The following is a 144,179-nucleotide window of genomic DNA, read 5'->3' as shown; positions in this document are numbered from 1 at the left end:
CTTGATGCGCGCATCAGCTTTAGCTAAAACATCTACGAGCTAGCTCGCCAGTTGCGCTGAGGGTATTAGTCGGCTCTTGAGTGTGAGGTACACGGCATGGGGAATACTCGTGTGCTTCAACAAGTCTGATTACTGTTGGCTACCATCGGGGCTTCGACTATCCCCATATTTCTGGGAAATCCCAAGTATTTTTAGATTTTTTTCAAAAGGATATTTACCACCCGGTATGTTCCTGAAAATCAGATTTTGTTCTTACCCGAAATAGAATTTTGCAATTACTATCAAACTCTTGCAAGTTTGTATTTATTGCATCTATATATAATTGTGCTCATCATGGTCTCAATAAACAAATAAAAAGCGTAATGAACTAAGCACCCTTGCACATTTTTCATAAATCCTATCACTGTCTTAAAAGTTAACAATGAGTTAGAATTAGTGCGTTTTTAATTATGAGTCACACTGGTGGAAGAATATATTTTCCAGCTCTTATAGAGAAAACTCTGGATGTTGATGTGTGGTCACTTGTGTGGAGGTATGATTGGTAAGACTCTAAAAGACATTTGTCTGTTTGCATGATTTTTGTTTACATTTGTCTTTTTGGTCTTTATTATTTACTTCTTACTGGTGAATGAAACACAAAGAAATTATTATTATAGGCAGTAATAAGCTAAACATTAAAATATTAGTCTTTGAAAAGGGAGGGGGAGTTGGTCTGAAGATCTCAGCACTATGAACTTGCTTGACTAGGAACGTTGCCCTTGGGTACTTCCCTAATAAATTATGTAACAGATTTGAAGTTGTTTCCTTTTTGCATTGACAATAGTAACTTTGAAAGACATTTGTTGGATCTAAATATCAAGAAATATTTGCTACAAAATTTGAATACCTACGTGTTGATTAGGAATTACTGAAATAAAATGAATGTAAACTTCAAAGCTGAAAACAAGCGATCTTCCTTGAAACACGTGGGGAGGCATGATCATGCTCAACGCCGGATTTTTTAGTTTTATCAAAAGATCAACTAAAAAATAGTGTTTTCTTTTCTATCCGTTTTCGCTTTTCAATTTATCTTATTTTATCATCAGATACAATCTTTATTAAGTATAAAATGAAGTTTTACTCAGTTTACTCCTAATTTAGTGTTGGTCTAAAATTATAATAAATACTTACTAAATTAATCAGATTTGACTCTCATGAATTTCTTAATCGTTAATATTTGGCTCTTTGGCAGGAAAGGTTGCCTACCACTGGATTAAACCCTGCTGGATATTAACTTTAAAAGAAATTATGTAAACAACTATATAATAATTAGAGGTGTCATTAGAAGCGTGCTTTTGCATTGGCGAATTAGTTTTCGCAGGAAAAGTACGCGGTTTAGGCACATTTTGAAGTTATTCACCTCACTGCTCACGTAGGGGTTTTGCAAGTTTAATAGTATGCTGTATATGCAGGCCTTTTCCTAGTGGTTCGTCTCACAAAAATGGGGATAGTCCCTCCCCCCTCAATTGGTATACGAAAATTAATGGATTTTAGGGCTTAAGGGGGTACTTGTGCTATTTAGAGTTTATTTTTATAAACTTCACACTTCGGGTAATGAATATTTGTAAATGAAAAAAAAGCACAGATTGCCTGTTTCTTAATTTTTACGATATATTATGTAATTCGCTATCATATTCTTGTTGTTTCACGTGCTATTCTGACGCCAAAATATTATGGCAAAGAAAAGAAGCTAATTTCATTGAAATATTAGTGAAGACCCACCAAAAACTTTTCGTATTCAGTAATTGAGATTCAAAGCCCTGTAACGTAAATAGACTAGCAATGCGAGCATATCTCATAAGCTATTTGAAAACACATGAGCCATACGCTCAGCCAATAGTTACGCTACCTCTCCCTTTCTAGAGCAGAAAAATACAAAGATAAGCAAACGTAGTTATGAATACGATTCATAACTAAGATTCTTTTCAGACGATTTAAACATAGCAAAACCCATTTTAGACAAAAATATATGAAAACTTCTTATCATAATATCACAAACGGATTTTAAGCCGGTTTTCTATAAGATAAGATACGTTTTTTTTTTTTTTTTTTTTTTTTTTTTTTTTTTTTTTTTTTTTTTTTTTTTTTTTTTTTTTTTTTTTTTACAACTAATAGCAGCAAACAAAGATAAATTCAAGGTATCTTTCACATGGAATATAAATTGCTAAAATAAACATTTCAAAGTGCTTTGGGGGTTTGAAAAATTTAACCTTCCTCCTAAGGCCATATCCAGGGGAAGGGTTGGGGGGTTTGAACAGTCCTCCCCACCCCGTAATTTTCTCCAACTCATAAAAACGTAAAAATTACATATAAACAAAATTTTATGCTTTTTAAAGTTTTTTTGCACCCCCTTTGCCCGAACAAAAATCTTGAATGTGGCCTTGGTTCCTCCGTCCTAATGCCTAATGACAAGATAGACTAACGCTATTACATGTGTTTTATTCCAAATATTACATACATTATATTATATATGTATTATACTAAATATAGCTAACATTGGATGTTAAAAGATCTAAAAATCGTGTTTTCTTACTTTGATATGCCCGTTATTTGTTTCGAATATTTACCACCACCGCCCCTTGGAATATTATATATTTTCTAGTCAATGTATTTTGGCTAACCAAAATAGATCAAAAACGAGAGCAGTATATACTGATAGGAGGAGGTATATCTAAATAAAAAACTTCAAATAATTGACGATTCATATGGAATATATGAGAATAAAGAAACATTGAAGTTTTTAGCGGGACTGAATGGAATGGAATCAGCTAACCCTCATTTAGTACCCGCCTGTTTGCAGCTAACGGGGAAATGTGCGTACCTAATTTCGTCTGTAATTTATATTTAATATGAATAGATATAGTATTTCATAGTAACGTATACTAGTACGCCTCAACATTCGCATATGAAAAAAAAATCCTAGTAAATGAGGTAAGGCTTGGAGTTGTACTCTAGGAATTTTCCTTGAAGAAGTGGCTATGAGCTCAGCTCTTTTTGCTGTAAATTCTATGAATTAGACGCACCACAGCTACTAATCCCAAACGTTGTCTGTAATGACGGCGTTTTCATTTGTCCTCCAATGTGTCTTTTATGACATTTCGTTTTGCTAAATGACAAATGTCTCTCATATATATCTTTTATGACATTAGTTAGTCTTTATTGATGTTCTCTTTAATGATATAAATTAATTTTAGGGAGACGTGCACACCGCTGAGCCCGTCTTAACTCCTTTGGAAAAACTTCGACGAAAAGATCAGTTAATACGAGCGGCCCTTGTGGAAAAACAGAGACTAGTAGCGGAGGTATTGCACGTCTCACCTGATGAGCTAGACTCACTCGTTCAACTGGATTCGACTCCCTTAAAGGGAGCTAATCAGGAAGCCCAAGAAGCGAGAGACTTAGTTCTTGCTGCCATTATGCAAGGTGAGCTGTTTTTATATTTTATTGCGTTTGTAGTTTTGCCAAGTCGTTTTTAGTCAAGTCATTTCGCTAACTAGATTTATTTCTTTGTCGTGTTCTAAATACATATTGCCTCACGAAAATCAGCCTCATAAAGAAGAAAATTTCAAAATTTTTTGATTTTAGCACAACTTAACACGTGTTTCTAATGTTTAATTTGCGTTAATTTTTTTTCGTAGTTACTATTTGTAATCGTATCGTAAAATAGTAAAATTTGTAACACTACGATTTCAGTAGCTTAAACAGTGACAAGATCCCCAGACAAGTACATAATCCTTTACTTTATGGGGCTTTATTTATCAAAACAGTAAGATGTTCGAATAAGCCCCGTATCCTGTATTTGTGCCATTGCCCTCTACCAAAGATAACACAGAACTGTTGTAAAGTTTAGTTCTAAATGCACAAGGTAAATAAATATCAGACGGAACAATTCGGTTATTTATAAAATAAAAAGCAGTGTTAACGCCATCGTAAGACAAAATCGTTACGCCGGATGTCACAGGCACCTTTCCTCCTCTACCAACTATTGAACATAGTCTTTAAATTAATCATTTTACATTAAGTCGTTGTTCGGCTAACATCATTTCTTTGACAGAAGAGAATATAATTGTCGCATGGTTTGTTACCAAGTTTTAAAGTTCAAACTTTCTCCAACAATATCTTCAATGCGGAAAAACTTTCATATGATACTGAAGTTCCTGATTTTTTGGTGATGAGATTGTGAGGGAGGGGGAGGGAGGGGATTGAGTAGTTTGAAATGTTTCTGTGTATTTCATGTTCCACCTCTACTTATTAGAATAAAAAAAAATAAAAAATCTAGGTCTATAGACACTATATTCAAGTTATATTACGTAACACGAAGAAGGGGATAATTTTACACATTGGGAATTTGAGTAAGACCCTCCAAGTGGGGAGAATGTTTCTGTAGAAAAAGCGCCCTGTAGGAAAATCCTTTTATGTTGCTCTGCACCCGAAAAATTGGCTTGGGTGCTTGTTCACGCTGGCGTATTAGTGAAAAGAGGGAGGGCAAATGCGAATAATTTTGTATGATTGTCTCACTATTTTCTTATATTTTCAATACGTTCACATTTCTTTTGTTTTTTTTAGGAGTTTTGAGGAATTCACCCCCTCTCCTTCTCAACACCTATGATCAAATAGACATGTGAATAAGTTAAGTAGAAAGTTGAAATAGTGAGTAGATATGAAAGTTACAAATTGCCTGTAATATGCTTTACGTTTGTGTGTCAGTTTCATCGCAAAAAAAAAAAAAAAAAGGACTCTATATTGTTGTTCTGTCGGAGGAGGAGGATTATTTTCCATGATATTTTGCTGCAAAGAATAAATTAACTTTATACCGTATGGAAAAAAAATACTCTAATTAATATAAAGAAAAAGAAAGGGAAGTGCAGTTGAAACCCAGCACGATACATTTTCTGAAACAAGCTTATTTAGTTATAAACAAGTTTTTTTCTAGTTTTATTTTCTGCATTAAATAAATGAAGTTGAGAATGTAGTCGTTCGTTGATATATTGCTGTTTCATACCTCTTTTATGATACCATGCCTTTTTTTGTGTTTATAATGTTAAATATTAATTGACATGTATTATTATATTTTCTTTTTTTTTAGCGAGTAAACTAACCACAGTGCTCAACGACTCACTCCGAATCACAGAAGAAGAAGCGATTGCAGCATCTAGTGAGCCAACAAGCAGTCGAGAGCCTGTCTTAATTCGCCCTCTAATCGAACATGTTCATCCAACAAGGGAATGTGACCCGATTTCTCGGCATGAGTCTTTCCATCTACGTGAGTCGCACAAACCTGTCAGTCCACGAACATTGAGGAAAATTATGAAGTTGCCTAGCTTAGCGTCCCATAGGCTCGTCCCCATTGTGACGTCTTTAAATTCACAGCTGACACAATTGATGGTATGTTGGGTATTTTATCTCCTTTTTTATTTTTCGTTTGAAGTAATTTTAACCTTTGAAGTAATTTAGTAATCAATTATAAAGTGAATTGAAGAGGAAGTTTCTGCTCCACAAAAAGGTGATGAATCTGATGATGTTGGAGTTGAGTTTGTAGAGCTACTTGAGAGGTATTAATCCTTTTTTTTTCAAATTCAGTTTACTATCTTGTTACATACTTGATGACCATCCAGCGTCACTCGTGACGCTGGATATACTAGCTGGGTAAAAAATCACCAATGATAACTTGATAATTGAAGATTATGAATATGATTTTGAAGAAGGGGAGGTACCTAATGATTTTAGAGAAAAAGAGAAGAACAGTGCGGTTTTAGAAAAGGTAGAGGGTGTGTCGACCAAGTTTTCACTCTTAGGTTAATAATTGGGAAGTGCCTTCATTGTCAAACACCTTTAGTCCCCAGTTTTATAGATTATGAGCAAGCGTTCGATTCTGTTGATAGAAGAGCTTTAGCAAAGGTCTTATCCTTGTATGGTGTACCAGACAAATACATTAAAGTGATTTGTGCTATGTACGAGAATAATACTCCTGCAGTAAAGATAGCAAATGAGTTTAGCGGCTGGTTTTGTATTAAATCAGGAATTAAGCAGCGTTGTGTTCTATCCCCCTTTATATGGATCATTTTGATGGACTTTGTCTTAAGGAGGACAGGAAAAGCAATTGGAGACCACGGAATCAAATGGGGAGGAAAAACTTTCCTGGACTTAGATTATGCTGACGATTTAAGCATATTAGATGAAAGTGTGAGCAAAATGAATGAATTTTTAGAGGTTTTGTGAGTTCAGGGTGCTAGAATAGGTTTGAAAATTAATGTTGAGAAGACTAAGTCACTAAGGCTAGGAATAAGTGAAGATTAAAAGGTGACATTGGGTAACGAGAAGATTGATCAGGTGGGCAGCTTCACTTACCTTGGTAGTATTACTAGTAAAAACGTTGGAAGTAATGAAGATGTTAAAAGTAGAATAGCCAAGGTTCAGGGTGTTATTTCACGGTTAAAAAAGTTTGGAAGAAAAGGAAGATAAGTCTGAAAACCAAGATTAGAATATTGGAAGCTACAGTGATGACGGTGGTCAAACATGGCTCTGAAGCATGGGTGCTCCGAAAAGCGGATGAAAATTTACTAGATATTTTCCAGAGAAATTGTCTACGGATTGTTCTGGGTATCCGGCTGACTGATCGTGTTTCAAACTGTAGGTTATACGAAAAATGTGCTTCAATCCCGCTTTCTATGGCTATAATGAAAGAAAGGACGAGATGGCTTGGCCACCCGTCTGGGGTTAAACGGAAAGCAGGTCGTCCTCGTCTGGGGTGGGAGGATGTTATGAATAAAGATTTAAAGGAAATGGGAACTTTCTGGGATGGTGTAAAGATGGAGGCCTTGAATAAATTGGGCTGGAGGAAGAGCGTGCGTTGCTGTGTTGGCCTCAGGCGTCTTGGTGCTGCGGTGAGTTATTAGTAATAGTTGCAGTAGTAGTAGAAAGCCTTCAGAAAATATTAGTTTAAATCATATCCTTTTAGAACTAACTAAAAGTAAAAAATTTGTCCAGCGTTTCAAACCCAAGAAGCTTGCTTTAATGAACAGGAATGAATCTTTGGGCAAAATATTGCAGAGGGGCAATGTGACAAGGGCGTCAATAAGCAAAATCTTGGGGGGGTGGGGTTCAATGTGATAAAGTTGCCAATAATTGACAAATTTACTCTAAAAAAGAATAGTAAAAAAAGGGAAAGAGGGCGCCAGAAATAATTTTGTGCCCCCCCCCCCTTGATCCGTCGTTGCTAATGAAATCCTGCTAATTACTTCTGCTATCTTAGATTTTCTTCATTTCTGTATCCTTTTTCAGTCTTATTCAGGGATCTTTTTTATTGACTTTTTCCAAAATACTTTATTTCAGATTGTTTTTTCCTTTTATCTTAAACCTTTCTGTATAGTGTGTTCTGTTCTATCCAACATTGCATCCCTATTCCAGGCTGTTATTAATGAAAAAGACGTTGAATTTGAGAAAATGAAGAAAGAAATGCAACGTCTGCGAGAACAGTTGTCGATAAAGGACCTCAAAGATACTGTTGAAACATGTCTGCCATCTCTTGTCTGTGAAAGTTTGGAAGAGGAAAGTGATATTGAAGAGGAAGTTTCTGCTCCACAAAAAGGTGATGAATCTGATGATGTCGGAGTTGAGCTTGTAGAGCTGCTTGAGAGGTATTAATCCTTTTCTTTCAAGTTCAGTTTACCATCTTGTTACATAGTTGATAACCATCCAGCGTCACTTGTGACGCTGGATATGCTAGCTGGGGAAAAAATTACCAACGCCATCTAGCGTTTGCCGTCTCTTGGCATTTTTTCATGTTTCGCAAAATTTTTTTTTGAAACTAAGATAAAGGAAATTTCTCTCGGGATAATATGAGATTTTGAAAAATTTTTATTGTAAATTGTATTTACAGTAAAATAGTCATCTTGACGTGTTGCTCAATTTAAAAATCATGTGTAATTGAAATACCGCATGGGTGGTGTGAATTTTTCCATGCATTGAGAGATAAAGCGCGGCATGGTAGAGTTGTGCCATTCATGGTGAAATACGGATTGCTTCGTGATACAAACCAAGTGGTGGGGAGTCGGTAATTCTTCAAGTCTTATTTATTATTTTATTACCAAGAGAGATGCTCTTCTAGTTGTCGAGCTTTCAGTTTTTATGGCTATGAATATTTATAATAAATTTGCTGTTTATGATTCTGTTTTAGTTTTGACACTGTCTTACTTGATTTTTCCCTTTTTTTGCCCAATCAGTTGTGCAATATTTACCTTACCAGTTTCTGAATATATTATTTTTACACCTTAAATTTTACTAATTTATTTTAATAACATTTTTTTTCTACGCTTCTTTTAATTAGTTTTTGATATTTATCTGTTGTTTTGGTGTTCTTATGGCACTTGGTATTTACTGAGTGACATATAGCGATCGCAAATTCTGTCGGTCTGTCTGTCTGTCGGTCCCGGTTTTGCTAGTTTAGGCACTTCCAGATAAGCTAGGACACTGAAATTTGGCATATATATCAGGGACCAGACCATATTAAATTAGAAATAGTCGTTTCCCCGATTCGACCGTCTGGGGGGGGGGAGTGGGGGACGGTTAATTCGGAAAAATTAGAAAAAATGAGATATTTTTAACTTACGAAGGGGAGATGGGATCTTCATGAAATTTGATATTTAGAAGTATATTTTATCTCAGTGCTCTTACTTAAAATCCCGACCGGATCCGGTGACATTGGGGGGAGTTAAAGGGGGAAACCTAAAATCTTGGAAAACCTTTAGAGTGGAGGGATCAGGATGAAACTTGGTGGGGAAAATAAGCACAAATTTTATATACGTGATTGACATAGTCGGAAGGGATCTGCTCTCATTGGGGGGAGGGGTCGAAAATTTTAGAACCTTGTGCCTTTTTAATCATGTAACGATACGCATGAAAAACATTTTATTTAGCGATCCGGAACAATATAATTACTTGATTTCAAGTAAAACTAAATAAATCAAACAAGATGTGAAACGAAAACTAACTAGACTTATATGGTAGGTATCCACGGCAAACTTTGGAGCCATCCTTTTTCTGTTTTTCTGTTTTAACCCATCCTTTTTCTGTTTTGCATGTTCAGTTTTTTATATTTTGAATATTTTTATAGTGAGATACCATCTGACCCTTGTCTAGAGAGGCTCAAATCTGAATCACCTCCAAGGTCAAGGCCTCTGTCTGTTGTGTCTCTTGAATCAGTAGGAGATGGCATTTATGTGGCAATTCGAGAGTCTGCTTATATAGACAGACCTGTCAGTGAACAACCATCCACTGAAGTAACCACTGCTACTGCAACTGTAACCACGGGTATGTTTTTTTTTCTTTTTTTTTAACGCTCTCTTTATGCATATATAGTCATTGGAGAATGATGAGTTGGAATCGAGAATCAAAATAATCGGCTTTTTGTGAGAAAAAGAATCAGGAATCGATTAAAGCTCCTCGGCTCTCTTAACTATTCCACTGCATAATACCTATGTTCATAAAAAGAAAACAACCAAATCTTATTATTTTAAATTAAGCTATAAGACTGAATAAAGTCTCCAGGGACGGCGAGGTTTTGTATTCTCTCAGTAACTACTTGTGATGCTAAAAAGTGTAAAGCGGTTGAAATGCGTTAATAGGAAGTAATATTTTCATTAAGATGAGATATTTTAGTTAGTATGAAACCCTTGGTTTAATAGATTCAGAACATGGGGTATCAAAACACAGGATTCTTTGTCTCAATGTCAAGTGGAACATTTAATTGCCACATTTAGATGGCCATTTGTTAGTCTGATTACTTAGGCAGACCGCCAATTACTGCAAATGTGACGACCCTTCTTTTTCCTTTTTCATTTTTATGGCACTTGGTATTTACTAAGTGCCATAAAGCGAACGATATAGTTGAGAAGAATTTTTATTTGCGATGAAACCGATGATTGTTGTTCTTATGTGTGTTTCGTTGGTCTAGTAATATGATTCTCGCTTTGGGCGAGAGAGGTCCTGGATTCGAATCCTGGACAAATTAAATTTTTGCATAAGAAGATCTGAAACTAGATACGTGATCGATATAGCGATCGCTGAAAGTTGGCAGGCGTATCCGGAACCCGACCAGATTAAATAAGAAATAGTCGTTTCCTCGATTCGACCATGTGGGGGGGGGGGGGTGGATGGACGGTTAATTCGAAAAAATTAGAAAAAAATGAGGTATTTTTAACTTACGAACGGTTGATCGGATCTTAATGAAATTTTATATATTTAGAAGGACCTCGTGTCTCAGAGCTCTTATTTTAAATCCCGACCGGATCCGGTGACATTGGGGGAATCAGAGGGGGAAACCGGAAAATCTTGGAAATCGCTTAGAGTGGAGAAACTGGGGTGAACCTTCGTGGGAAGAATAAGCACGAGTCCTAGATACGAGGTTGAGATAACCGGTTTGTATGCACTCTCTTTGGGGGAGTTGGAGGGGGTGATTTCCAGGGCTTTGGCGAGTTTGGTGCTTCTGGATGTGCAAGGACGATGAAAACTGGTAGGCGCCTCAGGGACCTGCACAAATTGCCTTAATAGTAGTCTTTTCCCTAATTCGACCATCTGGGGGGGGCTGCAGCGAGGGGAAATCGTTAAAATTGAGGCATGTTTATCTAACGAATGGGAGATCGGATCTTACTGAAACTTGATATATAGAAAGATCTCGTGTCTCAGATGTTCCGTTTTCAATTCGGATCCGGGGACGTTGGGGGCTGGAGGGGGAAGCGGAAATCTTTGAATCCGGAAATCTTGAAAAACGCTTAGAGTGGGGAGATCGGGATGAAACTTGATGGGAAGAATAAACACTAGTTCTAGATACACGATTGACATAGCCGGACCCGATTGCTTTGGGGGAGTTGGGGGGGGAGATTTCCAGTACTTTGGCGAGTTCAGTGCTTCTGAACGAACAGCAAAGTCGATTAGTGATGCACTAGTAGAGATTTTATGTAGTTGTTATTAACATATTTCTATGCAATATCTTATAGAGAGAAACTTAAAATATTAATTTGTTTTTAGATTTGATTGACAAAAATGCAGCCAGCCAAAATCTGGAAAAGCCTTGTACTGATCTAGAACTATCGAAAGTGGTATCAGTCGTAGAAGAAGAGATTGTTGATAAACCTCTTGTTGATGGAGATGAAGCGAAGTCATCTAAAAATGTACCCGATATTGAAACTATAAAACAAGAAAGTAATAATGGCAGTGAAGTAAATGCGACTTTAAGCAGTGAAGAAAGCCTGTTGTTACCTGAAGATGATGTTCCAGATAAAGAAGTTGTTAAAGACGAGCCACCGATAGCACAAGTCGTCAAAGATGACCTATCGGCACCAGAAGTTGCCAAAGATGACTCTTCAGTGGCACAAGTTGTCAAAAGTGATATATCGGTAGCACAAGTGTCGCTAAACGAATCACCTGTCTTGTCAGTGATAAATGAATCGAGTAGCTCCAACAGCTCTGATACTCCACTATTAATCGAGGATTTTGGAACGGCTTCAGACGTAAGTTGTCCTTTTTGAAGTCTTGTTAGTTATTTCACTTTGCTCTAAAATAGATCGATGCAGTCACTTCATAAAGTAGTTTAGCCAACTGATAAATAGTGCTTTACGTGAAGACATAAATATTTATATCGTTTAAATAATGGAATGCTTTTAATATAAATTGTATTTTATTTGCGCATAGTGATATCTCTTCAAAGTTATATAATTATAGCACAATTTCATAAAATATAAGTTGCTGTATATATTATCTCAGGGCAATTTATAAAATATGCGCCTCTCAAACGAGCATTTTGCTTGTTAACTGGTGACAGAACAAATCACTGGATAAACTAGAAACCGGGATCAAAGCAAAATCTTTCTACAGGTTATGTAGTGCATATTATTTTGGTAGCATATTACATTAGTTTGGTAGTGGTATATTAATAAATGTATGTTCCTGCAACTGAGTAATTTCAGAGTAACAAACTTAAATGCATGTAAATATTTGTTAGTATATAGGAAATAAAATAACTAATAAAATAGTATATAGGAAGTAAAATAATCTTTAAAATAGTATACAGGAAATGAAATAACTAAACATATATTTGCGTTGGTATTTTGTGGCTTAGTGAAGATAATTAGTGTTTTATCAGAGGAAGATGCTTGCAATTCGACCCTGCATTTATTCATACATATCAAAGACTTGACCAATTAAAGATAACAGACTTATTAAGATTTGTGCAAAATTTTCTCGCCATTGGCAATGCCATTTTAAAAGTGATCTTAGTATAATGACATAAAAAACTTGATATATATATATATATATATATATATATATATATATATATATATATATATATATATATATATATATATATATATATATATATAGTAAGATATATATATATATATATATATACTAGCTGTTGGGGTGGCGCTTCGCGCCACCCCAACACCTAGTTGGTGGGGCGCTTCGCGCCCCCCCCCAAGCCCCCCCGCGCGCGTAAGTCGTTAGGCGCCATTGTAGTTGTGTCCCTGTGTCCCACCTGTGAATAGAGATAGATATAAATATATGTTTTTAACTACGTAAAACATGCTAATATATAACATTCTTCGCTGTCCCATTGTCTGTGCATATAAATAGATTGTCAGGTTTACTGACTCTTGAACATGCAACATATAATTGTCCATGGGAAAAACAATCCGTATTCAGATCTATACCTCATTATACTAATGATGTGTCCCTGTGTCCCTGTGTCCCGGTCGTCATTTACATTCCCTGTGTCCCGGTCGTCATTTGTGTCCCGGTGTCCCAGTTTGTAATTTCTCTTTGAGTGTCCCGGTCGTCATTTATATTCACTGTGTCCCGGTGTCCCGGTTGTCATTTGTGTCCCGGTGTCCCGGTCTGTAATTTCTATTCGAACAATCCCTGTGTCCCGGTCGTCATTTATATATCCCACCTGTGCCCCCGGCGTCCCCGTTGTAGTTGTGTCCCTGTGTCCCGGTCGTCATTTATATTCCCTGTGTCCCGGTCGTGATTTGTGTCCGGGTGTCCCAGTCTGTAATTTCTCTTTGAGGTTCCCGGTCGTCACTTATATTCCCTCTGTCTCGGTCGTCATTTGTGTCCCGGTCTGTAATTTCTCTTTGAGTGTTTTTTCTTTTTAGTTTTTTACCTTTTTTCCTTTTTCAGTTTTCTTTTTCTTCTTTATTTTTCAGCGTCACTATGAAGTACATATCGACGAACCTTTGTTTTTTTAACTTAAATCTGGTAGACATTGATGACCTTATCCAAGTCAAAATCCCCAAGCCAATCATCATCGCTATCATTTTCAGTTTTGATATGTTTTGACTCTCGCTGTCCAGGTGGATTTTCATCTAACTGCGCGGTTTTGCGTTCTTTAGCCGCAAGCCTGTTTTCTTGCTGTTCTTGTGATTCCCCGGCACGCTTTCTTTTCTTACTTTCTCTATCAGCTGCAAGCCTGTTTTCTTGCTGTTCTTGTGATTCCTCGGAACGCTTTCTTTTCTTACTTTCTCTATCAGCAGCAAGTTTTTTGGCATAAACTCTTTGAGCAGCTTCCTCGGCTGTTGCCATTGTAGGTTCTTCAGTCATATTACAATTAAACATTTTTCCGTGAACAAATGTCTTAAATATCTTGAATGACGTCACCGTCAAAGCAAAAATGACGACAACTAATTTCATGACGTCAGTCAACACAGAAACATGACGTCACCTGATCCACAGACAGACAGACAAATTATTTTTATATATATAGATATATATATATATATATATATATATATATATATATATATAGTAAGATTTTAATCTGAAGTTCGTAAAATACTTTTATACCGCTGTAATTCTCTGCTTCATTTGGATGGCGAACGTGGTCCGTCAGTCTCTTTTGTATTACAATTTATGCCACTTGCCTAGTATCTGAGACCATCTGTCTCAAATCTGAACTAGCAGTATTGGGTAATTCTGGTTTTACTCAAGAAAGAGTGGTTTTCATTTGGTTTCGAGTTACGCTTTCAGTAAAGATATGAAATACTACTTTCCCTTTCCACAAATTTTTGTCAGTGGAAAACGCCTCTGATTAGTTGAAAGTAATGTCGTTACGATCAATTCTGTCTAATCAAAAGCCATTTCATGTCTTTCTGGTTTGAATCTCTCATTTCTGGCAGTTTTCAATTTTCAATATGCATGCACATGCGCACTGGTACAAAATAGCGATATTGGGATGTTATTTTTTCAAAATGACCGTGATAGGTGTCGACCAGGTTCGCCACTCTGTCTGTTTGGTATGGTGAATACGGTAACACAGTACACGTAATCGGATAAAACTTTGACTTTGTGTGGGAAATCAAGGTTCACTATTGCAGTGACCTCCCATTGCAGAGACCCGCAATGTCTTCTGTAGTTCTTAAGAATTTATATCCTCACTTTATTGAATCACTTGCCTTCAGACAAATTCTTAACTCTTTGGTTCTTTACAGAGTCAAGACGAAGCTGTGGAAACTGTGGAGGCCGTCAACGATTCTGTCGCTAAAACCACAAAGGATCCAATAATGCTTGAAACAGGGTTGCCAACAGCAAGTGAAGCATAGTGAAGTGGATACACAAGAAAATGGTGCTAATTCTTAAGTATACATGGAGTTTGTGCATTGCCAGGACTGACCTATATTCCATTTGTAATTATTTTTTTTTTGCAAGATGTTTTGTACGAGGTTTGACAAATGTGGTCAAACGTTGGAAAAAGAATAGTGATTTAATCAATGCTATATATAAGTAGTTTTATATATAGCCAATTGCGTATAGAAATTGTGTTCATAGACTTTTTACTTAGTGATGGTTTTAGGTAGATTTCACTGCATTTAAGGTTTTACCAGGCAGCCCAATAGGAATATTTGTGCTCTATCATAATTGCGGTTTCTGTGACTTTTTTTTTTGAAATTATTGTATTATTTGCTTTTATCCTACTGCCTTATGAATTGTTTCATTTTCAAAAAGGCCAATTCCTCCTATTGTATTCTTTGAAAGTCCAATAAAAAAATCGCATGAACTGTATTTGTTATGAATTCGATAATTGTTTTTTGGCTAGGGTTCAATGTACGCACGAGTTTTCATTTTTAATTTGACATAAACTGCATTAAATACGTTTTAAGACCACGCTTGCGGTACATGACATTTTATAAAAATCGACAAAATGTGGACAATAGACCGGCTGCGTTAATTTCAAGGGACAGGATTCTTTCCCAGTCTAATTTTTAAATAGCCTTTCGTCTGTTCTGGCTTAGTTTTTATTTCAGGGTTTTCTCTGTCTCGCTTTTTTTTCTTTTTTTATTATTATTATTATTATTATTATTGAGCTCTGAGGCCGGCTTGGCAAATGTCTTTGCTGAAATATCTGCCGTGTCTTTTCATTTCGCTTCTTTTCCACCGACTGAAAATCACCCGCGTTTCTTGGTCTCTTAATTTTTTTTTTTAGTTTTTTATCAAACGTCATAAATTGTGTTATTCTGTTGAGTTATCCTGACTAAAAAGGCAATCAACAATCATGATCTTTAATGAATAATCTAATTGAAGAGTAATGTGCTACAGGTTTAATATGCTTTTTAATGGCCTATCTTTTTTTCCCCTAGATTAACTAAATTAAGGATTTCTAATTAATTTTTCCTCTAAACCGTCGCTATCTGTAGTATGTCATGCACCTGTAGTATGCAGTTTCCGAGGGGGGGGGGGGGGTCCAAAGAAGGACTAACGAAATGCCTATTCACCGACGAATACTGCTAAATTAAGATAGGGGAATTGTTTTAATTAATTTTATAAATTGCTAATGACAAACAACTTACATTAGAAATCATCTTTGAAAAAGAAGATCTCCAACCAATTATGTTCAGTAAATTGCTTGAAACCCAAATTGTGATGTAATAATTTGACTTAAAGTCAAACTGTGTGAATGAAAAAACTACCCAGATTTTAGAGTATATCAGAAATGTTTTTCCAGTAGATACTGAGTTCTAATATAAGTGCGCATTTATGTCCAAGTTTCAGGAAATAGCCAGGGGTTTCACTACCTACTGATTATGGAGACAAAAATTACCGCCCTCTCCTCCCCTGCATGAGGAAGAGATTTGTGCCTCCGAAGAAAAGAGGGCAGTTTTTTCCGACAATTCTAATGTACTAGCTCAGTTTTCGAAAGAAGAGATTGACGACGGGAAACCGCAAATACTTTATTGGAAAGATCTGAAGACCATCAGAGACACATTAGTGACCCTTTAAGCAGGGCTACATTCTCCAAATGCGGACCAGAATTTTTGCAGATTTCTGGGAAAGAAGGCCAGAGCACAGGGTTTGAAAAGGTGGCATGTAGGATGAGTGTTAACCATGCATGGTTTCAGAATCCCCCCCCCCCCTTTAAGATCTTAAATTTATAAAAAAAAAAGTTCCATATAGTTTCTCATGCTTTTGATACGGTTATGCTGGATTTTATTTGAACTAATTAATCAAAAAACCAATATCCGGAATTATGAAGTCCCTTTGATTAGTGTTAATACTTGCCCTTGAGACTAGTAAAGTAGGGAAGATTTTTCTAAAATTGGTCTGAAGGATTTCGAACCTGAATTCTTACAACGGAAAAACGATAGTTTCTTTTTATAGAATTTCTATGTAGTAAACACATGAAATAAATGAAAAACGGAGAAAACCCTATTCAACCTTAAAGCCCTAGTTCTTTGTCTTAAGGCCTTTTGTGAGGTGTGTGCCTTCACACAAATATTCTTTACGTCCTCTTTTCACTTTTACGGCCCTTTCACTGGTATTTGTTTATCAAAAATTTAACTCGACTTTCACTTCTTAAAATTCATACATTGGCTAGAGGTATTTGTCTGAAAACACACCTTTCAACCTATCTATTCATTAGATTTCCCCGATTTTGTACAACTTGACTAGTGTTGTAAGGTCTTTATGAAACACAAAGCCCTATAACTTCGCCGTTGGTTTTTCAAATAGATGGAAATTTGCCGACGCATGCAGGGCATGACTTAAAATCCTATCCCTAGGGCACTGGGGGTTTGTGTAAACCATAAAGACATTGTCATATGTTCTCTAGACTATTTTGAAGAAAATCGCTATCTCACAATTTTAATCAGATTCGTTTGTTGGTATTCGTTGCAAACTAGTCGGGGAGACATAGGTACAGACATTCACATAGACATGGACAAATACATATACATTGAAACAGACATAGATATAGACACGGCCATATACATAAACATGGACACAGATATAGACATAGACTGTTTTAGAGGCATGTTGAAAAAATAAAAATGACCTACTGGACCATTACCAGCGTTGGTAACGCCAATGGAAAATTAATTACAACATACTCTCCGAACTCAAACATAAATATAAAAAAATTTCATCTCCCTTTATTTATTTTCAACAGAAAATAAATCTTCAGGAATTAAGACAGAAAATTAGTCAAACCCTATTAAGCTTAAAATTTGTTAAACAAAATATGTAGTAACAAGCAATTTTTCACGGGAAAGTATCTGAATCGAAATTTCAGATAGCTTCAATTTTCCTATTATATATTAAAAATATCTGTAATTAATAGGTATATGAAACAGGATTATTTAGAAAAAAGTAGCACATAAACAAAAGGTCTTACTTTTTAATCCTTCCGCCACTAGCACAACTTTAGTAAGTCACTGGTGCCCTGTAAACGCGGAGACTCTGTCACTGATTTTACTTTTTAATTTTCCAAAAGCCAGAAATTATCGGCGGGCTCCGTCGATTCTAGATATTTAAAAAAAATCACTTTGTCAAAGGGAAAAACTTTGCCGAAGACTAGCCCGAGGGAGAACTTTAATAATGATTCTACTCCAAAGCGGAGCACCTTAGCTACGCTTTCGAGTTAAACTGAGATAGACGTCCGCAATCACTTGGATTGACCATGAATAATATCAGTTATGTTCGCCTTCGCTCGGATTAAGACTTAACCAACTAATGAGCAATTGTGAGGCACAGTACAAGTATATACTTTACTTCTAATATGTTATGATAAGATAAGTGATTGGCTTGTTGGACAATTTAATGGATGAGGATTAGGATCGTGAGAAGCGTAGAAGGCAATATCGCGCTCATTCTGGCAGGGCCCGGACCCTCAAGAAAAGCCCAAACTCCAGAGTTTCTTGAAATTCATAATATCTGTTAAAGAGTTTGTACAGGATCGCAAATAGCTGGTATGTACTTTTTAGCATACCATTCCCTGGGTTTTTAGGATTTTGTTGTAAATTTCACTAGTCGATTACAACATCTAGAATAAATTTAAAACGGGAAAAATTTAGTAGGTTTGTCTCAAAAAGGCAGTCAATGACCAGTGATTTAAATATCTTGAATATTGAAGCTTCAGTTTGTAAGATTGAATTTGAGGAAACACCATTGAAAGCTTTGAAAACAAAGAAAAAGTTTTAGCCTACTTTTGAAGAATTACACGCTATAAGAAAAGAAGTTGATATTTTGTTGCATAAAGATGCTATTGATAAAGTTCCTGGTTCAGAAAAAAAGGAAATGCTTTGTAGTTCTCCCGTTTTTACGGTCCCCATGAAAAGGAATTTCTCTCGATTTATTCTGGATTTTAAAGAGTTAAACAAAAACGTTAAAAATCGCCATTTTAAAATGGAAACTTTCAGTCTGCAGTTCTCTTAATGAAAAAAAAAAGTATGTGATCTCTGCTGACCTTGTCGATTTTAATATTCATATCTTGTTGATCTTGATGATAAAATGTAGTTGTGTTTGAAGAAGATTGTTCTAGGTATTAATGCCAAATTGGTTGTCATGAGCCCCAAAGGTACAAGACACATGAAACCACTTTTCTCTCTAACGAAGGTTCAACCCTTCGTGGAAGGTTATTTTCAGAATGTCAAAAGATTATTAATGAAACAGTGAAATCACTGTCAGATTTGAGGGTTTGTCATTCAACTGGGAAATTCAAGTCAACAAATTTAATTTCTGGGTTTTCTGTTGGATCAATGCGTATTTTCCTGCCGGAAAGAAAAATTTTAAATGTTTGGGATTTCATTCCAAAGCTTCTTAGTCCAGAATCGACTACGATTCAAGAATTGGCCAAAACTCTAGGTGTTCTTGTTTCAACCTTCCCAACAGTGGATAGTGATCGAAGAACAAATCATTGCTCTGGGAGCTTCGATTTTCAAACTCGTGCTTGATATGGCTCTCAGAGGCCTGAAATTAGTTCTAGGAACACAAGATCTAGCTCTCAGAGCTCACAAATAGGTTCTAGAACCACCGGGACTGGCTCTGCGTGCCCCATAAGAAATATATAACCAAAGAAATGACAGAAAACGGAAGACTTCTCCGAAAAGCACAAAGGGAAAAGACGAAATCAAAGCAAGTCAAATGACGCTCTATTTAAAAAGGTTCCTGAAGATCGTTTTGGTACTAAGCAAGGTCCCATGATCCATTAAAAAAGAAAAAATAAATAAAAAATGAAAAAGAACTTTCCAAATTTCCAAACAGATTTCCAACCAGAATTTCTGAACTTCTGGAAATAGGGAAGCTGAAGGATTTATTTGAGCGCCTCACTAGGTCTGCGAATACCGATAAAATTTTTGTTCCCAAGATTAAGAGTAAAATTTGGGCTACTCTCTCATCACGGGCTAAAAAGAGGGATGCTAAGGTACTTCAAGTGCAACGGGCTTGGCTATTGCTCACTCAACCTTTTATGTTTTAGAGGCAGCAAATGTGATTCTTTAGCTTGAAAACCATGATATCAAAGAAAAGGTTGTCGAAAGCCTATCAGATACAGTTCACATTATGATCTCAGATACACTCACGGATTATGATCTCAGTCTAAAAAGACCTCACTCGATGATGTTCAAAATGAGTCCAGATCCTATGGTAGCACCAGCTTTATGTGCCCCTGAAGTCAAAGTGACGGAGTTTCTTTTTGGCAAGGATGTTGCCAAAACACCATCCAAAGCCGAAGCTGTGGTGGATTTGGTAGAATCGCTTGAAAGACCAAAACTGTGCAAGGGGAGGAGATCTTTCGTTATCGACACTGGCAGAACGAGGCTCCCAGTCAAAACTATCGCAGAAATTAGGGCCTTTAACCGGAAAGCGGAGTCGTTGAGTGCTCAAGCACTAAAAGACGCGCAGGGCAATTTTGCGGCCAAGGTAACTTAAACATCCGATGTGAGTTAGGGACTGCAATAGAGTTTAGATATTTCTAATCATTGTTCTAAAGCAATTGAGCCCAGATTAGTTGACAAAAATTTGTGTATGATGATGCATCAAAACTAGGTTGGGCATTTGTGGATGAATATTCCCTGAAAACGGCCACAGGTAAATGGTCCTCAGAAAAAAAGGAATTTGACGTCAATGTTTTTGAAACAAAATCTGTTTATCTGGGATTAAACAGCTTTAGTTAGGATAGTAAAGGCATGCATGCCCGGCTGTGTTCAGACTATAAAACCACAGTAGCTTACACAAATAGAAAGAGAGAATCATAATCTGAGTTTTGTAATTACTTTTTAAATAAGGTTTTGCAGCTCGTTTTGCAGGGTAAAGGGTGGTTACCTGCAAAACATATGCCTGGAGTGGCTAATATCGCTTATGAAGTATCACTAAAATTTGATAATGAGAAAGACGGAAATTTAATATTTAAAATTATGAATCCTTTAGTATCTCAGTTGAAAGGTATCGATTTGTTTGCACCTAGGTAAAATTTTCAGATTGAACCATTTGTTTCTTGGAAACCAGATCCGGAATGTTTTTTGTAGATGCAATTGCAACGAGTTGGAAGCCTCATTTCTTCTATGCATTTCATATTTAGTTTGCATCTGAAGAGCCTTCAGAAAGCAGAAACGGATCAGGCAACTGGTATGTGATCATTCAAAACTGGACCACATAAGTCTAATATCCCCTAATATTAAGGTTTTAACATGAGGTCCTATACTTCTACCAGATGATAATTTTATTTTGTCTCTGCCACAGAAACCGACCAACATTGTCGAAGACGTTACGCCTATCGGCTTGAGTCGTCTCCGGCAAGGTCTTTACCGCCAAGGATATTCTCCTTCCAAAGTCGATAAACCCATTAAAGGGTTTACATTAGAAATTGGTCGATTTTTGTATAAAAAAAAACGTTATCCACCCCTTGGAGATAATTCTACTAGAGACCTTGACCTTTCTTATGGAGCTTTTCACTCAGGTGTTGGATATAGTGCATTAATACTGCTAGCAGCACTTTATCGGCAATTTTACCAAGGCTTTAGTTAGGACAATATTTAAATCACAAGAAGCTCATGAGAGGTGTCTTTAATAGACGGCCTAGTCTTCTCAATCCTTCTAGTATTTGGGATACAAAACGCGTATTCGATCTCTTTAGATTAACCGCTTCGTATATTATAAGTCTTCAAACAAAGACCCTAACGCAAAAATGGCAATTTTATTGATTTTATTAGCTTGTGAAAGATTTCAAATTTAGGCCAGTTTGTCACATAGTAATATGATATATAATGACGTTGAAAGTTTTGTTTTTCAAATCAATGTGTTATTAAAAACAATGAAACCGTGCAATCATAAATCAGTGGTTAAATTTCGTCCTGCCTTGGATAGCAGTCAACCGTAGTTGACATCTCGGCAAATATACTAGCGGGTGGTGGTTGTGATGATGAGTGAAATTCAATACGTCTCCGATTTTGTCTCACCACCACAACCATTGTCATCAAATCATTGTTTCTACTACTACTACTAGCATTAGCGGTAGGTGTGCTATTACTTTCCACGATTGATTTAAAACTTCTTCTTCTTCTTTTAATGTTAGACTACTTTAGTTTCTTTAGAATTCGCTTATTGGTAACAAGTCTTTTCGGGAAGTTTAATGTAATTAAAAAGTTGTATAAATGATTGTCAAATGATAAATGTCCCTTGCGATCTGTAACCATATCATTTAATAAATCAAGTAGATTATAACTTTTTCCCTGAATTATAATTTGTTTTCCTTTGCTATCAGCTTGATTGTGTTCACTTCCCGTAAAATATGTCAAGACTCTTTTACTTTGTTCACGATGTGAGTGTGGCAGTAGGTCCCCAATCCATGACAATATTGAATCTTCCTTGTGTTGTTGTTCCAAATTCTTGAACAGACGTTTCCTTTTTATCAATGGACATTTACATTAACCGGTCTCACGTGATAGAATTTATGTTTGTCCACTCGTCGAAGTGTATTTTGAGGTATAAATAGTTTTTCATCATTGGTAATATTCTCATCATTAACGAATTTACTGATATTGTCCTAAAAGTATTACATTGGTGAAAGTATGAGTTCTATTGGCGTCAATTTGTAAGGTTTAGACTTTCTCTAGAGAAAACTTTTTTCTAGCTCTGCAATTACTGATAGTAAAAGTGTGAAAAGCTACCACCTGCTTGGAGAAGATGTTTTCCTTTAAAATATTGTCCTTTATTTTTGGAAGCCACGGCACATACAATGGAAGGATGCTGCTGTTTCTGTTGCTTAGCTACATCTGGCAATTAAACATTGCCCTCGGTCGAATTTAAACAAAGTTCAGATATGAGATTAATGAATTCTTTTTCAATACCGTGGTTGAGTATGGTTTTCTAAGTGCCAATTTTGAACTGCTTAGAACGGAAAATGTGTTGTTTCTTCAGTGTCATAATAGTAACTAATGATCTTTTTTACTATTCACTGGAAGATATACGGTAATTTCACCGTCAAAAATATATGTGACTACACGCAAATCCTCGGTTGTATTCTGATTAAGATCCAATAGAATGTAACAATAGAAATTTTGAAGCACCTGGATCTATTTTTTTTATTGAGAGTTATTAGAGAACTTGAATCACGAACAACCCTGTAAGTGATAAAATAGAAAAAAAAACAAGTTTTTTAAATGAAAATAAGGAGCAACGTTAAAGCTCAAAACGAACAGAAATTACTCCGTGTATGAAAGGGGCTTTTCATCCTCAACGCCCCGCTCTTTACGCTAAAGTTTGACTCTTTCTCTTAACTCTACTTTTTAAAACAGTAAGAAACTTTAGCGTAAAGAGCGGGGTGTTGAGGATGAAAAGCCCCTTTCATATACGGAGTAATTTCTTTTCGTTTTAAGTTTTAATGTTGCTCCTTACTTTCATTTAAGAAAACTTGTTTTGTTTTATTTAATTTCTGGATGTTTTTTAATTAATGCATGTTTTGATCTTGGCTCTCCGCACATAAATAATTAAACCAAAATTTGCATATTAATTAATTGCAATTATCGGAAGACTTTGAGAAAAAAGGAGTGAAGAAGGAGGCCAAGTTCCCTCCAATTTTTTGATTACTTAAAAAGGCAAGTAGAACTTTTAATTTTTTACAAATGTTTTCATTGGTAAAAATTATACGTAACTTACGAATTAACTTACGTAATGAACTTCTATATTCGTATGTTTTTATTGCGTATATGAGGGGGTTCAACCCTCGTCGATACCACGCTCTTTACACTAAAGCTTAAATGTCCCATTTAAGCTTCAGTGACTTTGAGCCTTAAGCTTTAAGCTTTAGAACTTAAATCACCCTCTGAATCACAAAGGCCGTAGAATAAATAGTTGAAATTACTAAAAATACTTTAGCGTAAAGATTGAGGTATAATGAGGAGGTAAACCCCTCATGTGCGTAATATTTTTTGTTCGTTTTAAGTTTTAATGCTGCTCCTTACTTTCAGTAGAAAAGAACTTTTCATATTTATTTTTTCATTGTTTTTTCAAATAATGCTAGAAAATCCCAAGCCCCCTTCATTGAAATTCTCTTCCCCATGAAAAGTTCCTCCATGGAAATATCCTCCCACGTAACTCCCCCCCCCCCTCAACTCTCCCCCCTAAACAAAAAATCCCCCTGAAAACGTCTGTACATTTCCCAGTAATCATTACAATTTGTAAACACAGGTCAAAGTTTATAACTTGCAGACCCTCCCACGGGGACTGTGGGGGAGTAGGTCGTCCATAAAGACATAGTTATTAGGTTTTTCGACTATGTTGAATAAAATGGCTATCTCATAATTTTAATCTGGTGACTTTTGGGGAAAAATGAGCGTGGGAGGGGGCCTAGGTGCCGTCCAATTTTTTTGGTCACTTAAAAAGGGCACTAGAACTTTTCATTCCCGTTAGAATGAGCCCTCTTGCGATATTCTAGGACCACCCAGTCGATACGATCATCCCTGGGAAAAAAAACAAATAAACACGCATCCGTGATCTGTCTTCTGCCAAAAAATGCGAAATTCCACATTTTTGTAGATATGAGCTTGAAACCTCTATATAAAGGTTCTCTGATACGCTGAATCTGATGATGTGATTTTCGTTAAGATTGTATGACTTTTAGGGGGTCTTTCCCCCTGTTTTCTGAAACGAGGCAAATTTTCTCAGGCTTGAAATTTCGATGGATATAACTGATCTTGATGAAACTTATATATTTAAAATCAGCATTAAAATGCGATTCTTTTGATGTAACTATTGGTATCAAAATTCCATTTTTTAGAGTTTCGGTTACTATTGAGCCGGGTCGCTCCTTACTACAGTTCGTTACCACGAATTGTTTGATATAGTAGGTTCAATTCAAAGCAAGCGTTCTTATACATTTGCTCTGATGAAAGAGATTGCGTAGGACTAGGGTTACGGATATCTGTTCATGATGCGAGTGGATGGTAAACAATTGTAGCATTTTCTGAGACCATTACTCAATGGATTCGGCCAAATCATCAATAATCAACCAAGAGTTTGGTTCAGTCATGTTGAACACATCAAGTCCCAGTGTGAATTTCGTGTCTGGTGCAATAGTCTTTAATTTATCATATGACTCTCGCCAAACACTGTAGCACTAGTAGATTGTTTTTGGATTTTCCAAAAAACATCTTATTACGATTTTTATTTGTTAAAAGTGTTATTATGCCCGGCATTGATGAACCAAAAAGAAATGATCTGAATAGCTTTTTAAATTAATAGGTATTGTCGTCTTCAACAGCTGGACTACAACTAACTATAAACTGTAGTTGTCTAATAAATAAATAATATTCCTGTTAGTCCTGCTACGATGTTCAAGAACAACAACGATTTAGAATAATACACATTTTCTTTTATTTTTACAGTAAATGCAAAAATTTTTAATCAACATAAAAATATCATTGTTGAAAAAACTAATTTTTTATTTATAAAATAGATATACAATATTTTTAATCAACACAGGGAAAAAATATCACACTTTAAAAAACACTTATAAAACAACATATTTAAATAAAATAAGCACTTGGGAGCTAAAAAATAATAGTGCATAAAAGAATTTAGAAAGAGAACGTACCTAAATCTAGAAACATACTTTGAGCTTTGTGTTCCCAATTATTAACAAAAATATTCCATTTTTCGATTCAATCGGAACACTTTATGTGTAGTGCTTCTTCATCCTCGCTTAAGAGAAATACCCCCAAATATCAATTTCCTATAAGAAAAATAAAGATTCTTAGATGATTTTAATATGGCTATATCAAATACTTATGCTTAGAAAAGGGTATTTTCGACTTTTGCATATTATGGCTGCTGGTTACATAATAGTTTCTTTGATTTCCAAAAACCTACGTGGGCCAGGGAAAAATCTTCAAGACCTGCTAGTAAAGATGCAAACGTTACCTAATACAGAGTGTTTTAAAAACCGCTAAATCAAGATTTCCTCAAAAAAACCTTCAGGGCCCAACCAAATTTAGATTTCCTTTGTTGTTATGATTAAAACCCGCAAGGACCAGGGTTTCTTTACTCCGGGATTTCTTTGGGTTTTACCTAATAGTTTATTTAAAAACCTTCAGGGACCCCAGAAAATCAAGATTTTGTTGGAAGTTATGTCATAGGATTTGAGGTTTACGTAATAGGAAGTGTTAGAGTCCGTTAATCAAACGGGGAAGTTCTGGTTGTAAATAAATTGATCATGGTTCAATATTTACAGATGAGGGTGACGCAATCTTGCATTAGTTGCTAGATTTACTTCACTAATGGAAAAGAGTTCAGCGTGTCAACATCGGGGATATTATTTTCTAGGTTTGCCAGGCTTCTCCCAATTCTTGAAGTCTTTTTTAGATCTAAAACTCTTAAACAGAACATATCAATTATCGAAGTCGAGTCAAAGTTTTCTTTTCCATTTGACTGTTTTGGACGTTTTCTTCTTTGTTTGCACATAGCCCGGACGTAAAGATAAATTTGAGTGTCAATAACGCCACGAAATATTTAGTAAAGGCACTTTCTAGTTAGTAATTGTCTCTGCCCAGCTTTTTCATTTTGTACCACAAATTTTGGGACTTAAACTATATTTCGTTAAAATATATTCTAAGAGTTATATAGAAAGGTGTAAAATTCAATACTTCATCATTTTCCAATCGCACAACAGTTATATAATCTATTTTACTGCCCTAATAGCCTGCGACCTTCTCCAGTTATTCAAACTCCTTGGAAAACAAAAGTTCGCTTGTCATATGTTACGACTTACCAAAAGAGGAAGTAACCTTCTTAGTCCTTCATTTGAATAGGAAATGAGTTGGAAAACAGATGTTGAATCTGTATTTTAACTAAAAGCTTAAAGAAACCAACGTTTTATTATGTATTACCATGGAGCATCAATATAATAGTTTTCCAGTAACTATGGTGACATAAGGAGAAGTTACAATAACAATCTAATTTCGGTGAAGCGACCTTTTCTCTCGATCTTTTCTGCAGGAAAAGAAAAGATCTCAAATGTATTATATTCCTCCTCAGGCTGCTCATGTGGAAAAAGTGGTCGTAGAAGGTTTTGAATTTGCTCAGAAATATAAATTTTAGAGCCCTTATTAGGACCAAACCGATCGAAGGTCAACCTGCTACCTCTTCAATGCCCTTTGCGCTCCTCCAGTCCCAAATAAAATCATAATAAAATTGTGAAACAGATATTTTTATCCAAGGTACTTGACGAGTGAGGCCTGAAGGTCAATGACCTTAGATTATGCAAATAAACTAAGTAAGGTATTTAGGTCTATATATGTATTTCTCAAAAAAGCCATCGGGACATTGGTAAAAGATAAACAGAACAAAACATAACAAAAACAACAAAAAACACAAATAAATTAAAAAATAAAAACGTACTTATATATGAATCTTCATGAAAATATTTATAAAGAGATACATCTTTCACGATGTATCAGCCCTTCATCAACATGCTTAGCCAGATTCCTTGATGTCATTTTAACTCTTGTTCCTACAATCCCTTCCACCCACCTTCTACCTGTCAACACTAACGAAAAACACTTATTTCTCAGATCATCCAATTCCTTACAATTCCCCCAAAATTGGAAAATATCTTCTTCATCTTCCCCACACATCGGATAAGAGACTGGGTCAACGCTATGATCCCTAAATTTCGTTTCTCTTTCCCCAATATCAATCGCTCGCTCCAGAATTGTATAGCCCCTGAGTTTCTCTTCGTCAAAAATAGTAAATATCCTGAATGCATGTGAGTAAAGCCATAGTTCTGTTGTTTTGGTGAGCCACAGTCAAACAGTTCACAGGGCTGCCAACTGCCGACGTTAAAGAAGAGTGTAAATCAAGCAAAAAAATAGTGCAAATTGTGCAAATCTGACCACTCTTGCGCTATTTACAAATAATTATCAATAAACTATCATCATAAATTATCAATATACTATCAATGAACATATTACCTTTTAACTTTTCAAATGTATTAAAAATAAAGTTAGAAGCCCTCCCTACTTAAATCAGCTTTTAAATAAGGGGTTAGATAATGATTTTCATTTGTTTTTTAGCTTAAAATGTTCTGCTCTGCTTGAAGTTTGCTGGTGTTTACTTTAATTGCTTGGATCTTTAACTGAACTATAGTTGCTTTCATCAAATGTTTAGATAAAGTTGTGTCTTCATTTTATCCAAAATATTTTGAAAGGAATATAAGAGGCTCAAGTAACTAGTCGTGAACTATAGCTGGCTCCACTGTAGTCAAGTCAACTACCGTATCTTAGCAGCGAAAAAAAAAATGATGAAAACATGCTTAGTCACACAAAATAATTCTTCTTCTTCCTCTACTGGATTTTCTCCTTTTTTCCTTTTCTTGTAAATGTATGTCCGATTTTATAATAAGTTATTATTTATACCAGAAATTGTTCTGTTAATTAAGGTATTTAAAACATAAGTTATTCCGTATATAAAAGGGGCTGTCCCTCCTCAACGCTTCGCTCTTTACGCTAAAGTTTTCATTGTTTTAAGAAGTAGAGTTGTAACAAAGAGTCAAACTATAGTGCAAAGAGCGAGGCGCTGAGGAGGAAACAACCCTTTTCATATACGGAATAATTTCCGTTCGCTTTAAGTTTTAGTGTTTTTCCTCACATTGAGTTAAAAAACCGTGTTTAAAAAAAATCTAAAAAAAAGCCTATTGCCTAATGCTTACGTATAGCATTGGTTAAAAGGGATAAAGGATAAAGATCCTCCAGAGCCATTGCTGGCGCATAGGGCGTCGAATCGACGTTTCAGTTGCTGGGTGTTTTTACAGGAACAAGTAGCAAGCTTGTCGCCCAACCTTGCTGCGGCGGGGATCGAACCCTGGGCCCCGTGTTGCCAAGCAGAGCACCAATCCACTGTGCTACAACAGGTTATAGCATTGGTTATTGGGAAGTAAGCATACATTTTTCGGGGAGGTGAATTTTCAGTGACGAGATGCGGGGAATGGCCACTCTTAAATACTTCGTTTTTATGCTAAAGAATGACTTTGTATCCCAATCCTTTACGAATAACAAGTGAAACACAAAGTTCGTTAAATTAGAATACAAAGCTTTTTGAAAATTATAAATAACCTTAGCGTGAAGAGCGTGGTTTTTTGGAGGGAGTAGCCTCCTCGTGGTTCTAGGCGTTCCCCCCTCCAACCCCCCATTAAAAGTAGGTCCAACAGAAAATACCCCCGTGGAAAATACTACCTGGTAAACACTCCCCCACCGTGGAAAATAAGGCCTTCAAATTTGAGAATTTATTCGAGTTTTTTCCTTAGGGGGAAGGAATTATGGTACTTGTGTATTATGCGCCACTCACTTATGTTTACGCAGCGTAAAACTAGAGAAAAAACCGGTGTCTTCGTTAGTTTCTTTCAGCTTAGCGCGAGACAAGACAAATACAAGTGGCAGAATATATGGGAAATATATAATTGGACTATATGTTTGCACATGAGAGGGGAGGGGTAAAGTATTTGGACAGTTTGAAGTCAGAAAACAATTCTTGCTTCATAATATGCAGAAAAATTGTACCTAACACATTTTGCATGCAGACCCGCTATACTTTACCTCCCCCCTTTTAATGAGTAATCCAAATTTGTCAATGGCCTCAGGCAGTTTGGTGCTGCGTTGAGTTGTTAGTAGTAGCAGTAGTAGCATTGAATATGGTAAATATTTTGATAACGAATAATGAATTGCTGAAAACGTCAGTGGTGGCCCAGAAGTATTATGGTTTCTGCCAATTTTTCATGTGGAGATGTTCCGCCAGAATTTCCTCGTGTTTTGATTTCTGGGAAATAATTTTCAGGGAAGGGGGGTATTTCTAGAGTAATCAAGAAACTGATTATAGATTTAAAGACTTATTCAAATGAAAGAATGCTAAAGAGAATTCGTCAGGATGAATCGTCCGCAAGCAATTTTACAGCAGGGGGCGTATCCTCCGCGAGAATGGAACTGTCTGGTGGGGGTTTGACGAGGGAAAGGTTTACCTTACGTCCGATGAACTTTTACCGAAGGAGACTTCCGTATGGGGGTACTCCCTCCATATATGAAAGGTCCTTAATACCCTGCTCTTCATGCTAAAGTTTGACTGATTGTCTCAATTTTGTAAGAGCGTTTACTGAAAAACCCTCACCCCCGCCCTAATGTATAAATATATAGCCCAAATTAGTTTCTAAAGTATTATATTTTTATCTCACTTTGGTGTATTTCATTAACATTGAGTGTCAGAGAACAACATTAGAAGAACATTACGCAGGGGTTTTATCATACACGTACCCAATGTCATCCACCCTTGCAAGTCCGCAACTAAGTCTGACAAGAGAAAGGGGGGGGGTTGTTGATTTTATGTTTGAAATGTAATTTACTAGTAAAATCGATTTAAAAAAAAATAATAGATATAATATTTAAATCTTAATTAAATCAGGTAAAGTAAGTGTGTTCGGAATGCTAGATGATTTGTGTAAGTTTGCATATGGAGATGTTATAGACAAATTTATGTTCTTTTATAAAAGAATGGAATGGCAACATTTCCACAATCAATAATTCTAATTACAGCTTAAACGTAAAGTAAATGTGGGATTTTAAAGTTCATTGTCTCATCCTAAATAGTGATAAGTAATGAAAAAATAATACTTATTGCTATCTCATTAGTGTTACGTCTCATTATTTGCTGAGCGTCCTCTGACACTTTCTGAAACTAAAACCTTATCTTGTTTGTTATCTTTTATGATAAAATTATTCTTTATTGCTTAAAATTAAATAGTTTAAATGCAGAAAGGAGAAATGATTTCCACGAAAACTATAATTTTATTCGTGACTTTGCAGAGCGTATCCTATGGACATGGACCAGGGTTTGGATATGGATCCCATTCACACATGAAAAACCCAGGGTAAAAACTAATCACAAATTTTTCTTTATTTATATCACTCAATTTTACTTAAAGCAAACCTTCCTATTAGTTAGAATTTGGTATATTTTTTGGGTTATAGGAACGTATCCTCAATTTTTGAAGTAACCATCTGCATATTTCATTACTTGTCCGTGAATGACCCCTAGAGACTCAAAATCGGACTTGACATGCCTAGTCTATGCTATCTACCATGGTGCTTCTTCCAACAGAGCAGGAGAATTTACCGTTGCCAGTCGTTTTATTCATTTTAACTGGTAATAGTTGTTTTATAGGGTCTGTTGCTACAATGCTAGCTTATTACATAAAGTGGTAGAACTTGAGCAAACATTGCATCGATGGTTACAACAAATCATCAACGTTTTTGGCTGGAAATATTGCCTGTTTTTAAGATCATAGGCATCAGGTGACACTTGCCAAGCGTGGTACGAAGTAACATGCATGGTGTGATGTATGATATGCTTGTCACGAAGAGACGTGGTGCAGCTGCGCTACACTAAGCGTGACAGAATAAGTGACACTCCAAGATGTAAGAAAGTCAATAGATAGCCCTACATAGCACAATTTTTTTGTCCTACTTTTGACCTGGGGGTCAATGCATTCATCTCACCAGATCCTTTAAGACAGAGGGTAGGGCATTAAATGGGACCTGTATTTCCCCCAATAGGTATCTGTCCCCAAAATTCCCATAGAAAATAATTATTACATAAAGTGGTAGAACTTGAGCAAACATTGCATTGATGGTTACAAGAATCTTAAACGTTTTTTGGCTGGAAATATTGCTTGTTTTTAAGGATCAAAATTTTGAGATTGCCATTTGGTTCACCCTGGTCGAAAAACCTAATAACTGTGTCTTTGGGGACGACTTACTCCCCCACAGTCCCCGTGGGAGGGGCTGCAAGTTACAAACTTTGACCGTTGTTTACGTGTACTAATGGCTATTGGGAAGTGTACAGACGTATTAAGGGGAATTTTTTTGGTTAGGGGGGAATTTGTCGCGGGGGAAGAGAATTTCAATGAAGGGGGCGCAGGACTTTCTAGCATTATTGAAATAAACAAGGAAAAAATAAATATAAAAAGTTTTTTCAAATGAAAGTAAGGAGCAGAATTAAAACTTAAAACGAACAGAAATTATTACGCATATGAGGGGTTCACCTCCTCGTAATACCTCGCTCTTTACGCTAAAGTATTTTTAGTAATTTCAACTATTTATTCTACGGCCTTTGTGGTTCAGTGGTCATTCTTAAGGAATTGGGACAAAATTCAAGTTTTAGTGTAAAGAGCGAGGTATTGACGAGGGGGTGAACCCCCTCATATACGTAATAAAAACATACAATAATAGAAGTTGGTTACGTAAGTTAATTCGTAAATTACGTATATTTTTTATTAATGAAAACGTTCGTAAAAAATTAAAAGTTCTCGTTGCCTTTTTATGTAATTAAATAAAAAAAACGAGTTTTTTTAACTGAAAGTAAGGAGCGACATTAAAACTTAAAACGCACAGAAATTACTTCGTATATGAAAGAGGCTGCTTCCTCATCAACGCCCCGCTCTTTACGCTAAAGTTTTTTACTGTTTTAGAAAGAAGAATTGAGAGAAAGAGTCAAACTTTAGCGTAAAGAGCGGGGCGTTGATGAGGAAGCAGCCTCTTTCATATACGAAGTAATTTCTGTGCGTTTTAAGTTTTAATGTCGCTCCTTACTTTCAGTTAAAAAAACTCGTTTTTTTTATTTAATTTCTGAACGTTTTTGAATCAATGCATGTTTTGATTTTGGCTCTCCGCAGAGGAATAATCAAAACGAAATTTGCATATTTTTTGGGGGGGGGCTAAATGGCTTTCTCATAATTTTGATCGAATGATTTTGAGAAAAAAAGAGGGGGGGCGAAGCCTAGTTGCCCTCCGATTTTTTGGTTAATTAAAAAGGCAACTAGAACTTTTAATTTTTTACGAATCTTTTTATTGGTAAAAGATTTACGTAACTTATAAATTAGCTTACGTAAAGAACTTTTGTATTCTCATGTTTTTATTACATATATGAGGGGATTCGCCCCATCGTCAGTACCTCGCTCTTTACACTAAAGCTTAAATTTTATCCTAATTCATTAAGAATGACCCCCTGAATCACAAAAGCCGTAGAATAAGTAGTTGAAATTACCGAAAATACTTTAGCGTAAAGAGCGAGGTATTAGAAGGAGGTGAGCCCCTCATATGGGTAATAATTTCTGTTTGTTTTAAGTTTTATTGCTGTTCCTTACTTCCAGCTGAAAAAGCTTTTTCACTTTTATTTTTTAATTGTTTTTTTTTTTAAATAATGCTAGTAAAGCCTGCTCTCCCTTCATGGAAATTTTCTTCTCCCATTACAAATTCTCGAAGGAAAGTTCTCCCAGCATATCCCCCTCTTCTCAACCCCTCCCCCAAACCAAAAAAATCCTCCTGAAGACGCCTGTATACTTCCCAATAACCATTACTATATGTAAGCACAGGTCAAAGTTTGTAACTTGTTGCCCCTCCCACGGGGACTGTGGGGGAGTAAGTCGTCCCCAAAGACATAGTTATAAGGTTTTTCGACTACGCTGAATAAAATGGCTATCTCAGAATTTTGATCCGTTGACTTTGGGAAAATAATTAGCGTGGGAGGGGGCCTAGGTGCCCTCCAATTTTTTTGGTCACTTAAAAAGGGCACTAGAACTTTTCATTTCCGTTAGAATGAGCCCTCTTGCAACATTCTAGGACAACTGGGTCGATACGATCACCCCTGGGGAAAAAAAAACAAACAAAAAAACAAAAAACACGCATCCGTGATCTGCCTTCTGGCAAAAAATGCAAAATTCCACATTTTTGTAGATAGGAGCTCGAAACTTCTACAATAGGGTTCTCTGATACGCTGAATCTGATGGCGTGATTTTCGTTAAGATTCTATGACTTTTAGGGGGCGTTTCCCCCTATTTTCTAAAATAACGCAAATTTTCTCAGGCTCGTAACTTTTGATGGGTAAGACTAAACTTGATGAAACTTATATATTTAAAACCAGCATTGAAATGCGATTCTTTTGATATAGCTATTGGTATCAAAATTCCATTTTTTAGAGTTTTGGTTACTATTGAGCCGGGTCGCTCCTTACTACAGTTCGTTACCACGAACTGTTTGATAAAAACATTGGAGGGCAGCTTGGCCTCCTCCCCCGCTTCTTTTTTCTCAAAATATTCCGATTAAAACTATGAGAAAGCCATTTAGCCAAAAAAAATTAGTATGCGAATTTCGTTTTCATTATTCATGCGCGCAGAGCAAAGATCAAAACTTGCATTAATTCAAAAAGGTTTAGAAATTAAATAAAAAAACAAGAAAAACTTAAAACGAACAGAAATTACTCCGTATATGAAAGGGGTTTTTCCTCCTTAACCCCTCGCTCTTTACGCTAAAGTTTTTTACTGCTTTAAAAAGTAGAGTTAAGAGAAAGAGTCAAATTTTAGCGTAAAGAGCGGGGGGTTAAGGAGGAAAAGCCCTTTCATATACGGAATAATTTCTGTTCGTTTTAAGTTTTAATGTCGCTCCTTACTTTCAGTTAGAAAAACTTGTTTTTTATTTAATTGGGACAAAGATCAAACTTGAAAGTAAACAACAAGATACTTAAAAACCTTTTTTGATTATTTTCTAATCGTTTTTGAAATAAAGCCAGGAAATTTGGCTCCCCTCCATGGAAAATTACTTTGTTTCATGGAAAATTCCTCCAAGCAAAGTTCCTCCCAAATAAAACACCCCACCCTTATGCCATCCTCGCTGAAAACTCTTCCTGGAAAATTTTTGCGGACGATTCCATATTAAAATTCTCCTTGATACATTATCATTAAAAAAAAACTTTAATTTCTGGTCGTTTTTAAAATCATTCTGGAAATCCCCTCCTCCGTAGCCTTAGAAATTCCCCTACTCCCTGTGAAAAGTTTGTCCAACGAAAATTCCCGCAAAATTCTCCCAAGAAAATTTACTCCGCAGAAAATTTCACCCCTCCCCCCTGAAAAACCCTCCAGACAATCCCAATCCGGCTGAAAATTTTCGCAGAACATATCCACATGTAAAATCGAGTCGGTTAAAACAAGATAAGACAAAGAAAAATAATTTCACATAGGAATCCTGGCAAACTTCCCAAGTGTGAAATTTCCCCTGAAAAGTTTACCCCTGAAAACTTCTAACTAAGTTTTTATTTATGCAGGGCAGAAAGGGCTATCTCAAAATTTTGATCGGACAACTTTGGGGAAGAAAGGAGTGGGAAGGAAGCTAGCTGCAGCCCAATCATTTTGGCCACTTAAAATGGGCACTCTTTTTAAGTCCACCCTTTATTTGATAAATAAACGAAAACCCATGAGATATCTACTGGCATAAAATGCAAAATTCCACATTTTGTATGTAGGAGCTGAAAAACCTCTACAGTAGGGTTCTCTGATCGGATGAGTCTAATGGTGTGATTTTCATTAAGAATACAAAACCTCACTCTTTCCACCGAAGTTTGACTGTTTTCTCAACTCTTTAATAGCTAAAACAAGAAGGCCAGTGAAATGGAAAAAAAAAATACTTTTTTACATTAATTCCGAAGAGTGACAAACTTTCGTGTAGCAAATGAGGGGTAGAAGGTGGGGTAGCCCTTATTATATACGGAATAATTTCTGTTCATTTTAAGTTTTAATGTTAATCTTAACTTTGGTTTGGAGAAAATTGTTGTTAAAATTTAATTTGTGAATGATTTCCTTTGCGCAAATGAGGGCTTAAAATTCCCTCCTCTGTGGAAAATTCCCCCTAGCAATAAAATTCCTCCCAAGAAAAAATCCTTGTGGAGAAATCTCCCCCTCCACAGTTAATTCCCTCTCCAATGAATCCCTCGTAAAATTTTTCCCAGACAATTCCCCCGTGGGCAAATATCCCACATACATAATTGGCCTGCCAAAAGAAAAAATCAGATAAATGAAAAGAATTCGTGTTTGAATTTAATGATCCATTTACAGCTAGACAAATGAGGGATTTTCAAAAATCTATCAAAACATTATTTTTTTGAAGGATACCATTAAACTACCACGATAGATGATGAATAATTTGATTTGAGTGACTGCCGCCTATAGCAAAAACCCAACTCCTTGTAGTTTTGGTGGTGTTACACAAAGTATCCCTCAAAGACATTTTACGGCAGTTTTAGTGATGACATAGCTTCCTTTTCTTATTTTAAAATATGAGAAGCGTAATACTGAAGATTTGGCCTCAGAAACCTCCTAAATAGGTCTGAAGATCAATGTGAGCAAAACCAAATTGATGTCGAATGAAGTTATCACTTTGCTTGCGGCGGGTCTGAAATTTGCGCAAGGAGAAGTGGAGGAAGTTATTGAATTCAAGTACCTGGGTAGCACTGTGTCTCAAGTCAGCAGTTATGATAGAGATAGGGACTGATATTGAATATACAGTCTTCTATCAATTAAATAACATTTTAAGATGTAGCAAGTACTCCCTAAAACTGAAGCTGCGCCTATTCAACAACAAGTTAGTTTTTATATTTATAAATGGATAACGAATTTCAGAGTCTGATTAAAGCTGTTGAGAAATGATTGTTTCGATTCTAGAACAGGTGGCTGCAAAGAATATTTTGATGATTTCGATTGTTGATGCACCTAACACCCAGATTTATCACTAAGCTACCACAAAAACTGACGAAGTCAGACTAAAGAAGGATACGAAACTGGGTTTACGTGGCTCAAATGAAACAGGGACGGATTCCCTACGATGTGTATCCTGGACTTCATCGGACCTTTGAAGTATAGGCAATGGACCAGAATTGCTTGTTCCCCTTAAATTAAGGCAAGAGTCCTATGTTAATCCTTCAACGAGTTGCGGTTGTTAGCTTAAGATCATCTGAGACAGATATAAACCCTTGCTTTTCTATTCCCTACTAGGTGTAGAGTTCACTAGGTCTAAGTAAGTCAGTGAAACACCTCAAAGTTTAGTATTTTACGTATTGGCGTAAGTCTTCTGAGACCACTTCATAAAGTTTTCAAGATTTTTACGATGCTTTTATAATATCATAGACCATTCATTAGTATAATAGTTTTGAAATGATTTGAGCTTTGCTATAAAGAATAAATTATCGGGGTGACATTCTTAATAATTCAGATTTTTCGTTGATTTTTCAGTTTTTGAGAACTGAATTTTTATGATTCTATCGGCAATAACTGAGCCGACACCCTCTTGAAAGTGCTGTTTTCTCTTTACGCAAGTATCAAAATGCTATGCACCTACTTATTGGCATTTCTGGGAAGGGATTTACACTCTGGTGGGGTTTTGAATTATTTCAACTGTGACTGACTTATTGCCTACCCAAATAATAGTTCATTCTTACTAAGGATATTCATGTCTTTCCAGACAGTCAGTGACAATGAAGCCCCATGAACATTATCGACCGAATGCTGAAGCTGGAAATATTCCTGGGAAGATAACTCGTGACACCAAACTTGTCCATGACGAAGAGTAAGTGATAATAGTTTTATCGTTTATTTTTATTGCTCAAATTCTTTTTGTTACAAAGACAAAAGGTTTTGCCAACATTAATACTAGGCTATTTACATAAATCATTGAACTTGGCTCGCAAGTTCAATATTCATTTGAGACTGCCTATCTATAGTCTATTGATTCACGACGAATCTTGAATTTGGTTTTCTGTCATCGGGCAAAGCCTTAATGATTTTAATTTCGAAGTTCAGCAGTAGTTGGGGTTAAACCCTGGTTCCCATTTTTCTAAGCAGAGATTTATCCACTGTACATATAAAGCTAAAATCGGTGCTTTAGTAAGGATCTAATGGATCTTCCCAGGTCAGTTCTCCATGGATGTAAAGTTGTGCAGTAACTTGCTAATTTCGGAATGTAAGAAATTTCAAGATATTTAGAGTCAGTATTACTGATTGCTAATTTTGCAGTTCAGAAAAAACATTTAAGTTACATGTAGACATATATAATTTGTCATTTGTACAAGGAGTTTTTCCCGATTTGTTGAAAAAAGCTAATTTTATAGCACTACATAAAGGCGGAATTACTAGTGATCCTTCAAATTATAGAGGTATATGACTTTTATCGGTGTTTAGTAAAATTTTGGAAAAGATAGTGAACAGTCAGCTCCATAATTATTTAATTGGTAAAAACATTTTCATCCTTCTCAGTTTGGTTTCATTAAAGGGAAATCAACGGAGTTGGCAATTCATCAATTTCTGCTTGAGATAAGTGTTTCAATCGATAGTGATCAGTGTGTTTTTGCGGTATTTCTTGATGTCGCCAAGGCCTTTGACACAGTCAACCATCGTCTGTTGTTAATGAAACTCCAAAAATATGGTTTTGCTTCAAAATCCCTAAATTTTTCTAAAACTCATCTTATGGGTAAAAAACTTGAATGTCATGATAGAATTAATGGTATGCGTTCGGAGAGTTTTTTGGTAAGCTTTGGGGTACCTCAGGGGTCTGACCTTGGACCAACCTTATTCCTTCTATTTCTAAATGATTTGCCCGAGGTATTACCAATTTGTAAAATTGTAATGTTTGCAGATGATGTTGTTAGTTTTGCATCCCATGCTGATATATCCATACTTTTTCATAGTCTTTATAACACAGTTTTACCTGCAGGGGATTGGTATGCCAGAAATTTACTTTCGTTAATTGAGGTGAAATGTCAATATATGTTGTTTTCTCGATCTAGTTCTCAGAAAACAGAACAGTTTTCTCTTTGTATAAATGATAGGGTACTAAAACCTATTGATCAATTTAAATATCATGGATTATTTTGGATGAAAATCTGTCTTTCCCCGAACATGTGAAAACAATGTTTCTAAAAATCATGCAAAATATCGACATTCTTTCTCGTTTACGCCATTTTTTTCCAAGGGATATTTTAAAGAAAATATATTTTTCTTTTGTTAATCTATATTTTCTTTATTGCGTTTCTGTTTGGGCATCAATTTTTCCCTCAACTTTTAAACCTCTTCAAATTCTACAAAATAAAGCCCTTAGATTAACTTTTAATATTAATAATAGATCCTCAGTTAGCCATCCTTATGGATCTTCTGATTTCTTCTCTGTTCATCAACATCATTTTATTGCCATTTCTAATATTTGCTAAAATTATGTTTTCGGACAACTTTCATTAAATTTCCCGAGCTATGAGAAATTGTAATGATAGAAACCAATTTCTTAGGTTATTAAGAAATAATGTTGCTGGTTTACCATAATATTTTCTGTTGTGAGTGCTGAACTTTGGTTTCCGTAAGAAGTGCGCATTAGTTTAAGTTGAAGTAATGGCGTTTTTTTTTTCCTTTGGCTTATGTTTTTTTTTGTGATATACCATGCGCTTAAGTATGCCATTAGGCCTTTGTGCTGTTTGTTTATATGGTTTAATTCTTGTTATAAATAAACATGTATCTATCTATCTATCTATCTGTTCTTCAAAGCTATTCTTATTGTTGCATTTTCACTGCATTCACAATCTGATAGTAATACCTAGGTAAGCGAGAGTATCCATTTAATCAATTATTATTATTCAAGATTAATTTTTTTTTTACCCTCATGCGCTCTTAATCTAAGAAATATAGTATTCTTAACATTAATTTTAAAGTTGTTGTTCCACCTTTGCATATATGCTTGTGAAAAAAGACTAGATTCAAAACAGATTAAAATGTTTTGGAAGAAAGACTGAAGTTTTGAAGAACATAACTATTAATATGATTAACATGACTGAGCTATTAACATGACTGTATATACTATTTAATTTTTAGTTTCAAAGTTGAATTTCAACTTGTCACGACATTTCCAGAACTGCTCGATTATCTGAACTGTCTGCATAAATATTTAGATATGAGAAAAGCTTAAAAAATAATCTTAGTAAAAGGAGGAAGGGGGAACGCGAAACAAATTTGAACCTCCAAATAGACCAAAAGTTCTTTTTTCAGTAAAAGAATAATGTCCTAAGAGAAAGAACCCCTCCCCCCTCCCCCGAACTAATACCACCACAAGCACATACAAGAAAAAAGTGTATGTACTTACATACAAGAATAAGGTCAGGGATGTACATTTTTGCTCATCACCAAATAACCAGGACAGAATATCCATGGAACAGCCGAGAATGGACTGAACTACGATTAATAATTACAATTTTAAAACAAAGGAAATATATATAGAAAGAAAAATCAATAGAAAGGCAATAGTGACAACCGCACGTGGTAAATTTGAAAATTTCTCGTTTACTAGTGACTTTTGTGTCCTAAATGACTAAGCCTGGCGTCAGTACATAGAATAGACTAAATTGAACATTCGTTTTTGAAACTCTTGATCATCTATAAGACCACAGCCCAAATTTATTTCAGGCAGGGTTGCAAGATTATGGCTATTAGATAGCGATTTACTTGTTCTGAAAATGAGTTCAAAAAGGGTTTGGCAGTCCCCGATAAAAGGGGTAGATGATTCTTTTTGTCGCAATGCAAAGCTTTCGACAAAAGTTAATGGATGATTCGGCAGAACTTCTGTGTGATGGCTGTGAAAAACGGTTTTGTATTGACTGTATAGAAATGAGCGAGCCAGAATACCAGCTTTAAACAAATATGAGTTGGCGATTGGATTCAGTTTGGAGGTGTCCAATTTACAAACAGAAAAGGCCAAACGACGAAGCTGTTACTGCAAGGGAGATTAGAGAAATTCTACGCACTGAGATGAGCAGCTTGTTCGCTCAATCGAAAGAAGAATTAAAGTTCGAATTAAAGTAGGAACTAGGTCCTATCATTCAAAAAATTTTGAACCTTGAAGTTGGAATAAAAAAAAATGCTCTATGGATAATGTCAAGCTTGTAGTGGTTAAAACAGCTAAACAAGAATTACAAAATCTCAGTGAAAATATTTCTGCTGACATTACAACAAAGCTTGAGGCAAGTGCTTCGCCATCTAGTAAAATATCTCAGTGCTTGTCAGATATTATTCACAAACAGAAATATCTGATCGTTCTTGGTGTTGCAGAAAATATAAAATATTTCGAGATTGCTCCTTTAGGTGCAGTTTTTCTGTGAGGCTTGGAAAACCGCAAGAGAATAAAGTTATTTTAAGATCCCCAGTAGAACGTGATGCGGCTTGTCATTTTCTCCTATTGAACATGAAATTACTTCTAGCTCGGCGTCCTCCGTTCGGGATGTCTCATGACCGTACCAGTGTAGAACTTGCTGAGAAAGACTTGCGATGGATTGAAAATACAACTCGAGGAAAGATATCGGCCGGTGAAAAGGATTGGAAAATATGTCGTGGCGGTAATGGATCAGAACTTGTGAAGTTGGCTCATTTTTGTCCCCCATGGGAAAGACAAGTTTAAAATTGATGAGTTAAGTGTTTTGTTTACTAATGCTGACTGTTTATGCAACAAGTTCGATGAGTTTAATACGAAATTTCTGAGAGAAATCCGGATATTATATTATCATGGAAGCTTTACAAAAGAACTGCAGTGATCCATCTGTTTACCATTTGCCCTTAAACGGTTATTCCCTTGAAGTTAATGTGAGAGCAAAGAGAGGGATTTTTGTGTGCACATCTCGTTCACTATCATTCAGCATAGTGCAGGATTTTCAGTCTTCTGATTTAACTGAGTCTATTTGTCTTGATGTACATGTTACTGGCCCTAGAAAAATAATTCGTTTGGTTGCGTTTTATAGAAGTCCATCGTTAAATGATGTGTTCGACTCTTATGAGTGTTTTAGTGAGTTGTCTAAAAATAGTTGTCAAGTCCTAGTAGTTGATGTTTTGAATCTGCCAAAGTTAGATTGGCAATATCTTTGCTCGAGCTTTCAAGAATAGCAAAGTTTTCTATCTGCTGTTGTTGAAAATCATTTTTTTTCAGCATGTGATAGAGCCAACAAGTTTAAGATCTGATTAGACTCCCTCAACATTAGACCTAGTTTCTCTAAGTCGAGTGATTTTGCATCAAACATTAATTGTTGCCCGCCGTCAGGAAAAAGCGATCACGTTGTTTTAGAAATTGGCTTAAGAAAATATATTCCAGAAGTTAAATCGACCTAGATACGGTATGATTATACGGAAGCTGATTATGACGTACTTAAGAAATTTATTATTGATTTAAATTTATGTGATAAGTTTAGGAAACCTTATCTATCGCTAGATATGATTTTCAATATTTTGCCCAAAGCAATATCACAAAGACGTGAACAATTGGTCCAAAAAAAATTTCTGCCCAAGTTTTAAAAACAGAATGAGGCTTTCTTAGCCGGTACCCAAGAAATAAAAGGAAAAAATGCAGCTTGGAGGAGTTTCATTGCTAATAGGACTGATGCGAATATGGAAACTTATAAAAGAGCTTGAAATTACGCGACCAGACTGTTACGTGAAAACAGATGGAAGCTTGAGTCAATTTTGATTAGAAATTCTGAAAAAAATCCTAAAATATTTCGGCGGTGTCTTGGTCGTTTTCAGGAGATAAGTCACCATCGTCCAGTGTTCCTAGGGAAGGTACCATTCTTATAGAAAAAGACGTTTGTAAAGTCAATCAGTTCAACTGTATTTTTAGTAGTAGTTTTGAAGTTTCCCAGACAGAGAGTTCGACAAAAAATGAGTTGGAATTTCGTATCAGGAATGTTTTAGCCAGTCGGAATGGAGTATCTGATGACCGTCTATTTTCAATTTCCGAGGACTTCTGTAAAAGCCAATCAGTTCAACTGTATTTTTAGTAGTAGTTTTGAAGTTTCCCAGACAGAGAGTTCGACAAAAAATGAGTTGGAATTTCGTATCAGGAATGTTTTAGCCAGTCGGAATGGAGTATCTGATGACCGTCTATTTTCAATTTCCGAGGACTTCTGTAAAAGCCAATCAGTTCAACTGTATTTTTAGTAGTAGTTTTGAAGTTTCCCAGACAGAGAGTTCGACAAAAAATGAGTTAGAATTTAGTATCAAGTATGGTTTAGCCAAGAACGTTGGATACAGTAAAAACCCAGATATTGGCGGTATTACGAATATAATGTTAAAAAATTTGGCATCAGTTAGCTGCTTGTCACACTGTTCAATCTGTCGTTTTCAGCTAGATCTCATCCAAGTACATGGAAAGAAGCTCTTTTGAAGCCACTATACAAGTCTGGTAGACGTGATTCTCTTCATATTTATGGACCAATTTCTATTATTGCAAAATTTTTCAGAATAATGGAAAACATATTGGTTAATCGTATACGGTTACATTATGAAGAAAATGTGCTATGGTCAGAGGCACAACATGCATACAGGCAGAAGCGTTCATGTAGTGCTCAACTATTAGGGGTCATAAAAGACTTCCAGCAGGTTGCTGACGAAGATAACCCATTTGATTGCATATATTTAGATTTCTCTACGGCTTTCGACAAAAGTTGCTTCAAAAACTCAAAAATTTTGTTGAGCGTTCACGTAGGTGGATTGAAAGTTTCATGATTGGTAGAAGTCAAGCTGTTGTTGTTTGTCAGGCAAAATCCTCAAGTATTTTATTTAGTAGCGGGGTTCCACAGGGTAGTTGCTTAGGTCCGATTTTATTCTCCATTATATATAAACGATCTACCGTCAGTAATAAGCAATTTTACAGTTAAAATTTTTGCAGATGATGTGAAGTTGTATAGGAAAGTTGGCTCGGTACAAGATGAAAAACTACTTCAGGGGGATATAGAAAAACTAATGAATGGTGCACGGTAAACTATATGATTTTAAACACTCTAATGCATGCTGTCATGCACAGTCTCCGTAGAAAGTTGGTTGGAAATTCGCATTCTCGCTATTTGATTGGAAGCACCAAGGTACCAGAAGTGAGGGCTATATGCTATCTTGGCATAGTATTTGATCCGTTATCAAAGTTTGATGAACATACGAATATTGTCTCGGGTAGAACACAGTTTACATTGTCTAGAATTAAAAGAGTAATTTTGAAGTTTAATGTGATTTTTCTTTTTAATTATACAAGTCAAAGGTTCACCCTATCCTTGAATATTGCTCTCTAGAATGCTATCCTATAAATAAAGATGATAGGAAGAAAATTCAATCAGTACAAAGATCTGCTACAAAGCTAATTTCCTACCTGAGGCATTTGTCGTATTCAAAACGTTCAGAAGCGTTAGGAATTCTGAGTCTTCACTTCCGTCGGAAGCGTTCTGATCTTCTCATATATTACTGATATATTGTGATATTGATGTGTCTGATATACTGTGCTTTGTTTTAGTCACCTACAAGAGGACTTAGCTGCCATGATGCCTGATGTGGACATTTCCAAACTTACTCCTGAGGAAAAAGATTTCTACTACTTTAAGTAAGTTCTTGTAATACCTACAATTTCCCGGTGATATATACAATAATGAATCCAGGAGGGGGGGGGGGGCTCACCAGGTTTTAACCGTCCTCTCTGGAATTTTGTCCGACTTGTTAAAACGTAACAAAATGCAAATAAACAAATTTGTGATGTCTGTGAAAAAAAATATTTGGCAACAAGTCTTACCTTATAGTTAAAATTGTTTGTCAAAATAATTTCAGAAGAAGTGAGAGATTTCAAGAATTAGTTTCCAATTCTATTAATAAATTATTAATATTAAAAAAAATAATAGTATATAGATTGGAAATTAGTAATAGGGAATACTAATAATAGTGAGTTGTGTGAATTCTAAATTTTAGTTCTTTTCAGGGACAACAATTTTTTATTCTTCTTTTTATTCTTCTTATTCTACTTAAGCTTATGGACTTTCAAACAGTTCGTGGTAACGAACTGTAGTAAGGAGCAACCCGGCTCAATAGTAACCGAAAATCTAAAAAATAGAATTTTGATACCAATAGTTACATCAAAAGAATTGCATTTTAATGCTGATTTTAAATATATAAGTTTCATCAAGATTAGTCTTCTTCATAAAAAGTTACGAGCCTGAGAAAATTTACCTCATGTTAGAAAATAGGGGGAAACACCTCTTAAAAGTCATACAATCTTAACGAAAATCAGACCGTCAGATTCAGCGTATAAGAGAACCATAATGTAGAAGTTTCAAGCTCCTATCGAAATGTGGAAGTTCGTATTGTTTTTTGCCAGAACACAGATTTGGGAACTGTACTGACGTTTTCAGGGGGATTTTTTTGGTTCGGCCTGGGGAAAAAACAACAACAAATAAATAAACACGCTTCCTTGACCTGTCTTCTGGCAAAAATACAAAATTCCACATTATTGTAGATGGGAGATTGAAACTTATGCAGTAGTGTTCTTTGATACGGTGAATCTGATGGTGTGATTTTCGTTAAGATTCCATGACTCTTAGGGAGTGTTTCCCAATATTTTCTAAAATAAGGCAAATTTTCTCAGGCTTGTAACTTTTGATGGGTAAGACTAAACTTGATGAAACTTCTGTATTTCAAATCAGAATTAAAATGTGATTGTTTGGATGTAGCTATTGGTATCAAATTTCCGTTTTTATAGTTTCGGTTACTATTGAGCCGGGTCGCTCCTTACTACGGTTCGTTGTCACGAACTGCTTGATTTATTGTCAAAAACAGATTGGTCTTGAAACATCTTTTGGGGTCATGCCCTCTTTGTGACAATTTCTTTAGATCGAACAATTTAGCATGTCGCATAACTTCACGGTATCGCTTAGTAACTATGATAGTAATAAAGAGTAGGAAATGAGGGATTTTCGTAAAATATATATTAAACTTTAAATACTAGTTCTTTTGGGGGTTTAACAAAAAACAGAATGAAGAGATAGAAATGCATAGAATAATTTTAAAACGAGGCTTTTAAGTATAGGTAATAAAGCATTAACTAACCACTGGTTCTATATAAAAATGGTGTTTTAATAAACAGTATCAACTTCGACGAAATCTCGAAAATTTACTAATCAAGATTTTACTTTTCATAACAATGTAGCGTATCTTTCAACTTTTTAAAGTTCTATACATTACTGTTAAGTTACAGAATTCACAATTTTATAAGACAAGTCTATCTCTGTATTTCCACAACCGCCATATCTATTTATTAAATAAAAAAAAATTTTTTTAACTGTTAACAATTTTAATTTCTGTTCGTTTTAAGTTTTGATATCGCTCCTTACTTGCAGTAAAAAAAATGTTTTTTATTTAATTTCTGAACGTTTTTTGAATTAATGCATGTTTTAATTTTGGCTCATCGCACAGTGAATAATTAAAACAAAATTTACACATTAATTTTTATGAGCTAGATGGCTTTCTCATAGTTTTGATTGGGCGACTTTGATAAAAAAAAGAGGTGAGGGAGCTAGTGCCCTCTAGTTTTTAATTACTTAAAAAGACAACTAGAACTTTTATTTATTTTACGAACGTTTTTATCAGTAATAAATAAATTACGAATGAACTTAAGCATAGAACTTCTATATTTGTATGTTTTTATTACTTATATGAGGGGATTCGCCCCTCGTCAATGCCTCGCTCTTTACACTAAAGCTTGAATTTTGTCCCAATTCTTTAAGAATGACCCCTGAATGGCAAAGGCCGTTGAATAAATAGTTGAAATTACTAGAAATACTTTAGCGTAAAGAACGAGGTATTGTGGAAAAGACGAACCCCCTTATATACGAAATAATCCTTACTTCTTACTTCCAGCTGAAAAACTCTTTTTTTTATTTATTTTCTCATTGTTTATTTAATAACTCTAGAAAATCCTGCAGCCCCTTCATGGAAATTATCTTCCCCCATAACAAATTCCTCCATGGAAGATCCTCACACGTAACCTCCTCCCCACGACCCACACACACCCTCCTCAACGCCAAAAATTCCCAATGAAAACATCTGTACACTTCCCAATAACCATTACTAACATATAAACAATGGTCAAGTTTGTATCATGCAGCCCCTCCCCCGGGGACTGTGGGAAATTTAAGTCATCCCGAAAGACATAATTATTAGGTTTTTCGCCTATGCTTAACAACATGGCTGACTTTGGGAAAAAATAAGCGTGGGAGGGGGCCTAGGTACCCTCTAATTTTTTGGTCACTTAAAAACAGCACTAGAAATTTTAATTTCCGTTAGAATGAGCCCTCTCACTACTTTCTATGACCACTGGGTCGATACAATCACCCCTGGAAAAAAAACAACAAGAAAAAACAAATAAACACGCACTCGTGATCTATCTTCTGGGAAAAAATACAAAATTCCATATTTTTGTGGATAGGAGTTTGAAAATTCTACAGTAGGGTTCACTGATACGCTGAATCTGATGGTGTGACTTTCGTTAATATTATTTGATTTTTAGGGGGTAGGACCACTTGGTCGACAAGATGACCCCTGGGAAAAGAAGAAACAAAAAAAAAAAAAAAAAACAAATAAACACGCTCCCGTGATCTGTCTTCTGGCAAAAAAAAAAATACAAAATTCCACATTTTTGTAGATAGGAGCTTGAAACTTCTACAGTAAGGTTATCTGATACGTTGAATCCGATGGTGTGATTTTCGTTAAGATTCTATGATTTTTAGGGGGTGGTGTACCTATTTTCCAAAATAAGGCAAATTTTCTCAGGATCGTAACTTTTGATGACAAAGACTAAATTTGATGAAACTTATATATTTAAAATCAGCATGAAAATCCAATTCTTTTGATGTATCTTTTAGCATCAAAATTCCGTTTTTCAGAGTTTGGTCTACTATTGAGCCGGGTAGCTCCTTACTACAGTTCGTTTCCACGAACTGTTTGATTGCATGATTGCATGGTCGATGTCCACCTCAATATTTTAATTAATGTTTATAATGGCTAGTCCTGTCATTGTAGAGTCCTATCAGTTTAGAGCTCTTCTGTGATATTTCCTCTTCTATTCATCCTAAAATATTCAAATAAAGACAAAATGTTCAGAAAAATATGAACTCTAATAAAGATGCATGTAGGTATTTGCCTCAAACTAAGTATATGAGTCGAAATACTCCTTAAAAAACAAATTATTATGTGTTGGTTATTTTTGTATTAGATAGGTACAGATTGGTAATTTAAATCCTCAGGGTTTCAAGCTGTGTTAGATTTCTAATTAATATTTTTAATCTTGAGATTTTCATTTATTCAATTCAAATTTTAAATCTCAGTATGTCTGTTGAGAACAAAAATAAAAATTGATTCAGATTTAGCATTAAGTAAGAGAATTATGTTTTCAGATTAACTCTTTTATTGACAGGTCGTATTGTTGCTTTTCTTTGGAGGGAGGGAATGACGGGAAGATTTTCTTAGGATTTGATGCTAATCCTTGTTGCCACGCCTGACAGAAAAGGTAGAATATTCGACGATTTAAATGTATTATAGAAATATAAATTTAAACTAGAACGGACTGTTAAATTTAAGGAACAAAGGCGATAAATTAAAAGCCTCAAAAGGTAGGCTACAGAGGAATGAAAATGTGAGATAGCTTCATTTTCTGTTTTGTTACAAGAAATTGACTTGTTCAGGAGATGAATATTATGGGTAAGATAATAGAATTTTACCGGATATTCCAAAATCTACTTGCCACAAGATAATTTATTTGCCACCACAGGATGGTGAAAAATATGCTCTAAGATGAAAGAAAAAATGAGACATTAAAAATTAGCTTAGCTAAATTAAATGCACACCTTGTAATTTCTTTAGATAGCTGCATGGATAGTGATATCCATGCATATACCAGTGGCTGGCTGATTTTGTATATTTTTTTCTTTTTTTACTCATGTCTTTTCATTTTTGTTTCTTTTTTGTATTTTCTTTTCTTTTTACACATCTCCTTGTTTCATCTCAGACTAGTGGCAATCATTAAACTTGTGCTGCGCAGAATAATCTTTGGAGCTTAAGACATGCTATCTATCTATCACTGTCAAATAAAAAAAAAAAAATGAAAACAAAGACTATCTGATGAACAGTAAAGTAGAGTGATCCCCAATACTCACCATCTACTCTTTTCCTAAAACAATTCGTTTATAACGTTACCTATTTCCAATTTGACTCGACTAAGAACACATAAAAGATCCCTTAGATCCCTCACTTTTTAAGATTACACGACTACGATGGAAATCTGAAACTTGATGGATTGGAGCTTTATTCAGCAATTAGCCACATACTTCCTGAGCCAGATTTTAAGCCACGGGATACAGAGGAAGAAAAGAACCGCAAACTTGAGGAAATTAGGAGGATTAACAACGCTAATATGCAAGTTTACGTTAGTAAGTACGAGCCATCATAATCAATACAATTCTAAATTATGCTAGCATTTATGACGTTAACAATATTATAAAAACAGTTTTCCAAAAATTTTTTGTATAGCTAATGTTCTAAAAAATATTCAATAATTTAAAAGCTGCGTTAAGGCCTAGCCAAAGTCCAAAAATTTAACTCCCTAGCCAATTCTTTTTCTTAGGCGGCGATTCGGTCAAATACAAAGGTATCAGTTTTCTTCGTCGCTTCAACTAAACAAACATAAGAAGTTTGAATTTAAGGGGTTTCTCACTCAAAATTACGATTAGGTGAAGGTTATCCTTAGCAATTCTTCTTGTAATTATTTATACAATATAATTTTTTATATGTCTATTAACCGGCAGTTTGATGTCTGCACGCTAATTATTGTCTAGACCCTGTTTAAACAGGTTACAACTAACTAATACTTAACTAAATCACTCCTGAACAATCCGAGTGGTTAGTCCTTTGGTGTAATTTATGCATTCTCACACACTCCGATTGCAGCTGGATCTAGTCTTTTGAGGGGAATTTTTGACTTCGGAACACAAATATGTGAGATATTTGAAGGGACTGCAGCCAGGAAGTATATAGTATAGAAATAAGTTTCTGATTGTTGAAAAGAAAATTTTTTGCTCTATTTTTTGATACCCCACAACGACCGTGTCAAGTATAACAATCTAGGATGCAAACCCTAAACAGGTTTTATAATTATTTTGGAATTATAAAAAAAATAATTGTCGGCTTTAAGATTTGATTAGATCAAAATATTCACCAGATTTCTTTATTTCTATTGACATAAAAACCGCCAAAATCACTAATTCACCAACGTCAAGCAAACTTCAAATGTTTAACATGGGAGGTATAAAGAGATTCCTTGAGAGTGCTTCCTGCCTTAAGAGTATAGAGATTATAATGATATATTTTAAACCCATCATAAACAGCAAGACTAGAGTGGAGTAGTAAATTACAAAAGGAAAAAAAGAGACCAAATAAAAAAAAAATCAACTATAACAAAATCATGGGATAACACCAAGAAATGGCCTAAAGTTTGAAATAAGAGGCTTGGACAACTCTTCATGATTGGACAACTCTTTTTTTGTATATGCGAAGTTACTGCTCGGATTCCCAAGAATCTTTCAGATATTTCTTATAGCGAGCTAAGGATATTCCAAAGTATATCCGGAATGGACACCTCAATCCTTAATCTTACAAATATTCCGAAAATAATATGCTTTTCACGAGAAAAATACCTTATTACTTTTTCTTCTCACTTTTAGTCCCCTCCAAGAATTTTTTTTTAGTTCAAGTCTTTTTAGATAAATTTATAAGGTTGCCCTTGTTAAATGGTTAACAAATAATTCTCTATAATAAAGTACTTTTTGATGACTCCGCGTACTAATACGTTATAAACTCGTCAAACCATTAAGTCATGGTTATCCAACGATGAAAATTCCTTCTCCATCATATCCGACTAACGTCTTTCGTTTTCACCGCATACCAAGGAAACAAGAAAGATTTTATGTCATTCTGCAACTTCACCCAACCTTAACCCAGAAAGTCCAGTCTTACTCTCAATCCCTCGGAACATTCAGTAAAATGGTTCATTTACAATGAAGAAAATAGTTATAGCATTTACACACTCAGGGTTGCGACACCTAGTCATCTATCACTGTTTTTAGTGGCTTTTTTTACTTATTATTCTGTTTTGCCTAATAATATTTTGTGAGTTTCTTCTAAAAAAGTAAACAATCTGTTGGTTCGTTTTTGACAATATTTATTACGTTTTTGAATCGCTAAAATATTTTAAAAATTCAAACGAATACCCAAACAAAACTCTGGTTCAGATTAAAATTTGTGTTAATGTTCTAGTTTTGAGTAGACAGTAAGCATAATCGTCAACACCGAAATTCTGTTTTTTTGTTTTTTGTTTTTTACTTACATACCCTACATCCGTTAGTTAATTCATGCAAGGAAATGGTTTAGCCACTTAAAAAGAGATGAGATAGAGCATAATATAATGCCGTATCGTCCATTCCTGATCGTGCCGCCTTTGCTTGGACTATCGTATTTAAGAGATCTGGACCATTGAGTAGGAGTTTTCAAGTATAAGGAGCCCCTGCTTTACCATATTTTTGGTGACTTGGTAACGAAAATTTAGTATTATAAAAAAGAGCGTGTCTGTCTGAAAATGATAGGAAAATAATTTAGTTCAAATTTGACGTTGAAGAAGCCACATTAAAATGGAATAAATGAATGGGAATATTCCAGAACCCTTGATGGTGCATAATCCATCAAATCTTTGCTTCGTTTGTTGTTTTTTTCTTCTTTTTCTCTTTCTTTTTACAAGGACAAGTAGCAAGCTTGTCCCCAGCCTGTTAGCAACTGGAACCAAAACCCCAGGCTTGTATTTTCATGCATATTAAGAATCCACTGTGCTATAACTGCGGTGACACTCATGAAATAATAAAAACAAAATCCAAAAAGTAATGCGTACAAATTTTGATAAGAAAGTTACACTAGGAGAGAGTAAAGTGTATTGTTTACCCACGCTAAGGTTACCAACGGGAGGAAAGACAAATGTTGTGAGTCTTCTTCTAATTTTTGTGACTCACCCGAGGGGTGGGGCCCTTGCAAAATTAGACCTGGAATTTCTTCAGCCAGAGCAACCACGGATTCTTTGTAGAAGACATAGATGATTCATTCTTATGATTTTACATTTACGGATCTTAGGAGTTGGAAGGGGTTTCAAGGGCTACTTATCTACGAACAATTGCTCCCTGTTTTCTTTCACCTCCATTATTCACTGTTTCTTCCCCAGTATGGAAAACAAAGTAAGGATCTCATCAATTCCCATCATATACACTACCGTCTTATATGAATTGCTTAGTGACTTTCCTGGGCACAAAAATTAGCAGGCAGCCGGCATCCCCCCGGAAGATTCTCCCATGTGAAAAATTTCTCAAAAGAAATCCATCCATGGAAAATTCCCCCATCGCAGAAAATTCTCCCGGAAAATCCTTCCCCGTGGAAAAATCCTCCCCTGACAATTCCCATGGAATATTCCCCCACACCCGCAATTGAGCAGTCACAGAGAAAGTATAATACAAGTACCTAAAAATTTCGATGAGACGTCCTAATTGGTAACAAAAAGACCAGATATCAAAACCAGTTCACACCATAGGAGCAAGTTGGTTTTCAATCACTTTTGAGCAAAAAAAAAGTACCAGAACTCTCAATTTACGATCAAATGAGCATCCTCCGTAGTTTCTACGGCGATAGGGGATAAGTGAGGACGAGGAAGAGGTAACCTGCCACATCTTCGGAATAAATGTTGCTCATTTTATATATTAGTTTCTACCTTAAGCCTGTTCTTAGAGCTAATATTGTATTTCAAACAGTTCGTGGTAACGAGCTCACAGTTCTCCGTTCTCTAAGCAGTTCTCTAAAGTTATTTACTATTTTAGTAGTAGAATTGAGAGAAATAGCCAACCTTTAGCGTAAAGAGCGGGAGGTTGAGGGAGGAACAGCCCCTTTCATACACGGAGTAATTTCTGTTCGTTTTAAGTTTTAATGTCACTCCTTACAATTTTTTTTTATTTAATTATATGAAGGCTCGATGAGAGTTAGGATGTTTTGCCATTAAGATGCATACTTTTAGGTTTTTCTTAACCTTCCTAACTACAAAACAATCAGAGAACTTCACTGTAGAGGTTTAAAGCTCTCATCTACAAATGTTTCGAATTGTTAATTTTTTATTGAAGAAAGATCATGGATGTTTGATCACTTCTTAAGTGTAAAAAGGACTAGATATTAAAAGCGGTTCTAGGACATGGACTGGCTAGTCTCCAATCACTTTCCGCTTAAAAAATGAGTATCCTTTAATGCATTTTCTCCGAAGTTTCTAAGACCACGAGGGAGGGGGGCTGAGGATGAAGAAGGACTAGCCCCCCTTCTGGACGGAATTAGTTCTGCTCGTTTTGGGGTTCGATTTTACTTTTTACTTTCATACAACCGTGTATATCAGGAATATTACCAGAAACAAAGAGGGATTATATGTCGATTTATACCTCCACCCTCCCCCTTCCTTAGAATCTACGTCTGTATTTAAGTGAAAGATCAACGAGAATTAGGATGCTTTGGTATTAAAACGCACCCTTAGAGACTTCTATCCCTCTCCTTGGCGACAAAACAATCAGAGAACCCTTCTGTACAGGTTTCAAGCTCTCATCTACAAATATTTCAAATTGTGTATTTTTTGCTAAGGAACGATCATGGAAAAAAAAAAACAACAATAAGGAAAAAGACAGGTAGTTTAGCTAAGACAATGAGATTTGTTGAAACCTTAAGAATATTTCAGCTCTATACCCAATAACCATTCTCAACAAACTACGCATAGAAATGAAATAGAACTTACAATAAAATGGGAGCTTTAAAACTAAAACCGAAAAATTATAACAGTCTGTTGTTCTTATGATGGAAAGGCCGCGTGATGGACGTTGTTATTTAAAGACCATGGATACGTGTTGTTTATCGTATTCTTTTTTTCACATGGAAGATTGTTTCGTACTAAGGAGGGCCACAAGATCAGGAGGGCTCATTCGAACAAAAATTATAAATTTAAGTAACCTTTTAAGCAACCGAACAGAATGCAGGGCAACTAGCCCTCCCCATTTCTGTTTTTTACCCACAGAAATCTGAGTGAAATTTTGATATTGCCATTTAGTTCATCATAATTAAAAGGTCTAGTAAATATGCCTCTGAGGATGACATGACCCCCCACAGCCGCTACAGAAAGGGCTGTTAATTTTCGCAATTTGTCCGCTCTCTACTGATGATATTTGCTATTGGGAAGCATACGGACATGTTTCACCGGGAATTTTCTGTAGGTGTGGGTATATCCCCCTCCTCCACAAAGAATAAAAACGAACAAAAAGAAAAAAATGTACGATTAAAGGATAAATATACCCGAAACGAAGTAAAGAGCCAATGACGCAGTAAGCTTCACGCTTTTGTAGTTAGTGAAAGGGGCAGTAGCCAAATTCTTGTTTGTTGTAATTTTTGTTCATTTTAAGCTTGATTCGTATATTCTATTTAAGCTTTTTTTTGTTTTTTCTTATTCCTATATTCACGGCACAAGGTACTTAAATAAATCTGATAGGCCGCTATACAGATACCTTATTTTAAAACCTGGGGGTTTTAAATGTCTATAGAAACTTCTTTTGAAGGAGTCAACAGAGGGATTGAGGGATATAACATCCTCAGTAAGATCGTTCCAGATAGAAGTGCAACGCCGATGAAGCTTTTCCTTAAGCACTCGGTTCTTGGTGTGTCCTCCTTTAGATAATTGGACCGAGCTGTGTGCCTTCACGTTTGCCTTGTCCGTTGGACAAAAGGGGGAACAATACAAGAAAGCTCGTTTGAGGGAGGCAAATTCATGTATTTGCAGAAAACAGTCATCGATGCTACATCAAACCTTTCATTTAGAGGTTGAAGCGAGTCATATGTAGAGGCGTAGCTTCCCCTGTTTACCCTATTCTGGATCTTTTGGAGTTGTCCTAAAAGCGTTTCCTGGGCACCAGCATATAGTGGGCGTTCATATTCAGCTGCTTCAGAACTTGTAAAGTGAGATAATCAGGCTGGATGAAAGAAGGTTTCATTACAGCGAAGGGTGACTCCTAGCTTTCTTGACCACGAGGTTCTCACCCGATCAAGGTGGTTATTCCAAGAGAGATCGGTTTAGAAATGAATCCTCGGTAGACGAAGCTCGTTGACCCTCTTTACAGCTTCATTTTTGACCAGAGCTAAGAGCTCATATGGCACTTGTGACGAGGCCGGAAGGGCCAAGAGCCAAGAGCTCATATGGTATGAGCTCTAGCAAAATTATAAGAATCAATAGATTGATTTAAAAGGAAAATCAGAGGCCTAATGCCGGTCGGGATTTAAAATAAGAGCTCTGAGTCACGAGGTCTTTCTAAATATCAAAATTCATTAAGATCCAATCACCCACTCGTAAGTTATAATTTAATTATACTCATTTTTTCTAATTTTGCCGCTCCCTTCAGCCCCCTAGAACGTCGTCCTAGCACGTCCAGAAGCACCAAACTCACCAAAGCCCTGTACCCCACCTCATAACTCCCCCAAAGAGAACGGATCCAGTACGGTTACCTCAATCACGTATTTCCTACATTTGCTTATTCTATTCACCAAGTTTCATCCCGATTTCTCCACTCTAAGCGTTTTCCCAGATTTCCGGTTTCCCCCTCGAACTCCCCCAAATGTCAACAAATCTGGTCGAGATTTGAAATAAGAACTCTTAGGCACGAGTTCCTTCTAAATGTCAAATTTCATTAAGATCTGATCACCTGTTCACCAGTTAAAACAACCTCAATTTTTCTAATTTTTCCAAATTAAAACACCCCAGCTCCCCCAAGGAGAACAGATCCGTCCCAGTCACGTATCTATAGCTTGTGCTTATTCTTCCTATCAAGTTTCATCCCGATCTCTCCAACCTTAAGCGTTTTCCAAGATTTCCGATTTCAAAGATTTCGATTTCCCCCATCCAGCCCTCTATGTCCCCAGATCCGATTTGAATTGAAAATGGAGCATCTGAGACATACAATCCTTCCATATATCAAGTTTCATTAAGATCCAATCACCCATTCGTAAGATAAAGATAACTCAATTTTCACGTTTTCCAAGAATTCTAGTTTCCCCCTCCAACTCCCCCTAATGTCACCAGATCTGGTCGGGATTAAGATGAAAGCTCTAAAGCACAAGATCCTTACCTTACCTTAAAGTAACAAGTTTCATTAAGATTTGCTCAACCGTTCGTAAGTTACAAATACCTCATTTTTCTAATCCTTCCGAACTAATCCCCCCCCCCACTTCAAAAAAGAGAGCGGATCCGGTCCAGTTATGTCAGTCACGTATCTTGGGCTTGTTTTTATTCTTCCCACCAAGTTTTATCCTGATTTCTCCGCTTTAAGTGTTTTCCAAGATTTCTGCCCCCCCCAAACTCCCCCCCCCCAATGATACCAGATCCGGCCGGGATTTAAAATAAGAGATCTGAGTTACGAGGTCCTTCTAAATATGAAATTTCATTAAGATCCGATCACTCCTTCGTAAGCTAAAAATGCCTCATTTTTCTAATTTTTCAGAATTAACCCTCCCCCCCAACTCCCCCAAACAGAGCAGATCCATTCCGGTTATGTCGATCACGTATCTAGGATTACTTTTTATTTTTCCCACCAAGTTTCATCTCGATCCCTCCACTCTAAGCGTTTTCCAAGATTTTAGGTTCCTCCCTCAATCTCCCTCCAATTATACTGGATCTGGTCAGGATTTAAAATAAGAGCTCTGAGAAACAATATCCTTCCAAACATCAAATTTCATTAAAATCCCATTACCCGTTCGTAAGTTAAAAATACTTTATTTTTTCTATTTTCTCGAATTAACCGGCCCCCACTCCCCCCAGATGGTCAAATCGGGAAAAAGACTATTTCTAATTTCATTTGGTCCGATCCCTGATACGCCTGACAAATTTCATCGTCCTATATTACCTGGAAGTGCCCAAAGTAGCAAAACCGAGACAAACCGACAGACGAACAGACCGACAGAATTTGCGATCGGTATATGTCACTTGGTTAATATCAAGCGCCATAAACATGAAAATGGGGTGTTTACGCGGCACTTTTGATCGGGTAATAAGAAGCTCCTTGGCTTTCTATGCGTTAAAGTTGGTCATCCATGTATGAGACCTCTTTCCGATTTTATAAAGATCTATCTGTAGGGAAAGGGAGGCTTATGCTGGTTCTTTGTGTTTTTGGATGGCTGAGTGGGTCGTTAATCTTGGGTTTTATTTATTCTTTAATTATAACAGATTTTGGTTCATTTTAATCTTGATTTGCATATTCAATTTAAGTTTTAGTCGTTTTAAGATTTATTTATTTATTTATGTTAGTACCTGTCGCATGTTTGTTCGCTATAATTGTTTATTTAACTTCTGGTCGTTTTGAGACTATTAGAGGCTCTTATTTCTGCTGATCTTAAGTATAATATAGTTTTTACTTTTCTTTCAAAAATACTTTTTCGGAAAGTTTTCTTTAATTAGTCTTAACAATGGGCAACTTGCATAACTTACAGTTCTTGTCTCTGGGGCTGGAAGAGGGGATTTCAACCCTGGAGGCATGGTTATTTAACCTTTGGACTGTTTTTTAACAAAATGATTATCTCAAAATTTTTATCGGACGTATTTAGGGAAAAAAGGGCTTATGGGGGGCTGGTTACCCCACTCAATTTTTGGCTCATAAAAAGGAGACTAGCCCTTTTTAATTCGCAATCAAATGAGCCCCCTACAAAGTTTATAAGACCACTCCTTCCATATCAATGTTCCTCTGGGAAATAAGAAGAAAGAATACTGCATTGAAGCTTTCGGTCTCATTACTTTAGGCGACACTTATAGCGTCGCCCCTGACTTAAACAAATGAGTAGAACTTTAGGTTTCTTTTCTAATGTACATCTGAAATCATCCAGGGAAAGTATGGGGGGAGGACTATTCAGGGGAGGAAATTTCTGGGAGAAAATTTTCCACTGGACGGATTTCCGTTGTGGGGAGGATTCTACAGGGGGATTTTCCAGGAGGAATTTTTTAAGAGGGAAACAACAATTACCAAATTAGGAACAGGCAGACCCGATTTTAGACAGCTTCACATATTTTGGGTACCTAAATTAGCAAGCTAATGAATAAACCAACCTTATATTCAAAGAAACCCGACCTATGTACCAAAGCACCAACATCAATTTTACTGCATTTTTGGTAATGTAGCAGAATATCATTAATTTTGTTTTCTAATTACAGGGATGATTGATAGTGTTCTTGAAGAAGATGACATTGACAAGGATGGATATTTAAGCTATAGCGAATATAAAGCAACACGAGATTCGACCAAAAGTAATAAATAGGGCTTATTTCAGAATTAAAATTTTACAATCCTTACTTTGAAAACTGGTCAGGGCAAAGTGATACAAAAAGTAGATATATTATTGCCAGTTCTATCCCAAATCATTTTGCACGAGAATTTATTTAGATGAAAAAATCGAATTTAAATGAAATAAAAATACACAATTTAAGAAAGGAAACCAAGGAATAGGAAATCCAAGGAACGGCCTGATTGTGGTCCTTCGTTTAAGAATATGGGATACCAACTCCAATTTCATATTTCGAACAAGGGAAGTTGGCCCTTATGATTTTCAGCGATTAACCTCTTGTTTTAGAAATTTCTTATAACCCTTTCAGTTTTCACAAAGTATGGGCACTGTTCTTTTTTTGGGAATAAGCAGAAAAAAAACTAGGCTTTAATGATACAGAACAGAAACAGAACAGTTCAATTAAAAACAGAAGACCTGTTTCTGTTGTTTTTTTTTTAAAAACAGAAACCAGCTGTTTTATTTAAATTTGTCAGGTTTACTGACTCTTGAACATGCAACATATAATTGTCCATGGGAAAAACAATCCGTATTTAGATCTATATCTCATTATTCTAATGATGTGTCCCTGTGTTCCGGTCGTCATTTATATTCCCTGTGTCCCGGTCGTCATTTGTGTCCTGGTGTCCCAGTTTGTAATTTCTCTTTGAGTGTCCCGGTCGTCATTTATATATCCCACCTGTGCCCCCGGCGTCCCCGTTGTAGTTGTGTCCCTGTGTCCCGGTCGTCATTTATATTCCCTGTGTCCCGGTCGTGATTTGTGTCCGGGTTTCCCAGTCTATAATTTCTCTTTGAGGTTCCCGGTCGTCATTTATATTCCCTGTGTCCCGGTCGTCATTTGTGTCCCGTTGTCCCGGTATGTAATTTCATCAGTTGACAAACATGACGTCAGTCGACAAACAACTTCATGACGCATACAGCTCAATCCTTAAAATGAAGTCAGTCGACAAACATGACGTCACTCGACAGACACACACAGACAACTTATTTATCTATATATATAAAAATAAGTTGTCTGTCTGTGTGTCTGTCTGTGGATCAGGTGACGTCATGTTTCTGTGTTGACTGACGTCATGAAATTAGTTGTCGTCATTTTTGCTTTGACGGTGACGTCATTAACGGTATTTAAGACATTTGTTCACGGAAAAATGTTTAATTGTAAAATGACTGAAGAACCTACAATGGCAACAGCCGAGGAAGCTGCTCAAAGAGTTTATGCCAAAAAACTTGCTGCTGATAGAGAAAGTAAGAAAAGAAAGCGTTCCGAGGAATCACAAGAACAGCAAGAAAACAGGCTTGCGGCTAAAGAACGCAAAACCGCGCAGTTAGATGAAAATCCACCTGGACAGCGAGAGTCAAAACATATCAAAACTGAAAATGATAGCGATGATGATTGGGTTTGGGATTTTGACTTGGATAAGGTCATCAATGCCTACCAGATTTAAGTTAAAAAAACAAAGGTTCGTCGATATGTACTTCATAGTGACGCTGAAAAATAAAGAAGAAAAAGAAAACTGAAAAAAGAAAAAAGGTAAAAAACTAAAAAAAAACTAAAAAGAAAAAACACTCAAAGGGAAATTACAGACCGGGACACAAATGACGACCGAGACAGAGGGAATATAAGTGACGACCGGGAACCTCAAAGAGAAATTACAGACTGGGACACCCGGACACAAATCACGACCGGGACACAGGGAATATAAATGACGACCGGGACACAGGGACACAACTACAACGGGGACGCCGGGGGCACAGGCGGGATATATAAATGACGACCGGGACACAGGGATTGTTCGAATAGAAATTACAGACCGGGACACCGGGACACAAATGACGACCGGGACACCAGGACACAGGGAATATAAATGACGACCGGGACACTCAAAGAGAAATTACAAACTGGGACACCGGGACACAAATGACGACCGGGACACAGGGAATATAAATGACGACCGGGATACAGGGACACATCATTAGAATAATGAGGTATGGATCTGAATACGGATTGTTTTTCCCATGGACAATTATATGTTGCATGTTCAAGAGTCAGTAAACCTGACAATCTATTTATATGCACAGACAATGGGACAGCGAAGAATGTTGTATATTCGCATGTTTTACGTAGTTAAAAACATATATTTATATCTATCTCTATTCACAGGTGGGACACAGGGACACAACTACAATGGCGCGTAACTAATATGGCACGTAACGACTTACGCGCGCGGGGGGGCTTGGGGGGGCGCGAAGCGCCCCACCAACTAGGTTTTGGGGTGGCGCGAAGCGCCACCCCAACAGCTAGTATATATATATATATATATATATATATATATATATATATATATATATATATATATATATATATATATATATATATATATATATATATATAGTTTTTTTAGACCAGGGCACTTCATATAGAAGGAGTTGAAAGGATCGTTGCCCTTTTTAATAGTCGAAAGTGACTTGAGCGCAAACAACCCCTTTTACGCCCATCATTTTCCCGAACACATCCAATCAAACTTTTGAGCTATTCATTTTCTTCAGAGTAGTTGAAGGGTCCGGAAATTTTATCTTTGAGGATGATAACCCCGCATGTTAATTCCCTGCGCATCGCAACAAAGAAAAGTTCACCAAGTAACTTCAAAACCACCGCAAGGAAATCACAGAACAGTCAGCACAAAAAATCAAAGGTAACCCTCATTTCCTTTGGTCGATACTCCATCCAGTTATCTCCAAAATCTCCCCTTCCGCTGCTAATGTTCCTCTATCTGAGTGGTATTCTTTCTGTGTTCTTTGTGTCAAGTTCTGACCTCCACCAGAACTTGAACATAAATATTCTGAAGAGCTTGATCAATTTTTGTATACATTCTCTGATTCTGATTTTACACTGTCTGTAACGTCTCTGGCTGATGCAATTGTGCACCTTAAGCCAAGGATGTCACGGGGCAAATATGGAATTCACGCTTTACATATTAAAACTGGTGGTCCTCCACTTTTAGAACATTGCACGTTACTGCTGTAAATAATTTTTACACAATGCTTGGTTCCGTCAACACTGCATAGGCGATCTTTCTCCTATTCAAAAAAGGATAAAACCTCCAATCAATGCTCATCTTTCAGGCCCGTAGTTATTTTAACCAGCTTTTGCAAGCTTTATGAACTGATGTTTATAAAAGAGCTTGAAAAGAAAAGTTTCAGGCCCCCACATCAATTTGGTTTTCAGCATAACATTGGATGTACAGACACCCTTGCAGTTGTTGCTAATGCTCTGCTTGATGCTTCTTTTACTCACTCGCCTTGGTGAGTCATGATGTTCGCCACGCCTTTGACTCCCTACTCCACACTCTTATGCTTTTTAAGAACTGTTAAAACAGGAGTAAATACGGCTATCATTAGATCTCAAAAGGATGTGTATGCTAAGCTGCGAGTCCGTCTTAAATCCATCTTAAGCAAGATGAAATGGCAAGGACTCTGGATAGAGCTATACCACTTAAAAGAGAAGCCAGGCAAGGAACAATTACCTCACCTTATTGCTTCAATAATTATGTCCTCGAAGCTCAGGACCAATGCGAGATGTCTTGCGTTCTCTCGAGCCTCAATATTTCCTTAGTCATTTGTGCTGATGACATTCTTAATATTAGCCGAACTTTAGACAAAATTTCTGACACTTTTCAAAAACTGCAAGCAGAATATTTAAAATCTGGCGTTTAATCTAATGCTGTAAAGTCCAACGTCGTGCTTCATAAATGGAAAGGCCTACTTCCTCGTGAGATTGTACTTTGGAATTCAAAGATCTGTCCGTCTGACCGAATCGTTTATATTGGTATTCCCATTGGAAATACCATTTCTCATACTCGTCATCTCCTAATAGAAGTCATCAAACACCGGTTATCAGCTTCCTATGTTTCCATAGTCTCTGCTATGCTTAGTTTCAATCGTCATTACCTCGCAACACTTTAAAACACTGCTGTTCTCCCCCGTATCCTCTACATAGCACCCTTCTTGAAGATTCTTACAAATATTGATAAATTAAAAATCTGCTTCATTTTCTTTCCGCTTTGCAAAGTACCTACTGAGATATCCGGCCTGGACACGCAATTCAAAACTCATATACAGTCTTCACATAGCAGATCCTACTATAGCTGTTACTAAGCTTACGGAGAAACACAACCACAAGATTTCAAGACATGCTTGGAGCCATCTTCTTCAACTACAATTACCTTGTCATAATTGTATAGGGATATTTTGCTTTTGTTTTGTTTTTCTTTTCTCTTTGTAGGGCTCCGTCATTTGCTTTTTGTACATAGCCGGGTTTCCAAATAATAACAATAATAATAGACCTCAGTGAAAAGGCTGTAAGTTATGCCTTGGGGGCATGTAAGGTTCTTTATAGAAGGAATGGTCATATAAAATTAGGATGGGGGTAATTAAATTGGTACTAAGAACTTCTAGTTCCCTTTTTAAAAGTCAAACAGGTCGGAGAGCAGCTACCCGCCCCCAACAAGTCGGGTTCTATCAGTAATTCAAGAATCTTCTGACAGGGTGGCCTTAAAAACAGCCTTAAGAACCAGCTAGAGCTGTATCCCTTCATATTCAGTTTACATTTCATTCACGAAGTTCTTGCAGTGATAAACCCTCTTTTTGAACAACTACAGGCAGCAGATCTGGTCATCTCAGAAGCTTGCACTTTAATCAGTGCAACAAAGAACGAACTGAGGAAAATGTTTGATGACGAGTATTTTCGCGTCCTATACTGTAAGTCTAAAGAGATGGCCACTAATGTCAGAGCTGATGTGTCGGAAACAAGTGCTTTCTCTTCAGCGATACCTGCTAAATCAAGATGAGTTCGGGAAACATCAGGAAGACTAAGAGACTACTTGATGACAACAACAATTGGAAAATATAACATTGACTCCGAAAGCAAGACAACAGAAGACAAAATGTGGAGAGAGTTCTACGGGGTTTTGGACGGAGTGTTAAGTGAGTTTGAAGAATATTTCTCTATCCAGCTGCCAGTGCTAGAAGCCACACGTTGCTCAATCCCCAAATCCAAAAATTTTACGGACTTGAATTTATTTCGTGTGATCGCAACATACTTCGATCACGCGAGAATCGATACTATGCAGCTGAAGTGTCAAGCTTTAATAGCTCGTGCATTTTTATAACAGCTTCTACGGAAACCAGCAAACGCTTTAGATGTCTTCGGAAGCCCCAGAGGATTGAAAGAAGCTTATTCTGAGCTGCTTCAGGTTGTCAGGGTAGTCCTCACATTCCCGCTCACAACGCGCTCAAATGACCGTTTTTCTCTGTGTTGACGTTTGTGAAGGACTAACTCCGGACAACGATGGAAAACAAGCGACTTTTGCATTTGCTGCTTATATTCTTTGAGAAGTCTGCAGTGAAGAGACTTGATTTTTGAGAAGCTTGTCGACTACTTCGCAAAAATGAAGCAAAGGAGACATCCATTGCCGAAGTAACTGTACGTAAGTTTCTGCTTTATACAGTAAATTTTAATTTCGGTACTGTTTCTGATCCCTAAATAAGCTGCAAAATGCAAACCCCAAAGGTATTACGGTACCTATAAGAATTTTCGAAAATTATAAAATTTTAAGGCTGAATTGGGGTCCAAAATTGATGTTTGCCCCCCCCTAAGGTTTTATGAAATGGCGCCATTGTTTTGTCCCCAATGTTTTAAGAAGGAAAACTCGATTAGCAGTTGGGATAAGATAAAAAGTATATTTCAAAATATACCAACAATTGAACAATTTTCTGAGATGGGTTTGCTTTAAATAATTTACTTGATTGCTTAAAGATTCCTTAATTCGGTTACAGGTTTATTGCACGGGTAAATACTTTAACCATAGTACTATACAACTTTACTGTAAATTATAGGGTGTGGCAGCCTCCCTGTAGTGTGCAATGAATAGCTTTGGGTTCTCTTAAGGTTTGATGTCGTTTTTTACTTTTGTTTGAAAAAAAAACTTGTTTTTAGTGTTATTTATTAAACCTCCTGTGCAAACTGCCATCTATATTGAATTACTTGCTTGTTAGGTACCTCTAATGAAATAGATTTCATTATTTTTCCGTTTTCTAATGCCATAGTGTAAGGAAAGATCCATTAACATTTTCCAAGCATTAAGGAGTTCCCTAATCATAGCCTAGATTTAATTTTTCGCGGAATGATGCTATTTACTTGAAAAATTCTCAATTTTCCTGTTTCTTATAATGACAGTTATTGACGCCATGTCTAAATCCCAGTCCCCCTCAAAATTTAGCCAGACATTTTGCTGTGCATGATCAGCCAAAGTTTACTGTTTTTATTTTTAATGGACGAGAATATCAACCTGCAATTAAGCCCTCTCAAAAGGAAACAGTGTAAAATTCTGAAAATAACTTCAGAAAAACTAAAATAGGCTGCTTACTAGGCCTAGCCTACTTGCATCATTCCTAGAAGTGCCTGGATTTGCTTTACCCCAATCTCCTAATGTGCAAATATGTTACCCAAATTATCTGTTCCCCATGCATTTTCTATTTCATGATTTTGCTGGCATTGCTTCTTTGCTCTTTGATGTATTTGAACACAAGTGTGATGATGGGAAAATGCTTGAAATACATATAATTTAGGCTGCATATTTGCACACAAGGAGGGGAAAGGTTAAAGCAAATGGAATTACTTCTATGAATGATATAGTCAAAGTAAGTATTTAAGACTTTTAAAGTTGTTTTCAGAGTCTTATTTTTCTGACACATTGTAATCAAGTTACAATAACAAAAAGCTGTTTTAAAGTAGAATAGTTTTCAGAATTTTTAAGGATGTTTTTATAAAGAGTAGCCTACAAACTGTAAATGTTACCAAATCATTAAAAAGAGATGCTAAAAGGGTGTTTTTTTCTCTCTGTAATTCCTGCCCCATAAGTAATCTTAACCTTTGAGCAGGGATGCAGCTAAGGACAGGGGACCTCCCACCCACATATACACAAAGTTCCAATGTGTCAATATGCAGAGCCAAGACCATGTAACTTTCACCTAGGCTATTTACCTTGGAAATATATCTTATGTGTCTGCATTTGTTGATACACTGGGCAGTTTTACCAGCATAATCTTTGGTGCTTGTGTAATATTCAAAACACACTCAATAAGTGAAGTTAAGTTCTTTTGTGAAACAAAGTACAATGCAGGTATATTTTATGAGAAAAACCAGTTTCATAGCCACAAAGACAAAATTCAATTTAGTTAGCTATACATAGCAATAGAAAATAGTGTCTAAACATGGATTTTGAAAAGAAAATTTGGGATTCGCCAGAGATTGAAAAAGAGGCAATTATATTTTCCAGGATAAGGGCTTGTTGCCCACAACAAAACAGTGCATCAATAGACACAACATGACTTTATACTCTTACAAGAAGGAACATTTTTGTTCCTTCTGTTCCTATGTTTAACCTAACCTGAACCACAAAAATAATTTTATCAACTGTGTTCTGAATAATACACAAGTACCCAATCTTTATATCCCCCCTCCAAACTTAAAATCCTAGTTACACTCCTGCCTTGGAGTTGAGCCTAGTATGTTTGCATAATTTAAAGTCTATGAAATACAGCCTGTTTCTCTCTAACATGAAAATCACACTGTCTCACAGATTTCCTAGTATTGTAAGTATCCTCTGTTGGAGAAGCTGATTGTTTTATTTTAATGTTATTTTTCTTTTGTGCTGCTATGCAAATTCTGCATTGATGTGTTTAAATAGATGCAATGACAGCCTTAGAGTTTCACTACCATTGAAAAATCAGTAAAATTCTAGGTCTGCAGGTTTTTGCTATCTCAGGAAATAGTTGTTTTAAGATACTGATACTTTTAGGAATAAATTCAAAGCCTAAAGAATGCATAGAAAGATATTTTCAAACTCCTGTCTCTACTCTTTCTTTGTTTCTAAGTTTTGGACAGTTACTTAATAGACAGGATGGTATTGGTATTCTTTAAAAAAAAGTATTTTTCCCTGAATTTTCATTTGAATTGACTTTTCTTTGATACTAGGCCTAGGAAATACAGTTCCTATAATACAATCAGGATTGTAGTACATTTGGGATACAATTTGAGAGTAATCTTCCATATCCCTTGCAACTTTTTTTAGTTCAGTCTTGCCATAGTTTATCTCCATGACACTGAATGTGCATTTGTTGTTGAAGTTTTATGTTTTTTTTTGGCTGTGGGAGATAAGATATAGCAACGATGAACTCTGGGATATGGCAGCACCAAACAAAAGGAGATGGGAGATTAGTTCAAGCAAACTGTTGTATTTTGAAAGTCTAAGGCAAACTTTTCTGAATTATTTCAAAATATTGAATGTCACGACTTAGGAAAAAAACAAAGGTAAAAAGAAAATCCTTGGGCCTTGTATGTTTTTCTAGATCTATGTTAAAGGTACTTAAGAAGGCCTAATTTAAAGACTTTTGGTTTGAAAAGGATTTCAGTATTTAGGAAAAACATCTACAAATCTAACTGTTTGATTAGAAGTTTGAAGTTTAATCAGAAAGGGTACAGAACTCCACAAGTTCTGTAGGTCTTCACCTACAAGTTTGTCAGAATAAAAAAGTAACCTGTTTTCAATGTAATTTGGAACCCATTCAACATGTGTCCAAATATTTGGTGAATACTTATGGGAGGATCCTGGTGCATGCCTATCCTGTTTACTTCATCTCTTTGTTTCTCTTCAACTTTTTTTTAATATGTAAAATGTATAAAAAACTATTCAGATAGTGTAAGCAAAACAACTGAAAAAGTTGCCTCAAGTATAGAAACAAAATTGGATAATCCTATAGAGTGTAATTGTGTGACCCCAGGTTTCTATAATATAATAGTGTGATATAGGTTTCTCTATGAACACTCTCTGGAATGGCCCACTTCCTCTCAGCTTTAATGGTCTAGCAAAGATTTCTTTGCTGTTCACAGTGAAAGTGTTGTCAACATTTGGCCATTTCAAAATTGAAATCCTGCTTTAATCCACTTTAAACAATTTTAGTTTTATTATTATTTGTCTGGAAAGTCCAGAAATCTTGAAATATGCATTTTCTACTTACAATTACTAGAAATCTTTGACACTGAGAAGTTTAACATGTTTTACTAGCATTTTGGGTGGGATAGGGTCTAAGAAGATGGGAGTGGATTTCAAGAATTTTAGGAAGTTTATTGTCATAATATTTAGATAGATAGATAGATAGATTTATTTCCATATAACAGTAAAATAATTATACGATAATCTACAAATCCCCACAAAAGCTCTATGGCCTGTAATTCACTTGACTTAGAGGAATTCACTTTCATATGTTAGGCCTAATTGTTAGCTTGGTCCAAAGCATGGGTAGGATTTTAATAGGGTAATTTTTTATAGTTCTATGACATGCTTCAAGGATCAGCAGGTCATTTACATATTAACAACTTTAAGAAAATTATACCAATTTCATTAATCAATACTACATGTAAGAGTGGTCCTAACTAGGTTCCTCAAGGAATTCCATGCTAATTAGGGTGGGGTTCAGAGAAAATATTTTGTATTTTACAGCTTGGGATCTATTTGAAGGAATAGATCCCAATAGATTCAAATAGAAAATATTTGAAGGAATAGAACATATATAAAATTTACTAAGAGAGAGTTTACTTCAAATTTATTCAGTGATAAATGAATTAGGGTGTTGTGATATACCAAATCGAATGCTTAAAAATGTGAACATAGCATGAGGCTAAGCAGCAGTTCTTCAGATGATTGAAAAATCTGGCATCAAATCAGTAAAACTACAATTTAAAAAAAAAACTTTTTTCAGTGTTTTTTTTTCATGTGAAATATTATTACAAATAATAATCATCAAAATCTCTCATTGTTGAGAAAGTACCCATAAGTTGACAACTATGTTTTTGTCAGAGGACCCTTGAATTTTGACACCAGTTGTCTCTTATCTATATTACCTGTTCAGTGAAGTTTTGTCAGGCCCTTTTGCTGCCTGTTAAAAGTTTCGACAAGGTTACTACAATATATTCTCAAAAGGAATGAATATCATAATAGAAGCCAACATCTACATTTAAATTTGGCTGAAGGAACATTTTTAGTCAGTCTGATATTTGACTACATCAGACAAAAATTTTTGATGCTTGGAACATAGTTTTGTCAATATAAAATTAGCTGCTATTATAATTGAGAAAACGCCAATATGGCTACATTTTGTAGAAAATCAGATGTATCTTGATGCATTGGTTCTGATCCCAAATTTCTTTTTTTTAAAGAAATAACCAAGAAATGACAATTTGAGTATTACAGAGCTAAAAAATTGTCAGGAGCTCACTTTGTGTTGAAAACTGGAGACTGACTGAATTGAATATTCTTTTCTTATCTGGGTGTATTGGATATAGTGTCTAGGTTTCACATTGCCAAAATCTAATGATGGCTTTAAGAGATGGTGTTCTAAGTCACAACTAAGCAGAGTTATCCATTTTTGAACGAAAATTTCAACAGTGGTTCAAAAGTTGCACTGTTGAATTATTGGTGCCTTTACCTTATTTGTGAAAGTTTCATCTTTGTAAAACAAAATTTACCCATGTTCATCTAAGGTCAGTGCCTTTTAATGGGGGGGGGGGTAGAGGCACATAGTTCCAAAGACCTTCACAGACAGTTATTTTACCAATAAAAGGTTTATTCAAGTCTCTATCTTCACCCTCTCCACCTCCAGTGGGTACTTAACTAGGAGAAACTTTGTGGGGTAACACTCTTGTATGAATAACACTATTTGTGCTAAGTGCTATATTAACAAAATAATATCGTTTGATTCCCTATTCTGCACTGTTTCTGTAGTTAATTGAAGTGGCATTCATGTGAATGATCTCTTCTGAAATAAGCACTGTAATAACACATATGTAGTAATATTCACCTTTCCATTCAACACACGATCAAAATATTTTGCTCACTACCATGAAAACTGTATCCCAGGCTCCTTCCACTTATGAGGCTGCATATACAAATTACTGTATCTGATAGTTGGCATTACTTTTTGTATGACTTTGGCATTACTTTTTGCATAAATGAATATTTATGATCAACCACTGCTACTACTAACAACTCACCAAGGCACCTAAAGCGAACACAGCTGCACAGACTCTACCATCCTAATTTAAGGGATCAAATCTGTAATCCCTTCTGAAATAAGATCTCACATGTGTACACATCTAAAATCGGATTTCATTTCGTAACAACAATTGGCTTGAGATTAGTGACGTATAATCGTCTTGTACGGTTACCAATTAATTCAGTGACCCAGTGATTAAATGAAATAACTGAAGTTGTTTTCCTGGAGAGAGTTTATATTTTTCATCTTGTGTATAAAGACTGATTGTTCGGATTTTAACCTGGCTATATCTATGGACTGTTTTTAACCTTGAGTTGGCATTGCTGTTATTATTGCTGTAACAAGAGCAAGATGGTGGTGGAATATGCATATTTGCCTGTTCTGAATTTTTTCCAATCAAATTTTCGTGAAGGAATGAATGAAGTATCGTGAAGGAATGAATGAAGTAACGATAATCACGTACTGGAATTTTTTGATGACAAAGACATTAAAGATGCCAAAGCGAATGTTTTGGGGAATAGTAGATCCAAATAAAGCTGTTCCAAAGAAGTAGGGTGACTTAGCTTTGCAGAGAAATTTGAAAGATATTTTGGACTTGCTGCGTCAATGTGACTTTGATGATTCCCAGCTGTCTATGTTTGTCATTGTCTCACCTACTGAAGTGCTGGTTATCCCTGCAGTAGTGTATTCCAGGTTGGCCAGTAAAATTAGCTCCCTAGACCAAACCCTTAATCAGGTAAAAGAAAAAGTGACATCTTATAATCAGAATTTTCCCTTCTTGCCTAGTGGCTCGTTTAAGTCAAATGTAAACACATCAACTTCTACTGTCGTGATCCCTGAAATTTCTCCCAAACTTAACAATCCTGTGAAACGCTGAGATGCAATTGACCAAATAAAGGGATACCAAGCCATTCATTCTACTAAGCCGTTGGGCAATAAACTTTTACTGTATATTGACCCAGTTGCTGCAAAGACTTTTGTGATGCACTACCTAATGTTCTGAAGTACAATGCAAAACTTCAAGAGCAAAAACTCATTGGATTAGTTTAAGGTATACCGCTCGATTATGATGTCAGTTTGTTCATGGGACGTGAAGGAGTCATTGACGCTAATCAAATAGGACAGTCCTTAACTGTTAAGGTACTCTTCTCCGAGGCTGCTGGACTTTCAAATGCACCTCGTCTCGGACTTAAGGTAGAATATGAAATTTTCCAAGTATCCGAGTGCCTACGTCCTCCCCGTTGCTGTTATAATTGCCAATCGCCTGATCATGTAAAGGACAATTGCACCAGCCCTCCCTACTGTTCCTGCTGGAGCAGTATGCATTTATTGATAAAAGATGCACCATGCTTGGCTGAACTGAAGTGTGCACTATGTGGTAAGCCATGTTGCATTCAGTCTAAAGTGCCGCATAATCTGCAATCCCATAGCTAAGCATGCCTCAAACAAGTAATGACTGGATTTGACAAAGACAAAGATTATTCAATAAATCAGAAAATGAACGATTTTGACATTTTGTGGCTACAGGAACATCTTTTGCCTGCTATAAGTGTTAGTTCACTAAACAGAAGTAACAAACATTTAGTTTATACAACCAGTGCCAGACGTACGAGGGGCAGACCTTCCGGAGGACTTGCATGTCTTGTGAGTAATAGACTTTCGTGCTTTTCTCCCCAGTGCATGCACTCTTGTGATAATTTTGTTGCCCTTTGATTTGCATACCTAGTGATTATCAATACTTACCTACCTCATGATAAAAAAAAACAGTTTTGTCACTTACTAAATTCACAAAAGTTGCGTCATCTCTGATGAATTTCCTTCGAAATATTGAAGTTATAGCTATAAGTGGATCTTAGTGGGAGACCTAAATTGTAAAATAAATAGTGAGTTAACTCCGTCTGATCTTGTACTTCAGTCTTCGCCAGATGGATATCAGATAGTAGCTAAGAGTGCAGATTTTTCGTATATTCGTAATAGTGGAAGTATTTCAGATATAGACCACTGTGTTCGATCAGCTGGTGCGACATGGTCGAGTGTCGAGGTTCATGATGAAGAACAAGATTCCGATCACCTTCCCCCTATCTTTTACCATCTCTGTCTCACATTCTTCTCCCCAAATGAGTTCGAATCTTCTGTGTGAGGCACGGAATGGTATAATAAGCGTGAATGAAATAAAGCTAACTGGACTTTATATATCTGCGTCTTCTCACCTAATGCTCGATCACAACTCAATTCTTACTATTCTGAGGCTGTTGCCTGTCTCAAACAAGCCGGGACCATTGCTGTCCCTCTTTCGCGTTTTCGTTTGTAAACTAGAAGTTCTATATGGAAAGAGGACCCTAAGCTAGAATGGGTTAAGGATTGGGCAAATGTGGTTTGGGACGTGGAATGCGTGGGGTTGCCCCACTTCGGGTCATGTATTTAATATTAAAAGTACAACTAAGTTTAAATTCAAATCTTACTTGTGAAGTGTCCAGTATAAGGGTGAGAAATTTCCAAAAAGTCCTTGGTAATGGAGTGAAGTGAGGAATTCTAGTAAGCTAAACCCGACTGCTTCGTCCAGTTTAATTCCTGATGATTCATGGGTTAGTCATTACTCGGAAATTTTCAGTAGAGTAAATTATGCAGTCCATTTCGGGTTTTCTAGACTGCTTGATTCAGTTATTCCGCGTAGGTTACGCCAGAAAAATATTATCCCTATTAGTGCTGAATTAGTTGTGAAAAGCATTAAAAGACTAAAATCTAAGTCGATTGATTGGGATGGAATTTGTGTTGAACATCTAAGAGTTTATTCTCCTGAGTTGATTGGCCATCTGCAAATACTTTTTTCAGATGTGTGTTAGTAGCTCACTAGTGCCTGACTCTTTCCTGTGTGGTACTGTTGCCTCTGTTCTGAAGCGAGGGACGGATCCGCTTAATTGTGGATCCTATCACCCTATTACTAGCGTGTAATTTAAGAAAACTATTTGAATATGTATTGCTCCTTTTTATTCAAGATAAGGTGAATTATGATGCAAATCAGTTTGGTTTTAAGTCGTGTATAGGATGCCAGCATGCCCACCATATACTTGCAACAGTGTTCCAAGAAGCACATCCTTCAAAAATGGAATTTCACTTTTGTGCGTTAGACCTATCTAAAGCTTTCGATACTGTTTGTCACTCTCAAGCATGGTTTTCTCTGGTACGTTTGATTGTGGATAGTTCAGTTATTTCTGTACTTCGATTTTGGTACCAGAATTCATTTATTCGGTTGTCTATATGGTTTCTGGGTCCTTGGTAAAATCCTAGTTAGATCTGGGATCCGTCAGGGTGATGTGCTTTCACCTCATATTTTTAAAGCTTTGTTTATTGAATGTTCTTAATAAGATACCGTTTTCTTACTCTCCACGGTTGTCAAAATGTCTCCTATATTACATATGCAGATGATCTTCTGCTTGTTAGCAGGTCTAAGTTTACTTTAATGAAGTCTGAAATTGGATTAAGCCTTAACACTGATAAATGCGAATATCTAGTGTTCAATTCAAAATCTTCTGCAACGCCGCTTGATTGTGGTTTATTTTCTGTAAAAGTGACGAATCTTTTCGATGGCCTGGTATCAATATTTGCAAATCGCTTGCGTTACTTTTTTTCCGGGCATTGAGTGATATTAAAGAGAAGTTTAAACTGGGTTACGCGAAAATTGTCCCCAACGGGGAAAGATATAACAGAAAAGCACTGGCTAAATTGTACTCGAGTTTTTCTGACGATGCGGTTTTGTTACCAGCTGGCCTTCACATCCTTTTTCGACCAGTGATATTAGCGATATTAGAATTATGTATTTCCGATGTTGCAAGTTCTTATTGTATCTGCCTCGCAGATACAGTAATAGAAAGATGTGCGGATTTTTGGCGCTCAAGGTATTACAAGTTGTTTTGTCAGACAAAGTAGCCGTCTCCAAGAAAATATTTATGCCAGCTTGGATGTTAACCACCCTCTTATCCGGATAACCATAGCACATTGAGTGTTTTATTTATTTATTTGTGTTGATGTTAAATGTATTTTTTTTTCTTGTGTTACTCCACTTCATTTCCTGTATAGTGGGTTATAAATAAATATTATAATAAGCACCGTAATAACAGCAAAGTAGTAATATTCGGCTCGCCATCCAACACACAATCCAAATATTATGCTAACTACCATGAAAACTGTATCCTAGCCTCCTTCCACTAATGTGGCTGCATGTAGTGTAGGCTATGTACAAATTACTGTTTCTGATAGTTTGCATTACTCTTTGTACCTGTTGATGATCAACTACTACTACCATTAAAAACTCACCACAGCACCAAGCCACTTGAGGTCAACACAACTGCACATACTCTCCCTTTCCAATTTATCCAAATTTTTCTCTTTGAACTCTCCCAAGAAGCTCCAATCTCCGTTAAATGTTTCCTTACATCCTCCTTCCACCTCATCTGGGGATTACCTGCCTTTTTGGCCCTGTGTGGCTGACCAACAAGGATAATATTGAGAAATGTGTCATCTATCATATGCTGAACATGTCCTTGTCATCCCACCTATTCTCTCATTATTGCCCTAGAAAGGAGATTGAACTGTATTGAGCTTACTGTTAGAAATATGGTCAGTCATATTGTTACCCATAACAATCTGCAGACAATTTCTCTGAAAAGAATTTCGCAAATCCTCTTCCATCTTTTGGAGCACCCACACTGTAGAACCATGCTTGACCACTGTCGTCTCTATAACAGTTGGTTCATTGTGCAAACGAATGTCAACTTAAAGAATATCAGCAATGACATAGCCTAGGGCTTGAATTAGCCTTATAGGAAGGGTGGGATAAGATGGTTATAGCAGTAATCATTAGATTTGGAAATTTTATTTGATGGGGAATGAAATGGTAATAATCTTCTGCTAAAATGAGGTTTAGTTCAGAAGAAGTCATGCTCAAAAGTACTACTATAATATCAATAGCATACCCATTGCATCAGGGCTAGATATAGGCTAGCCCTGGTCTATGCACAAAAACTCTGCTGACACTATTTTTATAATTGGGATCAATCAAATTTCACACTCAAACCACAAATAGCTCAATAGCTTTCAATGAAAAATAGTCCCCTGGGAAAATTTGCTAATGAAACTTTAGTCTTTGAGATGGCCAGCTGACACTGAGGCTTGCAAAATGATTTCAAGGTATCAGATCAATTTTATCGTAAAATGCAGTTTTTGTCAAGAAAATTTTCCTCAGGGATGACCATAAGCCTATCAAATCAATGGTCCTTGAATATCAGAAGAACATTCAATAAAAAGGAAAGTGGTGCACAATGACAAATTTTGACCAATGAATGCCAAAAAGCAATCAAGCAAAAATGTGAGACAGTCAATAGAAAAGCCATATGCAATCTCGATTTTCAGACACAGAATTCCTACACTGTACCACTTTTGTTCTTTAAGATACATGTAGCACATACAAAAAAGTAGTAACAAAGTTTAGTTATTTGAAGTGTAATAGAACTATGTGCAGAGGTGTATAATTGCAAATAAGTTTTAATGTAGGAGGATGGATGAATCTCTCTGTAGTTGGAAATTTGGGGAGGATACTGAAATTATATTTAATTCATCTTAACTTGAGAATATTTTTGGAATATGCCTGTAATATTGGTGCTGAGGGGGTTGATAGAACAACTCTTACTGCGGAAAATCTGTCTGGATGTAACAAGAAAGATTACATTCACATGCCTATCAACAAAAAGGTAGAGAGAAGAAGGGTCGTTAGTGCCTACAGGAAATTACTCAAGGTGGAGGTGGGAGCAAATGCCATTTTGAACTTTCTTCACCAAGGTTTCAATAATAATATATCTCATTTTCTACTCAAAGACCTTTTTTTTTCTTAGGAGTTTCTAAAGAATTCACCTTGAAAACCATGGAAAAGATGAACCTGTAATTAATTTTGAGATTAAATGCTAGCTAAAGCTAAGTCTGCACAGTACCCTACTCCACAGAATAGTCATATAGAGAATCTAATAGAATATCGAGAAAGGCAAAAAATCGAAGACATAAAAAAGTGAATGAGTTTAAAAGAGGTCAAAATCTTCTTTATTCTCCTAGGGGTGACCTATTAAAGAACAGACCCTAGACTAAAGTAACTGAAAATTTTAAAAATGATTTTGAATAATACTGTCAAATGAGGAAAAATTACCATTTTAAACTAGTTTACGAATGGTAACTATGATTTCGATTAGCATCAATGGTAAAGCTTCATTTCGAAATTTCGAAAAATAGCCTAAAACCCTACAAAAATGGTGTCAGATTGAAATAAAAACAAAAGCCATGGATTGAAATGTAAAAAAAAAAATTCAAATCGTGCTTTGAAAAAATCTTTGTAAGGAAGAACTGCCGTTTGAAGGTGATTTAGGAACTATAACTATGGTCTCAATAAAGTTTAATGGTAAAAGTTTATTGCTAAAACAAATGTATGGGAGTTTTGGAAAATAGCCTAATACCTTACAAAAATGGTGTTGGACTGAAATGAAAACGGCAATTTTAAAATCCCCATAGTAGAAAATCCCATTTAGGAGAAATTATAGTCTCCCTTCGTGAGGAATAAGAAACACTATTTTCTTATGCATGGGATGCTGTGATGTCTCTCCTTTTTTCTTTTACTATTTTTCTTTTACTATTTTTACTATTTTCTTTTACTATTTTTACTACTTTTTTCTTTTACTATTTTCATGCTTCTTTTCTGTTTTGTTTTTTTAATTGCCACTAGTGGGGTGCTGAAACATAATAGAGAGATATTTAAGGGCTCATACGAAAGAAAATTGATGTATCCACTTCCTTTTTGTATGTAAGTAACTCAAAACAAAATTCTGAAAAGGGAGTAAAGAGCCATATTAAAACCTAAGACGAGTGGAAGTGAATTGCGATATTAATTTAATTTCAAAATGACCAGAAACTACTATCAAAGAATAAATGAAATTCAAAACAAGCAGACATTAAAAGAAATAGAACAATCCATGAAACCTATTAATCATATGTACTGAGGATGTGACCTAATATCACAAGTTAGCCGAAAAGAATAGAAATGCTGAGAATATAATAGAATAATGAGAAAGGAAAATAATCAAAATCAAAAAAGTGAAGGAGAAATAAGGACGTAGATGAATAAATAATTCAGGACATAAGTAAAAATTAAAATGAAGACTCAAGTTAAACCAGAAACGAACAGGAAATACTAAAAAAAAAAGTCTCTATGCCCCTACCCCATAATCCCAAAGCTTGAAGTTTATTGCGTCATTTGTGCTCTATTCAAAGCTATGTATGTTGAAGAATGTGCTTTAATTTTTTTTAAATATTGATGAATAAAGAAAAAATACTGTAAAAAACAACATGATTGGAAAGAAAATTGTTTAAATATATTTCGTTTTCAGTAAAGCACATTTGACACAATAGACTTTTGAAGGGTCAGGGGTGGTGGAGTGTCCAAACTCCTTTTTGTAGTAGTTTCTGTTTGTGTCAAGTTTGACTTGAAAATGTTTGACACTTTAAAGGTAAATGATTTAGGAGGGGTTGCCCGCCTCCCTTTGAACGGCTCTGCATGTAAATCAAGTAAGTTTTGCATTCTAACTTTTTATAGTCAGTATTATATGTTTTTCTGATTTATTTTGTCTACAAATAATAATATTCTCTGAAAAATATGCATGTAAGTTATGTTAATTTTGTATGCACAACTTTCATAATCAGTGTCATATGGCTTTCTGGTTCAATTTGTGCAAAAATAATAAAATTTTCAGCAAAAAGGCATGTAAGTCATGTGAATTCTGTATCCATAACTTCTCTGTTTAACGTCATATGTCTTTCTTATTCAATTTCTCTATAAATAATAACATTCTATGAAAAATTGGCATATAAACCTCGTGAATGTTCCATGCACAATTTCATATACTATGTATGCAACATATACTATGTTGCATGCACAATTTCATCATACTATGTGGGATATATGTTTCATACTATGTGTGACATACTATGCCTTTCTTATTTAATGTTACAAATAACGACATAGTCCTTTTCGCATAAAAGTAAAGTAATCTAACCGTTATTGTGGGTTGACTCACCCAATTGAATAGAAACTTTGAATACAAAATCCCTTTCCCCCAAACACAGTTTTTGAATCAGTATCCCCTTTTAATACCCCTCAGGCAAACTTTTCTGAAAGTTCCAAATGGATATCCGAGCTGTAAGACAAAATAGGGTAGACTTGCCAAAATTTTATTGTATCCTCAAGGGTGTGTAAGAGATTTGGGTTTGGGGGGGGAGGTACCAAAAATTTCTTAAAAATGCTTAAAATCTTTTTTGTATCAATTTCTGTTTCTTTTACTTGTTGCCTACAATTTCACAAGCACTATCCACTAACAAGCTATGTAGCTTGTGTTTAGGCTAATTTTTGCTATTTTTTTTTTCTGACTGACGTTATTCCTGCAGTTTTTTCCTGCTTTTTAATTTCAGAATTTAATATATTCCTTTTGTAATACATTTCTTTTTTCTACATACCAGGTAATATTCCTACAACAGAATACTAAGTGATGGAGCTTTAACTGTCTACATCAACATTGATAGTTTAGAATGTTAACGCATGCTGTTTTTATGTAGTCAGGATTTTGTTTTAGCATTTAATTTTAAATGAGTTTATGTTATAGATGGGATGGTGGCAGAATGGTAAAAGATTGCTATTTACTATACCGATTGGATGGACCTTTGCTGATTATGTTGGATATCCTGCTGGAGTAGATGGGGAGTCAATGCAACCATCTTTAAGTCCGGACTGTGAAGGTGATTGGGTCTGGATTAACCGTTGGTCAATCAGATACAGTGATGTACAACGTGGTGATATAGTTGTCTTCTCATCTCCAAAGGATCCCAGCGAAACCCATATAAAGCGGGTTATTGCTTTGCAAGGAGATCTTATTAGAACATTATCTTACAAAGAAGCTTTTGTTGAAATACCTCAGGGTCATTGCTGGGTTGAAGGAGATAATAATATTAGGTCTCTCGATTCAAATTCTTATGGTCCAATTTCTACTGGTTTAATTTCTGCCAAAGCTAGTCACATTATCTGGCCACCTTCGCGCTGGCAAAAGCTTGAGAGACACATACCTAAAAACAGAGTTCCTGTTAATGTAAAAAGTAGCCTATTATCTGAAGGTAAGACCAGTCCATTAAAAGGTGTTAACAATGAGGTGTATTACCCTTGTTGAGTGTGCTCAAGTTGAATTTCAAGGGAGTATTTTCAAAAATGCAATGGCTCTTGGAGATGTGGACAATGATGGACTGTGTGAACTTGTAGTTGGAAGTCAAGATGGAGAACTTGCCATTTTCAAGGGAATACAATCAGTAAAACCCTGGAAACGGGGAACAAATCTTGGAATGATTGTTGCAGTTGGTATTGGGGATATATTTAATTGTAAGCATAATTCGTTAATAGTGATTAGTGGAGAAGGATGGTGTTATATTTTCGATTTTGTTGCCATATTGAAGAATGATGACTCTGATGTAGTATATCCTGTGCATACCCAGAGAATACCTGCAAATGTCAAAGCTTTGATTGTTGACGATTTTAATGGCGATGGTTTTGTTGAACTTGTCATTGGTAAGTAATTAATGATCCGTATTTCATTGTTCTTTTAACCTTCTATAGCTCTCTTGTATAATCCATCTTTTTGTGTCCGTCAAGTGTAATTTAGGATTTTCCTTTACTCATTGCTGTAATTTGTATGGTTAGCGCTTGTCTGCCGTTTGACAATAACAAATAACAATAACAAAAAATCAAATGATAATCGGATTTATCTTATGACCTACTTTCAGCAAGGTCTTTAAGACTAAAGGAAAGCGGGCGTTTTGCCCCAGAAAATTCCCCTTCTCGAAAATTCACCCCCTGCAGAAAAGTTCCCCACACGGATAATTGAGCAGCCACAGAGAAAGAACAAAATAGGTGCCACAAAATATCGATCAGATGTCCCAGTGGCTAACAAAAGGACCAGATATCAAACACAGTTTTAGCACAGGGGCTGTTTAGGTCTCTAATCACTTTTGATTTAGCATCACTAGAATTCTAAAAAAACTAGAGCTCTACTCTAGTAGATCCCCCCTATGAGCCTGGTAGTAATAGCTTTGTGTCTGAAAATCCTTTCCTTGTGCCCCTGACTTTTGAATAAACATTCTAAACGTTGGAATGGTTAGCGTACCCTAAAAAATAATTGTGACATTATTACTTTGCATAACAAAGTAATGCACTAAAATATTTTTATTGAAATAATGACATGTGGAATATCATCATAAAAATGAATGCCTTAAATCCACCCATAAAATTCTTCACCATGTTTTCCCTTGAGATGTCACATATTTCCGTTTTGGATCATAAACAACTTTTAACAACCTCGCTATACATTTCATTGTTTATAATATCGGGCTAATGGGCTTTATCTGTTAGTAAACCCAGGATGGTAGTAGTAATACTTACATGAGCTTTGTTTTTCATCCATTCGTCCTTATATTTCTCGGTGATATTGTCTACCAATGCCCCTTTTATTTTGCTTTTGATTTCTATGTCTATTACCACATTACATTGTTTGCAGTTTTGGCACGTAGACATGATATGGTTTATGATATTGATAGAGAAATATGCCTGTCTTCTTTTGATGTTATATTGAATGCTAATGCCAGAAAGATGATGATAGGATCTATCAATTGGTAACGTGTTACCAGCAGCATAAGTAAAAAGCTGGCCTTGGTTATCAACTCAAAGTCTTATGTTTGCATTCTCTTTGAGCTTACGATCTCTGGAAATGTTTCTCTCGCATATCCACCATCATAAGTGTTGAATCTTTTCGATTCCCTGTCATGATAATGGACACATACGTTTCTAATAGTGTCACCACTACTACTTGTTTCGTAGTTCAAATATTTGTCTTTGTCAGCATTCAACAAGACGATAACTTTATCATGTGCACACATTCTTGGAATGTTTCATCTTCTCTTTTTTGAACTAGGATGTAATTGTTTATCGTTCCAATGTACAAATGATCCTGATCGAAAATTTACAAGAAGCTATTTATTGTCGATGATCAACAAAGATTACCACAGAGGCAGCCACATACAAAATCTTAGAATTGGTGGAACTTGGAGTGGAATTGGCGGGATTGCAATTTTGGAATCTGGGACAGAAGCTGGAGAACTAGAACTGATGCAACCAGAGTCATATTTGGAGTTGGTATTGGAGCAGGCATAGTGGGAACTAGAATCGGTTGAACCGGGGTGGAAGCCAGCAGAATTGGATGTTGAAAGCGTTGTAACCAGGGGTCAGAAGCAGGGGAGCGGAATTAATTATCACTTTATCGAAAAAATATCTAATAATGTCTTAGAAATGATGAGTTGTGCCAGAGTGCAAGTCATAGTATGGCATTGTGGTGTTAATTGAGATGATGTATCACGAAAGGTTGGCTTGCGAAAACATGAACCAATGGATTGATTGCATGATTTTCAACTAGAAAATATCTGGAAAATGTCTTAGAAATGATGAGGGGTGACAGATTACCGGCCATATTATGGCACAATGGTGGTAATTGGCATGGTGTATCACGTTGGGGGTGGATTGGAAAAACATGAACCAATGGAATTAATGCATGATTTTTAACAAGAAAATGTCTGGAAAATGGCTAAGGAAAGATGAGGGATTCTAGAGGGTGCCAGAGGGCCAGTCTTGTATGAATTAAATAAAAAACAATTTTTTTTAGCTGCAAGTTAGGAGCGACATTAAAACTTTAAACTAACAGAAATTATTTCGTATATGAAAGGGGTTGTCCCCTCCTCAACGCAACGAAGTGGCAACTACATCTTCAAGTAAAATCTGTGCTCGTCTTGACGGATCGAAGTTATACAAAATCACATTTGTTCTTTTTGAATCGGCCTCCATATTACTCATTTTAAGTCGTGTCTTTTCCAGTTGAGTTCTCAGAGAATCCATTTCTCGCTGCGTAAATATATTTTCTGCCCTAACTTCAGCGATCGCTCCCTCCAACTTAGTTGATAACTGGGCCAGTCCCCCATTTATTCCCGTTATTTCTGATGAAATTGGGTCTATTTTTGCTAACTGACCATTCATTAGGGTGAACATCGCCATTTTTTGAGATTCTGCATCGTTAGAGATATAGCTATCCCCTGGATTCTGGTCTTGTGTAAACATTCTTGGAATAAAATATACAAATTCAAAGCTCTGCTTTTCACATGTCTTGCCAATACGAATGCCATTTTGTGCCACTATAATCCTTATTATTGACAAACTGGCATACCGCTCTTTGATTTTGTATAAAATTATCTTATTTTAATAATGTCAGAAGTTCAATTTATGCAGCGGATTAAAACTTTAGTCAATTCAATTTATTCAGTGACGTCAGATATTTCACTTGGGTACAGATACTGAATAAATATTTTTAATAGTTTATAAGACGTAAAATTGTTCTCACTCTTTCGTAACTACTGAAAGAATTCAGTGTCCAATTAAATCAGAATAAAAGTTCTTTACCAACAACTGGTTTGAAACTGAGATTAATCCTTTTTTAAAGAATAGATAGATCTTAACTGTTCAATGACTGAATAGTGACTGTGTCCTACGTGTGTATTTATCATAGTATTGATTCATATATTTATCATAACAGAGTCAGAACTTCAAGACTGCATCGTTGCTTTTAAATAACTGAACCTTTGTATATTCAGTTTTTAACCCTCTCCTCCCCAGGGGTACCTAAAATTTTTATAAAGTTGACAATTTGAATTTTTTCAGCTCTTACAGACCAAGTCGTCAGATCTTATAAATGGTCAAATACAGAAGTGCCATCTAGGAGATTCACAATGCCAATCCAGCCATTTTATGTGCCATATTATGGCACAATGATGGTAATTGGCATGGTGTTTCACGTTGGGGGTGGATTGGAAAAGCATGAACCAATGGAATTAATGCATGATTTTTAACAAGAAAATGTCTGGAAAATGGCTAAGGAAAGATGAGGGGTTCTAGAGGGTGCCAGAGGGCCAGTCTTATGTGAATTAAATAAAAAAAATAAGTTTTTTTAGCTGCAAGTTAGGAGCGACATTAAAACTTTAAACGAATAGAAATTATTTCGTATATGAAAGGGGTTGTCCCCTCCTCAACGCAACGAAGTGGCAACTACATCTTCAAGTAATGTCTGTGCTCGTTTTGACGGATCGAAGTTATACAAAATCACATTTGTTCTTTTTGAATCGGCCTCCATATTACTCATTTTAAGTCGTGTCTTTTCCAGTGCAGTTCTCAGAGAATCCATTTCTCGCTGCGTATTTATATTTTCTGCCCTAACTTCAGCGATCGCTCCCTCCAACTTAGTTGATAACTGGGCCAGTCCCCCATTTATTCCCGCTATTTCTGATGAAATTGGGTCTATTTTTGCTAACTGACCATTCATTAGGGTGAGCATCGCCATTTTTTGAGATTCTGCATCGTTAGAGATATAGCTATCCCCTGGATTCTGGTCTTGTGTAAACATTCTTTGGAATAAAATATACGAATTCAAAGCTCTGCTTTTCACTGGTCTTGCCAATACGAATGCAATTTTGTGCCACTATAATCCTTATTATTGCCAAACTGGCATACCGCTCTTTGATTTTGTATGAAATTATCTTATTTTAATAATGTCAAAAGTTCAATTTATGCAGCGGATTAAAACTTCAGTCAATTCAACTTGTTCAGTGACGTCAGATATTTCACTTGGTTACAGATGCTGAATAAATATTTTTAATAGTTTATAAGATGTAAAATTGTTCTCACTCTTTTGTAACTACTGAAAGAATTCAGCGTCCAATTAAATCAGAATAAAAGTTCTTTACCAACAACTGGTTTGAAACTGAGATTAATTCTTTTTAAAAGAATAGATAGATCTTAACTGTTCAACGACTGAATAATGACTGTATCCTACGTGCGTATTTATCATAGTATTGATTCATATATTTATCATAACAGAGTCAAAACTTCAAGACTGCATCGTTGCTTTTAAATAACTGAACCTTTGTATATTCAATTTTTAACCCTCTCCTCCCCAGGGGTACCTAAAATTTTTATAAAGTTGACAATTTGAATTTTTTCAGCTCTTACAGACCGAGTCGTCAGATCTTATAAATGGTCAAATACAGAAGTGCCATCTAGGAGATTCACAATGCCAATCCAGCCGAATGGGAAGCTTGTAGCACTCAACAAGTGGGAGTTTACTAGTCAAATCGGCAACATTACTACGAATTTAATGGCAGATGGCACACCTACTCTCTTGGTTTCCCATCCAGGTGGAACATTTATTAGACTAAAGCTTGGTCAAAAGGGTGATACCACAGATAGAGCTCCAATTGAGTAAGTTTTTCATTTAGTCCTTCATTTTTCCTATAATCTAAGCTTTGATACTTAAAATGCACTCATGTCTCTAGTAAGTTTCCCTTACTATCGTATGTTTCCCCTTTGCCTGGCCTGTAGGATCCTTGACATTTGGATCGGCCATACTGAGCAAATTGTATGATGGATGATGGATGTATGATGGATGGGAAGCTTGGCACCAAGCTTGCCATCCATCACAAAACTTATTAATAGTTCCAAGGTTTGTCAATTTCAACTCTTTTTAAACGTTTGCACCCTTTAAAAAGAGTGCAATCTTGACGAAATTATCAGCATCATATTCAGCGTGTCCAAGGGACTTATCATATGGGGTTTTGAGCACATATATGCAAAATCATGCCTTTTGCATTTTTGTTGAGAAATTAAAAAAGGAGTGGGTGTTTATTTATTTGTTTGTTTGTTCGTTTCAAACAAATATCAAAGTATTTGTCTTAAAATGATGGAGGAGGGTCATTCAAACAGAAATAAAAATTTCAATAATAAAAGAGATCATGTTCCAATAAAAGGGGAATTTCTCCCGTTTTATGCCAGAAATCAAAATCTTTGACGCAAATAGAGCCAAAATGCAAACGAGTGAAAACTTGGCGATTCTAGATCTTACCCTAAAAAATTGCTGATTTCTGTCCTTGTTCTAAAAAGCAAAAGTTGTGGCCCAAAATAGCCAAAATGCTATAGAGCGAATATTATAAGATGGCCAATCAATATAAAACTATCGAAAAATTCTATGAATCTCTTCTCAGTTTCAGAGGCCGTATGGCCACAGGCTCCTGCATTCATCCTCAAACATATGCATAGTCGAAATAAAGGGCTACTATGTAGAAAGTATATAAAGTATTAATAATGGTTAAACAATGCTGCATTGCTTCAAACCAGCTGTTAAGGAGGGATGAAGGTCAATGGGTGTTTTTTGAAGGGAAGAGTAAGCCCAAAAAGAAAATTTTAGGGCCAAATGTTCCAATTTTGTGAAAGGTCCTCCCGATCTATTTAGAGAAAGGATTCAACCTCAAATGTCCTCTCATCAGGAATAATACATTTGGACTAAGTGTGGAATATAGATGCTAAGGGGTGAAGGGGCCCCCTGTTACTGCATAAATCTTTTCATTGTGGAGTAAAACTTACATTTACGTGATATTATTAAGCTGCTGCGGCCTAAGTGGCTCCTCAGATTAAGTCCTCATATTGAAAATTGTAGCGCAATATAGGTTAGCTTATATGTAAATCTGTTTATGTTGAATAGATACTCATTTGTAAATTATTTACTATTATTATTTTTTTTTTGCAAAGGCCAGTTAACTGTTTGTAATGAATATCATATCATTTGCTTATCTGGACCAAGGCAGAAGAGAGAGGGAGTGGGGAAAGGGAAGTATTTCCAGGAGAAATATTTACCCCAAAAATTTTCCCCTAAAAATATAAGCATCACCTGAAAAATCTTTTTGACATTTCAGGCCCCTCTAAAAAATTCAAGAGGGTCGTCTTTTTCTTTTCGAAGCAATGTTGCACAAAAGCTAAACGTTACCGTACCAGCCAAGGGCGTTTGGGCCGGAAGTTCCCCTCATATTTATACTACATAAATCATAATATTAAGACGAACAGAAGCTAAATAACAAAACATGTTTTATTATGTTAAAGTAAAGAGTGACATCGAAACTTGAATGAATTGAAATTATCCTGTATATGACGGGGGATACCACCCCCTCAATGCCCTACTCTTTACGGTAAAGCTCAAATGGTGCTTGAATCGGAATTATTCCGTATCAATGGGAGCTGTTCCTTCCCCTTAACCCCCGCACTTGTTGCGCTCAGATTTTATAGTGCTTTATGAAAAATTATTTTTGAGTGCGGTAAATTTATTTAATGTGTGTTTACTATGTTTTATGTACAGATTGCCCTTTAAAAAATACGAGAAGAAGAACTATTCAAAGGAAATACTTATCAATAAGCTTTACCATTGATGAATATTTATTAAAAATACTTTTAATTTTATTCCAACCCCTCTTGATTGAGCAGTAGTTCTTGAAGTATTGGGATAGAAATTCAAACTTTAGCGCAAAGAGCGAAGGCTAAAAAGGGAAGGGACAGCCCTTCTCAAATGTCGAACTATTGTTATTCAGTTTAGTGCTTCATAAGCTTTGCTGTAAGGAGGGGAGAGACTGAGGTGGCAACATCTCCCTTCAAATTTGTAATTATCTCTTCGTTTTGAATGTCGATGTCGCTCTTTACTCTCATCTGAACAAATGTGTTTCTTTATAACATATTTCGTAATCGCCACCTAAAAGAAGTAAGTCTAAGAATCGAAAATGAAAACTTAGCATAGAATAATTACAGTCTGTAAAAATGTTGGGAAATCCATCTTCTTTTATGCTAAAGAGGCTCAAGTTGTTCAAGCCTATGAGCTGAAAACAGGGGGACGCTCTACATTAAGGGAAGTGGGCAATATTAGAACTAAGTAAATATTCTTTAGTTTTATTTTTTAGGATTTTGTCTGGTAAATCAGTAGCTTATCACAACTTGGGATTATCACAGAAGAGAAACCCGAATGTTTCAACAGAAATTGTCGGTTTTATCCAAGATGTACCTAACGCCAATGATAAATGTGCACTTCCATTTGCAATTGCAACCCTGGATGGATCGTTGACGCTTGTAAAAGAAGACGTTAGTCTATGGTAGGCCGTTGGGATTTTACTTGAATTTTAAGGGCTCTATAAATTAGGATAAAAGATTTATCTGTAATACAACTTGGAAAATGTGCAAAAAAGGAAAAAAAAAACTTGGGGAAATCACATGTAGTCATTTGTATTGAGAAATCTGTATTTTGTTTAAAACATATTTTGGAGAAAAACTTGGTCAGTTTTCCCGTCATTCGCCTTAAAAATGGCAATGCTTTGTTGCCCTTACATTCCCACTTGCGAGGATAACTGAAATAATAAATTTAGGACTTGAATTAGACAATATTTAGGACTGATTAGGATCGCTCACCATGGCTGGATAGATAAGAGTATATATTATAAGTATAGGTGTTAGGTGTCACGTACTGAAATGTTAGTTGAAGAGTTATATTTGAATTTTAAATTAATTTTTTTGGTACAATAATGTGTAATCATGGTTGCAGTAATAGCTGCATCATAGTAAAAAGTAAACTGTGGCCCATAGTAACCGAAAGTTTAAGAACTTTCATTTAAAGCTGATTCAGAAGTGGTAACTAATATTTGTGTTCACGTTAAAAGTTAGAGTTTATTGTGAAAAGAAATTTGTGGGATTTGAGAAAAAGAGCTTAAAACCGCTCAAGAAAGCGGCTGATCGAAATGAAGAATTGACAATTAGAATGGCCATGGGGTCGAAACAATACAATTAAAATTACCAAGGTTCAATGCCCTTAAATGGAGGTTTTTGATATCCCTTCTTGAATATATCCCCTCCTAGCTCTTTTAGCAAGGGAAAATGTAAAACATATTTTGAAAAAAAGTGCTTAATAGAAAAATCTGATTCGTGAATTGTAAATATTATTTTGAAATTAAATAGTACTTATTGGTTATATAATAAACACTCGGGAAATGTAGTTCGATTAATGCTAATGAAATCAAACAAAATATAATGAAAATATAATAGTTCAGAAACAAGTTTGGGCTATATATTTACAAATTATGAGCGGGGGATGATTTCTAAAGCTTAGCATATATTAAATGTGTAACCTAATATAACCAAACCAAAATACCAAATAGATACTTAAATAAAATATAGCTACAATTTATTTTCCAACCAAGCCGAAGCTAATTATGAAATAAAGAAGCTGCTTGTAGTCAGGGAGCCACACGAGAGAAATGTTGATATTTAAGGATTGAGGTGATCAGCAAGCAGCAGAAGGTTTGAGCGTGCAATCTAATGCAATTGACCATGCTGAAAACGAAAATCGGCGTTATATAGTCGACAAATGGGTGCGACATCCACATTTCTTCAAATTCCCTAAAAATCCATCTTAACTGGCAAAAATTATATTTAAATCGATAAAAAAATTACAGGTTACTCCAAAATTGTTCAGCTATACCTCAGATCGAAGGTAATTAAATAAAGAATCATATTCTCTTTTCAAAACATTTTTATCTTTTGCCGTTCAGTTGTAATCACAAAATTTCGACGAAAAAGTTAACACAATTTATCTCTCTTTTGGATTAATCTTGATCCATCTTGAAAATTTGCCTGACTGAGGTGTATTTTTTTTTAATGGCTTCTGTAGGAAATTTATTGTCCTACAAAATGACTGATCCAGAAATTCTCTAACTCTTCTCGTTTTTGAACTATTGACAGAAAAGCGGATTGACCCAATTTTTAGCTCGGGTAAGCAGCGGCATCTATCCAGTGTGAATGCGTCAGGGTTCACCCGGCCTGATAGATTTTCCAAGATAAGCTGAATAGAAAAAGTCAAGCAAAGGAGTCTAAACACAAAATTATGGAGGATCTTAAACTTGATTTGCACTTGAGTGGAGCTTGATGCAAGAGGTGTAGACACTGAAGGTAGGCTTTCCTTGTGAAACATATTTACAGTACAAAGGTTGTTGATATGTCCTGCTCTGAATGCCCAGGTCAGGCAGAAGCCAGGCACATGACCCAGACATGACCATGTAATAACTAATAAATAAGTTGAATAGCGTAGGCTAGTGGAAACTGTTTTTCATTAAACATTGTTCATTGAAGAATTCTCTACTTAAGCAGCCATAGAATAAATTGCAGCTACAGTTATTTAGATTTTATTGCTATTTTGACAGTTCTCTAGCCTACTCTTTTGGGTTCTCAACTACCGGTGAGTGTTGACCTCTTGTGTGAACAGTCTCTCTTTTCTGGTTCTTAAATGACTAATATCATTGAGTTAAAAGAAAATACTAATCCGTAGCCGAGTACCTGGCTGAGATGCAGGGCTTACCTCAAGAAGTAGATCAGGCATTCCACAGTGGACTGTTCAATGTGAAGAGGAGGAATGCAAAATTCAACTGCATATCCCCAGACCATGCTGTAGAATCTACCATTAATTTAGATTCAAAAACGGAAGGTGGAATGACGGGTATTACCATGAATGAGTTGGCACTGGTGAAGTGGACTTTAACTCTTCCGTTCTGTGCCTCAGTCTCGTCTACATTCACTGAGATGCTACGTATTGTTCCCCAGACTGAGTTTGACTCCTCTCACCACGAAGATCACCCTTCCTTCGTTCTGCGGCAACACATGGCTGTTGATAAAGTGAAGTCTGTTCTGGAAGCCAGGCTCAATCCCTTTCGATCCACTGACGAAGATATGATGAATATTTATACGCTTGAGACAGTTGATAGTGAGATAGCTGACAGTCTCTTCAGTGTGCGATCTGTTGGAAGCAGAGCGGTTGATCGCTACTTGGACGGTGAAAAAGGTACCTTTAGCAAAGTAAAGGTCATGAATAATGAGAAGGCGAAACAGAAAAAAACAACCAATACTTCTAGTGCTGTAAATAGCCTTACCAATGTTGAACTTCAAACTGTCAAAAGGGTATTGGTGAGTGTTGACTTTACAGGCGAAAGAGGACTTCACCATCTAAAGAATTTGCTTTCCCATGAGCTTCTTCCATATGCACCTTCTATATTCCAGAGAAGTGCCATATCTGGAATGGTTGTGCATCGGACAGGAACAAAGCCAGCTCTTCTGGAGTATTTGAAAACAAAAATCAGCTTGAGCGAGTGGCCCGTTAACCTCGAGATTAGCAGTGGGTTGACTCACTCAAGGGTGGTAGACTTGATGCCCTACCTCAGAAGCCATCCACCAAATCCATTGGAAACCGTTGAGAGCTATGGAAAACGGACATTTTCTACGCTTGTGTCTTTCAACAGCAACGTTAAGGAGCTGCACGTCCTTGCAGATAGATATGATGGGATTTTTGGATATTCCGACGAAGAAGGCAAGGTGATCTGCCTAAAGGACTGCGGTGGTTGCCATGAGCAGCGAGGATGTTCAAACAGGTCTCCGGTAGCTCTAGGTAGACACTCAAACCTAGATGACTGGAACTCGTTGCTCTCAAATTCCAAGACAAAGGCAAGACTGATTGAGCTTCTATTCGGTGAGTTTGAAAACTCAGTTCACCTGCTGCAAGCAGGGTTCACTGTGTACCTCTCAGGAGGCTTTCGAGACCGGATGAGAGTGGTGATGCTCAACAGAAGTGGAAATGCTGATACAAACTTTGAAGAGCATTTGAGCTGTTCCCATGAAGAGGCCGATACAAGAGTTGTGTTACACATGTTGGACTGTTTGGAGAGGGGTTTCGATGTCGTTTTGGTCGATGCGAATGACACAGACATAGTTGTCGTCTTGCTATATCACTACAAGTTATTCCTTGGGAACCACCCAAATTGTGAAAAGCGGAAAGTTTATGTCAGGTTCCACAGCTATTTAGTGCCTATGCATCGGCTTTGCAGCAATTTACCGAACGATTTTGTTCACTCCATCTGCCTTCTTCATACGCTTTCAGGGTGTGATACCGTGGGTTTCATGTTTTCTAAAGGAAAACGAGTGGTGGCCAAGGCTGTTGAGAAATGGGGATTGGAGAAACCGATTGCTTTGCTTGTCCAAGAGATACAGAAGTCAAAGCTCGACCCTGCGGTTCTAGAAAAATTCAGTGTGATTTGCAAAAAGGTCGTTGTTGCCTCATACGGAAAAGACCCAGACCACTTTACCTCTCTTAATGAATTAAGAGTGCATTTGTACCCTCGAAAGCGGGAGCTTAAGTATTTGCCACCATCTGACGCTGCCTTTGAGTGTCATGCTAAGCGCGTGTACCTGCAGTTGGACATTTTTTTGCAAGCAAATCGAGCAAAGCCACAGTTTCTGGATCCCCTGCAATTTGGCTGGATGTTTCAAGACGGTGGGGTTAGGCCAGTTGTGTCTACCCTTCAGGCATTTCCAGAAGGTGTGGTCCCCCAGTACTGCTCGTGCAAGCGCTGTAAAAAAAAATGTTCATGTGCTGGAAATAGACCTTGCGATTTACTTTGTGGCTGTGGTGGGAAGTGTTTTATGGACGAGTTTGATATGCTTAATGGATAATTTGATATGCTGAGCTACTTTTTAACTTTTGTAGTAACAAGTGCCGTTCACGAAATCCGTAGCAGGTGTTAGTATAGTAATCTTTTTTTTGTTTATTCAAGCTTATTGAATAATAATCTTGTCAAGTTTACTAATAATTCTGATTAGGAATGAAAGAGAGTTGTAATCAAGGTCATTGTTGAGTATAGTGGCAATCTTCCTGTCTGAGATAATAAAACTATCCGCTACCAGCTGAATCTAGGCGTGAAATCTTTTCCAGCGCGAATAAAAAAAAATTAAAATTGCAAGTTTCAAGGTCATTCGCGATGGTCCCTACTGTACTCGTCACTTCTGGCATCAGTTACGAAAGATTTGGCGATCATTGTGGAAATTTTTCCGAAACGTGATTTAATAGTAAAAAAAACGCGAAATTTTCAATTTTCGGGGTCAAGCACCCCCCGTCCGAGTATATAACGCCCATTTTCGTGATCAGCGCTATCGATTACCCCATATTCCGTTGTCAAACCTTCTGCTGCTCACTGATCACCTACCCGACACATTTTCGTTGAGTGGCTCCCTTACTATTGACCAATTTATTGTGTCATGTTCACATCATTCGTTAGCGAAATTGTATAGTGTTTATTATATAACCGATAAGTGCAATACAAATTAATTATGAAAACAGTTCTTCAAGAATTTTTGAGAAGGCTTGGACCAATGATTTGTCACTCTTTTTTATTGTGTGTCCAGTACTGACGGGGCACTTGAACATCGTAGAGAGCTGTTTTAGTGACCATTTGAAGGCTAATCATTACATCTACATGCTTTATATAAATTCATCTGGGTTTTGCATTTGTAAAGGGTCATACTGTACTAAAAAAGGACCTATTGAACCATTTCTGTTGAGGAAAGACCGGGAAGCATAAACACTATGCCATGTTGTCTTATTATTGTACCTTTTAAAAATCCTCATCCCAGTCTCCTTAGTATGGGAAATTAAACACAAGGTGTGAAGACCTTGCCTGTTGAAAAAAAGAAATCATTCAAGTATAAAGCTGACTCAATGATGATAAATGCTTTTTACGTTTGTCTTTTAGAGCAACAGCTAATTACGGAAGCACATTTTGGGAATTCTGAAACAGAGCTTTAAACCCTGATAAGTCTATCACTAGTGGAGAACTGAACATAGTAGGGGTGTCAAAATGGGTAGTCGACCAAAGTTTTGTAATTAGTGTTTTACTTCCTCAATTCATCAACTGTTGCTGATGTTTTTCCCCATTAATTGGTTGTTGGTTTTGACGTGACATAGCTTGAAAAGTCCCAATACAAAAAATATCTTTGATTCGCCGTTCAAAGTTGCTCCCAAGTGTAATATTCAATATCATTTGCATTTTCCTTTGGAGTCTTCTTTGCAGCATAAATTCTTAAAGTTTGCCTTTTGCCCACTCGCAATTTTTTTTCTGTTGGGAATTATTAGAATAAAAGGCTACAGTACGACATAATACAAGTTCATATTGATCAAAAAATATCGAGAGAGAGAGGAGCTGAAATATTTTGATAGTAAGCCTAAAAAGTATTTTTTCCTCGGAATGGGCTCAAATTTTATGCATACAAAAATAAGTTCACAGTTGTTTGTTTATAGCCTACATACATATATATATATATATATATATATATATATATATATATATATATATATATATATATATATATATATATATATATATATATATATATATATATATATATATGTTAGCAATATTTGTGTATATATTTTGCAATATTTGTGTATCTATGCTTCATATTTTTTTTGGAAAATTGGTATCCTGGGAATTTCTGGCCTAAAAAAAAGATCTATAATTATGCCTACTTTTGCAGCTGTGATCGAACTATGCCTGTTTTTGCAGTTTTGATAGATTTCCCTCTCCCCGTGTGCATGTGCCTGATAAAGGACATGCTTTATAAACCCAGAGAGCAAAATCATATCTTTTATTGAAGAGATGGAGTCTGCTATTTTGATGAAATCTATTAGTCTACAATATTGCAATTATATTGAGATATATTTGCAATTTTTATGAAATTTTAAATTTTATATCAAGTTTAATTAAAAAAAAATTAAAGCATAATATAAGTCGTGCTTTTTGTTCATGTCTCGCTAATGCCATACCCTAAATTAATGAAACTGAATTTGCATAAAAGTCATGCAATTAAAACAGCCTAAGTCATGAATAATTATTTTTGAGACTCCTTCGGATTCGTGTTCATGTAAAAAAAAAAAATTCCAGCTCCAGCTTTGACCAAAAGTTAATAAAATTTATATTTATTTTTAACTTAATAATTTGTAATTTAAAATTAGTTTTTGGTCCAGGGTAAGAGTGAATCAACTGTTGAAACGATTAAAAATTAACTTTATATTCATTTTTTTTAGTTTTTTTGAATGCGGTTAGCCATCATTTATAGTTTATCTACGTATGCACAATCATCATCCAATTGGGGAAAATGGAGGCTAATAACCAAACTGAAGAGGATTAATAAGTTCTAAGGCGTTAAGACTCATCTTTTGAATATTTACTCATTACTCATATTTTAATAATCATTATAGTATTAACTAATTATACCTTAACACGCAAATTGAATACGTAAATACGTATTAAATTAAAATTTCCACTGGGAACGTATTCAATGTTCCTCGTGTTTCCTGGGACAATTTCAGATTGGCGTGACGTAAGACCTGTATTTAGTGCCCATTTTGAATAAAATGAACTTTGACATTTCTGTATCACAGCTTAAGTTTGCCAAAACATATTGCTAAGTAATTTCTTCAGACTTAGTTTGTAAATTTAAAAAGATGGGTAACAGTTAGTTTTAAAGAATAGTGTAAAAAAATGAAAAGGAAAATTTCTAATGAAAGGAAAAACCCAACTCGAGCCAAGTTAAAAATTCAAATGAACTAAGTTGCTGTTTCGCAGCTTCTACAATTAATAAAACTACCTCTAATAAACCGACACTTGATATTTCCTACATTTGTAATTTTCATGGACTAGCCCATAGCTGAACACAATACAATATATGATTTTGTCAAATAGTGAACTCCTATGACTATATACCAAACTTGGAAATTTGTATCATGGTTTGAAATCCTCTGGACTATATGTAGAAATAACAGAGTTTCTGGGGTTCATTATTTATTAGTTTTGAACCATGCTAAAGCGGGTTTCCACAGTGAAAAACATATATTGCCAGATGCTGATGGTTCAACCGGCGAGGCCAATGACCTACTTTGTAAATCAGTCTTTGATTTTTTTTTTTTTTTTTTTGCTTGATGAATTAATTTTTATTGTTTAATGATTTTTTGACTTGCCTCTTTTAGAGAATTTAACTTATGTACCAATAATCATCAATATCTCAGAAGCTGAAAAACCATTGAGAGACTTGCAAGAGTCTATTATTTCCCGTATGAAATCTGATAACTTCTCAGCGTCTAAAACAGCATCCTATTTTTTCGCATGCCATTTGCGTTTTCGGTTTGTGTTTTCGTTGTTATGTGCTTTTGGAAAACATAGTGAAACACCACGAGTTGATTTATTTGAGGCAACTTTGGATATTGCATAATCTTTAAAGCATTAATTTTGTTTGTTCATAGTTTCGATTTCTTTTTTTACTTCCCTTGGAAAACTTGTTTATTTTAAGTTAATCTAAAAGATTAAACAATTAAATTTCAAAATAAAATCTAAAATAAAAGTTGTATTTCATAATCTTTGGCGTAAGTCTGTTAATCTTATCTGTTAATTTTACGGAAAAATAATTTACCTTTAGTATAGATGAAGTCTACGATGTTGCAAACCGTCTCCCTAAATTATGAATACATTTTATATTGTAGGTCACTGCAAGTAGATCGTAATCTATTTTGTGTTTCCAAGTTAGATGTTACTGGTGACGGTAAAGATGAAATAGTCGCATGTGCATGGGATGGCTATACGTATATTGTGAACACGGAAGGGAAAACCGTGCGTTTCGCCTTTGGCCAATCTGTGAGTTCATTCTGTGCCGGAAATTTCTCGGTTGATCATGGGGGAAACTCAAAAGCCCTTATCTATGCAACTTTTGAAGGAAAGATTTACATTTATTATAATTTGAATGTCGAAAGAATGGATCTTGTGACGTATAAAGAATTATTGAGTGACAACAGTGTATCACTTCTAAGAAGTCTAGACATGGATATAAACAACAGTGAAAAAATGAAAGAGCTTGCTAGTTATTTGTTGTATAAATATAAGTAATAATAATATGAGGTTTTGTTACATTTCGAGTGTTTAATATTATGTCTCAAATATTAATAAACTTCACTTTAGGGAATACGGACGAGTCTCCCTACGGAATTCACCCCAATAGTACTTTGCAAGTTCAAGTTTGCTTATCAGCTGTAGCCTATATGTAAAATAACAAAAAGACACTCCTTCCCTTCCAGTTGGCTCCCTGGTTCGAAAAACAGAAAAACAGGAAAGATATCAAACAATAAGAAAGGAAAAGTGTGACCTGATACTACTTCTCGCTGGTAATCAACTCTGATCAGATGATATTAGGCTCCACAGACTCAGAAAAAAAAATCACAAATAAAAGAAAGAAAGGTAATACCGCTCACTTGCAACCAACTCACAATATAGATGGAAATAGTTTCAAAAAATGAATCTTTCCACGTACAACAAATGAAGACTTTTCATATAATACATAAATAAATATAGTAACTGACGCTGGGTGGCTTCGCTGCCAAGCCCCGGCATGGCTATATTTGATTCTCATTTTCGCTTGTCTTCTAATTGAGGCTGTTGTCCCAGTGAATCAACAGGTTTAAACCGGTAGGGTTTATTTTGCTTATTTTACTGTAATTTGTATCACTGTATCTGGGGGGTTAATCCGCCACTGAAACTGGTTTTTTTTTCAAAATATGGGCTCGGAGTTCGCGATCAATTTTATTCTCTTAAGATTTTCGCTACACTGCTGTGGAAGGAACATTCACTAAATATCATAGGCACAAAGTCTAATGAAGTCAATTACTAGCCTATCTTTAATACTAATTCGATTAAATGATTACAAGAGATTTATTGGGTCCTTACATAAAGAAGACAGGAGCACACTCAATACGGATAAGGACACAATGCTTAAAACTTACGGAAGTCAGTAGGTCAGCACCAACGCACAACGAGTCTATTAAGTACGAATTTAATATTACTTTTGTTTGAGCATCTAGTGCTAACCATCGCCTCAATAAGCTTGAAAAGACTTAAGTTTAAGCGTCATCAAGATCAAATTCTTTCACCATTCGTTTATAGTCTAAGACTAACTCTAGCAGGAGTCGCTAATAAAACTAGACTAACTTGAGCCTCTGGGAAACTAACACTACTTAAAACGCTAATTGTTCACAGATACATTCATCTGATTTTCCTCTGGGATCTTTCTTAAGCTCTTGTATAGGTCTTTGGCCTTTGCCAAAGCCTGTTCTACACCTGAACTATCACACCACTCCTAATGTATCTTGTAATTCAATTGTTAATATCCTATTTTGCATAATTTAGTTTTATAGAAATATTTTAATATTTTTATTATGTATTAAATTGTTCCCATCATTGATCCTTTTTTTATTTCTTGTAATGCTTTGTCTTACAAATTTGACTTACTCTTTGTGCAACTAATATATTTTTGAAATTTTAAACTTCAGACTTCTGAGTGCATTATATTTATTACATTATTTATTATATTATTTGCATTGTATTACATAAAGCTCGTTCACCAAACTAATGTTCTTCTACTAGCTATATTGCTAACATGAACATGATTGAATTTGAAATATTCTCTGCCTTTACCTAATACTAAGCTGATACCATCACTTAACATTCAACATGTGGGATATGATAGTGAATTCTAAACATTAAACCCTGTTTACGTAGACAACAACATAAGAGCGAATGAATATACTTGATAATAAGCTTTAACATAATCACTACTAAATAGCGCTTAGAAATGTCCCTTTGTTTTAATCACAACATTGGTTCACGATATTCATTAGTTTCTTCAAAGGATTCATATGATTTCAAAACTATTCCACAATTCTACGTGTGTATATAGTACTCAAATATTTGGTCATTCACTGGGGTAATTGTTCTTCCATGTAAATGATAATTGTTTGTAAACTGAGTGAAGCATTGTTCCAGTTCATGCAAAAATCTTGAAGGTAATCTGTTGTAGTTCATACTGTATATATGGGATCAATTTCACGTTAATTATTCATTGTATCACACTTATCAATGAGAATAAATTACATAGGGGTAAGATATTTCCCTTAAAGTTTGTATTAATCCCTTTATTCTATTTTTCTCTACGATGCGTTGACATTCACTGGGTATGCGCTTGGACCGGTTAATTGTTCATAGTTTCGACATCTTCTTGGGTGTATTCTTGGGCACATTGTTTCTCGGAATTTCTATGTAATCTAACAGTTCATATTTCCCATCCATATAAAATTGTCTGAATGTGCAGTTTTCCTATTGACAAGTGATTAGTTTAATTTCCATTCACAGGGTCACAGAATTGATTGTTCGGGTTGGATTGAGACTTGATTCAAAAGTATTTTTCGACATATTACCTCTGATTTAAGACTAGGGTAATCATAGTAGTCAAGGCGTTATTCGCTGAAATTACTTTGGTGATAGTTGGGATTTTCAAAATAGTCATTTTGACAATGGTTACGCAGTTTTACGGCCTGCCGGTCGTTGGGGCTCATTTGTGGGGTTATCAGTTTACTGATTATGGTAGCTGTGGTTTTCTTTTTGGCACCGTTCATCTAGGGCTTTACTTGTGTGGTGAGTACTCTTTGTTAGTTGAAGAATCGTGATAAAAGATGCTACTTAGCTGTATCTGGACTGAACTGTTTGCAGAATCACGTGTGCTTTGTAATGAATAGGTTATAATACATAACATAAATTGGCTCACTTAATGGCAATTACTATCAGGTAAATCAGTAAAGGGCAAGTAAAATTATAATATCAAACTGGTTAATACAATATTACATATAAGAGAAAATTAATATGTACTTTAGCGTAGCATTAGACTACTTAGTTAAGTATGAGGTAGACTACTTGGTTAAGTATGAGATCTAAATTTACTTTTGGATTTCATTCCTTTTATTGCCGATGTACAGCTGTGCTGTTTAAGAAACACGTTTTGTAGTGTCATTGCCACGCAGCTGTACATAAACAATATTTAGTGAGAATTTGGACTGGGTATGGCATGTGCGAGTGAGGACCTCTATACTCACTCGTGTCATAATGTCCTCCCCTTTACTTTGGCTCAAATATTTTCTGAAGGTTTAGTATTTAAATGCTATGCGGTTTGAAGACGTGAGGATCCAACCGAAATATAGCATCTTAATCATCTTTTGGGTTTTGACGATCTTGAAATTTCCTTGGTTTATGTCTATCTTGGGGCGAGTTCTCTTGCTTAAACGTGATTACATGCTCTTCGATATCTTCGGCCAGAACAGAAAAGTTCTGGCCAATACTCATCAGTATTGCTAGATGCATCCTCTTGGTCTCTAGCATTAACTTTTACATTAATGGATAATATTATGTGACAAAATTTGCGGTTTATCGAGAAATGTTCAGTTGCAAATCTTTTTAAGAAACGCGTTTTGTAGTGCCATAGCCGCTTGGTTATACATATACAATATTTAGAGATTAATGGGACTGAACATGGGACTGAACATGGCATCAATGGGACTGAACATGGCATAGAGGTCCTCGAGTGAGGACCTCTATACTCACTCATTTCGTAATGTCCTCCCCTTTTCTTCGGCTTAAATATGTTCTGAAGGTTGGGTATTCAAATGCTGTACGGTTTGAAGACGTGGGGATCCAACCAAAATGTAGCTCCATGATCATCTTTTGGCTTTTGCCCAGCGTGAAATTTCCTTGGTTCATCTGTATCTTTCATGCTTTATGGCTAGCTTGGGGCGAGTTTTCTTGCTTAAGCATGATTCCATGCTCTATGATATCTTGGGCCAGAACAGAAAACTTATTTACGATATCTTGGGCTGTTGTGTAAACAACGAAAATTACCATCAGTATTGCTAGATGCATCCTTTTGTTCTCTAAAATTAACTTGTACATTAGCGGATTATATTATATAACAAAATTTGCTGTTTATCGAGAATTGTTGAGTTGCAAACCTGAATAAGTTCTCGATAAAGCTAATTTTAGCTTTTCAAATGCCTGCGACAAGAAAAAATCTCTTTTCAAAAACCAGGTAGCTTTGTCTACGGGAAGGGGCTATGGTGGGTATGGGGGCGGATATGGTGATAGACGCGTACGCAGGAGCTGGTTATGACTACTTTGGTAGTGGGTACGGAGGTGGATATGGGATGGCTATGAAAGATATGGCTACAATGATGGATAAGGTTGGCTACAGCGGTTCAACCTAAGGCGGAAAAGCAAGGGGTACATGGGGAGGCCAAAGGTATGTACAATATTAGTGTTTTCTACTTGTATGATTCAAATTAAACTAAATTATGATATTGACAAATATTAGGCAACTGTCTTTTTTTCGCATCAGAAGTCATTGAAAAGACCATTTTCTAAAAAATTGTAATTAACAGATTGGCAGGATGTTTTCTTTAAAATAAAATCTTTCAATAACTAATTTTCTTTACATTAGTAGCATATGATTATAAATACAATTCGAATAACAGATAGAATAAGGCCAAACTTAAACAATTAAGATAAACGGTGAGCAGTTTTCCATGATATATCTTAAAGAAGAGTTTTTCAATGTGCTTGATTTTTTTTCAAATGACATGAAACTCAACTTGCTCATACATTTTGCTATTCCGCGAGTTTAGTCATTAGTTCGTTTTTACGCATCATTTCTGCTTTACAACGTAGTTACACGAGCAATGGCATATTACTTTTTGTTGGTTTTGTGTGTTAAATACTTAGCAATTATTTGACTGTAACTTACAACGGAGGATTCTTAAGTGTCAAAATTGGTCCCTCTGTTAGCAAAATGGTTGGAATTTAATCCTAAAATTTATTTGGGAGATCAATCTGCTGGTTTGACCGACCAATTTGTTGTTTTGACATTGGTCATGGCCAAGATACAACACGTTGATTAGTAATTTTAAGGGGAAGACAATGGTTTAATGAGGTCTTATCATTTAATAAGGGGAAGGCAAGATTTGATAAAAAAAATTTGTCTTTAGGATATTATCCCGCACTGCCTTGCGGAACCATTCTTGTAATGAACTATCCTTATTAACTGATGTTTTGGCGTCGTCAATATTTAATTGCACGTTGTCACAGAGACGTTTTCCACAAAGTCTTTGCTCATATACAATATCTGACCCTGGATATGTTTTTCTTCCGAAGTGCTTGTCACCCTTGAACAGGTTTAGCATGATATTTCTCAGGTCATCATATGTATTCGCATCCATATTATAAATTACTTACTTTATTCCCCCGCGCGCTTGAAAATCGGCTTGAAAAATGGGGTTTGGGCAATTATGAAGTAAAATATTGAATAGGTTCTCCTGTTCCAGCAAGTTATGACCTTGATCAACCAAGATCGATAGGAATTTTAATGGCCAAAATGTCGTGATCATGTTTTTATCTACGGAGCGTTCTAATGCTTTTATTATTTCTGTCGTTATCACTGGGTTTTTAGTTTTTGTGGTGTTTTGTATCAGAACTCTGAATATTAAGATTGCTCGTTTTCTTCCTTTTCTATCGATACCTCTCACTGTTATTGTCGAGATAATACCTGATATTAATCCATCTTCTATGGAGTTGTAGTGGGTTGCATAAGAATTTCATTTTTTTTTGTAATTTAATTGTCCTACTGCTTCTACTGTGTCGTCTTAAAAAAAAATTAACTCATGACTTATCTCTGTCAGATTTGGTAAACTACATGATTTCATCATAAGGTGTCCTTTGATATATAAGGCTCTGCCTTTTATACCCCCATATATACCACAATGCTTTCAGAATTTCTCTTTACTTCATCGCCAGGTTTGGTTAGATTAGGTAAACTCGACTGTCCAAAGACATAACCGTGAATGTGGCTTTTTGAAATTTTTAAAAACGGTTTTGAAGTTTCAAAAACTAAGAATCGCTCCATCTTTTCTTCTGAGCTGATTTGTAGGAAAAAAATTATACTATGAGGTTGATAATACTAAGCCTGATTTTTCTATTTTATTCTCACTTTGAAAACTTACTCATACACTGAGTTATTGAGGAAAAAACGGAATCACATTCACGGTTGTGTCCAGAAATTTCTGAGAAAGACGGGGCAAAACCTTGAATGTAGCGGAGGAAATGTAACATTCCCGGTTTTGCCTTGGAAAGCCATGACAAAACCGTGAATGTTTTAATGTTTTAGCGTGGAAGTTAAGAACTAGTTTATTTGAAAAGTGAAGATTATAATGTAAAATGTGACTTCGAGTAAAATGGTTGAAAGATTAAAAAAATTAACTGAAACGCCAAACTTTCACCGTTGAGTCCAATTCATCGTCATAACTTTCTTCGTCTGCCAAATCCCAGACGCCAACACTAACCGGTATGGAATCCCAAAAATGTCTCTTTTCAAGTGGAGCGTTTCTTCATCTCTGTAATGGCTCTGTTCGTGCCTCTACATTCAGGTAAAGGCCATTTTCTCTTCGCGCTTTTCTTTAAGAAATCACACTTGGCTTAAAACATTCGCCGAAATTTAGTTTGTAAAAAAGCGATAAATGCCCTCTGACAAATTTAACTTCCGCTGCATCCGTTATTTTGAGCGTGAGCTTGCCCGACTTTTTTTTCGCTTATTCACATTCGGAAATCTTCAATTTGCATTGACAATACTTCTACCGGCTTGCTTCGTGACTCCCTGAAAACCGTACAAAGGTTTTCAAAATCATACATCTGCCTAACCGCAGAGATTTCATCTTCAATATTGCCGTGAATACCACCGGCAGCTATGTGAGCATGGCCTTTGGATAAGAAACTAGAGACGAATTTCCCTCTGATCCAGGGGATTATGATCATTCACAAGTAAATTAAGAGCTCTGAAAATAGCCCTATTCTTATTCTGAGCTGTGTAGTTGTCAGCCCCGAACTCAAACAATTCAACAGTGACAGGTTTATATTCGTATACATGGAAATAATGTTAAAACTACTAACTATTGTGTTTTCTCAAATACTTGTGGTACTAAGTTTTGTAGCTAAATCTGCCAAATTACTAATATAGGAATTCTGGGAATAAAGTAAAGGTTTGAAAACTGTACAAAGCCATTTTCTAATATTGGAAGCAGGTAGTACATGCTACGATAGGTCTTAAGGGAATACCTTGTTTATGTATTTTTGGTAAACCGTAGAATTTTGGACAGAAACTACCAAGAGGAAAAATTTTATTGTATAATTGTGGTGTGATTTCACCGTTCTGTTTTAGCTGCTTTAATTCATTTATAAAATTACTAGCAAACTGATCAGTAGGATTATGAGTTGTCGTTTTATATGTGTCATTTAAATGTGAAAAGATATATATATATATATATATATATATATATATATATATATATATATATATATATATATATATATATATATATATATATATATGCTAGAATTTTTTGTTAAAACTGTCAAAACAACCCTAGCATCTTTACTTCAACGAATTTCAAACAGGATTGATAAATAAAATGATGTGAGATGATAAATTCATTCAAACGAAATAAAATAAAATACTGAAGTACAAGTTTTCAAAGATAATCTTGCTTTTTAGGCAGCAATCCTTAAAGGCTATTTCTAGAACGTTTTAATACCAGGAAATCAAAACAATGAAAAAAGGTCCAGAATTTTCTTTTCTACCGAAACATGTTCTTGTGGCCGACGTAGTTTCCTCTCTGGAGTCCGCTTTACATAAACACTATCCATCTGTTTCCAACCTTATTATAACCCTTTATAACAGCCAAAACAAGGTTAAGTCTCATACCACTTTCACACCAAAAAATTTGCACGACATAAAAATGTTATCTAATCTCCGCAAAGACCCATCTATCAAAATAACCAAAGCAGATAAAAGAAATTCACTTGTCATAGATTCGACAGACTATGACAACAAAATTTTTTCACACTTAAAAGACACAACTACATCTAAAACGACAACTCATGATCCAACTGATCAGTTTGCTAATAATATTGTAAATGAATAAAAGCAGTTAAAACAGAATGGTAAATTAACGCCACAATTACTTAAAAATATTTTCCCCCATGGTAGTTTCTGCCAAAATTTCTTCGGTTTACCAAAAACACATAAACAAGGTATTTCCTTAAGACCCATCGTAGAATACACTAAAGCCCCTTCTTCCAATATTGGAAAATAGATTTGCACAGCTTTCAAACCTTTACTGTATTCTCAAAAGTCCTATATTAGTAATTCCGCATAATTAGTTAAAAAACTTAATAACATAGGTATTTCAGAAAATACAATAAGTTTTAAATGTATTTCCAATTTCCTGATTCCTTTTATCAGCAGATAAATGCGATACCAATGGGATCATCCGGGCTACTGGCAAATATTTATGTTGAGAACCTTGAAAATTGGGCAATAGATTCTTATTTTTTAAAACAAGTCTATGGGGGTCGCTACATGAATGACGTAATTTCACTTTGGAATTATGAGGATACTAGCTGTTGGGGTGGCGCTTGGCGCCACCCCAACACCTAGTTGGTGGGGAGCTTCGCGCCCCCCAAGCCCCCCCCGCGCGCGTAAGTCGTTACGCGCCATATTAGTTACGCGCCATTGTAGTTGTGTGCCTGTGCCCCACCTGTGAATAGATATATATATATATATATATATATATATATATATATATATATATATATATATATATATATATATGTGTGTGTGTTTTTAACTACGTAAAACATGCGAATATACAACATTCTTCGCTGTCCCATTGTCTGTGCATATAAATAGATTGTCTGGTTTACTGACTCTTGAACATGCAACATATAATTGTCCATGGGAAGAACAATCCGTATTCAGATCTATACCTCATTATTCTAATGATGTGTCCCTGTGTCCTGGTCGTCATTTATATTCCCTGTGTCCCGGTCTTCATTTGTGTCCCGGTGTCCCAGTTTGTAATTTCTCTTTGAGTGTCCCGGTCGTCATTTATATTCCCTGTGTCCCGGTGTCCCGGTCGTCATTTGTGTCCCGGTATCCCGGTCTGTAATTTCTATTTGAACAATCCATGTGTCCTGGTCGTCATTTATATATCCCACCTGTGCCCCCGGCGTCCCCGTTGTAGTTGTGTCCCTGTGTCCCAGTCGGTATTTGTGTCCTGGTGTCCCAGTCTGTAATTTCTCTTTGAGGTTCCCGGACGTCATTTATATTCCCTGTGTCCCGGTCGTCATTTGTGTCCCGGTGTCCCGGTATGTAATTTCATCAGTTGACAAACATGACGTCAGTCGACAAACAACTTCATGACGCATACAGTTCAATCCTTATAATGACGTCAGTCGACAAACATGACGTCAGTCGACACACAAACATGACGTCACTCGACACACACACAGATACAACTTATTTATATATATATATAGATTGAACTTCGGGGTTTCTTAGATCATCTTAAAACTTATGATAGAAATTTGCAGTTTACTCTAGAAATTGAAAATAAACCACTGTTTTTAACTGTGATAAATCTTTGTAATACTGATAAAGTGGATTTTAATATATATATAAAACCGACGCAATTCAATAGATATCTTCATTTTAATTCAAATCATCCCCCCCCCAACAAGTTAAAAGAGTAGTTGTAACTCCTCTTATTTATCGTGACCTGAACATTTGCTCCAATTCGTACATAAATTTAGACAAAAAGTTAATCAGAATTATTCTTTTCGGTAGCGGATACCGCATTCCTTTTGTCAGTATTACTATTAACCGTAGACTAAAAAGACATTCCCATACAATCAAAGATATTTCACAATGCGAGGCTCCTGATAAGCCCTCAAATATAATCTATCATCCGTACATCCCCAGAAACACACCAAATAAAAAAAGTTTGCAAAAAATAATCTCTGTTGTTTTCACTAATAATTTTAAAATCACAAGTTTCTCAAAGTTCGGTAAAGATAAAGCCCAGTTGCTCGCCAAATAGGAGCTTATCAAATACCATGTGACTGTGGCAATTACTATGTTGGCAGAGCTCATCAGAATCTGGAAAAACGCCTACAGGAGCATAAAGCTTGTATTAATTTTTTTTTAATGAACTTATCATCCGGTTTCATTTCAGTCCCGGTTGAACTTCGTTGAAGTAGGGATGCTAGAGATGTTTTAAAAAGGTTTTTAAAAACACTTTTAGTTTTATAGCCCCTCGCTACTATAAAAAATATTTGATCAGTTAAGAAATTCGGGTTTTAGTTTTACAAATAGGAACACACACGTTTATGATACACATGATTTATAAAAAAAATATTTGAGCATTTAAGAAACTTTGATTTTAGATTTGACAAAGAAGAACACATGCAAGTTTAAGATACATCTGGCTTATTAAAAATTTTGATCCTTCAAGAAACTTGGCTTTTAGTTTTGACAAATATGAATACACATGTTTAAGCTACATTTGACTTATAAAAAAAATTTGATCATTTAAGAAACTGGGGTTTTAATTTTGACAAGTAAGAACAAACGCACGGTTAAGATAGGTCTGACGTGTATAAAATATTTGAGTATTTAAGAAACTTGGGTTTTAGTTTTGACAAATAAGAATGCACATGGTTAAGATACATCTGATTTATTAAAAATATTTGATCATTGAAAAAACTTGGGTTTTAATTTCGACAAATAAGATCACACACGGTTATGATACATCTAATTTATCAAAAATATTTGATCGTTTAAGAAACTAGGGTTTTATTTTTAACAAATAAGAACACACAGGGTTAAGATACATCTGATCGACTAAATATTTTCGTTCATTTAAGAAATTTGGGTTTTTTGTTTTGAAAAATAAGAAAACACACTGTTAAGACACATCCCATTTATTGTATATATTTGACCATTAAAGAAACTCGAGTTTTATTTTTGACAAATAAGATCACACACGGTTAAGATACATCCAATTTATTAAAAATATTTGGTCATTTAAAAAACTTTGGTCTTAGTTTTGACAAATACGAACACACACGGTTAAGATAATCTGATCTATTAAATATATTTGATCATTTAAGAAGCTTGAAGTTTGGAGAAATTTGGAAACACACTGGTAAGCTAAATCTAATATAATCAAAAAACTTGAGCATTAACGAAACTTAAGAGCACACTGTTAAGATACCTCTGATTTATTAAATATATTTGATTATTTAAGAAACTCGGGTTTTACTTTTCATCAAAAGGAATGCACACGGTTAAAATACGTCTGATTTATTAAAAATATTCGATCATTTAAGAAACTTGGATTATAGTTTTGACAAGTAATTGGGTTGATTTTGACATCTGATTTATTTAAAACATTTGATCATTTAAGGAACATTGGTTTTAGTTTTGACAAATAAGGCCACACATGGTTACATCCGATACATCCGATTTATTAAAAATATCATTTAAAAAAGTTGGGTTTTGGTTTTTACAAATAAGAACACACACGGTTAAAAAACATCTGATCTATTAAAAATAATTGATCAATTAGGAAACTTGAATTTTAGTTCTAAAAGATAAGAACAAACGCAGTTAGCATGCATTTGATTTTATTGATAATATTTCAACATTTAAGAAACTTGGACTTTAGTTTCTATAAGAGGAACAAAAACATATCATCGCTTAAAATGTATACGACTTTATTAATTTCGACTTTATGCATATCCCAATACTAATCAATGCTTTTCAATAGGCTGTACTCTATCATTTACCTCGTAGGGCTGTCGTATTATGGCTTAAAATATATACGAATTTATTAATTTCAACTTTATAGATACCCCAACCAGTGAAAGTCCAAAAGAAAATTCCAAGTCCAAAAAATCCTGAATCCAAAAAAATTCGAAGTAAAAAAAAGAAAAAATGTCACTACAAATATAATTTTTCTAATAGAAAAATCTCGACTAAAATATCTATAACATCTTCATTTTGTATTTGGAAAATATCACAAGTGAAGCTTTTGTTTTATGTATTTTTTATGTCATTTTAAGACATGAAAAAGAGTTGAAAAAATATTTTGAGTAAAAAAAGTTAAAAAGATTTTAAGTTAAAAAAATAATTTCAAAAAGTACAAAAAGAAGGGGGGTGTAAAAAGTTGGTGGAGGGGTATTGGTGCCGTTGGAGGTAGGAACATGGACGACCATAAGCTTCCTCTAAAAGAAGTGTTGATATAATCACTGATTCCCATGAATATGATCATACAGGTGGTTACATTATGCCTATGTTATAGATGCTGGTAAGTAAAATTCAATATTATATCATAAATTCTATTAGTCCAATTTGAAATCAAATAGAATGGTTTAATTAAGTGGTCATCGCCTTTCTGTACTTAAATCAATTGATTTTTGAATGTTCAGTGTATGTTAAGCATGTCCTAACAGGAATATGTAGGTTATTCACCGGATCTAGTTTCGCGGAAAACCAGATATGCTATATGCTAGAGAGGTTTCTCCCTTTTATTGTGGTTATGTAAGTAGGTCAATGTTCTAGTTTAGTATAGGCAATACTTAGTGTGCCCGAGTAAAGGTGTTCGCCCTGGACCCATCTTTAGCATACTACTTAGTTGGTTTTTTTTCACGGGACTGTTTGAATTGAACCGTTGGTCCTAGAAATACCAGGAGAAAACTCACTAGAAAGAAAATAGAAAGTACTACTGAGCTTTTTAAGCAGCAAGAAAGATTGTGTCCATTCAAAGTGGTATTTTCTCCCACTTTGTGACGACAAACGAAACTTTTGGCCCAGAATCAACCATGAGCCCGTTGACTGATAATTTTGAGATAGTTAATCAGTTTCACATCACTAGAAAACAATATACTGGATGTTTCAATTTCGGATTCAGCATTGTTGCATGGTTGCTTATTTGCTCCTGAATATGCACGTAGTCGATGTAAAATGACCAGTTAGGACATAAATATATTTTAAAACTTCATTTAGCTAAGGTTCTACATTCGAGGTTTGACAAGACTACGTTTAGTGGTGCATAATTGCACATCAGCTACAATGCCCAAATTTCCTAGCTCTACTCGGTTCTTCGGAATATGTTTGGACTACGCCCATAATATTGGCGCTTGGGGTGAAAGCTCCCCTCTTATTGCAGATAGTCTTTTTCTGTCTAATATAAAAAATCAAAATTCATATGCCTACCGACACAAAGGTGGATAGATCGGGGGATAGGATCATGAGTGGTACTAGGAAGCATCTCAGAAGGGGGGGGGGCAAGTGCAACCAGTAGATTTGTATAACTTGCATTTAAATGATTTTTTTTTCATTTCCCTATGTATACACATTGTTTTATGGTTATCCAATTTTGGGGGGGGGAGGCAGTGTCCCCCTACTGGCGTTTGTGAGAAACATGTCCAGAAGAATTAGCATTAAAAACCGTGGAAATATTGATCCTGTAATTAAGTTTTGATATCTCAGATTTAATCAAACAGTTCGTGGTAACGAACTGTAGTAAGGAGCGACCCGGCTCAATAGTAAGCAAAACTCTAAAAAACGGAATTTTTTACCGATAGTTACGTCGAAAGAATCGCATTTTAATGTTGATTTTAAATATATGAGTTTCATCAAGTTTAGTCTTATCCATCAAAAGTTTGACAAGACAAGACAAAGTTTGACATTGACAAGCTTGAGAAAATTTGCCCTATTTTAGAAAATAGAAGAAAACGCCTCCTAAAAATCATAGGATCTTAACGAAAATTACACCATCAGATTCAGCGTATCAGAGAACTCTACTGTACAAGTTTCAAACTCCTATCTACAAAAAATGTGGAATTTTGTATTTTTTGCCAGAAGACAAATTACGGATGCGTGTTTATTTGTTTGTTTGTTTGTTTTTTTTTTTTTTTTTTTCTTTTTCCCAGGGGTAATCGTATCGACCCAGTGGTCCTAGAATTCTGCGAGAGGGCTCAATCGAACGAAAATGAAAAGTTCTAGTGCCCTTTTTGAGTAACCCAAAAAATTGGAGGGCACCTAGGCCCCCTCCCACGCTCATTTTTTGCTCAAAGTTGTCGGATCAAAATTCTGAGATAGCCATTTTATTCAGCATAGTCTAAAAATCGTATAACTATGTCTTTGGGGACGATTTACACCCCCACAGTCCCCGTGGGAGGGGCTGCAAGTTACAAACTTTGACCAGTGTTTGCATATAGTAATAGTTATTGGGAAGTGTACAGACGTTTTCAGGGGGAGTTTTTGGTTGGGAGGAGGGGTTGAGAAGAGGGGTTATGTGGGGGAAACTTTCCATGGGGGAAGAAGATTTCCAATAAGGGGGCGCAGTATTTTCTAATATTATTTAAAATAACAACGAAAAAATAAATATGAAAAAGTTTTTTCAACTGAAAGTAAGGAGTAGCATTAAAACTTAAAACGAACAGAAAATATTGCGCATATAAGGGTTTCACCTCCTCCTAATACGTCACTTTTTACACTAAAGTATTTTTAATAATTCCAACTATTTATTCTATGGCCTTTGTGATTCAGGGGTCAAAATTGAAGCTTTAATGTGAAGAGCGAGGTATTGACAAGTGGGCGAACCCTTTCATATACGTAATAAAAATATACGAATATAGAAGTTTGTTACGCAAGCTAATTCGTAAGTTACGTATATCTTTTACTAATGAAAACGTTCGTAAAATACTAAAAGTTCTAGTAGCCTTTTTAAGTACCCAAAAAATTGAAGGGGAACTGGGCTTCCTCCCCCCTCCTTTTTCTCAGAATTATTCGATCAAAACTATGGGAAAGCCATTTAGCCAAATAAATAAATATGCAAATTTCGCTTTAATTATTTATCTGCGGAGAGCCGAAATCAAAACATGGATTAACTAAAAAAAATGTCCAGAAATTAAATAAAAAAAATTAAACGGAAAGTAAGAAGCGACATTAAAACTTAAAACGAACAGAAATTACCCCATATGAAAGGGGCTGTTCCCTCTTCAACGCCCTGCTCTTTACGCTAAAGTTTTTACTGTTTTAAAAAGTAGAATTGAGAGAAAGAGTCAAACTTTAGCGCAAAGAGTGAGGCGTTGAAGAGAGAACAGCCCCTTTCATATACGGGGTAATTTCACACCACCAAATTCAGTGTATTAGAGAATCCTACTGTCGAGGTTTTAAGCTCCTATCTGCAAAAATTTGGAATTTTATATTTTTTTTTTGTCTTGCCACAAGAAAGATCACGGATGGGTGTTTATTATTTTTTTTTTCCAGGGGTGACCATATCGATCCAGGGCTAGGATATCAAGAGCGGGATCTTTCGAACAGAAATCAAAAGTTCTAGTGTCCTATTTAAGCGACTAAAAATTGGAGGGCAACTAGGCCCCCTCCCACGCTCATTTCCCCCCAAAATCACCCGATCAAAATTTTGAAATAGTCGTTTTGTTTAGCATAGTGGAATTGTCTAAAAATTATGTCTTTTGAGGATGACTTAATCCCCCACAGTCCCCGGGGGACAGGGCTGCAAGTTAAGAGCTTTGCCCATTGTTTACATATAGTATTGGTTATTGGCAAGCATAGAGACGTTTTCAGGAGGATTTTTTCAATGGGTTGTCGGGGGAGGGGTTAAGTGGGAGGATTTTTTCCATGGAGGAAGGGAATGTCGATATTCCAGCATTATTTAAAAAACGACCAAAAATTAAATTAAAAAAAAAAACATTTTTTTCAACTGAAAGTAAGGAGCAACATTAAAACTTAAAAAAAGAAATTATTACGTAAATTAGGGGATTTGCCCCCTCGTAAATACGTCGCTATTTACTCTAAAGTTTTTTAGTATTTTAAAAAGAGCTATTTATTCTAATTAAACGGTCTTTGTGATTCGGGGGTCATTCATAAATAATAAGAACAAAATTCGAACTTTAGCGTAAAGAGCGAAGGATTGACGAGGTAACGAACGCCCTCATATACGTAATCATTTCTGTTCGTTTTATTTTTCAATAGTGTTCCTTGGTTGCAGTTGAAAAAACTTGTTTTTTTTATTTAATTTACATATAAGAGAGCATTGAATCAAACAGCTGGTAATAACGAACTGTACGTGAAGAGCGACCCTTGCCAATAGAAACCGAAACTCTAAAAAAATGAAGTTTTGAGTACAATATAGGTACCAACAATATCTATTATTCGTCCTAGTTTTAAATACTTAAAACGTTTGAGTTCTAAGTTTGCTTATTTAAAGCTACTAGTATATGAAAATTTTTATTATTTATGAAATAGGAGTTAAGTTTCCCTGAAAAGGGTTGTGAACTTGATGGAAAATATGCAATAAAATTCAACTTCTATGAGAGCCCTATAGGTTACGAATATTACACACACACACACATAAATATATATATATATATATATATATATATATATATATATATATATATATATATATATATATATATATATATATATATATATATATATATATGTATATATATACAAATATATATATACATATATATGTATATGTATACATATATATGTATATACATATAAGTAGTGGAAGTAGTGTGAAGCGTGAGATTGGAGTCTGAAAGAGAGAGTGTTCCACTCATTTACGGATATAATAGTTTATTTCAATATAATCGTATTTTATTTTGAAAAGCAAGTGCACTAAATGAGCTCTTTATTGATGCATTACTTTGCAGAAGCTATATTTTGAATTAAACAGTCGAGTTAGAGGGAGTGGTAGAGGTCCCTGAATCTAGGATAAACCGGGATATGCTATTTAAAGCGAAGTAGAGTTAAAAAAAATGTTAAAAAAAGGTTAAAAGACCTTTTTCAAATGAAAGCAAAGAGCAGCATTGAAATTCGTATTACCAAAAAAAAGGTATTCGTTAATAATACGGAAAACAACCAAGAAGTGCAGTGAGGTTAATCCTTATGAAATAAAATCTACATATAACTTTTAGTTTATATAATAATATAATTTGGGCTATATATTGCAAATTCGGGGGGATGGGATGGGAGTAACCTACTCTAACCCAACTAATGTGCAAACATATAGCCCAAATTATACTAATCCAATGCATTCTGTGCAAGTCGAATGCACTGTATCATTCGTCACTTGTTTTTGTAGCTATGAAACCGGTTTTCTGATATATAACCTAAGTTCTTGAATGTATTCCGTATTATTAACAAGTACCCATAAAAATTAATTTGTTCATGGGGAGGCTACCCGCTCCTCAACCCTTCACTGTTTTCAACAAAGTTAGATTGCTGTTTAAATTTTTTAATAGGGAAAAGATTCTTGAAATGTCTGTTGCACATAATGTCAGTTAAAAATACGAGTTTTTCAAGACATGGATTGCCTATATACCGTTCATTGCCACAAAAGCTTTAACCCAAACGCACTTTTGTCAGATATTAAAATTGTATAGGCTATGTGTTGTATTTCTAGATTTTTCTGTCTGGTTATAATACCGTCAGGAAAGTTACATCACAGAGTAAAAAAATAAAAGTCATTGATCTTATTACGCAAACTTCCGACTTACTTAACAAAGTTGACTTATGAAGTGACTTCATACTTTTCTGGTTTTCTACTATCATTCAGTTGAGTTTTGCTCTCCGAAATATCAACAAAAGTATCAGAATGAAATTTGTAAGTGATTACAATAGTCCTTCTTATTGCCTATTTTAGATTGAGACACAGATATGTATAACATTACTAGCCCCTTAATTTTTCCTCGCCATCTTGAAATAATTTGCTACTTAGATTTATGACTTCGTAGCGTTTTTTTCATTTTTTTCGAGTCTATCGTCAAATTTGATTCTCCAGCGAATTTTACTGGGAGACATGCGGCAATCAATTGTATTTACTTTTTCAAATTGAGATACAAATTTATGCAGTAGTGCTAGTCAGCTAGTTTTTTTTTAAATAGTGTTTTTTTAAATAGTGTTTTTAAGCATAGATGTTGCTTAAAAATCAGTTTAGACAGATTTTGAATATTTCTAGAATCTTTTAGTTAGTTTAATTCTCTTAAATGCATAAATACGAAAGTCCAAATGTATTATAAATTGAAATGCATTATAAAACTCAACCGAACTTTATATGCTTACAACATCTATTTTCATATTGCCCTATAATTATTTGAAAATTTCTAATGTTGTCACATAGTCCCCTAGTCTATTTCATTTTTGACAATTTTTCCTAAAATTTCGCTCATCCTTGCATGAAACATATCTACGTTCCGACTAAAATCATTGTAACATTAGCAATTCCGTATGGAAAATTTTATATAGGCAGCTTCATTCTATAAATTAGCAATTCTAATTTTTCCGTAGCTGTATTTACATGTCTTTAGCAACGCACAGCGAGTCCGATTACAAGCTTAACCTTCTTAAAAAGTATTCCAACTAAGTTATAACGGCGATCGGTAAGATTTGCCACGAGAAGCGAATCGGACCTCCTGCCTCGAGGACTTACGCAAATCCAATTGTTTGAGCATGTCCAAAACAAAGTAACCAGAACTCAAAAACAGGGAGTTTTTATAACAATATATGCAAACAGTTTAGAGAATATTGATGTTTAGGTAATTATCGGACTCCATAAAAATCTAAACTAACACCTTTCTTTTGTATGTGTGTTATATTAAAAATATTTGTTAAAGGTTTTGATAACTTATCAGGAAATGCTTTTACTCAATCAATTGGAATATCAAGGGGACATGTTGAATTTCTTTTTAGCTTATGTATTTTCGCCTCAACATCAACAGGCTGTAATACACGGATATCTTGTTCTGGTGCTGAGGGAAGGGGGACAGGAAATATTACATTAGAGAGCAGGGAGGATTTGTACAATAGAGGCAAGGGGTTAATTTCAGTACATTAGCTGTAGTTTCAGGTGGAACATGACATTCAACAATTTTGACTATTTTACCACTGATTTTCTTGACTGTATTATACCACTGTTTCGGTCGCACGTTAAAGAGATCACTTACTTCATTACGGTAATACTGGACTGAAGCTTTTCAAAGCTGCTTTCTTATATATTTCCTTAGTAGGTTAGCTTCTTCAGTTTTTCCTTGGCGAAACAGTCTTTAATTTTTTTCGGATTAAACTTTTTATTAGATCATTTACATACGGTTTATCACTAGAACATCTTTTCATAGGAAAATCGGGTAAATAATTATTAATAAGTTTTTCTTGGAAAAGTTCGGCTTTCTTATTCAATTTGTCTTTACTTTTACTTGAAAAGAACAAACAAGAAACTTGTTTTTTATTTGATTTCTGCACATTTAACACCCGATTCTTTAAATCCAAAATTAACTTTTTAACATCTATGCTTTGACAAAAAGAGCTGGTTTATCATATGTGCTTCTGGAAATTAAGTATGACCGTAGGCAGCCCAGTAGCGCTGCCTAATTAAAGAGCGAAGTGGCTTCGATGCATTACTTATTTTATTTTCTCCAGACCACTTCATACGGAAGCAGTTGTCTGAGAAACTTCGTAAGGGGCTCGTTCGGCTGCAAATTGAAAGTCTGTGTTATTTTGAAGAGACAAAAGGGGCTGGAGGTAACCAAACCCCTACTGTGCTCTTTTTAGTTGTCCTCCTATCGTCAACTCCTATCAAAACTTTGAGACAGATATTTTGTTCTAATCAGTCCAAAGCTCCAATAATTATACCTCTAGGGATGACATGGTCCCCCTAAAGCCCGCGGAACAAGGGCTTATAAGCCACGAAATTTAAGTTAATATTTTTTTAGGTTCTTTTTATTTCACTTGGCATCACAACAGTAGTGGGACAAGAAATAGCTCTCGGGAAATCAGCTTCTGCAGTTCAAAACATTGACTCAGAGATATTTCCTCTTCAACGATTGAATGGTTATGAAGTAGATAACAGTTATCCATTGTATGCTCGTGGTTACAGGATAAGAAGAGAAGCCTTTGAAGCTGTTGATGAAAATGATCACATCGATGAAGATCTGAAAGGTGCAGAAACTGGTGCTAACCCCTATCCATACTTAGCGTACAGGAGTAACTTAGATTACCAACGATACGGATATCCTAACTATAGATATCAACCTAATCGGCACAGATACTGGGGGTAAATCTGAATTGTCGCTTAAAAAATTGATGCTTAATACTAATTTATATCTAATTAAATTTTTTATGAATAATCCATTTTTGTTTTTATATGTTCGCTTAGGTTTTCTTTTTTTGTTTGCATTTTGTCAGTTAACAGTAGCTTTTATTCGTCCTTCTGTCACAAGCAGGAGATTTTCTCGGACGACTGCCATAAAAAAGGAACTAAAAATGTTGCATATACCCTTTTCTGACAATTTTTTCTGTACCATTGCGTACATAAACTTACGTACACCCCTATAACACCAAACTATCCTCAAGGCTTCATTTTGTTAATTTTAAACGTTTTTTTTTCTCATAAACCATACTTTTCACATTCATGTATACTCATATAACACCAAACTGCCGTCATGGCTTCATTTTACTAATTTCAAACGAGTTATTTTCTTTCTTTTTTTTTCTCCTAGGTCATACTTTTCAATTTGTGTGAACTATTTTAACACCAAACTACCCTCAAGGTTTTATTTCAATAGTTTTAAAGGAGTTTTTCTTTATTTTTGCTCCTAAACCATAGTTTTTCATTTTTGTATATACCTCTATTACACCAAACTATCTCAAGGCTTCATTTATTAATTTGACACCAGTTTCTTTCTTCTTCTTTTTTCACACATGCTTTTCACACTCATGTATACTCTTATAACACCAAACTACCCTTAAGGTTTTTTTTTAATTTCAAACGAGTTTTTTTTCTTTTTTTGCTTCTAAGCCATATTTTTCACACCTACGTACACTCCTATAACACCAAACTATTCTCAAATGCTTCATTTTGTTAATTTAATTTTTTTTTTTGCCCATAAACCATACTTTTCACATTCATGTAGCCTATACTCACATAACACCAAACTGAGCTCATGGCTTCATTTTACTAATTTCAAACGAGTCATTTTCTTTCTTTTTTATTCTCCTGAGTCATACTTATTTAATTTGTGTAAACTCTTACAACACCAAACTACCCTCAAGGCTTCATTTAATAATTTTAAAGGAGTTTTTCTTTGTTTTTGCTCCTAAACCATGCTTTTTCATTTTTGAGTATACCCCAATTACACCAAACTACCCTCAAGGCTTCATTTTATTAATTTTAAACCAGTTTCTTTGGCAAACAGTACCCAGTTTGCTAATATTATGCAACGTCTCTATATGAGATTCTTCATTCATTCGACCTCTGGCAAGTTCTTTGGGAAAAGGGCTCAAACCCTTTAAATAAGAGGGTCCAAGTATGTATAGATGATTTGTTATTGCAAAAGATGTTCTATTGCACTGTTGGTATCGCTACATATGTCTTTTGTTTTGACTAGTTGTGTTTTTTTTCCTATGCTGCCGATCTCGGCTTATTCCTGGAAACTGGTAAGGGTATAACCTGTGCGGTTTTTACGGAAAGTGTAGACCTCAGGCAAGACTGATGAATATGACATTTGGAAAGCTCCGCAGAACTCTTGCCTGGGGCCAAAAAGGATGGTTTTTGCTTGTCCACGAGCCAGAGCCTATAGTGTACGAAGTGAAGTGGAGTTATATAGCCTATGTCAGAGAGGAGTATCTGAAGTTCTGCAGCCAAGCTTTCGTTTCATCAAACCATGTTTCTGCTTTCGAGTGGAAAGCTCCGTTCTAGTAGGCAAGCAGGCAGACACCACTTTCAAATTGAAGGTGGACTAAAATCTATAAGTGTTAAATATACGCGGCAGTTACCCGGCCCCACAGCCAATATATCTTCTTTGAGTGATAAATAGAAAAATTTACAGAAGCAAAAAAACGGCATTTTCCCACGGGTCCGAAAGTGCTGCCGTGATTTCGGCAGGATTTATCTTTTGTTTTTTCAGACTTGGGATTGAGGTAGAGTAATGTTATCAGATGTACCTCTTAAACTTTAAAAGTTCTGTCATTGTTAAAGAAATTGTAGCTTATCCTTTGCACCTTTCTAAGTGGTGACGTTAAAAAGTTGGCCTACGGCAAAAAAAAAAAAAAATCAATTTTTGAACCAAGACAGATAGAATTTTTTTTGACGGCAATCGATAGCTCTTGATGAGCTGATCAAAGTATATATCATCCATTTTTTGGTACAAAAGTAGGGTAGTTTTTTGGTACAATAGTAGGGTGCACACTGAAGCCAAAAATTGGCCGATACCAATTGTGAGACAAGTAGAGGACTTGTAAGCAACAGTCAGCTGTTAGACCATAATCATCTTCGGCATTAAGGGGTTTGCAACTTTGGCTAGTTGGTGTACCTATTATTTGTTTCCGGTGTACTTGATGGTAAAACCAATTTGGTTCCAGTGGTAAGACATGCAGGGGACTTGTAAGTAATAATCATCTGTTAGGCTACAATCATTTTCAGTGAAGAGGGGTTTGTAACTTTTCTAGTTGGTGTAGCCTACCCATATTCACTGTAACCTAGGATTAGGTGTTTACGCAACGGGTACAAATGATAACGTAAAACAATGAGGTAGTTTCGTAATAATTAGTGTCACCTATGGTATTTTAATCCTGAAAATGTACAGATAGCTTTATAATACCAACTAGATTATATAACATATTGTTCCAAGTTTTCATCCGTACGATGTCTAGGATTGAAAAGGATGAAGTTCAACTCGCTGCAAAATCAATTTAGTCCCTTCTTTCGATGTTGTTTTGTTATTGTTGTTTTTTCAACACTGAGGAATAGCCTTTGATCATGTGATTACTGATCGCGTTCTTCTTTGAACATAACGTTTTAAAAGCTTCGATAGGTTGACAACTTCAGCGTTTAACCGATAGCAAAGAAACAAAACCAAAGTGTTGCTCTCGCAACACTTTATTCGGCAAAGCCGGAGAAATGTTGCCGCAACACTTCACGTTACTCAGGCAAAGTAGGTCTAGTTTTCGATTTCTTTGAGCATTTTCATATTGAGATAGGCGAACATTCGAGCCAGAACTTAAAAGTACCAGAATGACCTTGCCAAATGTCAGCATAAGCTATAAATTCACGCCTAAAAACAGCCTCAATATTTAAGGGCCCACGCCCGGAAAACAATTCAGAATAGATCAGCATAGCGGCAGATTGGGCTGTAAACTCTCGATTGAAAAGATTACCAGTTCACAAACAATAAGAGTATGATACACTATGTTCTAAAACTTTGTTGTGACACTCAGTCTAGTTTTAATTCAAAGAAAAAGTCCAAAATAGCAAGTGTAATTTACGTGTAACGAAAATTATCAGATTATTTTGCCTATACATAATTCAGTTTAAATCCTTCAGCTGTTTTCTGTCTCGATACATCTGCTCCAAAAGTGGGGCCAACGAAACAAAAAACCTTCATATTTGTCAAAATTTTTAGAAAAAGTCGAAAATTAGCAACTGTGATTTATGTGAAACGAAAATTTTCAGATTATCTTAGCTATACATAATTCAGTTTACAATCATTAAGCCAATAAAATATAAAACCTTCGTATTTGACAAAAATTTTAGAAGAACTCCAAAATTGGTAACTGTTATTTATGTGAAAATTTTTGGGTTATTTTGGCTATAAATAATTCAGTTTACAATCATTCAGTTGTTCTCTGTGTGTGTCGATAGATCTGCTCCAAAAGGGCCAACGAAACATAAAACTTCATATTTGACAAAATTTTTAGAAAAAGTCCAAAACTAGTAACTGTGATTTATGTGAAAATGTTTTCGGATTATTTTGGCTATACATGATTCATTTTAAAATCATTCAGCTATTATATGTATGTCTCACTGGAACTACTCCAAAAGTGTGGCAAACATTGCATAAATACTTTCATATAACTGGAATTTTAGAGGCTTTACCTTGGTGTTCATCTTTATATACTCGCAACAACCACAATGCATTGTGGGACATTCATCTCTGATGTCAGCCACCTTGTCTAGGCTCTTACCAAATAGCAACGTTATTGTTTTTTAATTAGCAGAAACTTTAATGTTTTACTTCGTTATAAGGAATGCTTCAATTCTTACCATTCTTACCGAGTCCTCTTGACCCTTCACGAATATAAACATTTAGTTCTTGGAACAAGCCCTTGACACTTATCGTATTCGCGCTGCTGTCGTAAGTATTATATGACGCATACAATTGATGATGAGATATATGATACAATTGCCGTGTGACGTATACGATTATGACAATGACATCATATCGTACCCAAAACACAGTTTTTGCCCAAAAATTGATTAGTTTTTCCCTTGTTTTGTTAATTGCAAAATGCACTAGATATAGGGATTTTCTTTAGCACTAGGATGATGGATTTGAAAGGTGCATACGGAAGACTCTAACCCTTAGAAGAAAAAAAACATAAACAGGAATTCACTAATTCAATGATTCACATGGAAAGAATAGTATAAAATAGTTAAGTTAAAACGATCAAAAACTTTTGGCGTTCGAGAAATTCTTTTTTTCTAAGAGCGCTAGTGATTGGCTCTCCTATAGTTGCAAGTTTCGTTCACCTTCGACATCTTGGAAGACATTTTTTTCGAATTCACCGTTAGAAACGTAAGCAGCTAATTTACAGCAAAGGACTCAAGATTTTCCTGATTAAAAATAATGATGATTGGGCTAAAATACCAACATCTTTCTTTAAGTCAGTTGAGACATCCAAGATTGTGGGCTTAGATTGTGAGTGGGTGTCTAGAGATAAAAAAGAGGCAGTTGCGTTAATACATTTTTTTTCAATTTTAACTTCCCTTTTTTTACTTACATCGGGATGAAACTTGGTGGGAAGAATAAGCACATGTACTAGATACGTGATTGACATAAACAGAGTTAACCCGTCTTTGGGGGAGTCGGGGATGTTTACATACTGTCGAAGCGTAACCCGTTGCCTTCTTTGTCTCAAGCCCCCATAAAGTAATCCAAACCCTCTTTTGCCGTTATATCAAAGAATCCACCTAAAGATCTGAACGACCCCAAGGACCACAAAACTTATATTGATAACTTGTGCGGTGACTCAAAGTCGGCAATAACTGAGCTTCGACCAAGAAAAGATACTTGGGGCCTCGTCACAAGAGATAAAAATGAATCTACTGCTGTAGCTGATGCTATCAAATCAAAGGACCAATCGCTAAGACAACAGCTAAAAGTCCCAGTGTATTGTAAAATTACCCTTATAGTGTTACTGATGGTCAGTTGCACAACTTGATAACTAACTGTACCGAAGTCTCCCATATCGGCAAAACTAGGTCCTACAAGCTTCGGTTTTCTCGTCGAAAAGACTTGTTAGCAGCCATTTCCTCGTCAGTGATAATCGAGCGTGAGTGAAACCGCATCGAGAAGTTTTTCTCTCTTACTCCTCGCCGCTATAACTACCAAGTTTACGGACATATTGCCCAGCACTGTAAAGCTCTTACTCACTGTTCGTGCTGTGCGGAAACAGGACATTCGAGCAGGCTAGAAATCCCCTGTCAAAATAAAACGCAGTGTGGGCTTGACAACCAGGCTGACCATCCTTGTTACTGCTACAAATGTCCTGACGCACAGAAACTTATGAATCTTCTAAAATGAGCACTGATCTAAGCGTTATATTATGGAATATTAATGGAGGCGTCCCTGTGAAATAACCAATAATCCAAACTCCATGTTACACAAATAACGTTCTCTGCCTACAAGGGTACCTTCTCACTTTAATGTTTACAAATTTTAATATTTTACTTCGTTATAAGAAATGCTTCAATTCTTACCATCGAGTCTTCTTGACCCTTCACGAAAATAAGCATTTAGTTCTTAGAACGAGCCCTTGACATTGATCGTATTAATTCGCCGGATAATCTTGCATTTTGATGCTGTCGTAGGTATTATATGACGCATACAATTGACGATGAGATATATGATACAATTGTCGTGTGACGTATACGATTATGACAATGACATCATCTCGTACCCAAAACACAGTTTTTGCCCAAAGATTGATTAATTTTTCACTTTTCTTTTTTCTGCTAATTGCAAAATGGACTAGATGTAGGGATTTCTTTAACGCAAGGATGATAGATTTGAAAGGCGCATATGGAAGACTCTAACCCTTAGAAGAAAAAAACATAAATAGGCTTAAATAAATTCACTGATTTAATTATTCACATGGAAAGAATAGTATAAAATAGTTAATTTAAAATGATGAAAAATTTTTGGCGTTCGAGAAATCCTTTTTTTCTAGGAGCGCTAGTGATTGGTACTCCTATAGTTGCAAGTTTCGTTCACCTTCGACATCTTGGCAGACAGTTTTTTCAAATTCACAGTAAGAAATGTAAGCAGCTAATTTACAGCAAAGGACTCAAGATTTTCCTGATTGAAAGTAATGATGATTGGGCTAAAATACCAACATCTTTCTTTAAGTCAGTTGAGACATCCAAGATTGTGGGCTTAGATTGTGAGTGGGTGTCTAGAGATAAAAAAGAGGCAGTTGCATTAATACAAATTTCTTCGCATTCTGGAGAATGTGTTTTAGTCCGACTTTGCAAAGTTCAAAGAATCCTGCCAAAAATTCAGGAAATACTTGAGAATAATGAAATACTTAAAGTTGGAGTGGAAATTCTAGGTGATGCAAATCGAGTGAAGCGAGATTTGGGAGTGTCTGTTCGTGGCTGTTTAGACTTGCGTTATCTTGTTTTCAACCATCAAAACGAAGAAAAATTGAAAAAGAAAATGGGACTAGCGGGGCTATCAACAGAACTCCTTGGCATAAAGATTGAGAAAGATTTGCAGATCCGTTGCAGTGACTGGGAAGCACTGCGCTTGACAAATGAACAGATAGATTATGCTTCTCTTGATAGTTTTCTTTCACTACCTATCTTTTGTGAACTTATAAATAATTTGTACCAACTTTCTATTAAGACAAGACTTTTCCCTGTTTCGACTTCAGAGAGCTGGGCTTTTGCCCGAGAAATCGTCAAACCATACCTGGACATACCTTTCAAAGCTGGCTCATATTTGAAAATAGAAGAAAAGTCAACAGCAATCGGGAGCAAGGTTTCAAACAAAGTGACCCCTCTCAAACCAGATAAAAACAATTTTCAGTCAAGAAAGGCCCCATTATATTTAAACTGTTACATTGAAGCACCAGATGGCGAAAAATTGGGCACTTGTGATCACAAAAAGGCCGATTGGTACCTTAATAAAGGCATGGCAGAACAGGTGAGGGAAGACCCTTTTACAGTTCGATTGAAGTTTGAACCATCGGGTCGACCTGTGGGAGAATGTGATAAATTTTATCTGAAACCTAAAAATAATTACTGTGTCGTATGTGGCGAAAGTGAATCCTTAGTGCGAAAAAATGTTATCCCGCAAGAATATCGAAAACATTTTCCAGACATCATGAAAAATCACCAGTCTCACGACATTCTTTTGTTATGTGGCACATGTCATAGAACAAGTCACACTTCCAGTCTGGCACTACGTACACAACTGGCAGAAGAATGCAATGCCCCGATTGGAACCGTAGACACAGTCAGAGAAACCGACGATTTTTTGTTGAAGAAAGTTCGGTCAGCGGCAAAATCTATCGAATACGCTAGAGATAAAATTCCATTAGAAAGGCTTGCTGAACTTGAAGCCATAATTACTGAGTATTACAATGTCAGCTCGTTAACTGACGATGTCCTCAAAAAAGCTCTAAGAATAGGAACAAAATCGAATGATGAAGTGCATCAATCGCATGGCTTTAAAGTTGTAAGATTTTACTCCCAGAAATGGGGTTTATTAAATCTTGAAAGAATCTGGAGAAAGCAATTTATTGACTCAATGAAACCAAAGTTTCTACCACCGCTATGGTCTTTAGACCACAGTAAAGAAAGACTAGGCAATAGGATGGCTCAAAACCGAATCGATCCTAAAGACTATATGAAAGCTATTGGTGAGAGTCATACAGTTTCGTGAATTACTTGTTTTGTGAATAAATGTCCTTTATCCTTTATCGTGTCAATAAATATCCAGTTTGCTTTCTCATTTGGAGCTTAATGATTAGGTAGTGACTATACTGAGAAACACAATTTCCAGACTCTAAAACTTAAATTTTGCTTTCTGTGTGACTTTTGACGCTGAGTTTGAAAGCACACTTATAGTTTTTCTGTCACTTATGATTCGCAAAATATTTTTTCAAACAAAGAGACAAAATGTGTTAGGGGTTAAGAGCCGACATTTTCTTGGTAACACAAATGTGGAAAAAAAAATTGTGCCCAATGGTTTCACATTCAGGAAACAACCCAAGCCCGATTTCATGCTTAAACTTAATGAACAACATATATTCAAATGCGGATATAACAAATATTCTAAAGATTATAACCGATATTCAAATATTCCAAAAGAAAATATTCTAAAACAAATATAAGGAACTAAAATCAGATTAAAAGAATTACACACTAGCAGCCCTCAATTGTTGTCAATGAGTATCAACAGTTGTTACGGACAGTCAGACTCGAACATATTTTATAATGCGAGAAAAAATTACCAGCTTCGATAAAACGCTGGAAGACATTCCCCCTTCACTCATATTTCCTACTTTCTTTTTGAGGGGCCAAGGATAGACAGGTTTCAATAATTATGGTATAAATCTTGTATTTCCTGAACGTCTTTGATCTACTAATCCGATTAAACTGAAATAAAACTTGAATTTTAGAAACAGCTAAAGTAGGGATGATTTGTGCCTCATCCTTACTATTATGATCTAAGAATCTTGTATTATTAGTTTTATGACCTCACAGTGACAAATAAAAACAAAAACAGATGAAGCCCTTCTGATACGAGGATCGAATAGATGCAAAAGCACATACATTTAGATGAGACAGCTAACATCAACATGAGCTTATGCCTTTTTTCCCGCTTACCCTCTTCTATATTAACCCGAATGCTCCTAGAAAGCTAGACAATTTGGAAATATAAATTCAATTCTAAGGGATTTGCCATCCCGTCCACACTAACGCAATGGCTCATCAGTCCTCGTCATGAACAGCTGATAGAAAATTACACAGTTTTGGTTGCGTAATTTAATCTAACGTCAAACGAATCAAACTGACCAAACAAAGTCTTAGACAAAGTACATATGTCTTTAGGTACATGTTTAGGTACATACTTTGTACATGTCTTTAAGAACAAATACACCACCGTGCCATAGTATTTTCTATCAATCTCAACCTTTTTCTTACTATAGCCCTAGAAATTGGGATTGAACCACACATTTTGAACAGTCTAATTTTTTAAATACGGTCAATCAGTTGGATAGCCTCAAAATCAGTAAGTAATTTCTCTAGGAAACATCGAGCATATCATATACTATTTTTCGGCACGCACATGCTTCAGAACGATATTTGACCACCGTCATCACTAGCTTCCAATGTTTCAATCTTGGCTTACAGACCTGTCTTCATATTTTTCCAAACTTTCTCCAACTGTGAAAAAAATAACCCAAGCCTGGGCTGTTCTAATTTTAACATCTTCACTGCAGCCATCATCTTTATTATAAATATTTCGAAGGTAAGTGAAGCTGTCCACCTGATCCACTTTCCGTTACCCAACATCATTGTTTCATCTTTATTTATTCCTAGTCTTAGGAAATCACCCCGAGCACCCTGATACCACAAAACCTCTAGAAGTTCGTTCATTCTGCTCATACTTTCATCTAGGATGCTTAAATCATCAGCATAACCTAAATCCGGGAAAATTTTTCTTCTCCATTTAATTCGGTTTTCTCCAATTGCCTTTCCTAGGCTCCTTGAGACATAAGATCATGAAAATGATCCATTTAAATGTGGATGGAACACAACCATGGTAAAGTCTTAATTTAATTAAATAAAAAAACAAGTTTTTTTTAACTGAAAGTAAGGAGCGACATTAAAACTTAAAGCGAACAGAAATTACTCCGTATATGAAAGGGGCTGTTCCCTCCCCAACGCCCCACTCTTTACGCTAAAGTTTGACTCTTTCTCTCAACTCTACTTTTTAAAACAGTAAAAAACTTTAGCGTAAAGAGAGGGGCGTTGAGGAGGGAACAGCCCCTTTCATATACAGAGTATTTTCTGTTCGTTTTAAGTTTTAATGTTCCTCCTTACTTTCAGTTAAAAAAACTTCTTTTATTTAATTTTTGAACGTTTTTGAATTAATGCATGTTTTGATTTTGGCTCTCTGCACATAAATAATTAAAACGAAATTTGGATATTAATTTATTTTGTGGGCTAAATGGCTTTCTCATAGTTTTGATCGGACGATTTTGAGAAAAAAGGAGCGGGGGAGTAGGCCTAGTTACCTTTATGGTTACTTAAAAAGGCAACTAGAACCTCTAATTTTACGAACGTGTTTATTAGTAAAAATACACGTAACTTACGAATTAGTTTACCGTCACGAACTTCTAAATTTGTATGTTTTTATTACGTACATGAGGGGGTTTGCCCCCTCGTCAATACCTCGCTCTTTGCACTAAAGCTTAAATTTTGTCCCAGTTCGTTAAGAATGACCTCTGAATCACAGAGGCCGTAGAATAAATAGTTGAAATCAATAAAATTACTTTAGCGTAAAGAGCGAGGTATTAAGAGGAGGTGAACCCCATCATGTGCATAATAATTTCTGTTCGTTTCAAGTTTTAATGCTGCTCCTTACTTTCAGTTGAATTATTTTTTCATTGTTCTTTAAAAAAAAGCTAAAATATCCTGCACCCTCTTCATGAAAATTCTCTTCCTCCATGACAAAGTCCTCCATGTAAAGTTCCCCCGAATAGCCCGCTCCCCCAACCCAAAAAATCAATTTTCATTGTTTTTTTAAACAATGCTAGAAAATCCTGCACCCCCTTCATGGCAATTCTCTTCCCCCATGACAAATTCCTCCATGGAAAGATCCTCCCACGTAACCTCCCCTTCCAAACCAAAAAAATCCCCCTGAGAACGTCTGTACACTTCCCAATAACCATCACTATGTGTAAACATTTGTCAAAGTTTGTTACTTGCAGCCCCTCCCACGGGGACTGTAGGAGAGTAAGTCGTCCCCAAAGACATAGTTAACAGGTTTTTTGATTATGCTGAATAAAATGGCAATCTCAGAATCTTGATCTGGGGACTTTGGGTAAAAAATGAGCCTGGGAGAGGGCCTAGGTGCCCTCGAATTTCTTAGGTCACTTAAAAAGGGCACTAGAAGTTTTAATTTCCATTAGAAGCAGCCCTCTCGTGACATTCTAGGACCAATGGGTCGATACGATCACCCCTGGGAAAAAATAAAATAAACACGCATCCGTGATCTGTCTTATGGCAAAAAAAAAAATACAAAATTCTACATTTTTGTAGACATGAGCTTGAAACTTCTACAGTAGGGTTCTATGATACACTGAATCTTGTGGTATGATTTTAGTTAAGATTCTATGACATTTAAGGGGTTTTCCCCCTATTTTCTAAAATAAGGCAAATTTTCTCAGGCTTGTAACTTTTGATGGGTAAGACTAAACTTAATGAAACTTCTATATTTAAAATCAGCATTAAAATACGATTCTTTTGATATAACAATTGGTATCAAAATTCCGTCTTTTGGAGTTTCGGTTACTATTGAGCCGGGCCGCTCCTTATTATGGTTCGTTACCACGAACTGTTTGATAAGAAACCGGCTACTAAACCTTTTCTGTCAGCACTGTTCTTCTCTTCAAATTTTGTTTACAGCATCTCTAAGTCTAAAAAATATGATATGACTAAGTAATGTGCTACTAATCAAACAGTTCGTGGTAACGAACTGCACGTAAGGAGCGACCCGGCTCAATAGTAATCGGTATCGATTGTTTTGATACCGATAGATGCATCAAAAGAATTGGAATTTTATGCTGATTTCAGATATATAAGTTTCACCAATTGTAGCCTTACCTGTCAAACATTACAAGGATAAGAAAATTTGCTCTTATTTTCGAAAAAAAGGGGAAACGCCCCCTGAAAGTCATAGAGCCTTAACGAAAATCACGCCATTAGATTCAGCGCATTAGAGAACCTTGCTGCTGCAGAGGTTTCAAGCTCCTTTCTGCAAAAATGTAGATTTTTTTGCCGGAAGAAAGATCACGGATACCTGTTTATAATAGTTCTAGAATATCGCGAGAGGTCTCATTCAAACGGAAGTTCTAGTGCCTTTTATGAGTAGTCTAAAAATGTGAGGGCAACTAGGCCCCCTCCCACGCTCATTTTTTCCAAAAGTAACATGACCAAAATTTTTAGACAGCCATTTTTTCAGCATAGTCATAAAATCTAATAACTTTGTATTGGAGGATAAATTAACCCCCCACGGTCCCAGGGGGGAAGGGCTGCAAGTTATGAACTTTGCCAATTGTTTACATATAGCATTGCTTATTGGCAAACATACAGACGTTTATAGGGAGGATTTTATGGTGGGGGATCAGGGGGAGTAGGTTACGTGGGAGGATCTTTCTATGGAGGAATTTTACATGGTGAAAGAGAATTTTCCAAGAAGGGGCACCGAATTTCCCAGCATTATTTAAATAAACATCAGAAATTAAATTAAAAAGAACAAATTTTTTCAACTAAAAAAAAGCAGCGACATTAAAACTTAAAACGAACCGAAACAATAAACGAAACAAAACGAACCGAACCGGATATGAGGGGTTTCGCCCCCTCATTAATACCTCACTCTTTACGCTAAAGTTTTTTTTAGTACTTTCAAAAGAGCTATTCATTCTAATTAAATGGCCTTTGTGATTCAGGGGTCATTCTTTAAAAAAATTGGGAAAAATTCAAATTTTAGCGTAAAAAGCGAGGTATTAACAAGGGGGCAAACCCCTTCATATACGTAAAAATTTCTGTTTGTTTAAGTTTTAATGTTGCCCCTTACTTTCAGTTGAAAAAACTTGATTTTTTATTTAATGCAAACAATGCTAATGGCTCTATAAATTACACTACTGACCCATGTCCCAGGAAAAGAGCTATGAGACACAACGTGTTTTTTTTTCTCAGACCAGGGCACTTCGTATCGGAGAAAATGTCGCAGAAAATTCATTCGATTGTAAATTAAAAGGGCTAGTGCTCTTTTTAATGGTCAAAAGTGAGTGGAGGACAACAATACCCCCTCCCACGCCCATTATTTCTCCAAGCACGTGAAGATCCAGAAATTATGTCTTTGAGGATGACAATTGACCGGAAAGGGTGGTCGAACTTTGGAGGTGGTTCATTGGATTGGTAATCAGAATTTATAGTGTAAATAATGACGAAGATCACACTGCCTTTCCATAATATAACAACAAAAGAGAGAATAATGAGGACTTTTTTCCCAAGACAGTGAACCAAAAAAAACTATTTGAATATTTCGGCCCTATATCTAAGCGCCGTCTTCAGCAAAGAAAATAAAAAACAATAAAACACTTACAATAAAAGTTCTCAGTTAAAAATCCATTTTTAAAAAAATTGCCTTGGCATCATTACTTCTTAACGAAAAGTTCGGCTAAGACTGTGTGATAAAAGCTAACATTTTACAAGATAAAAGGTTCATTCATTTCACTAACTGTATTTATTAAAAAATGGAATGATTTCTTATTGCGATTAAATAAAAAAAAAAAATTTTTTTAGCTGAAAGTAAGGAACGACATTAAAACCTAAAACGAACAGAAATTACTCCGTATATGAAATGGGTTGTCCCCTCCGCAATCCCTTGCTCTTTACGTTAAAGTTTTTAATTGTTTTAAAAAGTAGAATTGTGGCAAAGAGTCAAACTTCAGCGTAAAGAGCGAGGGATTGCGGAGGGGACAACCCATTTCATATACGGAGTAATTTCTGTTCGTTTTAAGTTTTAATGTCGCTCCTTACTTTCAGTTAAAAAAATTAGTTTTTTTATTTAATTTCTGAACGTTTTTGAATTAATGCGTGTTTGGTTTTGGCTCTCCGCACATAGATTATTAAAATGAAATTTGTACATTAATTCTTTTTTTGGCTAAATGGCTTTCTCTTAGTTTTGATCAGACGATTTTGAGAAATAAGGGGTGGAGAAGGAGGCCTAGTTGCCCTCCAATTTTTCGGTTACTTAAAAAGGCAACTAGAACTTTTAATTTTTAACGAACGTTTTTATTAGTAAAAAATATACGTAACTTAAGAATTAACTTACGTAACAAACTTTCATAATCTTATATTTTTATTATGTATACGAGGGGGTTTGTACCCTCGTTAATACCACGCTCTTTACACTAAATCGTAAGTTTTGTCCCAATTCTTTAAGAATGACCCCTGAAACAGAAAGGCCGTAGAATAAATAGTTGAAATTACTAAAAATACTTTAGCATAAAGAGCGAGGTATATATCTCCTCCTAAATACCTCGTTCTTTATGCTAAAGTATTTTTAGAACCCCTCATATGCGTAATAATCTCTGTTCGTTTTAAGTTTAAATGCTACTCCTTCCTTTCATTTGAAAAAAACGTTTTCATGTTTATTTTTCATTGTTTTCTTATAGTAATGCTAGAAAATACTTCGCCCTTTTCATTGAATTTTTCTTCCCCCATGTCAGATTCCTCCAAGGAAAGATCCTCCAATATAGTCCCCTCCCCTCAACCCCACCCCCAAACAAAATAAAATCCCCCTGAAAACGTCTGTACACTTCCCAATAACCATTACTATATGTAAACACTGGTCAAAGTTTGTAACTTGCAGCCCCACCCCCAGGGATTGTGGGGGAGTAAGTCATCCCCAAAGACATAGTTATTATGATTTTCGACTATGTTGAACAAAATGGCTATCTCAAAATTTTGATCCGTTGACTTTGGGAAAAATGAGCGTGGGAGGGGGCCTAGATGCCCTCCAATTTTTTTGGTCACTTAAAAAGGGCACTAACTTTTCATTTCCGTTATAATGAGCCCTCTTGCAACATTCTAGGACCACTTGGTCGATATGATGACCCCTGAGAAAAAAACAAATAAACACGCACCCGTGATTTGTCTTCTGGCAAAAAATACAAAATTCCACATTTTTGTAGATAGGAGCTTGAAACTTCTACAGTAGGGTTCTCTGATACGCTGAATCTGATGGTGTCATTTTCGGTAAGATTCTACGACTTTTAGGGGGTGTTTTCCCCTATTTTCTTAAATAAGGCAAATTTTCTCAGGCTCTTAACTTTTGATGGATAAGACTAAACTTGATGAAACTTATATATTTAAAATCAGCATTAAAATGCGATTCTTTTGATGTAGCTATTGATATCAAAATTTAATTTTTTAGAGTTTTGGTTACTATTGAGCCGGGTCGCTCCTTACTACAGTTCGTTACAACGAACTGTTTGATATTTGCCTTCTCTGCAGCTAATCTGATAGTTCGAATTCGAAAATCCAAACCACTATGTTCTATTTGACGAAACAATTCTAATTAGCAATGACCTAGGAATTAAACAAACTGTCCGCGAGGCAATCGAAATCAAACTAAACTCAAATAATAATACATCCCTAAATAGAGACTTGGGTGAATACACACTCAACCCTATGTACAAAAAAATTAATTATAGAAAATAATATAAATCAAAATAAAACAAAAATAGGAACAAACTAAAACAAGTCCAATCCCAAAAGAACGAAATATTCAAATAGGTTTTGTAGGTTCACAGTCTTGGGAAAAAAGTCCTCATTATTCTCTCTTTTGTTGTTGTATAGTTTAAAGTGCCCTTTTTAAGATTCAAAGTAATCAGAGGATGACTGCAACCACCCCCACCCCCACCCCCACACACACATACCTTGTATTTTCCGGAAATGTCCCTGATATAAATTTAGAGATGGTCATTTGTTGTAGTAGAAACTTCGAAAAGGGCTCATTCGATTGGAAATTGAAAGAGCTAGTAACCTTTCTAATAGTTGAAAATTATTCAAGGTTAGCTAACCCCCTCCAACGCCCACCATAAACGTAGTTGAAAGGTCTGGATATTATGAGGATGACACCCCTCCACAAACACACAAACATGCAGCCCTAATGGTAGGGTTGTAAATTATGCTTTAGAGACAAATAAGGTTTACATAGAAAGGGTGATTGGATTGGTAATCAGAAGTTCTAGTGCCCTTCTTGAAATTCGGGTGGATACCCCCCACATGCACACACACCTCGTATTTTCCTAAAATACATCTATTAGAAATTTTTATACGGCCATTTGTGGTCGTTTAAACTTCGAGAAAGACACATTCGATTGGAAATAGAAAGGGATTTGATTGGAGAAAAGCTAAACGCCTTCCCACACACACCATTACCCCGAACACATCTAATCAACATTTTTATATAACCATTTTGTTTAACGGAGTTGAACGGTCCTGAAATTATATCTTTGAGGATGACAACCCTAGCAGCCCTCAGGGAAATGGTTGTAAGTCATGCTCCGAGGGCATATAGGTTTTTAAGGATTTATTTTCATTTTTTTTTTTAGACCAGGGTACTTCGTATCGAAGGAGTGGTCGTAGAAACTTCGAAAATGGTTTCTTTGATAGTAAATTGAAAGAGTTAGTGCCCTTTTTAAGTCGAAAGTGATCGGAAGAGAACTAAACCCCCTCCCAGGCCCACAATTTCCCCAAACACAATCAATCAAAATTTTTAGATAGCTGTTTTGTTCAACGTAGCTGAAAGGTCCCGAAATAATGACTTTGACGATGACACCCATACAGCCCTCGGGACAAGGGTTGTAAGTTAACTAACCCCCTTCCACGCGCACAATTTCCCTAAGCACATCTAATCAAAATTTTGATAGGAGATTTTGTTCAGCATAGTTGAAAGACCTGGAAATTATGTCTTTGAGGATGACAGCCCCCTCCCCCTCCCCACACAGCACTAAGCGCCAGGGTTAGAACTTATGTTCCCAGGGCATAAGGGTGTTTATAATATAACTAGCTGTTGGGGTGGCGCTTCACGCCACCCCAACACCTAGTTGGTGGGACGCTTCGCGCCCCCCAAGCCCCCCCGCACGCGTTAGTCGTTACTCGCCATTGTAGTTGTGCCCCTGTGTCCCACCTGTGAATATAGATATATATATATATATATATATATATATATATATATATATATATATATATATATATATATATATATATATATATATATATGTATATATATATATATATATATATATATATATATACTACGTAAAACTTGCGAATATACAACATTCTTGGCTGTCCCATTGTCTGTGCATATCAATAGATTGTCAGGTTTACCGACTCTTGAGCATGCAACATATAATTGTCCATGGGAAAAACAATCTGTATTCAGATCTATACCTCATTATTCTAATGATTGCCCTTGAGCTTTGTTGATGGTGATTGCTAATCGAACATTCCCTGTGTCCCCATCGTCATCTATATATCCCCCTGTGCCCCCCGTTGTTGTTGTTTCCCTTTTTCCTGGTCGTCATTTGTGTCCCGGTGTCCCAGTCTGTAATTTCTCTTTGAGTGTCGCGGTCGTCATTTATATTCCCTGTGTCCCGGTGTCCCGGTCGTCATTTGTGTTCCGGTGTCCCGGTCTGTAATTTCTCTGTGAGTGTCCTGGTCGTCATTTATATTCCCTGTGTCCCAGTCGTCATTTGTGTCCCGGTGCTTTGTTGATGGTGATTGCTAATCGAACATTCCTTGTGTCCCGGTCGCTTTCTTTTTGAGTGTCCCGGTCGTCATTTGTGTTCCGGTGTCCCGGTCTGTAATTTCTCTTTGAGTGTCCTGGTCGTCATTTATATTCTCTGTGTCCCAGTCGTCATTTGTGTCCCGGTGTTTTGTTGATGGTGATTGCTAATCGAACATTCCTTGTGTCCCGGTCGCTTTCTCTTTGAGTGTCCCAGTCGTCATTTATATTCCCTATGTCCCGTTGTCCCGGTCGTCATTTGTGTCCCGATGTCCCGGTCTGTAATTTCGTCAGTCGACAAACATGACGTCAGTCGACGCAAAAACATGACGTCACTCGACACACACACAGACAACTTATTTTTATATATATAGATATAAGGTTTTTAAGGAAAGGGTGGTCGTAAGAACTCTGGAATGTGTTCATTTGATTGGAAACCAGATGTTCTAGTGCCTATTTTATGATAAAAAGCGATCGGAAGGTAGCAAAACCCCACGCCGTATTTTCAGCAAAACGCATCCGATCAAAGCTTTTCCAGATTTATTTTGCTCTGCCTTGTTGAAAGGTCCAGTAATTATGTCTTTGGAGATGTCAAAATCCCCACAGTCCTCAGGACAAGGGCTGTAAGCTAGGTAATTCGTTCATTGTTTACACGTAGTTTTTATGGCACTTGGTATTTACCAACTAACACACAGCGATCGCAATTTCTGTCGGTTTGTCGGTCCCGGTTTTGTTAGTTTGGGCACTTCCAGAAAAGCTAGGACGACGAAATTTGGCAGGCATTTCAGGGACCAGACGGGATTAAATTAGAAATAGTCTTTTCTGCAATTTGACCATCTGGAGGTGAGTGGGGAAAACGGTTAATTCGAAAAAATGAGGTTTTTTTTAACTTGTGAACGGGTGACCGGATCTTAATGAAAATGATATTTATAAGGATATCGTGTCTCAGAGCTCTTATTTTAAATCCCGACTAATCCAGTGACATTGAGGGAGTTGGATGGGGAAACCTGAAATCTTAGGAAACGCTTAGAGTGGAGAGATCGGGATGAAACTTTGTGGGAAAAATAAGCACAAGACCTAGATACGTGATTGACATAAACGGAACAGATCTGCTCTCTTTGGAGGAGTTAGGAGGGGAGATATTTCGAAAAAATTAGGTATTTTTAACTTGATCTTATCTAAATGAAACGACAGATCAGATCTTAATGAAATTCGATATTTAGAAGGAACTCGTAACTCAGACCTCTTATTTTAAATCCCGATCAGATCCAGCGTCATTGGAGGGGAGAACCTGAAATACTGGAAAACACTTAGAGTGGAGAGATCAGTGGGAGGAGAGATTCTTCCCACCGAGTTTCATCCCTCCCCTCTTGGAGGGGAGATATCGTTTTCCAAGGGCTTTTCAAGATTTCCTGTTTCCCCCTCCAACTCCCCCAATATCACCATATAAAGCCGAGCTTTAAAATAAGAGCTCTGAGACACGAGTTCCTTTTAAATATAAAATTTCATTAAGATCCGATCACCCATTCGTAAGTTAAAAATACCTCATTTTTTCAGTATTTCCTCTCCCTCCAGCCCCTCAGATGGTCGAATCGAGGAAACGACTGTTATCAAGTCAATTTGTGCAGGTCTCTGACAAGCCTATCAATTTTCATCGTCCTAGCACGTCCAGATGCACCTAACTCGCTAAAGCACTAGAAATCCCCCCAACTCCCCCAAAGAGAGTGAATCCAGTCCAGTTATATCTATCACGTATCTAAAACTTGTGCTTATTCTTCCCATCCAGTTCCACCCGATCTCTCCACTCTCCTGGAGCGTTTTCCAAGATTTCTGTTACTCCCTTCCTGCCCCATATGTCCCCGGATCCGATTTGAATTGAAAATGGAGCATCTGAGACATAAGATCTTTCTATGTATCAAGTTTCATTAAGATCTGAACACCCATTCGTAAGATAAAGATACCTTAATTTTCACGTTTTTCGATTTCCCCCTCCAACTCCCCACAATGTCACCAGATCTGATCAGGATTTAAAATAAGAGCTCTGAAGCACAAGATCCTTCTAAATATCAAATTTCATTAAGATCCAGTTACTCGCTCATAATTTAAAAAAAAACCTCATTTTTTCTAATTTTTCCGAATTAGGCCCCCCACCCATCTCCACCGAAGAAATTGGATACAGTCTGGTTATTTCAATCACGTATCTGGAATTTGTGCTTATTCTTCCCATCAAGTTTCATCCTGACTTCTCCACTCTAAGCATTTTCCAAGATTTCTGGTTTCCAATATTTCTGTTTTCCCCCTCTATTTCTAATTTAATCTGGTTTGGTCCCTAAAACGCTTGCCAGATTTCATCGTCCAAGCTCATCTGGAAGTGCTCAAACTAGCTAAACCGGGACCGACCGACAGAAATTTCGATCGCTATGTGTAACTTGGTAAATACCAAGTGCCATAAAAAAGAAAACAAACACTATTCGCCATTCGCCTGCCAAGAAGACAAGAAAGACAGAAACCAAAAAAATTAAGAGTAAAAAATAATCAGGGAAATGCCTTGAGGAGAATGACAACCTGGAGCCATTTTTACAGAGGAGGAATTACGAACACTCCCCAACTATATATAGTAAGATTTTCAAAAAATTGCCATTTAAATGGGCAGTCAAATCTCCATACGTCTAGGCTTTGTCTCAATTCCGTTATTATCACACCAACAAGGATAGTTTGAAAGTACCATTTAATACTCTTTTCCAGACTTGTCTTTGTTCTGATCCCACCTCCGGGGAGGAATTAAGGTGACCAGTTATATGAAAATGAAAAATGGAAATCAAATCAGTGAGAAGTTAATTCCGATTAATTATGCTACTTAGATAACGACCAACAAATACAAGCATACAAAAGCAGATTAAAAAACAGAACAGAAGAAAATAAATATGCATTCACATTATAAAAGCGATAGAACACAATAAGCGTTGAGCCTTTCAGAAAGTTCATCCATGTTTTTAGTAAGTTCAATAATATTTCTAAGATGATCACAAAGTCAGCAAGGTGTATATCCAGTATTTTCTTGAGTCGACATATTATGCCACATAAAAGATAACAAGAGCTAAGAGGCACTATATGGCACTTGTTATGAGGTCGGAAGAGGCAAGAGCTCATATGGCATGAGCTCTAAAAAGATTCTAAGAATCAACAGACTGATATAAAAGGAGAATCAGAGGCTTAATGCCGGTCATAATTTAAAATAAGAGCTCTGAGACACGAGGTCCTTCTAAATATGAAAATTCATTAAGATCCAATCACCCACTCGCAAGTTAAAAATACCTCATTTTTTCTAATTTTTCTCTCCCTTCAGTTCCCCAGATGGTCAAATTGGGAAAAAAAGCTTTATCAAGTCAATTTGTGCAGTTCCCTGACACGCCTACCAATTTTCATCGTCTTAGCACGTCCAGAAGCACCAAACTAGTCGAAGCACTGGACCCCCATAACTCCCCCAAAGAGAGCGGATACAGTCCAGTTATGTCAATCACATATCTACGACATTTTGCTTATTCTACCCACCAAGTTTCACTCCGATCTCTCCAGTCTAAGCGTTTTCCAAGATTTCCAGTTCCGCCCCCCAACTATCCCAATGTCACCGGATCTGGTCGGGATTTCAAACAAGAGCTCTAAAGCACAAGATCCATTTAAATATCAAATTTCATCAAGATCTGATCACCCATTCGTAAGTTACAACTACCTCATTTTTTCTAATTTTTCCGAATTACCCCCCCCCCCCCCCCACAAAAAAATCCCCCAAAAGAGAGCGGATCCACTCTGGTTATGTCAGTCACGTATTTTGGACTTGTGATAATTCTTCCCACCAAGTTTAATCCTGATCTCTACACTCTGAGCCTTTTCCAAGATTCCCTCCACTCTAGAGGTTTTCCAGGATTTTAGGTCAACCCCCATTGTCACCGGATGCGGTCAGGATTTGAAATAAAAGCTCTGAGATATGATATCCTTCTAAATATCAAATTTCATTAAGATCTGATCACCCGTTCATAAGTTAAAAGTACCTCATTTTTTTCAAATTTTTCCAATTTAACCGTCCCCCACTTCCCCCAGATAGTCGAATCGGGAAAATGACTACTTCTAATTTAATCTGGTCTGGTTTCTGATACGCCTGCCAAATTGCATCGTCCTAGCTTATCTGGAATTGCCTACACTAGCAAAACAGTGAGCGACAGAATTTGCGATCGCTATATGTCACTAAGTAAATACCAAATGCCAAACTAAATAATATGGAGAACAAGAAACTTGAAAGTTCCTAGCCACGAAGATATTTATTATGTATTAAAAAACAAATGGACGACATTTAAACAAGACAACTTTTTAAAAATTTGAAACATCAATCATTATAACAACCAAGCTAAGATTTGTTATAAAACGGAATTCTGGCATAATAAAACGGAATATTGATACTGGTTAATTATTCCATGTTGTCTTTTGTTAGTTTAAATTTTGTTTTTCTTCGCTGTTTATCGTATTTGTTTTTGTTTATTTATTATACTCCGTACTTAGTGTTTTTTATACTTTACGGATAATAAAGTTCATTCATTCATTCTGGATTATTGGATCGGGAATTTATTAGGGTTTCATTTTAAAGAATCAGCATTGCTTATTAAAGACTGTATTTACTGAAGATATGTCAAAGATTTACAAAAGTAAAGAGGTTAATAATTATTGGAAAGGGAATAGAAAAGTTCAGTTTAATTAAAGCTTTACGAAAAAGTTTTAAAACTGCTTTATTTTACATTTTGATGAAGTAATTTGTTCTGGAAGTCACGACACTAAAAACATTTAGAAACAACGCATTACATCACCTTCCACAACCTGACAGTCGCAATCCTATAGGATCATACATGGAGTACCGCCAATTAAGAAGTGGCTGAAGTGTTGCCATATGTGGTACATTCGTTTTTGTTTTTAGGGGGTCACATGTTTACAGGAAAATGTCTATTTAAGTGGCAATTGTATGGTTATAAAATTAACGAGTTAAACTATCATGCCAGTGATAGACACTGTGCTTCACTTCCAACATTCAATATCAACATAAAAAAGATAAATAGGATTAGATAGGTCAAGTATACTAGAAAACAACAAGAAAAAACGAAACAACCCTATCGAAAACGAAAAAAACACTTGGTACCTATAAACACTTAGTACTCAAGTGCTCACAACAAAGAATTACGAGCTAACCACTAAGAACCTTTTAACTAGTGTTAAGAAGGGAAATATCAATCGAACTTAGGTCAAAATAGATCTTGATAGATTTCTTAAGGTTTCCGTATTGTATCCTGGTCTGGCATTTCCCTGTTAAAGCTTATCACTGAAGATGCCGCAAATGCAACAATTTATCTGGTTCATGTACAAGAACTAAAGCAGTGTTCACATTTATTCTCGGTTAGAAGGACTCAAATTAGCAAAAAAATTAATGAAAATTAATAAAAATTGTGTTATGGGTCTCGACTAATAACTATATCCTTTGCCATGAAAGGATTGTGCTAGTGTTTTATTCTGATTTTAACGATGGAAGAATTTTCCGATAATCATGCTTATGATGAGACTCTTTTGCAGTTAAGTACAGAAGATTCAACGATTATTGGTACTCTAATTGGTACCTTAAAAGGATTTCTTACCAAGGTAAAGAAAATCCCAGGAGGTAGGGATTATGCATTCGATATTTGTGAGCGAATTCAATTTATACTACATCAGATTTTAGAAGAAAATACAGAATTTCTACTCAATGAGACCAATAATCTTCAAAATATAATCAAATTACGTGAAAAATTGGAAAATAATGATACAATGGTTCCATCCTCTCTTGAAAATCGTAGATTGTACTCTAGTGTTGTTGAAGGTCCTGAAACTTTTAGGATTATTCTTGAGCCAAGCAGTAATGAAGCAAAATATCATAAAAAAGAGAGAACCTCCGGCAAAAATAATACAAGGTAGTTGTAAAATTATCAGAGAAGAGTTCAGCAAATTTTCTGCTAGAAAAATCAAACAAGGGTGAGAAGGCAAAATCATTGTTGAACTTAATTCAAAACAAGACTTAAACAATACTCTTTGTGTTTATAACAAAAATTCAGTAGCATTAAATTATACTCCGAGGGAATTAAAAAAAAAACCACTCGCCAAGAATACTTGTGAACGATGCTCTCGTATAATAAATCAGAGTGCAAAGAATTTATAGAACACAGTAATCCAGATATAGAAAAACTTGTTATTGTTGTAGAAACCTTGGAAGTGGTGACTATTATTGAAAAAGGAAAAAGTTGCAACGCAATATTAGAAATGAGCCCAAAAGTCAAAGGAGGAATATTAAAACGAGGAAGCCTCAATTTTGGCCTACACTGCGAGGATTACATTAAGCTTATACGATGTACCAATTTTGTTTTTTCGGCCATAAGAAGTTCGAGCGTAAGGGTGATTTAACCTACTCTTGGTGCATGGGCAATCATGACTACAATGAATGTACTAAATCCCTCAGTAGTCTTCCATGCTGCCGTTCGTGTAATAAGCGAAAGCTCAATTGTGAGCGCCATGCATCGTAAGATTATAAAAATTGCCAAAAGCCAGAGATATACCCGAAAATTAAAAAAGATTATTGATTATGTATTATGAATGCACAACACATCACATGTAAATACGTGCAAGAATAACTTACAGTTTCTACGAATTAACCTACAAAATTGTTATGCTGCAGCAGCACAACTAAAAGAAACACTGGTTGACTTATACCCTGATGTCGTGCTTATCTAAGAGCCTTATATTAATAAATCTAGTACCGAATATGTACAATATCTTCTCAAAGACAACGTTTTAGAAAAGATTTTATAGTGCTGCTATACTTGTCCGCAAATCACTAAAATGCGATATACACTACGAAATCTCGACCAATGAATGTGCTACAGCGTCTGTTTATCTTAAAAGTAGAACTATTCTAGTTTCATCCATGTATTGCCCTCCATCCCTGTGCTCAGTAGATAGTTATTTAGCAAGTACAGACAATCTTAGAAATTATTCAAACTATGTTTTGGGGGCAGATTTTAATGCCAAGAGCTCACTCTGGCTTAATAATGTTTCTTCCGATTTGAAAGGTAAATCCCTCGAGGATTTTGTTGCCATGAAATTATTAGTAATACTGAATGACCCAGAAATACCAACCTATGAGTTTTCATAGTCCAGCCCCGATGTCACAGCAGTTGATTCAAATTTACTAAAGTTTGTTGACAGCTGGGAAGTGAGAAATGACCCCCCATCCTTATCTGACCACTCGTGTATAAAGTTTAACCGTTTTTGAGGCGGTTATTGTGGAAATTTGTAATGTCAAGTATAACTACAGAAAAACTAACTGGAATGCTTTAGTAACGTTATTTTAAATGAATTAGATAGTTTATAATCCCTCCCTACTTCGATTACTGAAGAAATAGATAAGGCTGTAGATGCTTTAACAGCCTTAATACAAAAAGCTACCAATGATTCAACTCCAGTGAGTCGTTGCTCTCGCAAAAAGTATTCACAGTGGTGGACTTCAGAATTGTCAGACCTAAGAAAAGGGTATAGACACTTGCTACGAATACTAAAATCCTGTAATTCTCTCAAAAATGAGGTTAATTTAAGGGATGCAAAAAAGCATTATAAACTGGGTACTTTAAATACCAAAAAGAGTGACTGGAATAAATTATGTGCAGATAATCCGAATTTGGATCCATGGAATACAATCCACAAAATTTGTAAACACAATAATACCATTGTTCAGCCACCACACGTACAAAAGATGACGGCAGTAAGACTAACTCCGTGACGGAAGCCGGGGAGGCATTGCTGAACAAATGGTTTTTAAACAGTGATCATTCAATTGATAATAACTACCATGGTGGAAGTTAGACCAGAACTTGCAGATTTTTAAACTAATAGCACATCAGGTGTTACCGCAGTCTCTTTGAATGATTAAAAAAAAACTAGTTTTTTGACTGAAAGTAAGGAGCGACATCAAAACTTAAAACGAACAGAAATTACTCCGTATATGAAATGGGTTGTCCCCTCCGCAATCCCTCGCTCTTTACGCTAAAGTTTTTAACTGCTTTAAAAAGTAGAATTGTGGTAAACAGTCAAACTTTAGCGTAAAGAGCGAGGGATTGCGGACTTTGGGAAAAAAATGAGCACGGGAGGGGGCCTAGATGCCCTCCAATTTTTTTTGGTCACTCAAAAAGGGCACTAGAACTTTTCATTTCCGTTCGAATGAGCCCTCTTGCGACATTCTAGGACCACTTGGTCGATACGATGAACCCTGAAAAAAAAAAAAAAAAAAAAGAAATAAACACACACCCGTGATCTGTCTTCTGGCAGAAAATTCGAAATTTCACATTGTTGTAGATAGGAGCTTGAAATTTTTGCTATAGGGTTCTCTGCTACGCTGAATGCGATGGTGTGATTTTTGTTAAGATTCTATGACTTTTAGGGGCTGTTTCCCCCTATTTTCCAAAATACGGCAAATTTTCTCAGGCTCGTAACTTTTGATGACAAAGACGAAATTTATGAAACTTGTATATTTAAAATCAGCATGAAACTTCGATTCTTTTGATGTATCTTTTAGCATCAAAAATTCCGTTTTTTAGAGTTTCGTTTACTATTGAGCCGGGTGGCTCCTTACTACAGTTCGTTACCACGAACTATATGAAATAAAAGAAATAATTAAAAGTTTAAAGGCATAGAAGACCCCAGGGCTAGATGGAATTCTAAATTTAGTACTAATTAAAAATACCAATGTCCTTGCTCCTAGTTTGGTAAAGTTAGTGAATAGTTGCTTAAAAATTTCACATTTCCCGAAAAGTTGGAAAAATGCGTATGGTTTAAAAAAAAACAGTAAAAAGAATGACGGCAATCCAGCTTCATGTCGTCCGATTAGCCTACTCTCAAATCTTGGTAAAATATATGAGGGTGCCATTGCGAATAGAATGATCGTGATTAGCATTAAAAATAGTTGGATTTCGCCCCCTTTAGTTTGGCTTCTGTAGTGGGAAAAGTACTATTCATGCAATTGATGGTATTGTTACGGCAGTGGAAGAAATCATGCAGAAAAAAAAATCTTTATGTTATGCACATTTTTTTTTTATATAAAAGACGCATTTAACGCCGAATGGCACCCTGGAATATTGAAAAAGTTATCGTGCCCTGACGGGCTTTTAAATTGAATTTATAGTTGCCTTTCAGATAGAATTATTACGTAAAGGTGAATATTTGTGCATTTTAGAGCGATCATGTCCTCAAGGTGGAATATTATCCCCTTTGTTATGGTTGTTTAATATAAATGATCTCCTAGAACTAAATATCCCTAATGTAAAAATTCAGGGATACGCTGATGATGTTTGTGCGATTATCACATTAAGTAAAATAGCAACTTTAGAATCCTTGGCATAAAGGGTATTTTCGTATTTCTAAACTTGGTCAGTAGATAGCTTGTATTTGATAAGTCTAATACAGAAGCAATTTTATTCTTAAGGAAGCATCAGCTTCCGACTGTAAAGCTAATGTATGATGGAATTGAGATACCTGTTAAAATAAGGTTAAATATTTAGGTGTTATTCTTGGCAGAAAATTATTATGGACTGACCATATTAGAAATAAAACTAACTCTGCAAAACAATAGTCTGTTCATCTTTTAACGGTTGCCAAGAGTACTTTGAACCTGAATCCACATGCATTGAGGAGACTATATAAATCAGTCATCAAAAGCTATATTTTATATGCGTGTTCTTTATTGCTTACTTCGTCAGCAATGAGATGCTGCGAATGCCATCACATCTACCCGCAAAGATGATCTACGACTTCGACCCTATCAAAGTTGGTTGTAAGCGACCTCGCGGCCGACCGAAGAAACGTCGGTCTGACAGCCTGTCCGAGTTCTTGACGATGGCAAACATCAGACAGGGCGAAGAGCAAATACTCGCTATGGACCGAAGTGGATGGAGGAGGCAGACGTCACTCTCTACGCCGAGCAGTGCCCGGCAGGAGACTTGATACACTGAGAAAAAAAAAAACATTCAGCGAATGCTAAGGTCGGCGCAAAGACCTTCTGTGATCATTATTTTTAGATCTTTTAACACAGCTCAAACGCATGTGGTAATCGCTCTCGCAAGAGTGCTTCCAATATATTTCAGAGCAATGGAATTAAGTATGTTAAGATACGGAAAAAATCGTCGGCCTCAAAATTGGCCTAGGGTTTTGAGTCCTACTTTGAATGGAATTAGTTATTCAGCACATCATAGCCATTTTACTGACCAAATTATCGCAAATTATTTGGGTCCTTCTTTTAAAGGTTTTAGTGCATCTCAGCCCTTTCATATAGACCGTAAGTCTTTAAATGAATATTAGTATGCAAAACGGTTTGATGTCTTTAAAAATTCTGTTAGCACGTGGCCAGCTAACTTTTTTGAAAATAAAGATGACCTTATTTCTGCATCATAAATCCACCCAAATAGCAGATTAACACAGCTTATTACAAGGTATAGCAGATTGCTTCATTTTTAAAATAGGATTGGGAAGCTGACTCTCCATTGTGCTTGTGCGATCTAATGGAAACATGTAGTCATCTTTTATCTGATTGCCCTATTTATTGTGGAGCAGCTATAATAGACTAATGGAGTTCGAATTAAGTGAAAATAAAATAAGTGTGCCGTTTACTTTATCGCTGATAATTAGAAACAACAAAGTTCGGACTATTGTGAAAAGATTTTTATCCCGCACTAACAGACTTGACTCTTAGTTAGTGTTTATGCTTTGTTTCCGGTAGTGTGTATTCTTTTTTCGTTTTTTTATATAGTGTGTATGTGTTTTTTTGTCAAATACCTGTTTTTGGTTTAATCACGAAATAAAGTATCTATCTATCTTTACGGGTCACGTTTTATTTAGTAAATGCATGGGTTATTTGATAAGAACAAAATCACTTGTCTAAGAACAATACATTATGCATAAATGCCTGCATTATACATAAATTACACATAAATAATCCAACAGTTTAAAACCGGGAATTAATTGCATGGAATAACTTTAACCCTTCATCAAGTCTTCTTCTGTCTTTGAAAATCCCAATTGTGTCAGAAGTTTTAGCTCTATGTATACAAACTAGCTGGCTTCTTCTACGGTCCCTTAACTGTATGAACCCTCCGGTGCTTTTTCAAATAGCTTGATACAGCAAAGCATTTCTTACATACATCACATTCAAACGGTTTTTCACCCGTGTGCAGTATTTGGTGCTTATTCAAACTGGGTGATTGAGAAAAACATTTCTTACATATTTCACAAACAAATGGTTTCTCACCCGTATGCACTCTTTGGTGCACAATCAAACAGTTTAATTGAGAAAAACACTTGTCACAAACATCACATTTAAAAGGTTTTTCTCCTTTATGCCCTTTTTGATGCATTTTCAAATGGCTTGATTGAGAAAAGAATTTTTTACATACATTACATTTATATGGTTTTTCTCCTATATGTATTCTTTCATGCCTTTTCAAATTTCCTGATTCATAGAAGCCTTTCTTACATACACCACATTTAAACGGTTTTTCACCTGTGTGTAATCTTTTATGCTTATTGAGATTGCCTGATCGAGAAAAGGTTTTTTCGCATACATCACATTTATATCGTTTTCCTCCTGTATGCACTCTTTGATATGTTCTAGGACACAACATCTCAATACCAACATCAGTTGTTGATTCCTCATAAGCATTCTCTGTCAGATTTTTCACCGAAACGATCATGTTTGGCCCACTGAGTTCCGGTTTACGGTGTGCCCTCTGAGTTCTGGTGACCCTTT

The 144,179-nt window shown here is 35.8% G+C and overlaps 6 protein-coding genes across 20 annotated transcripts in view; 5 read left to right on the top strand and 1 right to left on the bottom strand.

Annotated features, from left to right (window-relative positions):
* LOC136029437 (rho guanine nucleotide exchange factor 11-like) overlaps window positions 1-15,093 on the top strand; it is a 349,966-nt gene extending 334,873 nt beyond the window's left edge. For all 11 annotated transcript variants that reach the window (XM_065707834.1, XM_065707833.1, XM_065707831.1 and 8 more), the window contains 6 exons: window positions 3,234-3,462; window positions 5,126-5,424; window positions 7,447-7,676; window positions 9,152-9,348; window positions 11,065-11,546; window positions 14,523-15,093. In XM_065707834.1, the coding sequence (XP_065563906.1) occupies window positions 3,234-3,462; window positions 5,126-5,424; window positions 7,447-7,676; window positions 9,152-9,348; window positions 11,065-11,546; window positions 14,523-14,633 (1,548 nt within the window). In that variant the 3' untranslated portion in view covers window positions 14,634-15,093. The remainder of the gene's footprint in view (window positions 1-3,233; window positions 3,463-5,125; window positions 5,425-7,446; window positions 7,677-9,151; window positions 9,349-11,064; window positions 11,547-14,522) is intronic.
* A 15,465-nt stretch (window positions 15,094-30,558) lies between these two features.
* LOC136029435 (multiple coagulation factor deficiency protein 2 homolog) lies at window positions 30,559-57,926 on the top strand. Of its 2 annotated transcripts, none has more exons than XM_065707822.1 (5): window positions 30,559-30,709; window positions 37,125-37,229; window positions 43,962-44,048; window positions 48,749-48,918; window positions 57,789-57,926. In XM_065707822.1, the coding sequence occupies exons 1-5, from the start codon at window positions 30,588-30,590 to the stop codon at window positions 57,890-57,892; spliced, it is 588 nt and encodes a 195-aa protein (XP_065563894.1). In that variant the 5' UTR covers window positions 30,559-30,587; the 3' UTR covers window positions 57,893-57,926. The 2 variants fall into 2 exon arrangements, with proteins under 2 accessions (XP_065563894.1, XP_065563895.1); XM_065707823.1 differs by having other exon boundaries at window positions 48,749-48,922.
* A 6,078-nt stretch (window positions 57,927-64,004) lies between these two features.
* On the top strand, window positions 64,005-94,833 carry LOC136029433 (KICSTOR complex protein ITFG2-like). The gene is made up of 5 exons (XM_065707820.1): window positions 64,005-64,022; window positions 77,722-78,671; window positions 83,198-83,453; window positions 85,970-86,158; window positions 94,411-94,833. The coding sequence occupies exons 2-5, from the start codon at window positions 78,257-78,259 to the stop codon at window positions 94,808-94,810; spliced, it is 1,260 nt and encodes a 419-aa protein (XP_065563892.1). The 5' UTR covers window positions 64,005-64,022; window positions 77,722-78,256; the 3' UTR covers window positions 94,811-94,833.
* A 17,345-nt stretch (window positions 94,834-112,178) lies between these two features.
* On the top strand, window positions 112,179-114,850 carry LOC136029434 (uncharacterized). Its single transcript, XM_065707821.1, has 2 exons — window positions 112,179-112,332; window positions 114,437-114,850. Exons 1-2 carry the CDS (start codon window positions 112,324-112,326, stop codon window positions 114,779-114,781), a joined length of 354 nt encoding a protein of 117 aa, XP_065563893.1. The 5' UTR covers window positions 112,179-112,323; the 3' UTR covers window positions 114,782-114,850.
* Window positions 114,851-120,907: 6,057 nt separating this feature from the next.
* LOC136029721 (exonuclease 3'-5' domain-containing protein 2-like) lies at window positions 120,908-122,668 on the top strand. Its single transcript, XM_065708226.1, has one exon. The coding sequence runs from the start codon at window positions 120,908-120,910 to the stop codon at window positions 122,666-122,668; it is 1,761 nt and encodes a 586-aa protein (XP_065564298.1).
* Window positions 122,669-143,243: 20,575 nt separating this feature from the next.
* LOC136029432 (zinc finger protein 501-like) overlaps window positions 143,244-144,179 on the bottom strand; it is a 19,989-nt gene continuing 19,053 nt past the window's right edge. For all 4 annotated transcript variants that reach the window (XM_065707818.1, XM_065707817.1, XM_065707816.1 and 1 more), the window contains exon 4: window positions 143,244-144,179. This exon is cut by the window's right edge and continues 42 nt beyond it. In XM_065707818.1, coding sequence (XP_065563890.1) covers window positions 143,500-144,179 — 680 coding nt within the window. In that variant the 3' untranslated portion in view covers window positions 143,244-143,499.

The sequence above is a fragment of the Artemia franciscana genome, chromosome 7 (genome assembly GCF_032884065.1).
Source record: "Artemia franciscana chromosome 7, ASM3288406v1, whole genome shotgun sequence".
In the NCBI taxonomy this organism is placed as follows: domain Eukaryota; kingdom Metazoa; phylum Arthropoda; class Branchiopoda; order Anostraca; family Artemiidae; genus Artemia; species Artemia franciscana.
The sequence above is the reverse complement of the archived record's forward strand: the minus strand, read 5'-3'. Positions and strand labels throughout refer to the sequence as shown.

Excerpts from the sequence above, each read along its gene's own strand:
- LOC136029435 (XM_065707822.1), top strand. The coding sequence starts at position 30,588 with ATGCAGAAAGGAGAAATGATTTCCACGAAAACTATAATTTTATTCGTG. Across the intron at positions 44,049-48,748 it reads AAAGATTTCTACTACTTTAA|ATTACACGACTACGATGGAA; the intron begins GTAAGTTCTTGT and ends TCACTTTTTAAG. Across the intron at positions 48,919-57,788 it reads TAATATGCAAGTTTACGTTA|GGATGATTGATAGTGTTCTT; the intron begins GTAAGTACGAGC and ends TTCTAATTACAG.
- LOC136029433 (XM_065707820.1), top strand. The coding sequence starts at position 78,257 with ATGAGGTGTATTACCCTTGTTGAGTGTGCTCAAGTTGAATTTCAAGGG. Across the intron at positions 78,672-83,197 it reads TTTTGTTGAACTTGTCATTG|CTCTTACAGACCGAGTCGTC; the intron begins GTAAGTAATTAA and ends GAATTTTTTCAG. Across the intron at positions 83,454-85,969 it reads ACAGATAGAGCTCCAATTGA|GATTTTGTCTGGTAAATCAG; the intron begins GTAAGTTTTTCA and ends TTTATTTTTTAG.
- LOC136029721 (XM_065708226.1), top strand. The coding sequence starts at position 120,908 with ATGATGAAAAATTTTTGGCGTTCGAGAAATCCTTTTTTTCTAGGAGCG.